The 140,063-nt window shown below is 51.2% G+C and overlaps 4 protein-coding genes across 10 annotated transcripts; 3 read left to right on the top strand and 1 right to left on the bottom strand.

Moving 5' to 3' along the window:
• Positions 1-43,542: 43,542 nt before the first annotated feature.
• TPRA1 (transmembrane protein adipocyte associated 1) lies at positions 43,543-57,154 on the bottom strand. Of its 2 annotated transcripts, none has more exons than XM_063114633.1 (11): positions 56,866-57,154; positions 50,107-50,241; positions 49,862-49,994; positions 47,195-47,281; positions 47,029-47,101; positions 46,825-46,904; positions 46,130-46,240; positions 45,942-46,002; positions 45,646-45,748; positions 45,494-45,574; positions 43,543-44,258 (listed from the first exon to the last, which is right to left on the bottom strand). In XM_063114633.1, the coding sequence occupies exons 2-11, from the start codon at positions 50,226-50,228 to the stop codon at positions 43,991-43,993; spliced, it is 1,119 nt and encodes a 372-aa protein (XP_062970703.1). In that variant the 5' UTR covers positions 50,229-50,241; positions 56,866-57,154; the 3' UTR covers positions 43,543-43,990. The 2 variants fall into 2 exon arrangements, with proteins under 2 accessions (XP_062970703.1, XP_062970704.1); XM_063114634.1 differs by lacking the exon at positions 56,866-57,154 and adding an exon at positions 56,476-56,524.
• A 4,719-nt stretch (positions 57,155-61,873) lies between these two features.
• MCM2 (minichromosome maintenance complex component 2) lies at positions 61,874-82,246 on the top strand. 2 transcript variants are annotated; one of them, XM_063114420.1, is made up of 16 exons: positions 61,874-61,963; positions 62,717-62,946; positions 66,648-66,823; positions 66,950-67,210; positions 67,899-68,118; positions 68,716-68,923; positions 70,496-70,630; positions 70,883-71,074; positions 76,402-76,495; positions 77,477-77,727; positions 77,873-77,999; positions 78,501-78,580; positions 79,474-79,725; positions 80,462-80,644; positions 80,866-81,021; positions 81,417-82,246. In XM_063114420.1, exons 1-16 carry the CDS (start codon positions 61,958-61,960, stop codon positions 81,525-81,527), a joined length of 2,682 nt encoding a protein of 893 aa, XP_062970490.1. In that variant the 5' UTR covers positions 61,874-61,957; the 3' UTR covers positions 81,528-82,246. The 2 variants fall into 2 exon arrangements, with proteins under 2 accessions (XP_062970490.1, XP_062970489.1); XM_063114419.1 differs by having other exon boundaries at positions 78,468-78,580.
• An 11,002-nt stretch (positions 82,247-93,248) lies between these two features.
• Positions 93,249-129,533, top strand: PODXL2 (podocalyxin like 2). The gene is made up of 8 exons (XM_063114658.1): positions 93,249-93,331; positions 101,611-101,889; positions 117,929-118,740; positions 119,509-119,583; positions 125,256-125,412; positions 125,883-125,944; positions 128,502-128,681; positions 129,180-129,533. Exons 1-8 carry the CDS (start codon positions 93,280-93,282, stop codon positions 129,390-129,392), a joined length of 1,830 nt encoding a protein of 609 aa, XP_062970728.1. The 5' UTR covers positions 93,249-93,279; the 3' UTR covers positions 129,393-129,533.
• Positions 129,534-129,680: 147 nt separating this feature from the next.
• On the top strand, positions 129,681-138,573 carry ABTB1 (ankyrin repeat and BTB domain containing 1). Of its 5 annotated transcripts, XM_063114839.1 has the most exons (13): positions 129,681-129,840; positions 131,020-131,082; positions 131,170-131,225; positions 132,977-133,121; positions 133,272-133,431; positions 133,540-133,585; positions 133,954-134,070; positions 134,155-134,273; positions 134,452-134,550; positions 134,660-134,794; positions 134,891-134,971; positions 136,864-137,064; positions 137,148-138,573. In XM_063114839.1, exons 1-13 carry the CDS (start codon positions 129,785-129,787, stop codon positions 137,352-137,354), a joined length of 1,485 nt encoding a protein of 494 aa, XP_062970909.1. In that variant the 5' UTR covers positions 129,681-129,784; the 3' UTR covers positions 137,355-138,573. The 5 variants fall into 5 exon arrangements, with proteins under 5 accessions (XP_062970909.1, XP_062970911.1, XP_062970912.1 ...); XM_063114841.1 differs by lacking the exon at positions 131,020-131,082; XM_063114842.1 differs by lacking the exon at positions 134,660-134,794.
• Positions 138,574-140,063: the final 1,490 nt, after the last annotated feature.

Raw genomic sequence — 140,063 nt, 5'->3', positions numbered from 1 at the left:
CTGGCCTGCTCTACAGATTTTGGACTTTCCAGTCCCCACAATCATGTGAGCCAATCCTTAAAATAACTCTCCTTCCCTCCTTCTCTCTACATACACACACACCCTGTTGATTCTGTTTCTCCGGGGAACTCTGGCCAGCACAGCCTCTCTGATGAGGTGCCATTTGCACAGAGACTTGAATAGAGCAGGGAGGGTGACAAGCAGGTCCTGGGGAAAGGGTCCAGGCAAGGACTGCAGGTGGCTGGGAGCTGGTGTGTTCCGGGAACAGCAGGGAGCCAGAGCACCAGGCAAGGGGAGGAGGGGCAGAGTGGTGGAGAAGTCAGAGTGGTCAGCAGGGCCCTGCTGTGTGGGGCATTATAAGGGCGGCACAGACAGGCACTTTGTCCTGTATGGACAGGGTTTGGGAGGTGATGCTTCCTCTGGCCTCCAGGTGGAGAATCAACTGTTGGGGGCTATGGGGTAAGGAGGCCCATGAGGGGGCTGCTGCTGTCATCCAGGGGAGAGGTGCAGCCGTGGAGCTGGTGGCATGGGCCATCCTGGGTATATTTTGCAGGCAGAATCTAAAGACCCAACTATTGGCTTGGCTGTTGGCTTTGAGGAAATGAGAGAAGCTGAGATGGGAACAAGGACATGGCCAGGCTGCCGCAGACTCTCAATGCCTCCATCACAAAGGGATTGTCTGTTTTAGCCTGCCTCCCCCAGAGGCCTGGGCTCCAGGAGGGCAGAGGGGATGGGCACTTTTGAACCCGCTGTACCCTGCACCCGCGGGGCTGGTTAAATATTTGTAAGCTGGACAGATGGACTGACCCTATCCCGTGCCCGCAGCCACTAGGTGCTGACGCCATGGCTCTGGGCAAGGAGCCCAGCCAGGAGCGCTGTGCCGAGCTTGAGAGTGCTGCACTGCCTCGAGGAACTCCCAGGAGCTGAGAAGATAAGGCACAAAATAATTAGTGAACAGAGTGTATAATTAAGTGCTAAATTGTGTGTTTCAGACTCGCTGAGCTGCGGGAGTGCGAGGTGGGGAGTCACACAGGCTGGAGTGTCTGGGAGAGGCAGCTTCTGGGGGGCATGGAGCAGGGTGAGGGGCAGGGACAATGGGGAGAGCAGCCAGCAGAAGGAGGGGCGGCAGGGGGTGACAGGATGCACTGGGTGACCAATGGCCCGAGCACCCTGTGACATTCTGGGCCTCAGGCACCACATCTGTAGAAGAGAGTTCCTGGAAGTTCCCAGCAGGACCGTCTGTGTACAGGTCCAGCATGAGATGCCCAGCAGACAGGCAGGTGGACAGACAGTCAGACAAGCAAGAGACACTCAGACAGACAGACAGCTAGATTCCCATCTCCCAGCTTCTGGCCCTGCAGGAGCTCCAACCAGAGCAGAACCTTCCTGCCCTTGTCCTGCTCAGGGAGTAAGGAGTCTGGGCTGCTGGGTGGCCTGAGCCTGGGGGCCTGTGTGGCAGGATGTCCTCGCCCAGGCCTTCAGAAGCTGGGGGTTCTGGGAGCGCACCCCAGCACTGGTGGCAGGCCTTGGGAGCCAGGGTCAACAGGCCCAAAAGTTCAAAGGGTCCCAAGTAAACAAAAGTGGAGCTGGAGCAGGCATCGGCCTGGGCTGGAAAGCAGAGGGGAGGTCAGGCCAGACACTGGAAAAGGGGCAGCGTGGCCCTGGCATGGCAAGGGAGCCCAGCGCACCGAAGCTCCACTCTGCGCTGTGTCTGCAGGCTGCCTTAGCACGCTGCTGCCTGTTAAACAAATATTGTGACAGGCCCACTCCACGCACCCAGGGATGGTGGCAGCACTCAGCTGTCACCAAGGGCAGCCGGTAATGTGGGCACTCTGCACCATCGGAGCCTCTCATTCCAATGCAGAAGCAAAGCATGGTGCCTAAACAAACACGGGACTTGGCTGCTACTAAACACACCCAGAGGAAATGCGGCAGCCAGGCCCCAGCCTCCGCTCCCAGCACAGCACATTCGGGAGGTCCCGCCTGCCCCACCTGGCGCTCAGTTACCCGTTCAACAAATATTGATCGAGCACCTGTTGGGTGCTGGGCACGGGCCTGGGAATCAACAGGAAACAAAGCAGACAAGAGCCCTGCCCTGGTGGAACTTCCTCCTAACCAGAAGGCTGACAATAGACAAATGAAAAAATAGCATGTCTGGCGAAAATAAAGAGCCAAGAAGAAAAGCCACACATGGTAAAAGGGATAGAAGGTGACAGACAAAGAGCGGTCAGGGAAACCTCCTTGAGGCTTTTGGGCAGAGACCCGAGGAGGAAGCCTGGGAGGCCCCACTGGGTTGTACCCATCAGAACTCCCTCTTCATTCGTTTGTGGTATGGTGCGTTCAATCTTCTTTTCACTTTGGCGGGGAGGGAGTGAGGGCAGAAGCGATGATGCTCTCTGCAGCATTCATTACAAGAGGAAAGCAGGACACAAGCTACAGACCGTAACAAAGGACTGATAAAGAAAGTGAGCTCAGCCAAACGACAAAAGAGGAAGCAGCTTTGACGTGCGGGTCTTTGGAGAGTTTCCAACCCATCAGTCCCTCTTTCTCCAGCTTGAAACCCTGCCCAGCCACGTGCAGGACCCTGCAGATGCTGATACAACAGGCCCTGCCCGACCAGAGTGACGGCACATCCTGGAGCAGAGCAGGAGCTGGAGACAGCCCCTGACCAGCCTGGATGGCAGGGGAGGGTCAGGGAAGGTTTGCGGAAGACGTGACACGTGATGCCAGTTCTGATGGACAAGGAGGACTTGCTGGGACCAGTGGGAGCTCCAGCAAAGACCAGGAGGAGAGTGGGGGACAGGAACATCCTGGGAAGAGCCAGACAGGATCGAGACTGGCCAGCATGCAACAGGAAGGGGGACTTGGGCCATAGAGATCTGGAATCCCTGGCTGAAGGTCTAGACTTTGTCCTGAGGCCTCCGGGCAGCCTCTGAAGGATTGTAAGCAGTGGCAATTTTGTTTAGGACGTCGCCCCCTGGTGGCAATGTGGATGGTGGACTGCAGGGACACAGAGAGCCCTGGGAGGGGCTGAGGCTGTGATGGGGAAGAAAGATGTGGCAGGAGGAGGACTCAGTCTATCACTCCCCTCCTCCCAAGAAGACAGAGGCCCCCGTGTCCCCTCCAACCCAGACCCCCACCCAGTCCCTGCCTGCTGAGCCTGTCCCTTCTCCTCTGCTCACTCAGCCTTTGTCCCAATCTCACAGTATGACCTTGGGCAAGCCCCCCCACCCCCCTTGAGCCTCCATGGAAGGGCTGGGCCCCTGGGCCTGTCAGCCTGAGGACCACCCAGTCCTAAAGTCACACTTGTTGCAGTGCCCAGCGATGCTGGGCAAGGAGGGCTGTGTCCACCGTGGCTGAGCGGCCTATTTCTGCATCTTTAAACAAAGCCTCCAGATGGACCTCACTGCCTGCGAAGGGAAGACTGGGTGGCTGCTGTGATGCTGGCACTCAGGGGCTTTCCGCTAATTGGATCCCCGGGGAAGGGCCTCCCTCCCCAGCCATCCCATCCGTCTGTCCGTCCATACGTTCATTCACTCATTTGTCCATTCACTGAGAACCTACCGCGTGAACGAGGGCCCAAGCTTGGCTCTGGGGACACTGCAGCCAGCAGGAAGATACAGCACTGCACGGAAGGAACTCGCACTCTGCTGGGAGGGCACATGGTGGGCGGGCAGGGAAAAGTCAGATAGAACATGTGCGAGGCAGAGAGGAGAGTGGAGCTAAGCAGAGCACAGCAGCAGAGAGTGCTGAAGCACAGTTCTTCTCCCAGGGGTGACACTTACACTGAGACCTGTACAGCAGGACGGAACCACCATGCACAGAGTGGGGGAGGGGCTACAGGGAGAGGGGACTGCAGGGCAAAGCCCCAGCATGGGGGCTGTTCAGGGGCCACTGGGCCAAGTGGGGGCAGGGAGGGTGGGATGTCAGCAGGTGCCCTGTCAGGCGGGCCTTGTCACCGTGGTAGGGAGAACTCGCATTTTATGCCATGTGCCCCAGGAGGGACATACCCCGAGCCTGCTGTGGTGCGGACCAACAGTGCCACGCACCCACGCACCCACGCACCCACTCACAGAATTTTATTATTTCTTAGCCCAGTTACCCTTCACAAGAAGGAGTTGTTATGCTCATTTAATGGGTCAGGAAACTGAGGCTCAAGAAGTCAAAGTTGCTCAATCGAAGTTACAACAACCAGACCTGGCTTTGGCAGGGAGACCAGTCTTTCTGGTTGAATTCAGCCCCTAGAACAATTTTGTTTTACCTGCATAGTCTTAAAATTTTGTACCAGTTGCCAATACTTAAAAATTGGGAGGCTTCACATAAAAGATTTTTTGGCTATCCAGCATCTCTGTGGCAGCGCTGGCCCCGGCCTTGCATGGGGTCCACTCTGGCTGCCCCTTCAGATGGGGGCGGTTGCTGGCACAGCTCCCCCCACCGCAGTGGCATCTCAGTTGGCCACATCCCTCTTTTGTGTCCCACCCTGCTCCTCCAGCATCTGAGATTGCCACCCTGGCCACATCTGGCTGGGCCCACCAGTTGCTGTGAGCTCCCTCCCTTGCTCAGATGACATGGGATACATACCCTAGGGATTCTCTGAAGGAATTGACAATCCTCCCACCCCCTGACTCCAAGATTGTCCCCTAACTTCCCTGCCATAGGACCCGAGACCCCCAATTCCAACTTTCAAGATGTGAATGAATTCAGAGGCCACGGATAGGGACATCTCACCAGGGGAAACTGAGACCAGGTGGGGCTCAGGGTCACCCAGCCCATCACTCTTGGGGGCATCTGGAGATATACTGTGAAGAAGCACTTTCTTCCTGGAGCTCTGGAGCTTGGAGCCCCAGCTCTGCTTCCATTTACCTGTGAGCCTTGGGCAACAGATCTCAGTTTCCCCATCTGTCCACTGACAGGATCATTGTGATACTCTTTGAGGCCTGTCATTTTATGTGCTCATTGTCTCAGGAGAGGAGCAGCTTCTGTCTCTGGATTCAAATTCAACCACCTCTACTTCTTGCTGTGTGACCTTGGGCAGGTGGCTTAACCTCTCTGAGTCTTGGTTTCTTCATCCATAAAATGGAGATGTAATTCATGGGGTTATTATGAGATTCCAAAAGATGATTCAAGGAAAGCACTTAGCACTCATTAAGTGCTCAGTAATGTAAGCAAGAGCAAGGAGTTTTGAGGTGACCTGTGTCCCCATTCCCAAAGTCTTAGTCCAAGGGCCAGTGTCCCAGACTGTGGCATGGAGGTCAGCTTCCCAAGAAGGCCAAGCTCCAGACCTCCTCATCTGGTGGTGTCCACTTGCCTGAATGGTGGAGTCCCAGATTGAGGCCACCCTTCACTCCCATGTTACTGCATCCCTGCCATGTGCCAAACACTCTTGTCAGCACTGGAGACAGGTGCAGCGGAGACTGCGACTGGGAGGATGCAATCCCTAAGCACTAGGTGTGTGTTGGGGGCCGGGATGGGGGATAAGCAGGGAATGGAACAGAAACATCCAGGAGGGAATTGGGGCTACTTCGGATCCGCAGTCCGGGAGAGAGCGCCTCCTGAGCGAGGGGAAAGAGGAAGAAGGAGGTTGAGCACAGAGAAGGTGCTCCAGGCACAGATCTGAAAGCGCACGGCCTGGAGCGCGACGAGCTTGACGTTCTGCTGGAAAGGCGAGAAGGTAGATGCGGGGGCTGTGGGAGAGGAGGGCCAGCGAGGGAGGTGATGTCAGCCGGGCGCGCAGGGAGTCCGTGCAGAGCCTGCCAGCAGTGACAACGTTGGGATTCTATCTTAAGGTGACAGCAGCCCCAGAGGGTTTGAGGCAGAGCTCAGTGCTGGGCTTTCCAGTCTACACGGAGGCCGGACGGAGGTAGGCTCGGTTCAAACCCCGAGGGTCTGTCTCCAAGCCCACATCTCCAGACAAGACAGTGAAGCCCCAGGGAGGGCGGGGCAGGGACGTGAGCTGAGCTGGGGTCCTGGGGAGGAGACACAGGCGGGACGTGGGGAGGGGGCAGGGCTGGACTTGCGGGGAGGGGCGGGGGGCCGTGCCCGGTGCCACAGCGCCCCCTGCCGGCCATCGCGCTGCGCCGGGCCGCGCTCGCCGTCTCCGGATCGCGCTTCGCAGGGGACACAGTGAAGGTCACCCAGTGGGAGCGGCAACCCGGTAGGCTGCACGACTTTCTGAGCCTCAGTGTCCTCCTCTGTCGAGCGGGATCATCATACCCCACCCGGCTTAGAACCTTCGCCTCTCGAACCGCAGATGTCTCGGCAGGAAGAGTTGGAGCGCCAGCTCCTCCAGCAATTTCTAGCTAGCCTTGGTTTGTCTCCCTTTCCTTCTAGCATTGGGATGAAACACGAGTAACACTGAACCAACCGCACGGCTGATATGTAACGGGGTGGGTTTTGAGAAGCAAGACCCTCCAGAAGTCCTTTTAGCCTTATTAAAAAATATCCCAGGAACTCTCTTAAAATTTGAAATGCACGTAAAGCAAAAGAAAAACAAAGTCAAAAGACAAATGACAAACTGGGGGGAATAACTGCAACTCATCACAACAGTAAATATTTTCAGCTTTTCAGACCAGAAGGTCTCTGCGGTGACTTCTCAGCTTTGCAGTTGCAGCCTGAAAGCAGCCAGGCACAGTGAGTGAGGCTGTGTTCCAACAGAATTTTATTTACCAAAAAAAGAGAAGGCGGTGGACTCCGTCTATCCAATGGGCCAGTGTGCCTCCACCTGATCTAAGCTAGCTAATAAATAAAAAGCTTCTGGAAACCTAGAAAAGACAACCCAATAAAAAATGGGTAGAGAACATGAAGAGATGGATTACAGAAAACTCAGAAGGCCCCTGAACATATGACAAACGCCCAACTTCTCGTGATAAGAAAAATGGAAATTAGCGACATTATTAGCAACATCTGTGTGAGATACCACTTCTCACCTATCAGAATGGCAAAGGGTTCCAGCCTGTGCCGACACAGCGTGGGCTGGCAACACCATGAGAAACAGGTCCCTTCCCTGGTGCTGTGGGAGTGCAGGGGATCCCTCCAGAGGGAAGCTGTTATAGAAATGTCCTCGTGGTCACCCTATGACCCAGCACCACGAAGCAAGCCATGCTCACAGCTATACCAGGAAGCCACTGCTGCTATTTGTGATGGTGAAGAGGTTGGAAACAACCCAGCCAGCCGCTGGTTAGGGACAGTCTGCTCCGGCAGTCACAGACTACCACACAGCCTACGGGGGCGATGAGAAGGCCCCCCCATACCAATACGGAAGAATCTCCATGCTGGTAGATTCTGAGAGTAAAAACAGGCGGGCTGGTTAGCTGGCTCGGGGGAGCATGGTGCTGATAGCACCAAGGAAGGTCAAGGTTCAGATCCCCCTACTGGCCAGCTGCCCAAAAAAAAGAAAAAATGAAAACATGCAGAACCAAGTACACAGTGTAAGGCCTCTGCATGGGAATGGGGCAGGAAAACAAGATGCCTGTTTGGAGGTGTTTGTATTTGTGTAAAGGAACACCGACAGGATACACAGGAAGCCAGTGCAAGCGGTCACCTGTCTGAGGCATGGGGCGGCCAGGGGCAGGCAGGAGAGAAAGAATTCTTAAATGTGTATCACTGTAGTTTTTAAGCCCTGAGAAAATGTATTTCCTATTCATAAATTTACATTTTTTAAATCAATGTATATGGCTCTGATGAGAAGTAAGGAAAGAAGCCAGATGCAGAAGAGTATATATAGAATGCTACCATTTGTGTGGGAAAGGCATGTGTCCTATGCATGGAATATATCTGGAAGGACTGCCGTCCGCCCACCCCACTTACCCCTCAAAGAAGCCGTGACCACTGCCTCTGGGAGGGGCACAGAGCCAGGGATTGGCCGGAGACTCGCCTTTCTCTGCTGATACTTTCCAATGGTCAATTTTTTATTTTATTTTATTTTATTTTTTACCATAAGCTCATTTTTAGGTTTTCAAATTAAAAGAAAAAGAGATGAAAAAGCAAGTGTGTGAGAGGCCATGGGCTGTCATGTTACTACAACAGTTCCCCAGGCACAGTGTCTGTCACAAGCCGGGATCTGTCCTGAGGGCTTCATATGCATTAACTCCTTTAACGTGCTTCATAAGTACAATTATCGTCCCCATTTTATAGCTGAGGAAACTGAGGCACAGATCAGTAAAGCAGCCTGTCCAGCATCACACATGGTGAGCACACCATCGTCAAGTCCGCAAGACAGCCCCGTGGCCAGCAGCAGGTAACACTGATGCAGCCCGCCCAGTCAGCACTGGAATCTCCTCTATGAAACCCTCTCAAGTGGCCGCCCAGCCTTTGCTCAAATGCCTCCCAGAACAGGAGGAGGCTCAACACGTGCAGGCAGGGCAATCATGGTCAGGTGGTTGGGCCCAGAAGCACCCCCTTACACTCAGCAGGAACACGCCTCCCTGCCCCAGCTCTGTCCTGGGAACCAGTCTGATCCCCCACCAGGGAAAGCCACGTGGGCATATGACAAGGGCTTCTGGGCTGTTCTTCAGCTAAGCAGTCCCAGCTCCTGCGGTCGGTCACCCTTGCTGGGTGACTCGGGCAAGTCCTTTTCCCTCTCTGAGTCAACACAGATAACATATCCCCCTTCACAAGAGTACTGTAAGCTTCACAGGGGCAGCACCAGCATGTACAGAGGCCTCAGCCAGTGTCTCCTGACTCTTCTCTGACTCCCTGCTTTAGGCCTTTAACTTTTGGGCTTGCCTTAATTAGCCAAGGCTGGGCATACCCCAGGGCCTTTGCACCTGCTGTTTCCTCTATCTGGAAAGCTCTTTTTATGCCTGATCCTTTAGCTTCTTGGCAGGAATGTAACTTCCTTAGAGAGGCCTTTACTCGCTACTCTAGCTAACATAGCCCCTCCCTTCCCTTTCCCATCTTCCCATTTCATTCTGGAATCATCTTGCTTATTTGTGTGTTTATTGTCTGCTTCCCCTAGTAGAATATAAACTCCAGGGGAAAGGGACCTTGTCTATTCCATTCCCCTCTGGATTCCAGTGCTTAGAATAAATACATGAATGAATGAATGAACAAATGCAGTGTCTGCACACTCTAGCATGCAGGGACAAGCCAGGATGGGCTGCATCCCCATGGGGCCAGGTGTCCACGTGTCCATCTCTGGAGTCTACCCTGAGCAAACCCCCACCCCAACCAAGGCTCTGTCACCAGCCCCTTCAGCCCTTCTCCTCTCCCGTCCACCACACAGGGCAAAGGTGAGGCCAGGAGGCCATCCTCCCAGAGAAATATCACGGCTCTAAATTCAATTTAAAACAGTTAATTGCCTAATTGCTCAGCTCTTCGGTGCAGTTTGTTAACAGAAGCTAGGCCAGCCTAGCAGAAAATTGGCATTTCAGCCAGAGGGAATTAAAGAGGCAGAACACTGAACTGCCACTGTTCTCAGCTGCCCCCGAACCCCCTACACACCCACCACCAGCCCCATGTGAGGCCCTGACTACCTGCAGGTCTTGGGCAAGGGAGGGGAGAGCTTGTGTGAGTCCTTGTAAATGGGCACACAGGTATGGGTGTACTGGGTGGTGTGTTTGTGTGCTGGGGACGAGCAGGGGCCTCTGCCAGCATATTTGGATGTCTCTGCTGTGTGCTTACCTAAGCACGTCTCTGTTTCCTTTTCTTGATCTTCAGTCCAGGTTTGCAAATAGGGAACACATGCAAATAATGCAAAAAAAAAAAAAAAAAAAGTTTTTTTAATTCAAGGTATAAACAGGTTTGCGACTAAAATGAGCCCCTCTTTCCCCCACCCTGATCCCAGACCACCAGTTCCTTTCCCCAGGGACAAATACTGCTATTGGTTTTCTGTGGGTCTCCAAAGATATTTTATGTTTATATGTGCATAAAACTGTTTTTATACAAATGACTGCATACTATAAACACCATTCTGTTTCTGTTTCACTTATGACTTCTCAGAGACTCTTCCTAATCAGAGCTTGTCTGGAGTTTCCTCATTCTTCATAACAGCTGCATAGTAATTCCACTGAAATACTGTATCTTGATTTCTTAATCAATCCCCTATTGCTGGACAGTAAGGTTGTGTCCAATGTCATGCTTTTATAAACAACATTGCAATCTCAATCTTTATACATACTTCATTTTCGCACATGTGAGGGTATCTGTGCATGGAATTCATATTCCTTTTCAAAATCGTTTGTTTTCCCCACCCAGAAAGCAATGCTCTTACAAGAAAGGAGAGGGCGCCACAATCCCACCGATTCAGAAACAACCAAAAACAACCGTGATTACACCCCAGGGTAAAATCTTCCAGACCCTCTCCCATGTGGATTCTGACTTCTTTCTTACCCAAATGGGCCCACAGCATTCAGACTATTTTTTCAAGCTGCTTTTTTTTCACTCAGCAACAAACGACCTCATCTTCTCTTCCCATGTAAACAGCTCTGCATGGTTTTAAGGGCTGAACGGCACGCCATTGTGCTCTCCTACTGCAGCGGGTGACCACACCCTTATTGGAGTCTAGACTGTTGCCAGGTTTTTGTTATCACAAGCTGTGCTGCAGGGAAATTCCTTGAAGCTGAGTCTTGGCACACATCCTTAATTCTCTCCTTAAGGCAGCTTCCCAGAAATGGAATTCCTAGGTCAAAGGGCATGTACTTTTATTTCTGGTGGCACATTTTTAAACCATATGAAATGTATTTGTATGTGTGTGCATGCACACGTGTGCTTCTGCTGTGTGTCTGTGGGCCTGTTCCTGTAGGTTTCTGCAGCTATCCTGACAAGTCTGAGTGCAGTTTTGCATAAAGTGGGGTGTGTGCCCTCTCTCCATTCATAGTCTTAAGCCTACTCAGCACTGCGCTCCTCTGCCTAGTAGCTGGGAACGTGCAGGAGTGTTTCCCAAGCCTGGACCATCTTTCTTCCTCTAGGCACAACTGTGAGATGGGCTGCAGACCTCACTTTGGTTCTTGAGCTAAGGCAACTCTCCTGTACCCTTGGTCCTCTCGGCAGCCAGGGTCAAAGCCCACCCCAGATTGGCTTAACAATACGGAAAGGAGTTCACACCATTGCAAGGTGTGGGACCCTGGCCCGGGTGGACGCAGGTTTTGGAAGTCCATACAGAGTCGGTACCCATCTCTGCACTCCAGTTCCGTCTGTGCTGGCTGCACTCTCAGGTTGGCCTTCCCACGTGGGACACAGACACCTGCTCCAGGTTCCCAGCTCCTCGTTTAGGACCCCAGCTTCTCTTCTTTTTCCTACTGGTTTAGACAACAGGTCGGGATTTCCTCAGCTTGGACCAGCTGAGATCACACGTTCTTCCTGAGCCATCGCTGCATCCATGGGACTGTAGTGCTCCTGGCCAGCTTGGGTCACGGGCCTCCCTCCTGTCCTGAGCCCTACCCAGCTCGGCCAGCTCCTCCCTGGGGCCAAGCCCATCTGCTCACCTGGCAGCCCACAGCTCTCATGGGCTGCCCCGTGCCTAGGATAACTGCGGTCTTGAAGGAGACCCCTGGGATCCCACAGGTGTCTGGCCACAGAGGAAGAGAGAAGCTGGCAGCCAGAGCGTCTGCCTTGAGTGAGTGGAGCTGAAGGGGACAGGCTCGACCCACGTGTCTTTGAGAAGCACCAGATGCTCATAAAGGGATGCTGGGAAGCCTGTGACCATGTCACCGCCCCATGGCCATCCGCAAGTGTCCCACTGCTGTGCCTATGTTCTTGCTTTGTCCCTCCCAGCCTGGATGACAGGGAGGTCATTTGAAGCTGAGACTGAGCCTTCACTCAGTGACATGATGCTTCAAACCCCAGGTTCTATCAGACTAGATTCCTGGGCTTCGCTGAACTCCTACTCACCCTTCAAAACGTCCCTCAATGTCGATTCCTCAAGGAAACCTTCCCGGCCTCCCTCAGGCAAGGTTGGTCTCTCTGTCCGCTGGCACAGGATGACCCACCTCTGCCATCTGAGAATTTATCATCCATCAGTACCCTGGGCTGTGGGCCTGGTCTAGGGCTTCTGACATCCTCTGGCCTCAAACCCCTGCATTCCATGAAAGGGGAACTTAGAGTGAGGTGTATATTTTGATCACCTAAAAGAACAAAAATTTTTTTCATTCATTCATTTATTTAAATGATATGTATTGAGCACCTACCCAGGACCAGGCCTCCTGCTGGGTACCCCCCACAGAGGTCACAATAATCAAGGGGCCCCACAAGTAAATGCAAAATTACTGGCACTTTTTTTGGTTCATGAAGGACAGACAGCGTGACCCGGCAGCTGAGAGCAGGGTCCTGGAGCCAGACCAGCGAGGTGAGCTTGGCCAAGTCACTAAAACTCTCTGAGCCTCAACCTTCTCATCTGGAAAGTGGGGTAATGACAGCACCTGCCCTACTCATCTGTTGAGAGGATTATATAGGCGACTGGAGGCAAAGTACCCTGAGCAGGGCCCACCCGTGGCAGAAGCTACATACGTGTCTGTGCAACAGACTCCTTCCATGGAGTGTATGGACCAGGGGCGCTTATCTCCTGTGGTGGTCAGGGAAGGCTGAGGAAGGAGCAGGAATTAACCACAGGAGGGACAGCAGGAGCATCCAAGCAAAGGAGCCGCACGTGCAAAGACCCTGACGAGCTGGTGCTTGCACTGGGCTCGCCAGCCTTTTGCAGGTCATAGCTCACCTAGAAAAGAAGAAACAGGGAAGGGAGTGAGGGGCAGCCTGCAGGAGGCATGGTGAGAAAAGCATGACATTTTCCTTATATTACTTACAAAGCATCCCAAGAAGAATGAAGTACAAAGAGTTTAAAGAAGATATTCAATATTGGATGTGCATCGAATTTTCAAATAAAATATCTTCAAATATGTAAATGAATCTTGAGATGTCCTCTGTGAATGTAACTTTTTTTACACCAGTTTATTAGGTTTCCTGCTTGAGATGGCCGAGCATGCTCTCTGGCCAGGAACTTCTTCCCCAGTCAGCTCTTTGCGCTCGAAAGTGATTGTGGCAGGTGGTAGCAAATAAGGCATGCCCGAGTGGCTGCTGCAGAGAGCCCTCTAGTGGCAGGTGGCAAGTCTACAGGGCAAAGTTGCCATGACAGAGGGTGCCAAAATTATGTTCCAATACAATTTCAACTGCTGTTCATTTTCAAATGGTTATGAAAAAATGATTTTGTAATTATGAAAATTTTCAACTACAAACGATCTACAACCCTCAGTGGCTGGCGGGTTAGGGTTGGACAGCTCACAGACCGGGGTGCTGAAGTGTGGACAGGGGCGTGGCTCTGGGTAAGGCAGGTGGGGGGGGGGCCTCGGGGACCCTGCTGAAGACGTGGGAGCCGTGCCGGGGGGCAGCCATGGCAGGGGTCCAGCCACCGAAGAGAGAGGCGTTTTTCAGCCTAGAGGAAAGGTGGACCAGTTGGTGGTGTGGAGGGGAACAGGACGACTGACTGGTGATAGGATGGGCATGGAGAGGGAGGGGTGGGGAGGTGGCAGGAGGACCTCCACAGTCTGGCTTCCGGAATTGCGTGGGCAGGGGTCCCCTTTGGAGTGGCAGCAGCAGCAGCACTCCCTCAGCGGGAAGCCAGCTGGGTGAGCACACCTCCCAATTCTGTGGGGACGGTCCTGGTTTATACCTATCGCCTCCTTTCCCTCTCGTGTCCCTGTTTTCCTCCAAATAATAAATAGAAATAAATAAACAAAAATAAACTTTAAAATGAATGGATGGGAGAAGGGAATGGTCACCTGTAAATGGTGCAGCTGGAGATTCGCTGTTTGGCAGCCAGTTTGGAAACAATGGTTTCAGGCAAGAATCAAAAGATGCTGAAGCTGGGCTGAGCCCGTGGCGCACTCGGTAGCGTGCTGCGCTAGCAGCGCGGCGACGCTCCCGCCGCCGCAGGTTCAGATCCTATATAAGGATGAGCGGTGCACTCCCTGGCTGAGCACCGGTCACGGGGGAAAAAAAAAAAAAAAAAAAGATGCTGAAGCTAGCAGAGTGTTACAGCACCAGCCAGCTATCCACCAGAGGGTAGATTGAAAAAGAGACTGCACCCGGAAAATTGAATTCAAAGGGAGTTTATTCTGGCCGGGACCGCAGCAGCCAATTTCTGAACTGCAGCCCGAACTGAAGTTACTTTCGGTTTTTAAGGTCTCCTTGGGGCGGAGCGTCAAACCTTCCATTGTATTTTTAGCCAATGCAGGCAAGCCTTGAGTACATAACCTAATTTTGTGGTTAGCAATCAGCAGGGGCTTTCCACCCTTCCCTTTTCCCCTCTTTACTTTCTTAAACAAAACAAAATGAATTTTTTTACGTAAAATGGTGTAACTTATGTCAAGCTTTGAACTGTCAGCTAGTAGCCGGATCTGATGGCTTTAACATTTATAGGCATAAACTGCATCCTGTTGGGCACACAGGGTGTTCTGCAGAGCAAGCAAGCTGGTTTAAAGAAGCCAAAATATGCAAGTTATAGCAGAGCATACAATTTTGCACAAAAAACATGTTTAGTTTAAATGGGTCAGTGGTTGTGAGTTAAACCTAGGTAAAGAAGCTTCTTGGGTATGGGTCTATCACACCTGGGTGTAAGGGTAGGAAATGTGGTTACTTGAGGAGGGGTCTATTTTAGAGAGCTTCTCCGTTTCTCATCTACATAGGAAAGGGCTGGCAGTCTGTGGTTTTCTTGATAACATAGGAACAGGCTTGTGACCACAGAACTATAGAGTGTAGAATGTATTTAGCTGTTTTTACAACTGGGATAAAGATGGGGTCAGTCATGTTAACTTGCAACATTCACCACTGGTTTTGATCATGGGAGCAAATCTTTGCTCATGGGTAAAGGTTATATGAGTCTTCCTGGGAAATTTTATCATAATGAGACCACAATACCAGTGGTTTTACAGCTTGTATTCTCTCCTTAACAAGGTTGGTGATTTTGTTGAGAATACATGGACCCACCGTGAGTATTAGAAACAAGAGTGTAATTAGACCAACGAGGCTGGAAACTAAAGTAGTTAACCATGGGGAGAAATTAAACCAGGATTCAGGGCCGGCCCCATGGCTCACTCGGGAGAGTGCGGCGCTGGTGGCGCTGGTAGCGCTGAGGCCGCAGGTTCGGATCCTACATAGAAATGGCTGGTGCGCTCACTGGCTGAGCGGTGCAGACCACACCATGCTGAGGGTTGCAATCCCCTTACCGGTCAGAAAAAAAAAAACAGGATTCAGACCAGTTAGAGGACTGTTCTTGCTCTAAGTCCCGTTGTCTGATGCGTTCTCGTAACCTTTTCATGGAGTCCTCAACAACTCCAGTATGATCTGTATATACACAACATTCTTCTTTTAATGCAACAACATAGCCCTCCTTGTTGTAAAAATAACAGATCAAGGCCTCTACAGTTCTGGAGGACTACCTCAGACAATGAGGACAGAGAGGTCTTAAGATAAGAGATAGACTGTTCTATCTCCTCAAGGTCTCGGTCAATGGTTTGTTATAGCTTTGAGAGAGCACTGTTTTGAGTGCCTAGGGCGACCACTCCAGTGCTTAAACCAGCCAGTCCCATAATAGATGCTATAGTTATGAGAGTTGTAGGTTCCCTTTTGTGTCTAGAGCTGAGCCTTAACGAGAGCTCTGAAAGAAACTGGTCATCGGGGTGAACCGTAGACCTGGGAAATAGTCGTACCAGGACACAATACCCTTGATCTTTCAGTATTTCACCCAAGATGCAAGCAGTAATTCCAGAAGAACAGGCCCATCAGGTGCCGTTAGGGGGGGGTGATAGTACAGAGAGGCATTTACTGAAGCATGGTGCGTCAGGAGGTGGGTCACCTATACAGGTGCCATTTCCTGAGACCTGTGTTAGGGTTGCACCAGGGCCGAGGTGGAGCGTGCAATGCCCAAGGTCAGGGGTTGAAGCAGTCGTATAATTATCTCTGAGGGCTATACGCTCATAGTAAGGGGGGTTTGTTAGGAGGCATATCCAACATCCGGGCTCAGTGATGTTTGGGTGCGTGTGATTTACTAATTGATATATCCCTCAGATTTGATCTAATAGGCGTTGGTCAGGCCTGGTGTTATGATAGGTAAAATTAGTAGTTGTATTTTTAATGGGGTCCAGCAACTGGTTCGGGCCAATGGCTACAGTTTTAGTTAGGTTCTTTACCTGTAGCCTGAGTCGAAATATTCCTCCTGGGTTGTCTCTACCCCAACCATAAAGTTGGAGACCCCAGGTGAGACCCGTTTTCCATTGGACCTGGGAGAGGGTCCTTCCTTGTGAGGTAAAGGTTATGTTAACCATATTGCTCCCTTCCCATCCATTGGTTATGGTGGCTCTGGTGACAGTTATTTTGTCACCCTGTTTGGTGGGTCCCCAAGAGGCCCATCCACCCGTAGAGGACATGCAATCCCATGTTTTACAATAATAGGAATCTTCATATCCACATTGCCATTTTCCTGGTCCCCCTATTGGTGCCGGGCATACGTACCATTGATAGTATGACCTTATAAGGGACTCGGGGATGGGAGAGAGTAAATCAGTTAAGTGGAAGGTTATGTTGTTGGGGAACATGGTGGTGGTCTGGTTTGTGCCCATAATAGTAACAACCTTAAGAGGGGAACTATGGCTGTGCCCCAGACGGTCTAGTTCCCAGGTAAAGTTGTACAAAGTATGTGCGTTGATATTTCCCAAGTTTTTTATCAAAAGTCCCATAAAAATTAGCCAGAACATTTTTTAAGTCTTATCTTTAAAGGGAAGGTTGTCTGCTGAATGGTCCACCAATCTCCTGAAGTGTCCTTGGTGGGTGGCGCGGGCTTTACATGGGTCCAGCGAATCCAAGCGCTCTTGCCTGCTACTTTGACAGCTGTAGGTGTGCAGAGGATCGCCTGGAAAGGTCCTGTCCAGCAAGCCTTGAGGGTGGATGAGGGTATCCTTTCGATGTATACCAGATCCCCTGGCTGGAAAGGATGCAGCTCTTTATTTTCTTTATCCTGTTTAGAAATAGAAGGGTTAGTTTGATACAACTTGTTTTTGAGGCCTGTAAACACCTGGTGGAGGACCCGCAGATCAGCCAAGAACTGTTGGTCGATCTGTGGGTTGGGATTGGCGTCCGGGGGTCTTGGCAATAAGGGTGGGGGCCGGCCAAACAGAACCTCATAGGGTGTAAACTTGGCTCTACTAGGAGTATTTCTAACCTGGGGAAGGACAAAGGGAAGGAGGTCCATCCAGTTTTTGCCAGTTTCCAAATGGAACTTAGTTAATGTTTCTTTTAGGGTCCTATTCATTCTTTCTATCTGTCCTGAACTTTGAGGCCGGTAGGCACAGTGTAGTTTCCAGGTTAGTCCCAGGGCTTGAGAAATTAATTGTGTGACTTTAGCTGTGAAAGCTGGGCCATTGTTGGACCCGAGAGAGAATGGCAGGCCAAATTGGGGGATTATTTCTTGGAGGAGCTTTCTAACGACTATCTGAGCCGTCTCTGACTTGGTAGGGAATGCTTTGGCCCATCCTGAGTAGGTGTCAATGAACACCAGAAGATATCGGTACCCATACTTTCCAGGTTTTATCTCTGTAAAGTCTATTTCCCAATGTTCACCTGGACAATGTCCTCGGTACCGGGTACCAGTAACCTTTTCATTTATTTTCTTGGTGTTTACTTGAGCGCAGCTTGGGCACCGGCTTACCAGAGATTCAATTACCTCTGCCATTTTGTGGAAAGTATACCCAGTTTTAAGGAGCTCTAACAGTTTAGTTTTTCCCAGGTGGGTGGCCTGCTGTAGGTGTAAGGCTAAGTCAGGCCCTACAGCTTTTGGCATAAAAATTGTTCCATCTGGGAGTCTGAGCCAATTCCCAGCTGAATGGTCCAGACTGGCTCCTTGCCTCTTTGCTTCTTCTAGGTCGGAGTGGGAATAGGTAGGCTGTTCTGGCAGTTGAGGCTCCGGGAGGATGTCAGCGGCCAGTGTGGTCCCCACTGGTTTTAGTGCTGCCTCTTGGGCTGCTTGGTCGGCAAAATTATTGCCTTTAATTTCCATGGATTGGCCCCTTTGATGCGCCTTGCAGTGGATAATGGCAACTCTAGCAGGGTACCAGATAGCTTCCAGCAGTGCTAGGATCTCTGGCATGTTTTCAATGGCCTTTCCATCAGAAGTCAATAGTCCCTGCTCTTTGTATAGTGCCCCGTGGATGTGAGCAGTTGCAAAGGCGTACGTGCTGTCTGTATAAATATTTATAGTCTTATCTTTTCCCAGTTGGAGGGCTTTTGTCAGGGCTACAAGTTCTGCCCGTTGTGCTGATGTGCCAGGTTGTAGGGGCTGGGCCCATTTTACCTCCTCAGTGGTGACCACTGCTGCACCAGCATGTTGAACTCCGTCGACCATGAAGCTGCTGCCATCTGTGAAGAGAGTTAGATCTGCTTTTTCCCATGAGGTGTCTTTTAAGTCTGGACAGGTCCCACGGAAGCTGGACAGTAGATCCAGGCAATCGTGTAGTGGCATGTTGGGATCTGAGACAAGCAGGAGGATCGCTGGGTTGATGGATGTGGGTGGAGCGAATTTTATTCTTTGAGGGTCTAATAGCTGGGCTTGGTAATGGGTTATGAGTGCATCGGAAATCCATCTTCCTGGGGGAGATTTGAGTAGAGTCTCAACCCCGTGGGGAGTTACAATGAGGAGCTCCTGTCCCAGAGTCAACTCGTGTGTCTCTCTAGCCAGAATAGATGTCGCAGCAGTGGCTCGGAGACAAGTTGGCCATCCAGTAGCGACTGGATCTAGTGTTTTTAATAAGTAGGCCACCGGTCTTTTCCAGGGGCCTAGTTCTTGGACCAATACTCCTTTAGCTATGCCCTTTTTTTCATGTATGTACAGTAGGCACATTGATCCTTGGCTAATGGCTGGCAGGTTTTGTGGGGACCCGCCTGGGTGGTTGGTTTGCTGGGGGCACTTCCATGTGCCACCAAGAGAACTTTAGTGAGGCGCTTCATTTGTTTCTCTTCTGGGGGGTCTCAGTCATTAAAAACCCTTTGAGCTACTCCATCAACTCAGAGAGGACTTTTCTCTCGAATCCATCTAGCTTTTGTAACTTTCGTTTTATGTCCAGGGCCGACTGGGTGACAAAAGCCAAATTAATAGCCCTCCTATTCTTGGGTGCCTCGGGACCCATGGGGGTATACAGTCTATAGGCTCCCATTAGGCACTCGAGAAAGACACTGGGCAACTCATTAGGCTGTTGGATGGCTTCGCTTACCTTGGACATGTTTGTGGGTCTCTTCGATGCTGAGCAAACCCCTCTCAGTAGAATCTGGCGAAACCGATCGAGGGCCTCCTTACCTCTATCCATGTTGGGGTCCCAATCAGGGTGGGACAAGGGGAATATCCGATTCATGCGGTCTGGATCGTCCGTGGGCAGCCCGTCAGGCCCCAGGATGGAACGTCTCGCTTCCCACTGGATGCGTTCGCATTCCTCTGAAGTAAACAGAGTCTGCAAAAGCTGCTGACAGTCATCCCAAGTGGGCTGATGAGTATAGAAAACCGACTCTAAGAGGGAGATAAGGCCCTGTGGCTCATCAGAGAAGGGCAGATTTTGATTTTTCCAATTATATAAATCACTTGTGGTAAAGGGAACATAAACCATAAATGGGCCTTGAGGACTGGGTGCTTGGCATAAGGGAAGAAGTGGGAATGGAGACTCGGGACCCGATGACCCGAAAGGGGAAGATACGGAATCGGGGGAGTACAGGGCCCCCGACCAAGTATGGGGGGGGAGAAAGGGTTGTTGTGACCAGGAGTATGCTGGTCAGGGGAATCGGCATAGGGAGGAGGACGGAGAACGTCATCATCGCCCTGTGGGGCAGGTAGCACTGGGGGTTTCAGAGAGGGCGGCAGGGGCAGGATAAGAGCACGGCTCTAGGTTGGCGGCCCAGGCGGCCAGCTTTTTTCACACTGGGACAGCATCCTCTCAACCAGTGGGGTGGAGAAGTAATTATTTCAATCCAAATTTGTATATAGGGGTTTTGGTCTGGGTGTCCCGGTTTCCCGAAAATGACTCGTCAGACTGCCTGAGCCAAGGAGAGGTCAGTGGTCCCCTCGGAGGGCCATCTGACCCCAAAGGCTGGCCAGTCGACTTCACATAGAGTCCGCAAGTCACCAGGGGTCACGGCCACTCCATAATCGGCCGCCTGATCCTGGAAAGCTTGAAAATTATTTAGAAAACAGGTCAAAACGGAGGAAGAGGTCGATGATCCTTGTCCCATTGCGTCCTGTGGAGCAAAAATTGGCCAGGCACGCAGAATAGACAAGGTCACGACACCACAAATCCAGACACCAAAAAGACAGACAAAAAGACCTAAGACGACCTGACTTGGTCATCAAGGGAGGCCACCAGATGTACCGCAGCGACGTCTCACTGGGTCCTGGGGGTCAGCCTCTATGACTGCGTCCAGTCTGGCCTCTCCCCTCCCGATCGAGTCGACTCACCTGACCTGATTATAATCGGGAATTCTACCAACCGAGGTTGGGAATTGCAACCGATTTCAGTTGCAGGACATCTCCGGAGGTTTGTCTGGGAAGTCCGGGCGTGTCGGCAGCGCACCTGGGGCTGAGGAACGTCTCTCAGGAGTTCTCCTCTAGGAGCTGGTCCCGACTCGGCCGGAATGCCGAGAGTTTACAATTTTCCGAGTGCGAAGGAATATCTCGCTGGAGCCTCCAAAAATGTTGTAGCACCAGCCGGCTACCCACCAGAGGGTAGATTGAAAAAGAGACTGCACCCGGAAAATTGAATTCAAAGGGAGTTTATTCTGGCCGGGACCGCAGCAGCCAATTTCTGAACTGCAGCCTGAGCGGAAGTTACTTTCGGTTTTTAAGGTCTCCTCCAGGCGGAGCAAGCCTCAAACCTTCCATTGTATTTTTAGCCAATGCAAGCAAGCCTTGAGTACATAACCTAATTTTGCGGTTAGCAATCAGCAGGGGCTTTCCACCCTTCCCCTTTCCCCTCTTTACTTTCTTAAACAAAACAAAATGGATTTTTTTACATAAAATGGTGTAACTTATGTCAGGCTTTGAACTGTCAGCTAGTAGCCGGATCTGATGGCTTTAACATTTATAGGCATAAACTGCATCCTGTTGGGCACACAGGGTGTTCTGCAAGAGCAAGCAAGCTGGTTTAAAGAAGCCAAAATATGCAAGTTATAGCAGAGCATACAATTTTGCACAAAAAACATGATTAATTTAAATGGGTCAGTGGTTGTGAGTTAAACCTAGGTAAAGAAGCTTCTTGGGTATGGGTCTATCACACCTGGGTGTAAGGGTAGGAGATGTGGTTACTTGAGGAGGGGTCTATTTTAGAGAACTACTCTGTTTCTCATCTACCTAGGAAAGTGCTGGCAGTCTGTGGTTTTCTTGCTAACACAGGAATAGGCTTGTGACCACAGAACTATAGAGTATAGAATGTATTTAGCTGTTTTTACAACTGGGATAAAGATGGGGTCAGTCATGTTGACTTGCAACAAGAGGAAAGGTGGGTAAAGATCAGTGTGTGCACACAGGCCTACAGCACCTGCCGGCACAGGCACACTGCTCACAGACGGCAAGCACGTGGACAGGGAGGAAGCCTGGCCCACGCTTCTCCACAATCACAGGCTGAGGCCAACCACGCCGGGTGCCCCAATGGGCTGCAGTGAGGGGAGCGCAGCATCCCCCATGCTCTCCCCCAAAACACATGACCTGAGTCCAGTCTTCAGGAAGCATCTTGTGAACCCACATTGAGGTGCATCTGTAGAAAACTAGAAAGTAATGTCCAAAAGCATCCAAGTCAAGGAAAGACTGAGGAATGTTCCAGACTGAACGAGACTCAAGAGACAGGACTCAGGGCAACGTGTGGTTCTGAACCGGATCCTCCTGCTGTGAAGGACACTGGGAGGCTGGGAAAGGCAGAGGGCAGGGGGGAGGGGGAGGAGAGGTTGGTTAATGGGTACAAAATTACAGGTGGCAGAAAAAAGTTCTATTCTATAGCATAGTGAGGTGCATCTTTGAAAGTAGCTGGAAGAGAGGATCTGGGATGTTCCCAACACAAAGAAACGACAAGTGTTTGAGGTAATGGACATGCCAGTGACCCTGATTTGATCATTACACATTGTATATACGTATTGGAATATCACATGTACCCTGCAAATATGTGCAACTATTATGTGTCAGTTAAAAATAAAAAACTAAAATTTTTTTTAAAAAAGGACATTATTGGGAAAATTGGCAAGACCTGAGTGGGATCTAAGGCTTGGATGCTAGTGTCCTATCAGGGTTACTTTCCTGATTTGGATGGGAGTGTGTAGTCATGGAGAACGGTCTATTGGAGGGAAACACAGTCTAAAGTTTTCAGGGTGGGGGACATCATGTCGACAACCTACTCTCAGATGGTCCAAGAAATAAAAATTAAAATTTTCTGTAATGTGACCAAACAACAGTGTGCTGATTTGCATGATGAACTGTATGGCCACACTAACCACAAGGCATGTGACACAGCCAGCACACCTCTCTGACTCGATCCTTTTGTATGATACTTGACATGGGGGGTCAGGAGAGGAGTGCTGCCCTCCAATCCCCAGGCCCCATACCTGTGCCCATCTGCCCCCACCTGCATCCCAGAGCTCTAGCCCTTCCTGAAGGCAGGCAGCACCCTCAGCCATTCCCACCTGCTGCATCCGATCAGGCCAGACACGTCCAGTATGGAACACTCTGAGCAGACCGGCGTCCTGGCCTGCCCTAGAATCTGTCTCCCTGGGAGCCACCTCAGTGCCCCAGCCCTGATCAGGGCCTGCACATGTCCTGGCTGCCAAGGACCACAGTTCTGATTTCCCTGTCAAAAATCAGAAACAGCCTCAACCCTCAGTTTCCACACTCTGCAGCACACAATCATTCATTCATCCATCCATCCTTCAACCAATAAGACAAAGGACTGTCCTAGACACTGGTGATAGAGCAGTAAACAAAGCTTACCAAACATCTCTGCCTTCACTGGGCTGACAGGAGTAACGACGATCACAAGCAAATGTGTTAATGAAACAGTTCATTGTTGAGCTGGAGAATCTTCTGGGCAGACCAACAGGAGACCTCGACATTCACAATTCCCCTGAAATTATTGTTAGCCCAGACTAAATGTACACTGCTCTCACTGTCCCTGCACTCACTGTCCCTGTGCTCACTGTCCCCTGTGCCACTTTCCCTGTGCTCACTCGTCCCTGTGCTCACTGTCCCTGTGCTCACTGTCCCCTGCATTCACTCTTCCCTGCGATCACTGTCCCTGTGATCACTGTCCCTGCGATCACTGTCTCCTGCGATCACTGTCCCCTGCAATCACTGTCCCTGCACTCCCTGTCCCCTGTGCTCACTGTCCCCACACTCACAGTCCCAGCACTCACTCTCCCGTGCTCACTCTTCCCTGCGCACACTGTCCCCTGCACTCACTCTTCCCTGCGATCACTGTCCCTGCACTAACTTGTCCCTGTGCTCACTGTCCCCTGCAATTACTTTTATCCCTTCACTTACTCTTCTGGCTCCTGCTGTAAGACTTGTGCACCGTGCACAAATCCCCCATGTCAGGATGGCTCACCTCACAAAGACCACAAGATAGAGACCGCTGCAATCAAGAAAGAGGAGTTTATTCCAGCATGCTGGGGTCACTCAGTCTCCTGGACAGGAGCGACCCCGAGCTCTTAACACAAGCACTTTTTATACAGTTTCTTAGACAGACTTTGGCAACAGGATGAGTTGTTTATTGTTTACAGGTTATCAGAGGTGACCTTTGGATTTATTGGTGGGCTTTAGCGGGCTGGCACACTGATAAGGAATAGTGTATTTCCCAATTGTTTATCTTCCTTGTGGCCAGGTGGCCTCTAGATAAGGTACTGGTCAGTTCCTGGAACCGGGTGGTGATTACTCCCTTCCTGGAATTTAGCATGCCTGTGCCTGCCTTGACTTGCCTGGCCTCTGCATATCCCCTTAGAAGCTGCCTTACTTAAAATGGCATTAGTTATGTTTTCTCGTCAGAAGCAAATTGCGCATGTTAAAGTTATATTTTATTCTTACAATCCCCCCTTTTTCTTGTGCGTATTTCAATCATGAAATACTTGTCTCTTGTTGGTTTAATTCCTGATATTGTTGTCTTAACATTATAATTTGGACAGTACTAACACGTTTTCTAATAAAAGCTACTAAGCGATTTAAAATGCAGGGACCAAAGGTTAGAAGCAATACTAAAATAACTAATGGTCCCAGCAGGGTAGACACGAGGGTCATGAGCCATGGGGAGGAGTTGAACCATGACTTAAACTATCCCTGACTTGTTCCCTTTCTTTTGTTCTTTTGGCCAGGCCTTCTCTAATTTTGGCCATGGAGTTTTTAACTACCCCTGAGTGATCAATGTCAAAACAACATTCTTCTCTTAGTGCAGCGCAGAGCCACCCTTGCTAAAGAAACAAGAGGTTTAGTCCCCTTCTATTTTGCACTACCACGTCAGAAAGAGAGGTGAGGGACTCTTGTAATTTAGTAATTGAATTTTCTATTTCTTTAATATCAGCATCAATGGCTTCCTGTAAACTTTGGTAATTCTGATGTTGAATAGCCAGAGCTGAAGCTCCTGTAGCTGCCCCAGCTGCTCCCAATCCTAAGCCCAAGAGAACAGAGAGCATGATACTTAGGGGTTCTCTTTTGGTTCGGTAGTTCTTGTTATCTTTATCCCAATATGATAATAGTTCTTCATAGGGATGATAAATGAGCCGAGGCAACAACCGAACCAAGACACAGAAATCTTGGGTCCCTTTTAGGAACTGTAAGCTAACACAGGGCATGACCCCAGTAGCGCAGGCCCACCATCCTTCTGGAGGGGGCAACAGATATGTGTCACCAGACCACTTGGTTAAGTTAAGAGTCTGGTTGCACAGCTGGCTGTGTGAGGAAGGTATTTTTCCCACACATGTTTCTTGCCCTGTAACAGCTGACAGAGTGAGTTTGGCCTGTCGTTGCTGCCAACGACAGTTGGAGACATCAGTTGTAGTATTAATTTTATTTCTGAAGGCTATTCCTTCATAATATGGGGGACCAACATTATAACAAAGCCAGCAGGAGCGGGTAGCATTGGGGTTGGTACTATTTAAGACCTTGAAGGCTTCAGAAATTAAGCAGAATAACCCAGTTTGGTTTTGAGGCTTAGGCTCAGGGGGCTGAGTTATTTCCTTTGGTGCTGCAGCCTCTGACCCTGCAGTGGGGACTGAGGGCTCTGGTTGCGTACCCGGGGGTGCTGGGGTAGTCTTTGGTTTGACCCCTGGAACTAAGTATTTATTTGGGCCTATGGCAGTATGCTGGGTTCCTATTTTGAGATTGATGGTGAACAACAGCCCATCATCATATTCTGTTTTGTAAAACTGTAGTCCCCATGTAAATCCCTTTTCCCATCTGATGGCTATCAAAGTATTCTTCTAAATCCCAGTTGCCTGGGACTCCTAAAGCTAGTTTACACATATCTGGAAATAAGTCAGGCCACCACCCTCCTGTAGTCACCTTGGATTGACTCCAGATTGTATCTCCCACCCCATTTACAACATACCAAGTGAAATTTCTGGGGATACGTGTGCTGCTAGCTCTTGGGCCCTGGAAGAGAATTGTTAGGCATAAGAGGAGCAAGAGAGTTTTCATCTTACAACATTTAGGGTGTCCGAACAATTTTCAGTCTTAAGGGGTGTTCCTTGGAACTCTGGACTCTCCAGGCGGCGTCTCCCGGTCCTTGGTCCTCTGGCGGCGCAGGTTTTACGTGTGAGTCGTGGATCCAAGTGGAGATCCCATCTACATTTACAGCCATTGGTGTCATCAGGAGCACCAAGTAAGGTCCCTTCCAGCGGGGTTCCAGGGATTGGGAGCAGTGTCACCTTACATAGACTGTGTCCCCAACCTGGAACTGGTGAGAAACTTCGGGGGTCCCAGGCTTATAGGCGGCCGCCAGCTGCGTCCAGACTTCCTTCTGCACTGCTTGCAGTCCTTTTAACCTGGCATATAAGTCACTGTTACTGTGGCAAACAGGTTCAGAGACATCCCCCAGTAAAGTCAAGGGAGCAGGGGTACCATAGAGAATTTCAAAGGGAGTCAGGTTGAACTGGGAGGGGGTGTTCCTAGCTCTAAACAGGGCCGAGGGAAGGAGCACCACCCAGTCTACGCCAGTCTCCATGGTTAATTTAGTCAGGGTCTCTTTTAGAGTCCTGTTCATCCTTTCTACCTGTCCTGAACTCTGGGGTCTATAGACACAATGTAATTTCCAATTGACCCCTAGGTATCTGGCCACTCCCTGACTTACCTTGGCAACGAAGGCGGGTTCATTGTCAGACCTGATTACCTTGGGTAGAAGCGTGGGAAGATATCTTCCAGGATTTTTTTGACCACGACTGTGGCTGTTTCTTGTTTCATTGGAAATGCTTCTACCCATCCGGAGAAGGTGTCTATAAAAACTAGGAGAGGGCCAAGCCCATGGCGCACTCAGGAGAGTGCGGCGCTGGGAGCGCGGCGACGCTCCCGCCGCGGGTTCGGATCCTATATAGGACTGGCCGGTGCACTCACTGGCTGAGTGCCGGTCACGAAAAAGACAAAAAAAAAAAAAAACTAGGAGATACTTGTAACCATATCTGCCTGGCTTGATTTCTGTAAAGTCTACTTCCCAATATACTCCTGGTCTGTCTCCCCTAAGTCTCTTGCCAGGTCCTGCTGTATTTTTGCAGACATTTACTTTTTGACAAGGTACACAGCTTTTAACTATCTGCTCTACTAATTGTTTTAGCCCTATGATATGATATTTTGTTCTTAGGGCAGTTTGGACCAATTTGCTTACTCCCAGATGAGTCCATTGGTGCATTTGTTTGATCATGGCACATGCTTGTTCTTGTGGCAAGATAGGCTTGCCTGACGCTGCACGCCAGCACCCTTTTTCCTGATTATAATAGTTATTAGAGTTCCTTGAGATCACTGCTACATCCTCAGCAGAGTATTTAAACTTGGGCTTTTCTAGCTCAGGGACATTAACTAATAGAATAGACGTGGACCCGTGGGCTGCTGCCCTTGCCTCAGAATCGGCCAAGTTGTTGCCCCTGGCGATGGGGGAATCCCCTTTCTGGTGGCCCGGGCAGTGTATAATACTCACTTTTAGCGGTCGGTGAAGGGCCTCCAACAGGGCTACAATCTCTGCCTTGTTTTTGATTTCTTTTCCTCCAGAGGTTAGCAGGCCCCGCTGTTGATAGATGGCACCGTGCACATGGGCAGTGGCAAAGGCATACCTGCTGTCCGTATAGATGTTGATTCTTTTGCCCTCTCCTAGTTCAAGGGCTTTTGTGAGGGTGATGAGTTCTGCCTTCTGGGTGGATGTTCCTGCAGGTAAGGTCTGTGCCCGTATCAGGTTCTGGCCATCTACTATAGCAGCTCCTGCCTTTCGTACTCCTTCCTCCAGGAAACTGCTGCCGTCAGTAAACCAGGTGGCTTCGGCGTCCATCAGAGGCTGGTCTGACAAGTCTTTCTGCCATCCATGTGCCTCTACAAGCACTTGCTGGCAGTCATGTATAGGAGGGTCAAGGTCAGGGTCTGGGAGCAACGTGGCTGGATTTAAGCTCGCCAGGGGAGCAAAAGTAACCCGGTCTGAATTCAGTAAGAGTCTGATAGTGAGTCATGCGAGCATTTGTGAGCCAGCGGTCGGGGGGCTGGCAGACAATACTCTCTAAGGCATGAGGTGCCGAGATTACCAAACTCTGACCCATAGTCAACTTGTCAGCATCTTTTACCAGAACTGCGACCGCCGCTATGATTCTTAGACAAGCTGGCACCCCGAGGCTATTGGGTCTAGTTTTTTAGACAGATATGCTACAGGCCTTTTCCAGGGCCCCAGTTTTTGAGTTAGGACCCCCTTTGCAACCCCCTTATTTTCTGCCACATATAGGTGGAAGGGTTTGGTTACGTCGGGGAGCCCCAGAGCCGGTGCGGACATTAAGGCCATCTTGATGTTGTTAAAAGCCTGTTGTTCTTCCTTTCCCCACTTGAAGGGCTGACTGTTTTTAGTGAGGGGATATAATGGGGCTGCCATCTCAGCAAAACCAGGTATCCATAGGCAGCAGAACCCGGCAGTACCTAAAAATTCCCTGACTTGTCTTGGATTAGCGGGTGGCGGAATATGAAACACTGTCTCTTTTCTGGCCTCAGACAACCATCTTTTCCCGTCTTTAAGAAGGTACCCCAGGTAACTGACCTATTGCTTGCAGATCTGAGCCTTTTTGGCAGAGACTCGACAGCCCAGTTCTCCCAACTCTGTGAGGAGATGCTTTATCCCTTCCAGACACAGTTCCTTGTTAGCTGCTGCCAGGAGGAGATCATCTACATACTGCAACAGAGTTACCTGGGGATTAGAGGCCCAGAACATAGCCAAGTCTTAGTGGAGGGCCTCGTCAAAGATGGTGGGCGAGTTTTTGAACCCTTGAGGCAGGCGGGTCCATGTGAGTTGTCCTGCTAGGCCAGTCTCTGGATCTTTCCACTCGAGGGCAAAGTAATCTTGACTTTTCACAGCCAACGGTAAGCAGAAGAATGCATCTTTGAGGTCCAGTACTGAGTACCAGGTCCTGTCTGGAAGTAAAGAACTTAAAAGATTATAGGGATTAGGGACGGTGGCGTGGAGGTCGGCCACACATTTGTTTACCTCTCGGAGATCTTGGACCGGCTGGTAGTTGTTAGTCCCAGGTTTTCGGACGGGCAGCAAGGACGTGTTCCAGGCTGATTGGCACTTCCGTAGGATCCCCAGCTGGAGCAAACAGGCAATGTGGGGTGGGATGCCTTCGTGTGCCTCTCGGGACATTGGGTACTGTCAGACAGCTATAGGACTGGCCTGAGCCTTCAGCTCTACGTGGACGGGGGGCCGGTTTTTAGCCTTCCCTATCCCTGCAGTTTCTGCCCACACCTGGGGGTAGTTTTCTAACCACCAGTCCATCTGCCCGGTCTCCCGCCCTTGTTTTTCAAACAATTGGTATTCATCTTCCAACCTGCGAGTTACTACCTGGAGAGGCTTTCCTTGTCGATCGAACACCCGAGGTCCCTCGGGGTCAAAATGAATTTGAACACCCATTTTGGTGAGGAGGTCTCTTCCCAGTAGGGGGTAGGGGCACTCAGGAATGACAATGAACAAGTGGGATACCCGGCCCACACCTAGGTCCACCGTTCTTCGGGTAGTCCATGAGTACTACCTGTACCCTGTAGCCCCTTGTACCCACGACTTCTTTTTTAGAAGTGGTCCATTTGCTTGTTGTAACACTGAATTCTCGGCTCCAGTATCTACTACGAACTGAGTAGGCTTCCCCTCCACTGTTAGGGTTACCCTGGGCTCGGGGAGGGGGTCCAAACCCCATCCCCTCTAATCACTGTCCTCCTGCAGGGCCAAGACTTTGGGGGCCTGAGGCTTTTTCTTTTTCTTGGAGCATTCTCGAGCCCAATGTCCTTTTTCCTTGCAGAACGCACACTGATCCTTTGCTAGGGGTTCCTTCCTGTTGCCTGGTACGGTCTTACTAGGTTCCCTAGTTTCCCTGACTACAGTGGCCAGAATTTTCTGAAAATTTCTTTCTTGGCACTTTTCTCTATTTCTTTAGCTTCCTGCTCTTTCTGCTTTTTCTCTTCTTTTTCCTCTTCTGACTCTCTATTATGATAAACCTTTTCAGCCACCTGCACTAACTCCCTTAATGACTTATCTTGTAACCCTTCAAGCTTCTGCAGTTTCTTCCTGATGTCTCTACTAGACTGGTCAATAAAAGCAACTGTCACTGTAGCCTTGTGCTCCTCACTACTAGGATCATATGAGGTAAACTGATGGAATGCCTCCATGAGTCTCTCCAAAAATGCTGACGGAGACTCATTGGGCCCCTGGATTACCTCTCTTACCTTAGTCAAATTGGTGGGGCATTTTGCTGCCCCTCGGAGACCTGCCATTAGAGCCTGGCAATACACCTTCAGGTGCTCCCTACTTTCTGCCAAGTTAAAATACCAGTTAGGTCTGGTCAACGGGAACCCTGCATCTATGACATCAGGGAGGAGGGTAGGTCGCCCATCAGCTCCTGGAACGTTCTTTTGAGCCTCCAGGAGGATCCGTTGTTTCTCCTCGGTGGTGAACAGGACCTGGAGGAGCTGCTGGCAGTCATCCCAGGTGGGCTGATGAGTAAAGAGAAGGGATTCTACAAGGTTAGTGAGACTCTGGGGGTTTTCAGAGAAAGGAGGATTTTGAGATTTCCGGTTGTAAAGATCGGAAGAGGAGAAAGGCCAGTACTGTAAGGGCTGGTTGCCCTCTTCATCAGGAGGGCCATAAGCCCGCAGGGGGCAGATAGGTATCGCCTCCAGAGAAGCTGCCTGCCTACTGCACGTCCCCTGCGCAGTACCTTCTTGTGCTCTTTGTGGATCCTCTGGCGGGGCCGAAGGATGGGCTGCCTGTGGGCGAAGGGAAGGGGGATAGGGAGGAGGAGGAGGATCAGAAAGAAGCCAGTCTGGGTCAGTGGATGGCAGGACCTTCAGTTTCTTTTCCATTTCTCGGAGGGCAAACACAGCCAATGGACCTGTTAGGGGAACAAAGGGACGGACCCACAGAGGAGGATCTGTGACTAGATCTTCACAGACTATGATATAAGGAATCTGGTCTGGGTGACTTTTAGAACTAAAAATCTTTCTTTTTACCACCGTGATCAGCGGCGGAGAGAAGGAACCTTCAGCGGGCCACCCAAGTTGGAAAGTCGGCCACGCCGAGGAACAAAGTGCTGCCCACTTATTCCTTTTAACCTGCACAGACAAATTATTAGCTCTGTCCTTCATGTCAGTCCAGTATTTCAGAGTCAGAATTAAAGGGGTTGAGACAGTCTGCCCCATGTCGTCCCAGAAAATTGTCAGTCCACACACACATGCAACCAGACAAACAAAAACCAGAACACTGATGTGCCCCTGCCACGGGCGCCACAACCTGATTATCAGAGAACTCGGGAGGGGTCTCTTTCCTAGAGATCTCCTGTGGAGCCGAACCTGTTCGTCTCCAACAGAGGAATTTGGAGCATCCTCCAGGATTCCTGTGGCCACGATGTGCCAGTACGTCTACTCGCCGCTATGACCACTACAGACCAGTGACTCCGTCTCGGAGCCTCTGAAAAACTGAAACCAGACTGATGACTCTGTCCCAGAGCCACCGAGAAACTGAAACCTGAACGATGACTCCGTCCCGGAGCCACCGAAAAGCCAAAACCAGATTACAGTAAACGACAAAGAAGACTGAAAGACAGACACAGCAGACAGACAGAGACAACCGCGGTACCTGCTCGAGCAATCCTCCGTTCTCTAGTCTCTGGTCCCAGAGAGAGAGAGCCGTTTCCTGGCCAACACACCAAAAATGTAAGACTTGTGCACTGTGCACAAACCCCACACGTTGAGATGGCTCACCTCACAAAGACCACAAGATAGAGACCGCTGCAATCAAGAAAGAGGAGTTTATTCCAGCATGCTGGGGTCACTCAGTCTCCTGGACAGGAGCGACCCCGAGCTCTTAACACAAGCACTTTTTATACAGTTTTTTAGACAGACTTTGGCAACAGGATGAATTGTTTATTGTTTACAGGTTATCAGAGGTGACCTTTGGATTTATTGGTGGGCTTTAGCGGGCTGGCACACTGATAAGGAATAGTGTATTTCCCAATCGTTTATCTTCCTTGTGGCCAGGTGGCCTCTAGATAAGGTACTGGTCAGTTCCTGGAACTGGGTGGTGATTACCCCCTTCCTGGAATTTAGCATGCCTGGGCCTGCCTTGACTTGCCTGGCCTCTGCATATCCCCTTAGAGGCTGCCTTACTTAAAATGGCATTAGTTATGTTTTCTCGTCAGAAGCAAATTGCGCATGTTAAAGTTATATTTTATTCTTATACTGCCCACTTTTTTCTCAGGTCCCCACAAGGGAGCTCCCTCCCTTTTCTCATGTCATACTTCAGAGTCGCTTTGTTCTGAGTCTTCCTTGCCCTCTTTGTTTTCGTTTCTGCTCTTTCCACCACCCCAGCAATTCCCAGACCCCTCATTGTTTGTCTTTTCTCTTTAGCACCTCTTGCTGTCTAGCTTATTGCATGTCCTAGGTACATATTTTTGTTACCTGCCTCCTCCAGTGGAATATCAGCTCATCAAGTTCAGGGATTTGTGTCGGCTTGTCCAGGGCTATTTTCCCGACACAGACACTCAGCAGTAGCTGCACGCATAGTTATTAAGTGAATGGGGGCAGCTTAGCTGGGACGGTTGGTCAGCTGTGCTTGCTCTGGGATGTGAGGCTGGGCAAAGATGGGGGTGAGAAGGAGTGTCTGCAGGAGGCAATAGAATCCATTCCCTTGATTTCACCTCACTGTTCCAGCTCAGAGTTGATTCTTTCCATAGACATGACAGCCCTTTTTGACCACCACTGTCAACTATAGATGTAGGACCCAGCCCCTCTCAATGCCCTTGCTGGATCAGAAACAACATAGCAGTCACACCCCCATGGTTGCACAGCCAGGCAAAGCATCCCCACATACCCACCCCCACTTCCTGCTTTGTAGACTCACCACCAGTGTGGACTCTTCCATGGAACATGCCGGCCTGCAGCCACCTTGAACCCAAAGATCTTTCTTCACGTGGTGTGCTCTGTCACCAGGTCTTCCCCATCCTGCATGTGACAATTGCTGACTTATTCTGGAAACAAGGCTTCACCTGGCTCCCATTCATTTTCAGCCTGGCAGTGAGTAGAATCACTGGCAGCAGCCCAGGCCTGTTGGGTGTGATCTGTCACATGACACACATATTTGCAAAATTAGCTAAGTTCTCAAATTTTTCTGGGGAAAGCCACATTTTTCAAGAAACCTCTGAGTGCTGGCTATTTTACATGTCAGCTAATACCCACAGGAAGAAAGCATTATTGTTCCCATTTTACAGAAAAGGAAACTGAGACCTGGAGGGTGACTCCTGGAAGCAGAGAGTGACATGCGCCCAGTGTCTGACTTCTTTCCCTCACACGGCTGTCTCCCAGCACCGTGCTGACCTTCCTAACCCAGCCCAGCAAAGAATTCTCTGCTCAGATCTGGCCGCCACCGGTCTGAGCAGCACGGTTTTCCCAAATGGGGATGGAATCAGAGAGGCCAGATCAATGACACAGCTGCAGCAACCCCCAGCGACTGAATGGGGCTAAGATGGGCAGAGAATGTAAGGAGGGATCCCAGCATGGTGGTCCCAGGGCACTAGCTGTCCCCTAAGGACCCGTGAGGCAGGGGCACCAGCAAAATGAGGGCTTGTTTCCATATGCCGCACTCTGTAATCACTTTGTTGTCAGCATCCCAAGAAGTGGACCAGCAGGGAGGAGTAGGCAGAGGCCCCAGAACAACTTAACCTGGGTTGTCTGTCACACGCTCTGGCCGGTGGTCTGCACAGTGGGACTGTCTCCTGGCAATCCTTAAACTTCCTGTTCTGAAAAATTATTGAGGACCCCAAAGAGCTTTTGTGTATCAGATCTTTGTCTCTCAACACTTACCATACTTGACATTAAAACTGAGGAACTTCTAAAGCAAAGAAACCATGAGTACACACCCCACTGACCGTCAGAGCTATGATGTCATCACACTTCATGCCCGGAAGGTTCCACCGTGCACTCTGGAGAGAATGAGATGGAAAGGCAGAGCACGTCTTATGGTGTTGTGAAAATAGCTTTGACCTCATTCACGAACCCCCTCAAATGGTCTCAGAAACCCCCAGTGGCTGAGACCCCCGTTTGAGACCCCCTGGTTTGTCACCTCCCTACTTCAAAGCTCCAGGGATCGCTATGACCACTTGCAGGAAAACTTTGGCAGCAGCGGGTGAAGCTGAAGGTGTATACACACGTGACCCCAGTGATTTTATTCCTCAGGATACACCCTAGAGAGCGCTTCAGAAAGTCAGACACAAGAACGTGCACAGGGACATTGTCTGCTACTGTGAAGTAGCTACAAGTATCGACACAAATGAGCCCCAAACAAAACGGGGAAAACAGCAAGGTGTGGCAGAAAGTGATCAGCGTGAGGGCATCTGATTAACTCAACAGCACAAACGCCTGTGCCGTATTGTTCTCAGATACACATGTATATGCTGCACAGATAAACACAAATCTGAGAGACTGGCAGAGTGACTGCCTACTGTGGGGGTCCAGGGAGGAAATTAACACGGGAGAGTTGCACAGGGGGGGTTGATTGCATCTGTGATGCTTTAATTGGAAACAATTTTTAAAGTACATATCCAAGTGACTGGGAACATGCTAAGCGATGTGTACGCCACCAGTTCATTAACTGGCTCTTCATATTTTTTAGTACATGTAGCGCAGACTGCCAGCTGCCTTCTTAATACCTGTTTTCTTTCTTACTGATTTATCGGGGACAGCATTGCCTCCCCCCCCAAAAAAGGAAACCCTGCATTTTCCAGCCCCCATTGCAGAGAGTGGTGGCCATATCAGCAATTTGTGGCCCACGAGGTGAAAGTAGGAGTTATTAAGTGCAGCTTCTGGGAAAGCTGCCCAGACAGAAGGAGTGCCCCTGACAGCATCAGGGAACTGGACAGCATCAGAAGCAGGAGAGACAGAGCTGTAGCCACCATCCTGTGACGGTGAGGCCACCTTGAGGACGGAAGCTGGGGCAGAGGACAGTGGAACACGAAGATCAAGGGCACTGGGGCCTGCATGACACCCGGAGCCCTGCACCCGCCTGTGCTGCCACTGCTTGACCTCACACATCGTCATGAAGCCCCTCTGGTCCAGGCTGTGTCCTCTCCAGCCCTCACACACTTCACTCAGGCTGTGATGAACCACTCCCCTCCCCGAGCTCACGCTCATGCTCTGAAGATGCGAAGATGCAAATGGCAGGCGCGCCAATTCCCTTGTGTGCTAATCCCATCCTGCTCTTGGCCTTCCCATAGCCTAAACTTCAAGCTTGTTGAGCCTACTTTTCCCCCCTCCTCTTGGTGCCAAATAATGAAATTTCAGCATTTAGCTTTGAAAACTCTAAGCCTTTCTCACTGCCGGTGAACAAAATCTCAGCAAGATAAGAAGGAAAAAAATATTCCCGCTTCCCCTACAGCTGCAAAAACACAGACGCTCTTCAGCATCATAAAGCTGCTTCCTATAAAGTGGTGAAATGAGAATGTTGTACACACACATTTTTCTCTCTCTCTCCTCTTCAGTGTGGAGACTCATGTGAAAATGTAAAATCCCATTCTATTTTCAGTTAGTACAAAAGTGTCCTCAGAAGGGTGATGGGTACAAAGGAGTCTTTAAGATGTCTGGTCTTTGGGTCTTGCAGCCACGTGCTGGGAAACGTGACCTGCCACCACTCAAGGCTGAAAGACCCGTGACGGGGTGTCTTACATGATTATTTCTTGTCCTCCCAATAACATGCAATTTGGCATCTGTTATTTTCTGAAATTTCTTGGTCAAACCATAAGAGGATCATTGCCACTTGCATGAAAGAAAGAATTAGTAAAATCTAAGATGTGTTAGGTTTTTTGAACCATGATTCCCAGAGTCTTGTCTCATTGAAATCCACTCTGATGGACCAGGGGCTCCCCTGCCCAGAATGTCCCCTGCTCTCCTCCCCCTTCACTTCACTGACCCCTGCCACCCTTCAAGCCTGACCCAGAGTCTCCATCCTGGAATGGCCCTGCCCCCAGCCACAACCCTGGGCATCCCTCCACCTGACTTGCCCCACACTCACATAAGTTGAGGCTTCTTTAGTTACAAGTGACAGGAGGCCAGCTGAAACTGACCTGAGCCAAAAAGGAGCCACGCTGGCTCTTGTGTCTGAAGACCTGGGCTGACCTTGCTCGGGTTTGGCAGGATCCAGGTGTCTGGAGGATGACTGGCTCCTGTGCTTTGACCTCTGTCCAGGCCATGCTTTGCCCAGGTGGCTTCACCCACAGAGACGCTCTAAAGGGAAGGACAGCAGCTTCAGAACCATATCCCATGGGCTCAGCAAATCCTGCAGAGAGACTCCTTGTTAAGGATTCCAGAAGTGGCTCAGTGGTTCCAGTCAGCTCAGCATGAGTCACACGCACATCCCTCTCATTGGCTATGCCTAAGCAAGTTCCCACCAGGGACCCCAGGTGAGGGCCCATCCCTGAAAGGGAAATGGTGGTTCTGGGGTCTCATCAGAAGACTGAACAAGCCAAAAAGACCCGATCCCCAGCAACAGAGGTTAAAATTTGTTTTCTTGGCTACCTTCTGTGTCCAGATGACCAAACATAGAGCCTGGTACACAGTAGGTGCTCAGTAAACGTGTGCAGAATGCTGTGAGTGAGAGGTACAAGATGCAGCCTGGGAGACATCATCCTGATGCCACAGCATAGAATTTCAAGGATATTTCAAACTCCAGTCTGTACAGGGGTCCAGCCAGAGACACGACGGTCTGTACAGGCCAGGAGGACCTGCTGGAAGTGGGGGAGGTGCCCAGTCTGGGACTGCTGCAGCTTGTGATTTTTTAATTTATTTTTTGAGAAGCCAAAAATCTGGACATGTATGTGAAATATTGTACTATTTAAATTCTGACAGCTAATTTTTGCAAGCATTGTGCAAGCCCATGGGACACCTCTGCTTATGCAGATGATGAGAGTCGGTATTTGAAGCTGGAGTGAGAGGAGACAGCAGGAACCTTCCTCATGGGGCTGCCTCAATGATGAGATGAGGGCGCTTGTCACCTGCCCAGGCTGTGAGTTGCAGAGCCAGCCCTGGGGGCAGCTGCATCCCCACAATGGGGAGGCCCTAGTGTAAGAGTGTGTGCCTATGGCCCAGTCCCAGCCCATGGGGAGGGCCAGCTCCTTGTGTGTCTCTCACATTGTCCATTTTGAATCAGGACCCCTCTTCCCCAGAATGCCATTTGGTCCCGGCCAAGTGGAACTGATTCTGTGTCCCTGGGCCTCCTGGGGCACCTAACGAGATCTCGCCAGGAGCTCGGCTTTAAACACTCTTCACTGCGGGTTACTGGATCTTGATTTGCTGGATGCATTCAGCTGAGCACCGTCCCCAAACAACAGGAGAAATTAAACACTGGGCATGCTCGGCAGCCAGCAGGTGCCACCTGGTCCTCAGGGCCAATTACACGGGTCACTCCCTCCAGACAGACCCAGCACCCCCAAAGAAGATCCTGCTTGGAAAGGGAGGATGGACAGCCCTAGACAGAGAAGCTGCTCTGTGCCAGGCCCTGCACAAGGATGGGGGTGGAGCCTTCATAGAAGCCAAGGAGGCATGATCAGCACCACATTACAGGTGGGGAAACTGAGGCATGGAGAGCAAGGGGCCCTGCCATGGTCACACTTGAAGTGGCAGAGCTGGGACTGGGAGCCAAGGTGTCTGCTCCATGCTCAGAAGGTGTGTGTTCTGGACCCAGCCCTGCCATAAACACCCGGTGCTCTGTCCCCTCTCAGGCAATCCTTTGGGATTTTTTCCCCCAGACTGGGTATGGAGTGGCCGCAGGCTCCTCACCTTGGTGCAGTGGTCCCAGAGACAAGGCTCAGAGCTTCTTCTATGCAAAAGGTGTTTCTGTTAGTTGTGATAGTGCGGTGCAGTGGTCAAAGGCCTGGACTCTGAGCCAGACTGCCTGGGGCCAAATTTCACCCTGCCACGTGTTTGGCCATGTGACTTCTCTGTCCCTCAGTTTTTTCCATCTTTAAACTGGGCATATTAACATCGCGGGATGGCACAGCCCACGTCAAGTGTTTAGAATGCTGAACATAGTGTGTGGAACAACAGGTGCGACTGCCTCATCCCCCTGGGTGACCTGCCAGCAAACGTGGGCCCAGCTGGATGACCCTGCCTTCCTCTCTCCCGTTCATACCTTTCACACGGGTTGTCACTCAGGGAGCAGTTTGGCAAACCTGCTCTCTGCTGACACCCCTCCAACCCGCCACTGACCCGGGTCCTCTTAAGGGAGCTGTGGTGTCCTGGGGAAAACCCAGGGTGCAGATCCCAGCTCTGCCTCCCATAAGGGCTGGGATCTTGGACAAATAACTGCACCTCTCTGGGCCTCGGTGTCCTCTTCTGTAAAATGGGGTAAGGTAGGAACACCTGTCTTGCAGGGTCATTATCAGGACTGTAACAGAATTACCCTCGTGTATGACTCATGGGAGTGAAACAGGGTCACTGTCTCGGCGATGAGGCCAGCCCTCGGAGCAACTGGAGCCCCGTGAAACCCAGAAGGACCTGCGTTTGCTCTCCCTGGCCGGGCCTGCACACACATTCCCAGGGATGCAGCATGCTCTAGACCCACGTCCTTTTGGCCTCCAGAGAGTGCGGGTCCAGCCTCCTGTCCAGTCCTGCTGTAAGGCCATGAGGAGAGCCAAGTGGACACTGAGCTCCAGGCCACTCATACCGAGTCTGTCCCCTGGGCTCAGGCTGAGCAGCATCTCTGAGACTAAGGAAAATTGTGCTCGCAACTGCAGCACCCCCTCTGCCGGTGCACCAGCTGCTGCTCTGGGCTGGCCGTGCCCCTGGAGGAGGCAGGAGGCAGGCTCAGGCACCAGGGAGATGTGGGAGGAGACGCTCTGAGCACCCCCGGAGCGGGGCCCATGATGCTGGCTGGCTGCTGTAGGAGGGGCCCACCCCCATCGGCCTTAGGAGAGGCATACCTGCTCCTGCCAGGTTCAGGGGAGGGCCCGAGCAGCACAGTGTGACTGCTTGTCAGGGAAGGAGGACAATGCTGTCTATGCTGGCATTCCCAAGGCAGCTTGGCACAAGGTGCAAGACATGCATAATAAACCTCTCCTCAAAAGACAGCCTGTGCCATCACAGGACATCCGCTCCTCCTGGAGTCACATGGCTGGTCCCTAAACCACAGAGGTGAGGCCACTAGGAGCTGAAGGGAGGGGAAAGACGAGGGCACGTGGGTTCTGAGCTTGGCCCAGGCATCTCTAAGGAAGGGAAGATATGAATGGAGGAATCCTTTGTGTGATGCTGACAGGAAGATCCACAAGGTCTGAAAACGAGGCCCAGGAGACACAGGGGATGACGGTAGCCCTGTGAGCCGAGAGCTATTAATTGTCCCCAGCTAGGGCCTTGCTCTGCCTAGTTGTGGGGAATCAAGTTAACTGAGTACCTACCATGGAGTAGCAAGTGTCCACCTCATTCAGCCCTACATCAGGCAGGGTGTGCTGGGGGTGCTGAGTGACAATTGACCCCGGTCTTGGAGGCGCGATGGGCGGGCTTCACTTCTTGCTCTGGTGGCAGGGCAGTGCTACTAAGCAGAGGGACTCTTCCCTGGGGCGCCTCGGGGACCTGGGCACCCAGGGGCTCTGTCTTCACACGGGCTTCCACCACTACTGAGGTACGACAGGCTTGTGTACCAGAAACAAATGTGTCGACCTGAAAGTGACCCAAGACACTTTCACTCACGTTACACTAGCCGAGTAGGCCACATGGCTGGCCCTCTTCAAAGGGGGCAGGGCAGTGCCATAGGCCTCCACATGTCCAGAAGGGGAAAAGCAGGCCAGTGGGCAGTCCTCAAGGGATCACACCCCCACACAGGTTCTGGGAACCCCAGTCCACAAACCTACCAGAGATTTTCTGGGATGCTGCTGAATTTGTCTTGGCCCTATTCTGCTGAGTGGCTGGAAGATTTAACCTCAGTCATTCTCAGGGTTTTTCTGCCTGTTCCATGAGTCTGGTCAAAGTCCCAGGATCTTGCGCAATGCCAGGATGTCAGGGAGAGAGGCTCTAATCCCATTTGCTACAACTGAATTGTGTCCCCCCAAAATTCGTATGTTGAAGCCCTTGTCCCTAGCATCTCAGAGTGGGACTGTATTTTGAGACAGGGTCTTTCAAGAGGTGATTGAGTTAGATGAAGCCGTCAGGGTGGGCCTAGCCCAATCTGACTGATGCCCATATAAGAAAAGGCATTTGGACACAGAGACACCAGGGGTGTGAGAGGGACACCCATGTGAAGAGACAACAGGAGGGCAGCTGTCTGCACACCAAGGAAGGAGGATCTGGGAGGAACCAGCCTGGCTGACACCTGGATCTCAGACTTCCAGCCTCCAGAGCTGTGAGAAAATAGACTCCTGCTGTTGCAGCCCTCATCCTGTGGGACTCTGTCATGGCAGCCCTGCAAACTCAGGCATCAGGGGTCATGTGTTCACACCTGTTGTCACTGAGGCCCCCGTGCTCCTGGCCACATGGACTTAACATCGCAGAGCTCCACTGCTTCGGTGCCATGCTTGGTCTGGGAAGCCCTTTGCAGCGGTTGAGGACCCTGTGCCCAGGGTCACTAAGTTCACAGGGGCGACATGTTTTCTGGAGCCTGGGTTCATCTGTGCTCGGGAGTCAGGGACATGCAGACCTGACTCCCGGGGGAACCCCCTTCTGCCCTGTCACCCAAGGCATTTGGAAACAAGTCGGGAAGTTGTTCCCAAGACTACTGCTGCCTCCACCAGCTACTGTCTCCTGGGGCAGGGAAGCCAGGACCACTCGTCCCAGCAAGAGAGGAGAGAAGGGCCAAGTGCTGAAAGGAAAGGACACAAATTGCTATCTCAAAATGTCAGTCTTTCTCACATGACCCCTGGAGGGGCAGATTATGGTCACTACATGCTTCGGTGAAGACTGGGCTGGATGTCAACAGGACAGCTCCTTCCCCCATGTAAAAGTAGGCTGGTGGCAGCACCATCTTCACCAGGGACAGGGCTTGTCTCTGCTTCACTCTCCTGGGTGAACAGCTTCCCAAAGTTTCCTCAGAGTCCAAGACGGGTGCTGGAGAGTTTGCTATCACATCTGCCTTTCAGAAAGCAGAAAAAGAAAGGCAGGACAGAAGGGCACATCTCCTAGCTGAGTCTCCTGCTCTTTTTAGGAAGCCTCTGCCAAAGAAAGTCTCTCTTCCTTCTGCTAACATCCTGTTGATCAAAACTCAGTTACATGAGTGACTGCAAAGGAGTCTAGGAAATGTCTTTTAGGTGGATGCTTCACTGCCCGCAAAACATCAGGGTGCAGTTACTGAGGGGGGAAAGGACAGACATCGGGTGGCAAACAGTCTTCTGCTACCCTGTGTCACCAATGAGGACACTGAAAGTCAGGGAGAAGATGTGACTTGCCCAAGGTGCACAGCCCACAAGCAGCAGCAGTGGGAAGGACACATGGTGAACTCCATCCCATGTTAAGGCCCCCAGCAGTCCCCAAACCCCGAGCACTCCTCTGCATCATGTCTGCTCCACTCAGACACAGCACATGGGGTGTGACCAAGCAGGCAGACATGCGCAGGCTCTTCAGGGAGACTGAAAACATGAGCAGCACAGCGTCAATGAGGACAAGCTGATAGGAGTTAAAACCAGTACAGCATCTTTGAACGGATGTGTTTGTTCAGTTTGAGTTCAACTGTGAATAAGAGAAAAATCCAAAGCAGCTTAAACAGAATAGCCATTCATCTCTCTCTCACATTCCAAAACTCCTCTGAAGGTAAGACATCCAGGACTGTCACAGATGCACCACAGTGTGGGGGAAAGGGGCACCTTCCCTCTTGTACTGCCATGAGAGGCTTCCATTCCCAAGATCACCCTATGGTTCAAGCTGGCTGCTGTAGCTCCAGCCATCACAAGTACATCCCAGCCAGCAGGAAAGAGAGCCCACTGTGTCTCTTTAAGGAAGTCATACACACACACCCCACTGGCCAGAGCTTAGTCACCTGGTTATACCCACAGGCAAGGCAGGCAGGAAAACGTAGTCTTTATTCCAGGCAACTGTGTACCCAGCTAAAAATCAGGGATTCCATTACAGTGAAAGAAAAGGAGAACATACATGGGGTGGCAACTACTAGTCTCCACAGAAGACTAAGACTGATTAAAACTGATTAAGACCGTGTGCTCCAGCAACTCCACTTGCGTGAGTCACCAAAAACATATTCATAAGGATTTTTGATGTTGCATTATTTACTGATATCAAATCTATCAGAAACACAAGTCCATCCAGGGCGGACTGGTTTATCAAATGCCATATGTCCACATATGTGCAGCTGCGAGTGAAGCCTGACCTGCCGACCTGGAATCCCACCTGACCTGGAATAATCTCTGAGATCCACTGTCGAGGGAAGACGACCAGCTACAGAACACTAGCTCACAGGAACAGGGCAGTGCACACAGCCATGTTCACGAGCACAGGCAGGGTGCTCTGGGAGATAAGAAGACTGTCCCTGCAGTGCTCTGGAAAGGGGGACGGGGAACGCAGTGTCAGACAGGGAGAGTCACCTTCCATGCTGAATACCCACTTGCACTGCACAGCCTTTTTTCTGTTTTGTCATGTACATATTACCTATTTTTTTAAAAAAACACACTTAACCATAGAATGAAAAAGAAGCTTCTAGCCTCTTCTCTTCTCTTGATGCCTCCCTACTGCCCAACTGCTTGCTCAGTAGCCATGCCGAGCACACCTGGGCTGGCGCTGCGACATCTCAGACTGTACACACCTCAGAGGCTGCCAGCTCTGGATCTGACAGCCAAGTCTTCCCCGCCTGGCCCCCAGCACTTGCCCTGTGAGCTCCTCTCCTGCGGGAGCTGCAAGGCCCCAGCAAATGGCGCTGCTTGGGGAAAGCCCTCTAGGACCCCTTGGCAGCCGTGTGGTCCCCTTCACCACCAGGAAGTCCAGCTCACTGGCCGAGTCCTGGCACCAACCTGTGCCCACGCCTGCTGACAGCCCTCTGGGCCCTGAGTCTTAGGGGGCCTGACACGTTGGCCCCACAGTCACAAGCTATGTTGGGGTTCGAGCTCACGGCGCCCTCTGAGAAAGAGAGCCAGCAGTGATGGGGCACCAGCCTGACCCTCAGCTCTGGGCTCTGAAGCATGCGGCCCTCCTCTCTGAGCTACATACCTGGCAGCAGCTCCGTTTTTACTCCAGCTGCCAGAAAGATCAAGCCAAACTCAGGTACAGCAGCGGCAGTGTAGACGGCTGGGGCCTCCCTCCACTCACGTCTTAAGACCCGGGGCTGCTTCTGATCTGTTCCCACCTTCCACTTGCCACACCCATTCTTGCTATAAATGCCACTCCCCAGCATCCTACCTTCCCAGTGCCTACTATGTGCCAAGCACTATTCTGGATACTAAAAACAGTAAGAGTTATCATCATTGTTCCAGTGCCATATACCTGCCATTCACGCCAGAGATCTTCTAATCCTCACAGAAATCCCTCTGAGACAGGCCTTCTTACCCTACTCACAGACAGCAAAGCTGGAGCTGAGGAAGAGAAAGCGGCTGGACCAAGATGACAGAGCGCAAGGAGCAGAGGAGGGATGGGAACCCAGGGCTCACTCTAAACCCCACGCTCCCTAACCCAGTGGGGAGACTACAGCTCAGAGACCACAGCTCTCTTCCCATGCCTGTCTCCTCCTCCACAATGGCCCCAAGGGCACGGATGGCCGGGATCTGCTTTCTGCACCCCAGCAGCCAGCCTAGGGCCCAGCAATGGCGAATGACCCTTGGCTGAGCGGAGGCCACCTGAACCCCACAGCCCCTCACCCAGCCCTCGGACTCCTGAAAGGAACCAGCCCATCATCCCTGCAAGACCTCCACATCGACACCTTCTGCTCCGATTTCCTTTTTTATTAAAAAGTAGATCAAGAAAATATACACACTTCAGCCCATCCACCATGGTGGGCTTTGAGCAGGTCAAAGTGCTGTGGGGATGGCACAAAGGGGAGGAGGGCCATGCCAGTCCTGGGTGCCAAGGCTTTGGAGAAAGGAGTCCCCTCAGCCAGCTAGCCCTGGGATGTCAAAGACTGGGCCGCATTGCTGAGAGGGTGAGGGTAGGTGGAAGGGGGAGGAGGGTCCCCAGCTAGAACAGCAGTGTCTGTGGTAACTAAGGGCCCCGAGGGCAGGAAGGGGCCTCCAGACTCAGAGTGTAGATAGGGCCTGCACAGGCGTCAGCCTGCAAAAGGTCCTGCAACCTCGGCCTCCTCCGCCTGGGACTCTGGGCCCCTAGCCTCTCTCTGATCTGTCCTCCACAGGCCCAGCAGGACAGGGGCCACTCTCAAGCATTGATGGCCTTCCAGCGTTCACTATCCGTGCTGTTGATACTGCCGGCATGGCAGGGCATGGAGGCGATGTCGTCCAGGTAGGCAACCCCACCAGCCAAATCGAACTGTGTGCTCGAGTAGCAGGCAGCTGAGGCCCCTGCAGCCCCCACTGCCTCCTGGCCCTCCCGTCGGGCCACAGCATAGGGCTGGGGCAGGCGCATATCTGGCTCCTCGGTCTCATCCACTTGGCATTTGTAGGAGAAGAGGATCTTGGGCTCTGAGCTGTGGGTAAGAAAGAGGCAGGGCAGCCTTGCGTGTGACTTGGGAAAAACCTTCCCCATGGGCAATGAGGCCACCAGATATGGAAGGAAAGGCTCTGACTGCCACACAGTGACCACCCGCGAGGGCCCCATCGCCTGCTCTGGAGTCCAGCAAGACTTGTTTTGAAACCCAGCCCTCCTTCTCCTGGCATGTGAGCCTGGGTAAGTGGCTGCTGCTCTGTGCCTGCTTTTCCATGAAATGGGTGCACCAACCTTGCCGAGGATGAACGTACGTAAATCATGAGCCCCCCTCGCCAGGGCCTGGCCCAAAGTGCTTAGTAAACACTGGTGGGAACTCCACCCCTACTCCCCTGACCCTCCAGCTCACATTACTGCCCACTCCACCCTTACCTGGTTCCTCAACCCTTAGGCTAACTCTCTGAGGTGGAGACACAGCTAGAAATTTACAAAAAGAATAAAAGAAGACTCGGGAGAGAAATTGCGTGTGCAGATAACAGCTGGGCTGGGATCCGATCCAGACCTTTCCGCCACTCTATTGCCCTCTCCCAGCTCTTTCCACACCCTACCCTCAGACCCGGTGGGTGGGGAAGGGTGAGGGGGCAAGACGCCTGCACTCCTGCCACATCAAAGACCCAGTGTCAGAGCCCCAAGGCCACCTGTCTCTAGCAGCCCTCCCTCTGACACTTCTCCACGGGCAATGGGCGCCACAGCACGCTCAGATACACACCGGGTTTCCCACCCCAGCCCTGCTCCTCTCCCCAGTCCTCCCTGGCTAGAGTACCAGCTCCGTGAGGGCAGGAAGGGACTCTGTCTACTTTGTTCCCATTGTGTCTGGTGGCTACAGCCGAACGAGCCACCACGCTACTAAATGAAAAGGAGCACTGCAGTGAGGTGCACAGCCGCGCTCTCCTGTGGGGAAGGTGTGTGTGCCTGTGTGCACCGCCCCAGTGTGGGCACCTCTGCCTGTGTGCGCGCGTGCACGTATACGCGCTCCAGCCTTGGCCAGCTCCGTGCTGGGCCCGCCCGCAACGGTCTGGCCTGCACCAGCCCCTCCTGCATCACCCCCACCCGCACCGACGCAACCTATAGCCGGCCCGCCTGCACCGCCTGCCCGTGCCGGAAGCACAGCGCTCGGCTGGAGCAAGCGCGGGAAGCTGAAGGCGCAGTTCCGCCCGCTACTGCGCGGGGGCACCCGCGGCCTTGAAACTGGGGCAGGGGCCCGGAGGCCAGACTCACCCGAAAAAGCCCCGGAGGAAGGCCACATAGATGAGCGGCGCGAAGAAGCTGAAGTAGAGGAAAGTGGTGGCGTCCACGCAGCTGCAGTGGAGAGAGCCGGTCAGGGCGCCTCCAGGACCCAGCCCCCGCCCCGGACCCCACCCCCCACGTACCAGAGCCCCTCGATGACGTCGGCGCACAGCAGAGCGCTGCCCAGCCCCTGCAGCAGGTTGAGCAGTGCCAGGATACCCGCATACACGTAGAAGCTCCTCCGTGCTGGGGGGGCAGGGCGGTGAGGTCCTGTCCTTGCCAGGCCAGGCTCTGCCTCCCCCACCCTCCACCTGGGACCCCTCTGAGGCACCGCAGGAGGCCTCCCTTCTACCCACGGTTCCCGCTCCCGGCCAGAGTGGCACAAGAGACCCCCGCTGTGTCCCCAGCCCTGTCCTAGGGCCTTCTGCTAGCCGCTCACAAGGCAGGGAGATGCGCTCCTTCAGCGGGGTCTTGGGGAGGATGACCACCAGAGAGTAAACCTGCGGAGACACAGGAGGGCTGAGAAGGATGCTGGGGCACTAGGCCCAGACGCTGAACCCAGAACCTAGGCATCAGTCCCCTGTCTGGCCCTGAGGCTCCCCCTGCCATCCCCAGCCTGCGCCTCACCAGGAAGAAGAAGCAGGAGCTGACCAGCCAGAACTGGCGGCCCCCGTGCCCGTAGATGTTGAAGTCATCAGCCGAGAGATGAGCATCAGGGTACAGGATCTCCAGGGTCCCCTGCAGGGGCAAGCAGGCAGGAAAAAAGAGGGTCTCTTACAGGCTCCTACCATTTGGAGAGCCCCCCCCCCCAGGGCCTCCTCCTGATGCAAAGCCCCCAAAGATCTCTGTCACATCAAGCCCAATTTCTTGGCCCATCCCTCAGAGATACCTGCCCCTCCCTGCTCCCTGGCCATGGTATGCCCACCTAACCAGCACCCAGAAGAGCCCAGCCTTGGGCAGAGTCACGTGGGGCTGGGGAGAGAGATGGGTATGGTGTAGCCCTGCCCCTAATCTAAGAAAGGGGCCTCTAGATGCACGTTTCTCAGGTGGCCTGCAGTCCCGCATTTCCCCTACCTCAACCACATGTTAAAACGGCAGGCTCTGTGTGTCTCCCCACTCCCCCATTCCGACCTACAGACTGGAATTTCTAGGGGAGGACCCAAAACCTGCCTTGGTAGCAAGCATCCAGGTGACTTCTAGGTGCATTTAAAGCTTGAGAACACACCAACTGCTAAACATTCCAAACCTGAGCCAGGACCAGGAGGCACTGGACACCCAGCCCGCCCTGTCCCCACACCTCCTGCCCCTACCCACCCTCTTACCTGCGTGACAGAGTAGGCTAGGGACAGCACCGTGGTGATGGCCAGCACCCGTTTGATGCTTGACTTGCTCTCCAGGTGACCTGGAAGAAACGTGCTGGTCAGCTGGCAGGAGCCAGCCCAGACGACGGTATCAGGGTCAGCCCCCAGCCAGGGAGGAGCAGGGGAGTGTCGGGCCAAGCCCGAGAGACCCAGCAGCACACGCACCAAAGGCAAGGCCCAGGATGACCACACTCAGCTCGATGGCCAACAGGAAGAACCGGGTGATCTCCCACAGGATCTGGACAGAGTGGACAGAGCATCAGCTGGGGGCCCAGCACCACCCCAGGTCAGGCCTCCCTCAGCAGTCCAGGACCCACGGACCCAGCCACACCTTGTCAGCAACAGTGGCGGCATTCGAGGTGCTGACCGTCATGGACACCACGGCCCGGGCGATGCCCACCAGGGCCACCACGAACACCTGGTGGGCAAGGGAGGGAGAGGTGTGGTGGGCTCAGGGAACCAGAACCTCTTGAACACACACCCACCCCCACACCAGCAGGAGCCTTTGATTCCTCAACAACGAAGCAAGGAAGTGATGAGTGGGGGGTGAGACGCGGAGAGGTAGGGCTCACAGGCACAGGGACCCTCCGCTGCTGGGTATGTCAGGGCTGGCCTTCCCCTCATGGGCCTCAGTTTCCAGACTAGCACCAACAGCCTTGAAATGGTTAGCAGGGGCAAGCACGGTGGGTTCAGATGCCAGCTCTGCTGCCTCTTGGTTCTGTGACCTCAGGCAAGTAACTGCACCTCTGTGCCTCAGTTTCCTCATCTATAAAATGGAGGTAAAAACAGCACCTATGCATTTGATTGCCGGGAGGGTCGAACGGGCTAACAGATGTAACAGAAGTGTGCCCAGAACCCAGGAAGGGCTACATACACATCTGCTGTTAGTATTATCTATTATGTTAATGGTTTTAATTCCAAGATGTGGGGGACTGTGCAGAAAGAGGCCACAGGGAACAGACTGCAGAGGCCCTGGGGTAAGCTACCAGCCCAGAGGTTTGGCAAAAATAGCTGTGCTGAGCACCTATGGCCTTTGTCTGCTGGTATCTGTCCCCTTCCAGCAACAGCATCTTTCCTCTGTCTCCTCACTCCTTCTTCATATGGTCCCAGGTGAGGATGAGCCTCCTACCACTGGCTTCAGGGACAGGCCTGTGACCCAGGGCTGGCCAAACGTGACTGACATACCCCTGGCCTCAGGACTGGTTTGGGGATGGGCACGGGACCCAAGGGAGCCTAATGAAAGGCAGACCCAGGACATCAGGTGCAGCCACTAGGAAGGGCAAGCACAGGGCTGCCAGCCTGGGCTGAGCCATCCTGCTGCCACAAGCTGGAGACTGCTAGAGAGCAGGGCCCTCAGAGAGGGATGGAGGTGGTGCCCCAGCAGCATTGCTGAGCCCTGAGTCCAGGCAAGCCTGGATCCAGTTTCTCAATCAGTACCTTCCCTCCAGCTCCTGTGAGTTTAAGTTGGGTTTTCTGATACACACTTGAGAGCCCAGTTTCATACATACTCTCTTCTTTGTGACATGAAAACTGTGTCTGAGCCTTGTGGAGGCTGCAGAAGCAACAAACTGCCATGTGCCTACTGTATGCCAAGGTTCCACTGGGCTGGAGCTAGCATGCTTCTCATCTGGTGCTCACAAGAAAGCCACAGCTAAAGCAGATCCAACACACATTGTTTAGGAGGGTGCTGAGGCACAGAGAGGCCAAGCCACTGGCCTGAGGTCACACAGCAACATGACTGGTTCAGAGCCAGTTTGCATGAGTCCACTCTTAACCCTGCCTCCTGAGCTCTTTAGGACAAAGTCCAAGAGTAAGTGGGCTGGATCCTGTTGTATATTCCTGGCAGCAGCCCTGCTCCCCTCTCCCTGCCTGCTCCCCCAGAAAGGACATCTTCCTGATGTACAGCAGGTGTTAATATCTGTCTAGTGAATACTCGAGCGAGTAAATGGTCAGAGAGGCAGTGGGAGAGAAGCAGAGAAAAAAACAGTCTCGATTCCCACCGCTGCCCCCACACTCTCACAAGGGAGAGAGGCACCAGTCTGCCAGCAGCCACAGGGCCTCCACCAGTGGCCTCCAGGGTTCCCCAGACGCCTCACCTGCCTCTCTGCCTGCCCACTGTCCACTCCTCTAACCTGGGAAGTTCTAAGCAAGACCACAAAGAGGGGACCAGGGAGCCATTCATCTCTCAGGTGATGGCATCTAAGAGTCACAGAGAGAGGAGGCTTCCAGCCAGTCAGGCCTTCCCTCCAAGCAGGGGAGGAGAGCCCTGAAGGAAAGATGCTGTATAGCCTGCACCTGGATCCTGCACCTGGCACTTGCACCTGGATGGCCCATACCTGGAACCACCTTCTCAACCACAGCCCTGACACCTCTCCCCAGGTAACCCACACCAGAACCACCGAGTGACGAGATGCGGGCTTTCCCAAAAGGCAAGAAGTCTGCTCCACAGTGGTCTCACAGAATGGACGGACACATGGACAAGATGGACGGATGGAAGCTACGGGACATTTTCCTCACCCAGCATCCATTCCCTTCCTTCTAGTGCCATTTCCCCAGCTCTCTTTTAGGGACCACCCACCACCCTTGGCCCATGGTCTGGCCAAGCTGACCCTGCCCTCCCAGCTCCAAAGTGTCCCTTTCCTTGCCAGCCACAATGACTGGCTCAGGGAAGAACATGGGATCCCAGGTGGGCCAATCAGAGGAAATTCCAGGTCTACACTGGCCCCCTCAGGACAGGGGAACTCTCTGATGGAGTTGGGAGGGTCAGGATGTTAATTTAGAGCTGCTCTTGGCCATCTCTGACACACAATATGAGGAGAACTCATGTGAGATAAGCTTAGAAGAGAGATGCAGCAAGAGGCAGAATCCTAATAACATCACTTAATCCCCTGGATCCAGCCATACCTGAAGCTCGTTTTTCATCACAGAAGCAGTTAATTCCCTTTTTGCTTAAGCCAGTGGGAGCTGGGTTTTCTGTCACCAACTGGAGTAAACTCACCAGGATGTAGAAGGTGATAAAAATGGGGCTGGAGGTGATGCGGATCTTGGCCCGAGCAAATGGAAGCTTCCAGAGCAGGAAGATGAAGAAGAGCACATTGGGGACGAGCAGCAAGAGGTCCCAGTACCGGACCCTAGCAGACGGGGACAGAGGCTGGCTCACTGGTGAAGTTGTGTCGCCCCCACCCCACCAGGAAAACCCGCTGACATGCAGCTAACTTGCCCAACAGGTTGTGACAGCCTCACCTAGATGTGCCGATGTCTTCGTAGAGCAGCAGCAGGCAGCGATGAGGCACACTGACATTTGGCGCCAGGGGTGGGGGCACCACCGTGCTGTTGGCCCAAATCGCATCCTCCAGGGCATCCATCCCACCAGCAGCCCTGGGGAGGGAGAGCTACCATGGTTAGCAGCTCAGGGGCTATGTGACCTGGGCCACTGCCCTCCTGTCCCTAGGTCTTGGGCTCCCAGGGGAAAATCAGAGGGGTGGCACCAAGTGTGCCCACTGGCCACTCCCCACTGCCAGGAGCTCAGCTCTGTGTCTGCTGGGTGGGAGAAGAGGGGTGAGGCTCCTGCACAGGTCACAACCCACCTCCCGGGCAGTGGCCCAGATCTTTGTCTCAGGCTCTATCTTGTGACTCCCAAACAGTAAAAGCAGCCACGCCATTAACTGAACACTTGTGTGCCAGCACATGCTGTGAGCTGCTCAGCACCACCCGGTCGAGCCCCTCCACTCCTGAGTGGCCCTGGATAGCAAGGCAATGAGCAGAGCGGACAAGAGCATGGGCTCTGGGTTCAGACCCCAGCCCTGCACCTTGCTTCCTTGTCCTCTCTGCCTCAGTTTCCCCATAGGATGGAAATACCAATAGTGTCCTTCTTGTGAGGTTGTGGTCATGTCAAGTGCCTCCGACAGGGCCCGCACGTGGGAACCTCTCAGTAATGGTCAGCTGTAGTTCTGAGCCACCACACCGTGCAGAACCAACTCAGAGGCCACCTGACTTGTGTGAGATCACACGGCTGCTAAGTGCCAAAGCTGGGCATCATATAATCTCCAGCCCTTGTCTCCCTCTGCTGCTGCACTGGAAAGGCAGACACGAACGGAGGGGAACCGGAGCTGTGCCTGGGAGACACACAGGAGGTCTCCGAATGGAGACGTGGATGGGGAAAGAGGCGGCACGGTGGAAGGGTCAGAGGAAGCCGTGTCTGCAAATTTCGGGCTGCTGGGGTGGAGCCAGTGTGGAATGGGCCCACCGCCAGCACCCATGTGATGGTTGAGAAGGACAGGCCCAGGCCAGCCTGGACAACAGAGGAGCTGCTGGTCTGGGGTCCTGCGGGCTACCCTAAGGTGGGGGGAATGATGGAGTGGTTGGAAAACTGAGATGTGGACTCCTGGGTCAGAGGACTCTCGGGTCAGAGGACTGTTAGGAGACAGCAGTAGGACTTCTACAGGGAGTTCAGGAGAGCCCAGGGCAGGACAAACCAGGTGTGCCAGCATTTAGGATGACTTGAACAGACTGGGCCTGATGACCTGGCGTCTCCGCCTCCAGCAAAGATGCACATACATGTATGTTCCTAACAGCCCCAGGAAGGCAGTGAATGCCCACCTCCAGCAGTGCATACCCATACATGATGGCGGGTTCATGCCAGGGAATGCTCCACAGTAATAAAAAGAACTACTCCTGCTTCAGGCACAGTCAGTGAATCTCACAAGTGTGATGCTGGGCAGCGCCAGCCACAAGAGCTGCCACGCCTGTGATCCACATAGAAATGCGGACAAGGGTCGCCTTGGTGGAGACAGGGCGTAGTAACTTGGGGACGTACACCCCTCCTGGGTGTGGCACAGAGGTGTGTTCACTGTGTGTCAGTTCGTTGAGCCGCGCACCTGTGATTTGCAAACTTTAGAAAGTAAAAAAGACGTGTCCTGACGATGCGTGGGGGCACAGGCCTCCCCTCAGCAAAGAGCATTCCAGGGAGCTGAGTGCCTGTGCAGCAGGGAGGATCGCAGCAGTGCGACAGGAGCCCGTTATGCTGTCACCCACACCACCCCTGGGTGACAGCAGAGCCAAGACGAGGGCTGGGGGACTAAGGGACGTCCTCATTACTCGTCCAGGCCAAGACTGCTAGGGCCACCTCTGGCTAAAAGGGAGAGAAGACCCCGCAGGGGATGGCCAAGCCCCGGGACTCAGGAGCCTCCACCCTCCTCTCTAACAGGCCACTCGCTGGCTCTGGTATCAAGTCCCCGTGTGTAAAATGTGGGCATGACAGCACCTGCAGTGTGACAAGGAGTACTGAAGAGGACAAAGTATGCCCGGCATGCAGTAGATCCACGGAAAGAAGTCAACTCCTTCCCCATTCCCTGCCAACGGGAGAGGTGGGTAAAGCCCACCCTGCATTCCTGCATTCTTTCCCTTGCTTGCAGGCCTCACCAAGCACCTGCTGTGGACAGGCACAGGTGTAGGTGCTCAGACACAGGAGGCAGCAGGGCAGGCAAGGTCCTGGCCTCGCGGGGCCTTCAGGGAGGGAGGGAGGTAGACTGCAAGAACAGAAACCATATTTAAAAAGCAAACTCCTAGAGATAAGTGCCAAGAGGGGAGGAACAGAATGATGGCAAACACAGCAGAGGCTGCTGGGTCCCCCAACATCCACCCATTCCTTAGTATAGAACCCACAGATTTTGGCTTATGCACGGCTTCCCAGAAAAACAGCTACTTCTCCAGCTTCCCTTGTAACTGAGTGTGACCATGTGGCCCAGCTTCATCCAACTAGACGTGAGCAGAGTGAGGTTTGCCAGGTTTGGGCCATGCCCTCCCCCTCCCATTAGCTGGAATATGGATACGATGGTGGGAGGAAGAGTGGCCATCTAGACCACAAGTATGAAACAAAGTACTGAGGACAACAGAGCAGTCGAAATGTGTCTGGGTCCCCAACACAACGGGGCCTTCATGCACGTCCTAGACAGCTTGCACACTGTCATGCAAGACAGAAATAGTCTTCTATCTTGTGAGCTTGGCTAACAAGATAGCCAATATCTTGTGAATATATTATTTCAACAGCTAGACCTGAATTGCGATGAATATAAAGGAGTACTGAGCTGAAATCTAAATAATTGAGGAGCCAGCCTTAGAAAAGTCTGAATAAAAAGCATTCGAGAGAGAATGGCAAAAGCCCAGAGGAAGAAAGAGGCTTGGCCTGTCCAAAGTGCAGAAAGCCAGTCAGGGTGGCTAGAGATGGTATCAGAAAGGTTGGCAGGGCCAGGTCAGACGGGGTCACGTGCAGACGCGTAGTGTGGCTTCCCTCTAAGTGCGATGACAAGAGTGTTGCAAGCTGAGGGGTCCAGTTTCCACGTGAACAGAATTGCTCTGGCGCCACGGAAAACGACTGAAGCAGGTTAGAATGGAGACAGACACTGTGAGGAGCTACCGCCACAGTCCAAGCGAGAGGACAGTGGTAGCAGTGCAGGTGGAGTAGAGAGATTTGGGATCTCTTTGGGGGGATAGGCCAACAGGACCCACTGATATATCAAACGCAGGGACTGAGAATAGTGAGGAACACTCTCAGGAAACTGACGCCGCAGTTTCTGGCCTGAGCCACTGGATATCTTGCAACTGAGGCCAACACTGTTGATGGCATCCCCACCAGACACCGCTCCTTGTTTCTTGCTGAGAAGCTGCTATTTCGTGCAGGATCCCTCCATAAGACCCTGTGTTCACCAGAAGTTGAACCTCAATTAACTTATAAGCCAGTGGTTTTGGGGGCTGGGGGCTGGTGTGGAGCAGCGCTCCAGTTTGACACAGTGGCTGCTGGGGGGTGGGGTGCTATGGAATTTTTGTGTACAGGGTCCAGAGCTGCCAAATGACCTCCAGTGTATGAGACAGCCCACCAAATAAATAATCGTCCTCCCGTAGAGCCAACAGTGCCCTGCGGAGTGGCCCTGGTCAAAGTCAGGAAGGGCAGCCCGCTCTCCTCCCAACCAGCAGCTGGTTCAGGCAAGGGCTTGTGATGCTACATGGGCAGTCTGTGTCTGATGTAGCTGCGGATGGCATGGTGTCTGGAACTGCACCATCCTACATCCCTGTGAGGACCAAGCCACCATGCTGAGCATGAGTAGTGAACAGCTGGAAGGAGGTACATGCCATCTGCGTGATTCTGCTGGCATCAGATTATAACTTGTGAGTGGCTTTGAGTTGAGAACATCAATAACCTGCAGGAAGGAGGGAGCTTCCACAGTCCCCGACTCCCCGCTCCGTTATAAGGCAAAGCTTAGCAGAGCAAATGCCTGTCCTTGCAGCCCAAAATCAGCTCCAGCCCAGGATAAAGTACCAAGCAGCAGCAGGAGGGGCAGGGCTGGGTTGCAGGCCAAGCACCCAGCAGCCACCAGGAAATGGAGAGGCCCCCGTGACAGAGAAGTCAGTGGGAGGAGCAAGGCCAGGAATGGGGGCGTTGGAGGAGCCAGGCAGAGTCCAGGGTGTGGGGCAGGGTGGGCTTCTCTTGGTTTGCCTGTCCAGAATTCAGGCTACTCCCAGTTGCTAACAGCACCCCATTTTCCTGAGGGGGAATCTCAACCCCCTACTCTCTGTGGGGTTTAGGTATGGCTGACTCCACTCCTTCACAACCCCAAGGAACGTGCATGTGATCTAAGCCAGGCCAATCAGCATGTTCCATCACCCTGACCAAGGAAAAACTGCTCTGAGACTTTTGCTCTAATTATCAGAAAACACTCACTCTCTCTGAGATCAGTAGGTCAGAGCTATACCACACGCACCTGAGAGCAAAGTCATCAACACAGGAGCAGAGAGCTGAGAGCCAGATGGAGATAGTTCCTGATGAGCTCATTTGAGCTGCTGGATTCAGCCACACCTGAAGCCAATCCTACCCCCTGGGTTTTTCAGTTATAAAATCCAACAAATTCCTTCTCTGTGTAGGCCAGTTTGATTTCTCTAATGACCACTGGAAAACTTCCAGCTGACACAGGTTATAGAGTTGGGCAGACAGGGTTGCACTTCTGGCTCTGCCGCATGCCTGCTGTGTGACCTTGGATGAGTCACTTCCCCCCACCCCGAGTGTCACAGGGACAATAACACCTACCTGACAAGGCTGCCATAAGGATCAAACAAAACCAGTGAAGTAAATGTCTACAAAAGCTACACACATACAAAGATAACGGTGCTTTTCTTATCAGAGGAAGGGCTGGGGGTGGGGGGGAGGGTTTGGTTCATGGGCCGCTTTCAAAGCTCCACTTTCTGTGGGGTCGGAGGAGGGTAAGAAGCAGTGTCAGCTGGCCTCCTTGCACCTACTCCCCTGCTAACAACGTAGTGACAGCAAAGAACAAGAACCGAGCCCTCCCAATCCTGGGAGGGAAGTACTGATGCTCCTATTACCCGCACTGTACAGAGCTTAGAGGAGCAGCCACCTGCCGGGCCTGCAACCCAGGCTCTCCATCTCCATAGCCCAGGACCCAATCAACAAGGGGCCCCTCTCTGGGCTGCAGTTCCTCCACCTGTAGGTCAAGGGCACCTGGCTTGGTCTAGAGCCATGCTTTTCAGAGGAGTGTATGTGGGAATCACCCGAGATGTTGTTAATATGCAGATCCTGCTCCACCAGGTCTAGGGTGGGGCTGAGGGTCTACCTTTCTAACCGGCTCCCAGGTGGTGGTGGCGGTGGTGCTTCTGCTGCTGCCACACTGGACTTACGAGGCTGTCTGCCATATCAGAATTGCCATTATATGTCAAAGTTTATAAAATAACTAATGTGATGACTTACAAAAATACCATGCACAACTTCTATGTGCAGACTCAGCAGTAAGTGCTTTACATCGTGACACACTTAATCACACCAGCCTCTAAGACAAAGGGAACAACTACTGTCCCCACTATACGGAGGACGAAAGGAGAGGCTTGGCCTTCTCTGCTCTTAATTCTGTTAGACAGAGAGTCCGGTACACCCACGTTCTCCTCTGCACCACCATGATGCTCCTTGCTTTTCCTTCGGATGAGCTCCTGGTGTTGGAGACAGAAGTCCAAGCAGTGACGGAGAAGTGGGAGGAGGGGTTGGTTGACTGGCTCAGGAAAAAGGGGAATGTGGGAAGGTTAGCTGAGGACCGGTGAGGAAGGGGTGGAACCCAAACCAGAGGGGTGGAAGAATTCTGTGGGATGCAGGGTGCCCAGGGCAACCCCAGGCCTCCTGAACATTCCAGAGGCATCTTTCCACCTACTGCTCTGGCCTCTGCCTCCTGCCTCCCACCCTCGTGGCCAGCCTGGGGCCAGGGTGCCACTCGTGGTCAAGCAGCTCCCTGGACAAGGGGCTTCCCCTCTCTGGGACTCAACTTTCCCACCTCTCATCTGTGCAATGGGATTGACGAAGCCTCCCCCAGAGCCTGAATGGGAAGCCCTGAGCAGAACCGACAGCCCATCCGACGCTTCCCACCCCCAGCAAGTTGTTAAGCTTTCAAACCCTGGAGCCAAAACAGGATGGGGAAGGCTCCTAAGGACAGAGGCAGGGTGCGCACTGTCCTGGAGAGGCCGCTCCTGCCAAAAGCCCAAGCAGGAGCCGCAGGAGGAAGAGGAGGCCCGGGCCCTTTCCCCGCCTCCAAGGCCCGAGCTGGCCTACACCTGCCCCACCTCTTCCAGTGCAGTCGCGGGCTCTCCCCGCGCTCTTCGTGCCGCTAGGATTCTCCTGCCCCGGGGTCTCGGCGCTTGCTCCTCCCTGGCTAACCCCCGGACGTCCTCTCTTGCCCGGGCCTCCTTCCCAGCGCCAGCAGCGAGCTGCGTGTCCGCCGTCCACCGCCCCGGGTGCGCACGCCCGGCGCCCGGCACCGTGCCCGCATGGCGCGGACAGGCCCCCGGGAGGAGAGTCACGCCGGCCCCTGCCCAGCCTCAGCCCGCAGCCCCCGCCGCCCGCGCGCGCCGCCCTCTGACACCTCCCGCGTGCGGGGTCTCCGTGCTGGCGCCGCGGCGAGGAGGGGCTCCCTCCCCAGCTGTGGCGGGAGACCGGGACCGTCCCCTCCTCACCTGGGAGCCCGCGCCGCTCAGGCCCGGCCACCCTGCTGCCCATCCGCCGCCGCGGGGCGCGCGGAACCGGCTGGGCCGCGGGACTCCGGGCGCGGGCGGCCAGGGTAGGCGGCAGGGCCGGGGAGCGTCGCGCAAGAGCCGCGGGCAGCCGGCTCTGCGGAGCAGCGAGGTGGACGCGAAAGGCGAGACGCGGTCGGCGCGCCGGGCCCGCCGGCCCCCGGGACAGCGTGCAGCCCTTCCCGGCAGCGGCGACCCGGAAGGCAGGACCGCCTTTTTCGTCCAGCCAAATCTGCGAAAACAGCCACAGTCCCTCCTCGCAGCCCTCAGACCCGCCCCTCAGCCCTGAGTAGCCCACAGGAATCGATCTCTCCGGAATGGAGCGGAAGAGGCCAATCAGATCCCAAGGGGCGGGGCGCCCGCTGACCCCTTAAAGAGACAGTACAGGCCGCCGCAGGGACGGGAAGTCCCTGCGTTTCTCACCTGCAAGCTGCAAGGAGGGCGGACTTGAGAGCTGAACACGCTCCACCTTTTGCCCCCGCGCTTTGCAGCTGTCGGCAGCAGTCGACGAGCCGGATCGCGGCCGCCCGCGCTCCACCTCCCAGCCCAGGCTGGGACCGCCCCCTCGCGTGGCGCCGGCCCAGGCGCCCCTAGGTGGTGACCTCTGGTCCCTCCCCACCCCCGACGACGCGTCCCAGCAGCGCGCCACGCCGTCCCGGCGTACCCCATCAGAACGCACTGGCATTTACTGAGCTCCGATCTTAACAACCCTTCAAGGTTATTATTAGTCGCACTGTATAGGGGAGGAATCCGAAGCTTAGTGACAAAGCCATGACGCCAGAGTTTGAACTGCCCCTCTCCCATCTCTAACTAAACAGTTCTGCAGACAACTTCCTCTGGAAAGCCCTCCCTGACTGCTTCCGTCCTGTCCCCCGCACCTACGCTGTGCTCACTACCCTCCGCAAGAGTAAGCGTAGCCCTGCAGGGTCTGGAATGCCGCCGCTTCCTGCTTCTGTTCCTTGAATATACCAAACTTGTTCCTGCCTCTGGGTCCCTACATCTGTCCCCTGCCTGGCTGGCACCTCCTCAGAGAGGGCTTTCTCTACACCCTTGCTGAAGCAGCTATCCAGTCTCTATCCCATAATGCTCCTTTATTTTTTTCAGAGTACCCTTACTCTTTCACATCACTGTATTTATTTACTTGCTTCCTGTTAGGCACCAGTCTCCCCCACTACAAGGTTAGTGTCATGAGCACAGAGCCATGCGTTTGTGTTCCCCGCAGCATCCTGAGGCTGACTCAGTGCCTGGCGCAAATTGTAAGCACCCAGTTATTACAGTAATCCCAAGATGCACACCCTGTGACAGCACAGTTGGGCTGGAACGAGACTGAGTCCCGTCTTCACCTAGCTCCTGTTCTAAGTAAGCTGGGAAGAAACCACCTTGTGATCATTTGGGACTTGGTTTATCTAGGACTTTCCCAGCCTGGACTGTGGTCAGGTGTGCACAGTCTAAGTTACAATTTCTATATTCACCGGAGAGGCTGCGCAAGGCCTGCTTTGAGATCACTAATGACCACAGCTGCAATGGGCTGTGGGGGATCCCAAGCAGTTCCTCAAGTCCCGATGAGGAAGTTATATTGTACACATCATTCCTGGTGGAGTCAATTGGCAAGAACAGGTTCTAGGCCGCTTCTAGCCTCCAGGGGGCAGGAAACCACCATCCTACCATGCACTAGGAAGGAGCCTTCATAAGGTATCGGTGACCAGGCCTAATAGCTATGCTTTTGTGCTTTTTGAGACTACAGGCTTCTGGTGGTCAGCAGGGGAGTTTTCTATTACTAACGCAATACACAATTCTGCATTTTGTACTATTGAGTTTTGGACCCCCGCCATGTAGGTTTCTGTGGGATTTTATTGTCTTTGTAGAATAACTGAGGGTATGTATTTTGCCTCTCTTCCTTTGAGGGCACAGGCAGTGGCTTACTGCAGTGTTACCTACACACAGAACAGAGTGTGGCATCTGTGAAATTCAATAAATAGCAGTTTAATAAACAAAGATCTGACTGTAAAGTTCTGTATTAGTCCGTTTTGTGTTGCTGTAGCAGAATACCTGAGACTGGGTGATTTATAAAGAAAAATGAAATTCATTGCTTACAGTTTCTGAGGCTGGGAAGTCCAAAGTCCATCTGAGGGTGGTGACAATGACCCAGGGGTCTCACATGGCAAGATGGTGGAAGCAGAGAAAGCAGAGAGAGAGAGAGAGAGACTCTCTTCTTCTTTTTTTTTTTTTTTTAAAGATGACCGGTAAGGGGATCTTAACCCTTGACTTGGTGTTGTCAGCACCACGCTCAGCCAGTGAGCGAACCGGCCATCCCTATATGGGATCCGAACCCGGGGCCTTGGTGTTATCAGCACCGCACTCTCCCGAGTGAGCCACGGGCCGGCCCATCTCTCCTCTTCTTTTAAAGCCCTCAGAACCATGGCCCTGACCACCATTGTTAATCCATTCACTACTGCGCGGTCCTACAATCCAATCACCTCTTCAAGGCTCCACCTTTCGATTACCATAATAGGATTTCCCACCCTCTTAACAGTCACAGTGAGAGCTTTTTCTAATACATAAAACTTGGAGGACACAATTCAAGTTTCAATGAGTTTTGAGTGGACATAATTCAATCCACTACACTCCCCTACACCAGGCTCAGGGTGGCCATCCCCTCCAGGCCATGGCTGATAGTACGAGATGCAGCTCAAAACTGGGCTCGTTGATAGCTATGGGAAGCAATCCCACAATAACAGGCCAGATGGTAGTGATCAACCATGAGAAGCAAAGTGGGTACAATCATCATATGACCATCGAGGTCAAAGTAGCAGCCAGGAAGACTGAATAAATCACTGGGATAGACTTACTAAGCAGTTGGAGAAATGCTCATGCCAGTTCTTTGGTGAGTATGTGGGGTGAGAGCTACGACAGTGGCAAGTCATGTGAAAGCCCCTGAGCTTCTCCCTCCCCACCAAGATAGCAAATAAAATGGTAGAGATTAGCACCACCTATGAAGACTTAAGGCATGTGGGGGGGGTTGAACCCCACCATATCCCTATTTAAGTCATCAGTCTAGCCTTAAAAAAATCCAGAGGTTAGTAGTGGATTGCCCTGTACTCAGCCAAGTGGTAGCCCTGACTGCAGCTGCTGTGCTGGTGTCATTGCTAGCACAGGTAAACATGGCCTCAGGTACTCAGTGTGTAGACTTCCCTCTGACCTCCTCTTCCATCCCCATCAGGAACCGTTTTTATTCACAGAGATGGACAACAGTACACATGTACAGTCTTGCCCTAGGCCAATGGTGACTCTCCCACCCTTTGTCATCATAAAGTCTGAAGGCGACTGGGCCATCTGGACATTCTGCAGAACATTGCACTGGTTCGCTATATCGATGACAGCCTGGTAATCTGGCTGGATGAGCAAGAAGTGACAAGTCAATGGAGACCGTGATGAGACACTTGTGCTCCTGAGGGTAGAAGATAACCCCTACGAAGAGCCGCGGCTTCCCACATCAGTGAAGTTGGTAGGGGTCTAGTGGTCTAGGGCTTACCAGGACATTCCCTCCACAGTAGAGGACAAATGGTTGCGCCTTGCACACTTTGTCACAGCAAAGGAAGCACAATGCTTAGCAGGCCTCCCCAGGTACTGGAGGCAGCTTATTCCGCACTCGGGAATGCTGCTCTGACCCATATATCTCTGGGCATCATTAAGTCCTCCAACATTGAGTGAGGCCCACAGCAGGAAAGGGTTGTCCCTGAAGCCACAGAACCCACAGACCCTATGATATGAGAGGCTTACGTGATGGGGGAAGATGCTGTGTGAAGTTTATGGCAAGCCCTAGTGGGAAAACCACGGTGTAGACCACTAGGGTTTTGGAGAAAGGCCAGGCCATCTGCAGCAGAGAGGATGACTAGGGGACATCGAGTGGCCATGGGGCCAGAGCTGCCCCTCATGAGTGGGTTCTATCAGGCCCACTCAGCTGTACATTCAGGTATGCCCAGCAGCAGTCCGTTGCACATCCACATTACCCACCATTGTTGCACTAGCACCTCCTCTCCCCTCAGTCCAAACCTATGGCTGATGGGACAGGGGCGGGGCGGTTCTTTATGCAGGGAAAAGGCTGAGGTTGATTACAGATGAGCTGGCTCATTATATGGGTCAGATTCAATGTCTGGAGGAGGAGCAGCCATCTGGATTCCTTGAGGATGAAATGCACAGGCTATGGACTGTGGAATCAGAAGGTGGGAGACTTGTCCTTGGCAGTGTCTTCAAGCAGCTGTCTCAGAGCTGGATGCCTACTGACCTGAGCACAAAACCCCAAGGTGATGTGCACGCAGAGCAAGTCCAACACGGTTATTGGCTGGGGTCCTCAGCTCCCCACCCGTGGGCCCGTCCCCAGGGCTGCATGAGTGTCCTCAGGCCTCGGCTTCCCTCAGAGTGAGCGACCTTCTTCTAACAATCAGGGGAGGGCAAAAGTGAGGAAGTGTCCTTGTGAGACACGCTTCTGTGCTGCACGGCCGCTCACCTGCGGAGAAGCCCCCACCCAGCGGCCCACGGGGACCTGATCCTGTCACCTGAGGGAGCTCGGGCGCCTATCCTCCCCGAGATGAGTCTTCAGACTGGACAGCGGCCCAGCCCATGCGTGGAGAGACCCCGGGCAGACCGCAAGCCTGCCCACCTCCTCCAACCTACTTCTCTTTGGTGGCCCCAGCCCGGGGCCCCCCCGCACCTTCGCTGGTGTCTCTTAACTGCGAGGGTTTCTGCTTCCCGGTCTAGACCCGCTGCTCTCCCCGCGAACCCACCCTCCGGATCGCCCACCACCTCCCACGCCTCCGCGGGCGCTCGCAGCGCAGGGCACGGGGGCGGGGCCTCAGGCGGGTAGTGGGCGGGGCCGAACCCTCAGGCCCGCCCGCGCGCCCATTGGACGTTAAGACGCCGACGTCATGACGTCGCGTCCCCTCGGGCGCCTCTCGGGCTGGCGCGGGTCACGTGAACCGCTTTTCGCGCGAAAACTGGTGGCGGTGGAGGCGGCGGGGAGCTTCGCGGCGCGGCGATGGCGGTGAGCGCGGGTCGGGCGCCGGGGACGAGGTTCGCGCCGGCGGGGCCGGGCTGGCGGGACCGGTGGGGAGGGCCCTGGCTGCAGCGCACGGCTCACTTGTCTTCCGCGCGCCCGTCTTGCGGGGCCCGCGAGGCAGGTGGGACCCGCACGGTTGGAGTCCACTTGGCTACCCGCCTCCCCTGCAGCGGCCTGTCCCGCCGGGCCCCTACCGTTTATTCATTCCGCACGTGCTTACTGGGCGTACGCAGGACATACAGGCTCGCACGTCTTCCTGCACCTCCTGTTGTCTTTCCCTCGTCTCTCGTCTTGTTCACCATCTGTGCCCTCCACCAGTCTTCAAGTTCCAGACCTCATGTTTTGGTGGCTCTGTGTCCCATTTCCTGTCACAGTACCTGGCACACTGGGAGCTCACATGGGTCTAATGCATGCTTAAGGGGGAGGCAAATGACCACAACCCCAGTGATTTCAAATGAAGAAAACTCAGGGAAACCTGAGTAACCCGGATCTTGTGAGGACATGACATTAGAGCTGGTTCCTGTGGGTTGAGAAGCCATTGGCCCAGAGCTTAGTGGGGGGCATTCCAGGCACAGGCAGCAGCAAGAGGTCCTGAGGCTGCACGAGGTTTGGTGTGTGTCAGGACAGAGTCACTGGTGGACAGGGAGACAGGAGGGAAGTCCTCCTTATGATAAAAAGGAAGACAGTTCGGTCCTCACCTACCTCCTAGGTGTTTAGCAGCTACTGCTTCTCTTGCAGGAATCATCCGAGTCCTTCACTGTGGCATCCAGCCCGGCCCTGCGTGGGCGAAGCAATGACCCTCACACCTCCAGCCCTGGCCGAAGCTCCCGGCGCACTGATGCCCTGACCTCCAGCCCTGGTCGTGACCTTCCTCCCTTTGAGGATGAGTCTGAGGGGCTGCTAGGTACAGAGGGGCCCCTGGAGGAAGAAGAGGATGGAGAGGAGCTTATTGGAGATGGCATGGAGAGGTATTTTTATACATGGCCCTGGACTCAACAGATAGTTTTGCAGAGAGCCCATTGTGTGTCTGGTGGCCTAGCTTTGGATGCCGGGGAGCAGACGCATGATGGCATCTTGCCTTTGGTCCAGGGCCTGGGCAGAGACGGGTCCACAGAGCCACAACTTAGGTCCATTTAACTTGCTGCATCTAGCTTGGCGAGACTAGATCCTAGAGCTAGGATAAGCCCCAAGTCCATGAGGTATGCGCCCTAGTGGATGCAAGGAATTTCTGATCTGGAGGACCATGACAGGAGGTGCCGGCTCAAAAAGACAGGGAACAGATAGCCCGTGTTCCTCTGCAAATTTCCAAAGAAAATGTGTGTAGGGGGTTGGGGGTTTGATTAATCAAGATTTAGGTTCGATCAGCAAACATTTATTGTACCTAATCTATACCATGCCTTGTGTTAGAAGTGTTCATATTTACTAATAAACATGTATTAAAGGTTATTGAGGCTTAATGCTAGGACAGTGAAGTAAGCTCTGTTATCTGTGCTCAATTAGATTTTATTTTTGTGGTTTTTAAAAAAACTATTGAGCAATAATCTTTATATATCATGGAGTTCATCTCTTGTAAGAATACAATTCAATGTAAATTTCTCGAGTTGTGCAACCATCGCCACTATCCAGTTTTAGAACGTTTCCATCATCCCACTGAGACATCCTTCTTGCCTGTTTACAGGTAATCCCAGTTCCAATCCCCACCTGTAGGCAACCAGTAATCTTTCTATCTCTAGATTTTCCAATTCTGGCCATCTTATGTAAATGGAATCATAATACATGCTCTTTTGTGATGACTTTTTTCACTTAGTGTGGTTTTTTTTTAAAAAAAAAAGGTGAACAGTAAGGGGATCTTAACCCTTGACTTGGTGTTGTCAGCACCACGCTCTCCCAAGTGAGCTACAGGCCAGCCCCTTAATGTGGTTTTTAAGGCTTATCCATGATGTCGCGTGTAGCAGTACTTCAGTCCTTTTTGTGGCTGAATAATATTCCATTTTATGGATATAGCACATTTTATTTATCCATCAGTTGATGGACATCTGGGTTCTTTGCACTTTTTGGCTGTTATGAATAATGCTGCTGTGAACGTTCATGTACACGTTTTTATGTGGACATCTTTTCAGTTCTATCTAGGAATGGGATTGTTGGGTCATGTGTTTAATCTTTTGAGGAACTGCCAGACTGTTTCCCAAAGCAGCTGCACCATTTACATTCCCATCAACAGTGTATGAGTGTTCAAGTTTCTCCATACATTCTCTAACACTCACCTGTGTTTTTGATTCTCGTCATCCCGATGGGTGTGAAGTGGTAGCCCACTGTGGTGTTAATTCACATTTCCCTATGGCTAGTGATGCTGAGCATCTTTTTGTGTACTTATTGGCCATTTGTGAGAGGGTTCTTCAAAAAGTTCATGGGAAGATTTGTATTAGCTTTTTAAACTATATTTCCATGAACTTTTTGAAGTACCCATGTATGTCTTTGTAGAAAAGTCTGTTCAGATCCTTTACCCAGTCTTCATGGTGTTGCTTGACTTTTTATTGTTGAGTTGTAAGAGTTTTTGTTTTTTGTTTTTTATAACTTATTCTAAATACAAGTTCTCTGTCAGATGTGTAATTCACAAATATTTTGTCTTCAATCTGTGGCTTGTCTTAGTCATTCTTTAATGTTGCCTTTTGAGGTACAAGAGTTTTGACATTTGAAGTCCAATTTAAATTTTTTTGTGTGTGGACCAAATGACAGTTCTGCTGAGGATGTTTGGTGTGACTTGATCTCCTGGAAGAGTCAAACAGAGACCTTTTCCTTGGGAACACTGAAGAATTCTTTATTAGTCTGTTTATGTTGCTTATAACAAAATGCCTGAGACTGGGTGATTTATAAAGAAAACAAAGTTTATTGGCTACAGTTTCTGAGGCCGTGAAGTCTAAAGTCCATCTGGTGGTGGTGACAGCAACCCAGGGGTCTCACATGGCAAAATGGTGGAAGCAGAGAGAGCAAGAGACAGACTCTCCTCTCCTCTTCTTTTAAAGCCCTCAGAACCACACCCCTGACCACCATTTTTAATCCACTCACTTCTGCACAGTCCTACAATCCAATTACCTCTTCAGGGTCCATCTTTTGATTACCATGATAGGATTTCCCACCCTTTTAACAGTCACAGTGGGGGCCAAGTTTCTAATACATAAAAACTTGGGGGACACAATTCAAGCTTCAGGGAGTTTGGGGTTGACATAATTTAATCTACCACAAATTCTGACCCAGATCAGCTCAGCTATTTACTTGGGTTCTGTTTCTAGTATCAGTGATGTGGAGTTTATTTGTTTTGAAAGTAGTCTGACAGCGTTTACTGCACCCAAAAAAAAAAAAAAAAAGTAGCAATTTTCTTAATCATCACTTACTTTGAAAAGGAGAATTCAAGAAGATTGTCTTAGAGAGGTGGCTTGGTATCAAGCAAAGAGCCAGCAATCTGTGGTTGGACCATATTTTGATACCCAGCTTTGCTGAATAACATTTGGCAGAAATCACAGTACCCCCTCAAATACCAGTTTCCTCATCTTTCGGATGGAGTAGTGATGTTTGCCTTCCAGCAGTGCAGGGAGGAAAGTGCAGTACTTTGCTCTTGTGGATTTCTTATTAAGGCATTGGCTTTTCTTCAAATATCTGAAAGATAATCACATGGAAAATGAGTATTTGATGGTCTTGACATAGCCCTGACTGTTGAGCCAGTGGGTGGCCGTTTCAGAGAGGATGGTTTGGCTGACTGTGCTGATGCCCTTCCCAGGACATCAGAGTGTTTGAAGGAGGCATGGGCAGAGACAGAGACGGTGCAGGGAGATTTCAGGTGTGGGGGGCGCTTGGGGTTGGCTCTCTGAAGCCTTTCTGTCCTGAATATTTGTGGTTCCTTGAATACCTTATTGGGTGCTTGAAGTTGTCTAGAGACCACCCACTATTTTAATTTTAATTTTGGCAGAATACTTAAAATTTATCATCCTAACCATTTTTTTTTTAAATTTTATTTTATTTTGTCAATATACAATGTGGTTGATCATTGTGGCCCATTATCGAAACCTCCCTCCCTCCTCTCTCTCCCCGCCCCAACCATTTTTAACTGTGCAAGTCAGTGGCATTAAATACAACGGAACTTAAAAAAGTTCACAGAAAGATTCACATTACCTTTTAATTTTATTCCTCCCCAAACTTTTTGAAGTACCCTTGTAAATTCACGTTGTTGTATAGCCATCACCAATGTCCATCTCCAGAATTTTTCCAACATCCTAAACTCCCCATCCCACTCCCCCCATCCCCTGGCAAAATCATCTTACTTTCTGTCTCTGTGAATCTGACAACTCTAGGGACCTCATGTAAGTGGAGTCACACAGTATTTGCCCTTCTGTGTCTGGCTTTTTCCAGTCAGCATTACATCCTCCTGGTCTATCCGTTTCGTAGCAGGTGTCAGAGGGTCCTTCCTTGTTAAGGCTGAGTAATACTCCATTGTGTGGACAGACCCCATTGTGTTTCTCCATTGAAGACCCTTTCGAGCCTTCTGTGTTTCTGACCTGGAGCCTCTAGGCCTGACCAGGCTGGGACTCCTGAGCCTTGTGGAGCAGGCCCAGGCCCAGTTCCTGGATAGTGTCTTTTTTGGGTACTAACTTCATTCATTTTGGGCCTCTCTCAGGGACTACCGTGCCATCCCAGAGCTGGACACCTATGAGGCTGAGGGACTGGCTCTGGATGACGAGGATGTAGAGGAGCTGACGGCCAGTCAGAGGGAGGCGGCCGAACGGGCCATGCGGCAACGTGACCGGGAGGCTGGCCGGGGCCTGGGCCGCATCCGCCGTGGGCTCCTGTACGGTAGGTTCACGTGCCTGCAGGCCGGTGGAAGGGGCTGTCCTGGCTTCCAGAGCCTCAGGAAGTGGGGAAGGAGAGCCGGGAGGGGCTGGGAGTGGCTTCACTTGCTGGTGCTCCTCACCTCGCCAGACAGCGATGAGGAGGATGAGGAGCGTCCCACCCGCAAGCGCCGCCAGGTGGAGCGGGCCATGGAGGACGGCGAGGAGGACGAGGAGATGATCGAGAGCATCGAGAACCTGGAGGACCTCAAGGGCCACTCTGTGCGCGAGTGGGTGAGCATGGCGGGCCCCCGGCTGGAGATCCACCACCGCTTCAAGAACTTCCTGCGCACACATGTGGACAGCCGCGGCCACAACGTCTTCAAGGAGCGTATCAGCGACATGTGCAAAGGTGCGGTATCCCTGCAGCTCACACAGAGCCTCGCAACCCCGCCCCTGTGGAGAGCTGCAGACTGAACACACATGACATGCAGGGAGCATCCGGGGACTTGTGCAGAGCTGGACAGGAGCTGGGACCCAGAAGATATTGAGGTTCAGAACTAGGACTGTCCCACTGGCTGTGCAGGGACCACATCTGAGCTACCGAAGTGTGTTTTGACATGCTTAAAAATGGGCAGATTTTATATAAAAATCTGGATTATTACTTTGATCAGAAAGTAGCAACACATTTCTTTGTGACAGGAATTGACTTTAAAAGGAGTGCGGATCTTGGTTCCTGCAGTCCCTTCCACTCCTTTTGTCTTGTCTTTGATGTGATTTCTTCATGGGTTTCCTTCTTGGCCATGTATCAATTCTGTTTGTAGCCCTGCAGGTGCTCAATTCATATTTAATTTAATCCCCCTTGTGTACTGTGTGATGTGCCCATTTTACAGAGTGGGAAGTCAAGGCTCAGCACAGGTAACTTATCTCAGTCATGTAGATGAGTGTGGTAGACTGAGAACTGAAAAGCCAGGCTTTCTGGCTCGAAGTCCCGGTTGGGCAAGTGGACCTCCTCACAAAGGCGGCTCTGTGAGGTGGAAACCATCTCTGTGGTCTAGCTCAGGCCATGCTTAATCTCTTGCACTCCTGTCTGCCTCTAGAGAACCGCGAGAGCCTGGTGGTGAACTACGAGGACCTGGCAGCCAGGGAGCATGTCCTGGCCTACTTCTTGCCCGAGGCACCCGCAGAGCTGCTGCAGATCTTTGATGAGGCTGCCCTAGAGGTGGTCCTGGCCATGTACCCCAAGTATGACCGCATTGCCAGCCACATCCACGTCCGCATCTCCCACCTGCCGCTGGTGGAGGAGCTGCGCTCACTGAGGTGAGCTGAGGGTGTGGCTCTGGTGTTCTAGAGAAGGGCAGCAGCCAGGGAGAGTTTATTGGTCTGTTGTGTTGCTATAACAGAAATACCCGAGACTGGGTAATTTATAAAGAACGGAGATTTATTTGGCTTACGATTCTGGGAGAGCTGTATCTGGCACCAGCTGCAGGCTGCTTCTGCTCATGGCAGAAAGCGGCAGGCAGCCAGTGGGTACAAGCTGATCACATAGTGAGAGGAAGCAAGAGACAGAGAGGGGAGGTGCCAGGGTCTTTTAAACAACCAGCTCTCGTGGGAACTCAGAGCGAGATCTCACTCAGGACCCTCACTCTCCAGGGAGAGCATTAATCCATTCATGAGGGATCTGCCCCCATGACTCAATTGGTTTCCAATACTGCCACATTGGGGATCAGATTTCTGCATGAGTTTTGGGGGGGACAGTACATCCAAACTTTTATCAGAGAGCCTCATCCCAGGTGACTGCTTGCACGGGAGTTGGGGGGGAGTGGAGCAGTTCTCCAGGGTGGTGTGTCGGACTGCCCTCATGTGCAGGCATGGTTCAAGCTTCCCAGGCCTCTGACGTGCCCTCTGTCTGTGCAGGCAGCTGCACCTGAACCAGCTGATCCGCACCAGCGGGGTGGTGACCAGCTGCACAGGCGTCCTGCCCCAGCTCAGCCTGGTCAAGTACAACTGCAACAAGTGCAGCTTTGTCCTGGGGCCCTTCTGCCAGTCCCAGAATCAGGAGGTGAAGCCGGGCTCCTGCCCTGAGTGCCAGTCAGCCGGCCCCTTTGAAGTCAACATGGAGGAGGTAAGAATGAATATGTTGCTTGCTGCTCACGTCCTGACAGGCCCACAGCCCTGGGGCAGCCTCAGAGCATGGAACGGAGCTGAGTGTCGGCTGCCTCCAGATGGACCACATCCATCTGGCTGGAGGGTTTGTTTGGCCCACACAATGTGTTTAAGAATTCAAGCTAAACTAAAAACTGGGCTATTTTGTTTAAAATATCTAAGTCCATGGCTTCTCTTGAAACTTGAGAAGATCTGGAAAACAGCCTGCTTCCTGCTGGCCTCCTCCGGGGCACGTGCTTTCCAGTCTCCACAGCCCTGTCTCCTCTCAGCTTGTGTCTGGTGCCTGCGTGGCTCCTGTGGGCCTTTCATGTGGGGCCTCTGGTCAGAGCCACCTTAGATGCTGCTGTTCCGGACCCTTTGCTGAAGCTTCTGAGCTCCTTGTGTGTGCCTTTGCACTTGAGCTTCCTCATCTGCGAGGTGGGGTCACCACAGCCCCCATGGTGGGCACCATGGTCCCCTTCGCTGCCTTGCTGCGTGGGCATCTGCTGCAGTACTGAGGGTTGTCCCAGCTGGAGCTGCCTTGCCAGGAAGGGCCCCGTACGAGACCTCAGCTGACCACAACTTTGCCCGGAGTCTTCCCTTATGCTGTCTGCTTCCTGTCCAGCTCCACCTTTCAGTCCCTCCACAAGCTGCTTGCAAAGGGCAGTTTCTGGCTCTGCTTCTAGGGACCCTGAGACAGTAACTAGTAGAGGACTAATACTTACAACTAAAATATGTGGAGTATTTGCCAGGTGCCGGGTGGTGGGTCATGTGTTATCTAGTCTCTGACACCTTGCAAGGTAGGTAGGTATTATCTTTTTTTTTTTTTTTTTTAAGGTAGGTATTATTATTAACCCTATTTTCCTGATGAAGAGATGGGTGTTAGAGAAATATCCACCAAGGTCATCCAGCCAGGAAGTGGCCCAAAGGATTAGAACTCGTGTTCTGATCCCAAGCATGTACCCTTATCTGCTATGTCGTGTTGTCTCTTTCCTAGACAGTAAATGAGATAAGGGACATTAGTTGCGTGGCACAGCACTGGCACATACTTGACAGCAAGAGCCCACACTTAATGTGACTTGCCACTTGTTGGGTATTGTTTTAGGTGCTTTGTATGTATGTGTGGCTTGATTTAATCCTTGTGGGATTGCAGTTACAGTGTTAGCATCCCCATTCTGCAGAGAAGGCACACAGAAAGAGAATCACTTGCCCACGATCACACAGCTCAGAACATGGAGCCAGGACTTGAACCCAGGCAGCCTGGCTCCAGCATCCATACTCACAACAGGTCCAGCAGCAGGAAGGCATTCCAGAGGGGTGGCGGCAGGAGCAAGGACTGTCCGCGGCTGTGCTGGGTCACAGTGGGCTCGTTGCCTGCCCTCTTTGGTTCTGCATTTCCTAGTCAGGAGATGGAAGTAGTAATACTGCTTGTTCTCCATCCTCGTGGGGCCGTCGTCAAGGTCAAGTTACATAATAAGTCAGTGCTTTGAGGAGCATAAAGTCTTTGCCACATGGGGACAGGCCCCTGTGACCTTCTGTTTGTCGCCCACAGACCATCTATCAGAACTACCAGCGCATCCGAATTCAGGAGAGTCCGGGCAAGGTGGCAGCCGGCCGGCTGCCTCACTCCAAGGACGCCATTCTCCTTGCTGATCTGGTGGACAGCTGCAAGCCAGGGGATGAGATAGTATGTGGCCGGGGAGGCCGGGAGGGAGCCAAGTCACAGAGGGCATTGAATCCCCCGGGCAAAGTGTGTCTCCTCGTAGCTGTTTGGCTAGTTGGAGTGGAGGGTCTTGCCGAGTTACTCGTCTGGGTGTTTGTGGTGGAAGGACTTGCATCAGGAGAAATTGTATGAAGACAGTGTGGAGGTGGCTCCAGCTCCCACTGTGCCCTCACTGGGCCCGCTGACTCCTTGGCCTTTCCCCCTCCCTCTCCCCAGGAGCTGACTGGCATCTACCACAACAACTATGATGGCTCCCTCAACACTGCCAACGGCTTCCCTGTCTTTGCCACTGTCATCCTGGCCAACCACGTGGCCAAGAAGGACAACAAGGTGGCTGTGGGGGAGCTGACCGACGAGGATGTGAAGATGATCACTAGCCTCTCCAAGGACCAGCAGATTGGGGAAAAGGCAGGTGGAATGCCGGGTTGGGAACTGCCGGGTCCTGTGAGCAGGTGACAGGGCTGTTGGGGGTGTTGCAGGCACCAGCTGGCCCTCGGTCAGGACCCCTGGTCTTGAAATTGCACCTTTCCGTTGTTTTAATCCCTAGCCTGGAGCTCGGTAAAGTTGCCTTGAACTGGGGGAGGGGCGGGGGGGGCTGTGGTCTAGAGAAAGAGTATAGACGTGCGTAGAGTAAAGATGGGTGGCCCTGCCTCCAGCTCTGCCATGAGCCAGCTGGGTCATGGGATAACTTGGGTGACCTCTGTGAGCCTGTGTCCTTATCTCTGAGCCAAGGAGGAGAATCACCTGGGTAGCACAGGGTTTGAGAAGGGTGAGGTAAGAGTTCCTTCTGCCTCAGCTGATCGTGTCCAGCGCTGGCCTGATGGAGCGCAGGCAGAGCAGTGGGTGACTTGTCCCACAGTGTGCCCAAGTAGCCAGCTCCAACCAGCAGCAGTTTCTCCAGGAAGGAGGGCTACCCCAATATGGTGTTCTTTTTGTTTTTGTTTTTTTTTTAATGTAGACATTTTTACTGAAGTTTGGGGATGGGGATTTATGTTGTAGGAATGTAGATTGCTTAAACAGAACATTAATTTTCTGTTTATAAAAGGCCTCTGCATTTCTCCTGCTCAGGCTGATCCTGCTTCCAGGTTGCTGTTTGTCCTCGGGCTCACTGATCTCCCTTCCTTTCTCTTCCTCTACTTGGCCTCCCATTGGGTTTCTAATGCTGAGCAGTCGAGTGCCCTTAGGGCCACATACAGTTCAGATTACTTGGCTTGTTCAAGGAACTGGATCATTTCCTTTCGAGGCATGTGAACCTCCCAGGGATGGGAGCCAGGGCTGACTCTTCACCTCTGTCCCCAGAGCATGGGGGAAAAGGTGCTGGCAGCTGGGAGTACGTGAGGACAGGGCGAGGGGAGGAGGACGCGGACGCAGCCAGCCACCTTCTCTGGAAGCCGCGGTGCCCCTCCCTCCTTGGTTCCTGTTTAGCGCAGCTGTGATTGTCCCTTCTTAGTCCCCTCAACCTTCACCTTTACTCACATCTACCTACTGCTTAATATTGTATGTGTGCACAGTCTGTCCTGTTCCCTTCGTACTCCTCGAGGCATCTTCTGCAGGTAGACAGAGTGGTCTGGTGTCTTGAAGCCCTTTTCTCAGGTGTACCGCGTGGCTTGGGTCCATCATGAGAAGCTACCGCACGTTCACACAGTGAACCCACTGGGGGTGGGGCGTCTGGCACTCGCAGGCCCAGCAGAGGTTGGCTTGTCGCTCAGGGTTTCTCTGGGTCCTTGCCTTTCTTGCCCCAGAAAATTAATTTTGAGCGTGCTTGTTCCTGTCATCTCCCTCTCTGCACCCCCCACTCATCCCTGATTCTTTTTGTCAGGGGATGAGAGAGAGAAAGGATGTATGGTAGCTGCATGAGCGTAGACGTGGGAGCATTTGTTTTATTTGTTCATTACTGTCATTGCTCAGGAACACTCTGGAGGCGCATCCCTGGCAAAGACTGGTGCCGGTGCTGGTTTGTCCTCAGCTCTGTTGGAGGGTTGAGCTGGGCCGTCTTCCCTAGGCTGCCAAGATTTAGGGTCCTCATAGGAGAGGTGGGTGTCCTCTGGTCTCAGGAGGACAGGAGCTTAGTTCAGCCAACACAGATTGATTCCTTGACATCCTCTAGGGCTGAGTTCTGGGGATGCAGTGGTAGGTAAGTCAGAGGTGATCTTTGCCTTCAGGGAGCTCACATTTTATGGGGGTTCCTGATATGAAGAAAGAAAACACAGAAACAATACTTTTCTTCCTTTACGAGCTAGGAAGCCAATAGCAGGGAAAGGACTGTGTCCAGTGGCTCCTGCTTCCCACTCCACTGCCCTCAGCACCCAGAAGAGCAGAGTCTTGTACAATGGGCTCCTCTTCAGAATCTCACCTGAGCTAGTGAGCTGCTTCTTCAGAGTGGGGCACGCTTGGCCCTGCGTGTCTTGCAGTCCCTAAGCAGCCAGCCGCGGTGTCCAGTGCATTCATCACCTCGTCTGCTCATTTGCCTGACGTGCCAGGGAGCAGAATGCTTCCAGAACACTCTCCCAGCACCTCATCTCCTCTGCCCTGACTCTTGCCACTGGCCTCCCACTCTACTCTTCAAGGAGACTGGAGAAGCTGCCAGTGGGAGTGCAGAAGACACAGCACATCTGGGGTGTGACTGGGCATGTGCCCAGGCAGTCCCCACAGGCCTCCTGTGGCCAGCTTCTGGAACACCCTGTTGCCCACACGTAGAAGGCTCCACTGTGCTTTCTACAGTTTTCTTCAGGCAGCAGCTCCAGCAGGAAGTCTTGCTGGCACCTCCAGCTGACTGTCCTTTTATCTTGGTTTTTATTTTTTAATTAGTTATCCTTAAGAGATCAGGAGATTTCACTTAAAAATCTGAATGCCTGGGTTTTTGAAAATGAGGTACGTGTTGGTCCTGGGTCTGTGTTCCTCTCTAGCAGCCCGCCTGGCACCCATGGGTAGCTGCCCTACACGTGCCCAACCCTACTCTTGTTCTGTCCAGCCTGATGACCTCAGTGACAACTCTGCTGCCTTCTGTGTACCCTAGGCACCAAGAGGGTCAAGGCTTTAAATGCCTGACGCATAGAGCTTGGAGAACAGCAGAAGAGTGCAGTCTGAAGCCAGACTTCATAGGTTTGAATTTTGGCCTAATCTTTAGACGATCAAATGAGCCACCTCATCTGAGACTGAGAAAAGGCGAATGTCTCCTTGTGGAGCTGTAGAGGTTTAGTTAGGACGTGTAAAGTGCTTGCTGCTGCTGAGTGCTCAGGAGGTAGCTGCTGTTATTACAGGTTGTCACAACAATTAAACTGTTTGTACTGACCTGGACAGAGGAGCCTGAGGCAGTGCATGTAAAAAACAAAGAACTAGTGCCCAGGATAAAAACAGCTTGTGAGCCTGACGCTTTAGCTGTTTTACTTACATTATCTCATGCTCACAGTGCACATGCAGGTGGGCGCTGTCTCCCTGTTTTCTGGTTGGGGAGACTGAGGAGCAATGGGAGACCATTAACCTAGAGCTGTTAGGAGCATGAGCTTCAGGTTCATATGAATCGGGCGTCAAGTGCTACCTCTGTCATCTGGGAGAACAAGGTTTGAAAAGAGCTTGGTTTCCTCCTTTGTAGAAAGGAGGGAACGAGGGTTTTAAGTCAGCCTGTTACTCTCTCCTGGAGTACCTGGGGCAGCGGCAGTGGGGAGCGTGGGGAGTGTGGGCAGCGAGGGTGTTGGCTCATGTGATCTCCTTGCCCTCTATTCCCATGGAGGCCCACCTGATGCAGCGGTTGCTTCGCCGGAGAGGGACTGAGCTCGGGGAATCTTACCCGCATAGCAAGCAGGGAGCTGGCCTGCTGTTCTTGGTCCTGGAGGAAGACATTACCTCATCCTGCAAGGTCGCTGGCTACAAAAACAATACCCAGAGGTGGGCTGGGTCAAGAGAAGTCAAGGACTGGTGGTCCTGGCTCACCCAGCAGGAGGTGTAGCACGAGTGATCCAAGAGGATCCACTCACTGCCGTTAGCTGACCTCCCTCTTGCATCTTGTGATCTTCAGGTCTCCACTCTTCTTTTTCTTGCTTTTTTTAATTTTTTTTTATTTTTATGGAAGAAACTGTCATTTGTCCTGTTGCATTTTCCACAGTCTAAAAGCTGCTGATATGTTCTCGTTGAATATATGCCTCTGCCACCTGTTTTCTCTGAATTGGCAGCTAGACACAGAAGCTTAGAATCACTTTGGTATGTTTCCTTCTTTTGGGTGAGAGGACCCGGCAAGACCACTTCAGAGGTGGCCTCTGTGATGCTAGCAGCCATGGGCGATCGTTGGCTAAATCCAGTAATTCATTAGGTGTTGAAGAAAAGAGGATGTTTAATTTCTAAATCCTTTATTTATTGGTTGGGACACTTCCATAAAGAGGAATTCTCTTCATTCACTCTCTGTTCCCCCAGGTAGAGCCCCCACAGGAAAAGCAGGACGAATTTGTGATTGTTCCCCTTTACTTCCCAGTTGTTGAAGTAATGAATCATTCTCCAGCACCTTCCCAAGGTGGCCAGTGAGTGTCATTACAGGCAGTGGACCTCGGTGTCACAGTGGCTCCAGCGCTGTGGTTGTCCTCACACCTGCTCAGTGTGCTGTTTCGTGCCGGCGTGAACTTGTTCATGGTGGCTCGTCAGTCCTGTTGGTGTGACCCTGCTTATCTTTTAGTGCTTTTTTTGCTTTCTTTTAGAAGATACTTTAGTCTTCTCTTGTACATTTCCTGCCCCAGATCTGAAATCAGCCATTTCTCCAAAAAGCCCTATGGGAAGTGATATGTACTTTCAGTGGGAAATAGTATTTAGAGACATCTGTAAATGTGCGTGAATTTCATGGCACAGGCAGGACGCACCAGATCCAGCCCAGTCGGGGTCGGTCTCCCTCTCTGCTTCCAGTGCTGATTTTCCTGCTTTGATGCCCACCTCCCTCGGAGCCTGGTGCTCTCCAAGCCTGTTGGCCTGTCCTGTAAGGAGGGAAATATGGAATGTGGATCAGCTCCTGCAGAGCCCACTAGGGTAGGGGGCGCATAAAGGTTGAGAACAATCAAGGAGCAGTGATGCTGCAGGTGGAGCTGGAAGCCGTCTCCTACAGCAGGAGCTCTCTTTGATGTCTGTGTTTCTGTCTTTCAAACTCATGCAGGTTTTGCATTCTCTCTGTCTCTCTCTCACACACAAACATACACACACACTATGAAATGGAGTCCCAGTGGCTCATCAGTTGAAGTTGCGGGACCTCTTGGTGAAGAGATCTCCCAGATGTGCCACATTTGTCATTGATTGTAGCCCAGCATGAACCAAGCACTGTGTGAACTGTCTCACTTAGAGCTCACCCTCGTGTTGGGTGGCTGTTACCATCTCCTTCCCTGAGAGGACACTGAGGCTGGGGTAAGGCAGCGTGTGACAGGTCTCCTGTGTCCAAGCCCATGCTCCTGCCACACAGTGCACTGTCTTGCAGGCTGGGCCCGTTTCATTTCTGCTCCTAGTCTGCAATCTTCGGAAAGTCCTTTCTGAAATATGACAGAATTAAGGGGTCAGACCAAGTCTATTAAGCTGTAAAGTTCTGTGGTTCTTAGGAATAGCCAACTAATGAGAAGACAGGTCCAGGCTTGCTACCAGGACCTGATGGAAGTATGGCAGTGTGGAGTGGGTGCTTTGAGCTGGGGACATCCCTGTCCAGAGGCCAGAGCACATGGGTGACCCGCTGTGTGGGGGGTTCCCATTCCCACTGGTCTCCCTTTCCTCAGATCTTTGCCAGCATTGCTCCTTCCATCTATGGGCACGAGGACATCAAGCGAGGCCTGGCCCTGGCTCTGTTTGGAGGGGAGCCTAAAAACCCAGGTGAGCAGGTGCAGCACCACCCAGCTTTCCTTCGCAGGGGCTTTCTCTGGGGAGCCAGCATTCTGGGTGACAAACAAGGCTGGACTTTGTTTTTAAAGTCTGGGTGCTGGGGAGAAAGAGTGTGCTGAAGGGGCGAGACTGGGCATGACCCATTCATTGTGGGTGGAGGACAGCCCACAGTTGGGGCATCTCGGGCTGTCGGGCAGCTAGTGTCTGTCTGGCAGCTAGGGTCTGTCCTTAGGTTCACAACTGCCTGCCTTTGTGATTTGAGCAAATCTGTCTTTGCTTCTCTCTTATTTTTAATTTTTTTAATGTTTTGTCTTCTAAAAAATTAAGTTTTAAAACCAAGACAGTGGTGTGTATTTATATTACACTTTGATAAAATGTTAGAAGTCACAGATAAGGCTGCCTTCACCATTGACTCCTCACGTCATCCTGATCCCCTCCCGTGGGTCTCCCTCTGACCAGACGGGTGTGCATGCTCCCAGACCTCTGTCGACATTTACGTAGACTTCCACGCCACACACAGGATTTCATGTCGTCCCTGCACACGTTTACATTGCAAACAGTGTTTCCCATACGTGTGTGTAGCGGCATGCCTGTGCATATACCCCCAGCTGGTCTCTTCTCAGTGGCACATATTTGGCATCTGTTCATATCAGGGCATGCAGAGCAAGTTCATTCTTTTAAATGACTGTATCATGGTCCATATGGCAGTTATTTAGGTCTCCCTCTATGTGGAGAACGTTTACGTTATTCCCAGTTTTTTGCATTCACAAAGGACGCCGTCTGCTGTGCCTCCTGGGCACCCACACACAAGCTTCTCTGGGTTAGGTGCTCAGAGCGGGAAGGCTGGTCATTGGGCGCCACATCCCTGTCTAGAGAGGTCGTGCCTTTGCTGTTGCTCACAAGCAGGTTGAGGAGTTGCTGGGGAGCCAGTTGTGTCCTCCCGCCCCGCCACCTCCATCCCGTCTCCTCCAGGTGGTAAGCACAAGGTGCGGGGCGACATCAACGTGCTCCTGTGTGGAGACCCTGGCACAGCCAAGTCTCAGTTCCTCAAATACATCGAGAAAGTGTCTAGCCGAGCCATCTTCACCACTGGACAGGGAGCGTCAGCTGTGGGCCTCACAGCCTATGTCCAGCGACATCCTGTCAGCAGAGAGTGGACCTTAGAAGCTGGAGCCCTGGTTCTGGCTGACCGAGGAGTGTGTCTCATTGATGAATTTGACAAGGTGGGTCCTGGGTCACATGGTGGGTGGGATGCAGGTCGTGGGCTCCGGCCTCAGTGGGGAGAGTGTTCCTGAGAGCATGGGGACCTCATCTGAGACACAGGCAGGGCCAGGATCGTGCTGAGGGATGGGCACTCGACTCTCGCAGATGAACGACCAGGACAGGACCAGCATCCACGAGGCCATGGAGCAGCAGAGCATCTCCATCTCGAAGGCCGGCATCATCACCTCCCTGCAGGCGCGCTGTACCGTCATGGCTGCTGCCAACCCCATAGGTATGCAGAGCCGGGACGTCACGGGGCAGCAGCAGGAAGTGTTCCCTCTTCCACAAGTCTTGCCAGAGTGGGAGTGGTGGGAGGAAGGTTTGGGACACCATGGTTTTCACGGGTGATCCACGTTCTCAGGACTACCCTGGGCACCTCAGAAGGCAGGGCAAGAACACAGCATCATCAGGCTGGGTGGCAGCAGCGGTGGTTTTGCCAGCAAGGGATCAGAGTGCAGGCCCTGTCGCTTCCCTTGGTTTTTTCTCCTCTCTGAGAGACAGGGACGCTTTCTTCTCCATTAGGCTCTTTCAGGTATTGTTTAGGGGAAGCTCTTAATTCTCTTTTGCCCAGAATGTCTGACAGTGGGTATTCGTCCTCTGTCTTCTGCTTCCACCCCTCATCCCCTTCTGCCACTGAGGCAGCCCTGGGGTTGAGTAGGAGGTGGGCACATGCCCTGATGGGGAGGTGCCTGTGTTTCAGGAGGGCGCTATGACCCCTCGCTGACCTTCGCAGACAACGTGGACCTCACAGAGCCCATCATCTCACGTTTTGACATCCTGTGTGTGGTCAGAGACACGGTGGACCCAGTCCAGGTACAGTCCCACTTGCCAGGTTGGGGACCTCAAGTGAGGCTTGGAGCCATGCAGAGTGCCAGCACCAGGAAAAGGACCCCACATATGCTGCGGCCTGCTTTCCAGTCATGCCCCCTCGGTCTCTCCCATCTAAAAGGCATCCTGGTCTCTCTTTCCTTCTCCAGCCCCTCCCTGGCTGCCCACTCAGCACAGTGTACAGCCTACCACCAGGTCCCATTGGTCCCGCCCTGGGTCTCCCACTTCCTACTGCTTCTCCTCTGCCCTGAGGTGCCACCACCATCTGAATGTCTCCTGGCTCCACCCTCAGGCCCATGTAGACCATCCTCCACTTAGAAACATGAATCAGATCAGGCTCCTCCCCCTTACATGCTGGCCACTCGCCACCTTCATTGGAATAGAATCTGCAGTCCCCTGCACCTGCCGGGCCCTGTGTGGTCTGTTCCAGCTGTTCTGACCATCTCTGCAGCTACCCTCCTTCCTCCTCCCTACCACACCTGCCTGCTCTCTCTCCTTCAGAAAGGCCAGGCCTGGGCTTTCAACACATCTGTCCTCCTCCTGGAATGCTGTCTGACACCTGGAGTCTCCCTGGTCTCTCGATCCCATCATCCTGTTTTTCTTCTTAGCACATGATACTTTCACTAATTTTTACAGCTGTATTTGTCTCCTGTCCCTCATTAGGAGGTGAGCTCCATGAGGGCTTTGTCACGTTTACCGGTGCACATGCCCTGGGCATGTAGAGCTGCCTGGCACATGGTGGATGGGACGAGGATGCCATTGAGAGAACGCCGTTGTCACAGCTCCCGTGGACGGCATTTCGTGCCTTCCAGCTGGCTGACGTCCTCCAGCCCCACCACGTGCCTGCCCTCACAACCACCCCTCACATCTTGCCTTAGGATGAGATGCTGGCCCGCTTCGTGGTTGGCAGCCACGTCAGACACCACCCCAGCAACAAGGACGAGGAGGGGCTGGCCAACGGCAGTGCCCCAGAGCCTGCCATGCCCACTACACACGGCGTGGAGCCTCTGCCCCAGGAGGTGCTGAAGAAGTACATCATCTACGCCAAGGAGAAGGTCCACCCCAAGATCAACCAGATGGACCAGGACAAGGTGGCCAAGATGTATAGTGACCTGAGGAAAGAGTCCTTGGTGAGAGACAGGTGGCCTGGGGGCCACAGGGAGGGATGCACAGGCTGGTGGGGGCAAGTGCCAGTCAGTCCATGTTGTCAGTGCAGGAAGGTGTTAAAAACAGTAATGCTTGTACACCTTGACCGTTTTGTTCTAGATGAGACTCAGGCATGCATTTGCTGTCTGTCTCGGTGCAGGACCAAGGCCTCGTGATTGTTGAGAACCCCACCCGCAGGAGCATGAGGTCTGCACTAGGTTCAGTCTGCTCCTTTGAAGGCAGCACACAAGCGATTGGGACGCACATTCTTGTTCATTGCTCTGTCTCGCCCAAACCCAGTCAAGATAGCACCTTCCTTTTGTTTCTGCTTTTTACTTTTAATTTTACCAAGTCTTTTCAGAGCATTCAACTTAGTTTTCATAGAAACAACTTTTTTCTCCACTTACATTGCACTGGATTATGCAGTATTTAGTGTGTGACAATAACTAGTACAGTTAGCCACGAATATAACAGGCTCTGAGATTCATCCAGGTCAGCAGGTGGAAGCAGAGCTGTGCGGGCACAGCAGGGACAAGCTGCATGCATTCAGCATCCACATCTCCAGAAGGCGTGGGCAGCATGACTTCACCTGGTGTCTCTGCCAAGCACCTCTGCCGTGGCTGTTAGATGAGTCCTTTTGGTTCTGGCTGCTAGGAGTCCACTTTATTTTCCTTGGCTCTGTCCTGCCTGAGGAAGACCTGATGCTATGCTTCTCCCCAGGCCACAGGCAGCATCCCCATCACAGTGCGGCACATCGAGTCCATGATCCGTATGGCAGAGGCCCATGCACGCATCCACCTGAGGAACTATGTGATAGAAGACGATGTCAACATGGCCATCCGTGTGATGCTGGAGAGCTTCATCGACACACAGAAGTTCAGTGTCATGCGCAGCATGCGGAAGGTGGGTACGAGCAGTGGCTTGGGGCTCCTATGCACCTGGCCTGAAGGGCCAGCTCAGCACAGGAGGCTACAGGTGGGCACCTCGAGACTCTGACTTGGACCTCCAGCTCTGATGTGCTGCTGGGAGCAGGAGTGGCTCTCTGCCCACTGTTCTGAGCCCATGGCAATGAGAGCGTGGTGGAGGGGGTGGGGTGGCGTTTGACGCTGTCTTTTCTCCTGCAGACTTTTGCCCGCTATCTTTCATTCCGGCGAGATAACAATGAGCTGTTGCTCTTCATATTGAAGCAGTTAGTAGCAGAGCAGGTGACATATCAACGCAACCGCTTTGGGGCCCAGCAGGACACGATTGAAGTTCCTGAGAAAGACTTGGTGGACAAGGTATGGGTGCAGATGGGAGGTGAGGGTTGGGGTTTGCCATCCTGAGAGTTATCAGAGTCGTCTTTGGAGGGTGATCACAGTGGGCCATTAAGGGGAGGGGCCTTGATGACAGCCCTTTGTTGAGTGTGTACAGTGTGCTGTAATCTTAGTAGGCGAAGGAGGTAGGTCCTCTAATTGCCATCCTGTTATACGAGGTGGAGACAGGCACAGGGCAACCAAATGTCTCATCTAAGTTCACATGGCAGCTGGTGGAGCTAAGATCAGAAGTCCTGGCTTCTCCCCTCCCACGGATTGAGACGGTGTTGTTGGAAAGCACACAGGAACTGGGAAGCTCTGGAAACGCTGTAGCCCGTCCCCACGTCACTCACAGCTCATTGTACGTTTCCTCCTCTTAGGCCCGTCAGATCAACATCCACAACCTCTCTGCTTTCTATGACAGTGAGCTCTTCAGGATGAACAAGTTCAGCCATGATTTGAAACGGAAAATGATCCTCCAGCAGTTCTGAGGCCCTGGGCCATGCACGGTGCCCCCTGTGGTGCTGGCCTAGGGATGTTGGACCACACACTCAGTCGACTGCGTTACAGACACAGCCACACCACTGATGGGCTCAGAGTGGGCTGGGGTTGCAGCTGGACATCTGGCTTCCCTCCAGTCTGCTGGGCACAGGCTGTGACTTGGAACGATGCTGTTTACTTCTTTGGCTCCCCCTTGTCCTCTTGCCTTCTGGGTGGGCACCCTTTGCCAGTGTGTGTTTTTCAGCTGCTTAGCAGCCAATGCCCTGCAAGTGGTTTGTCTCCACCTGGTACCTTGGGTTGGAGTTCCTGTGTTTGGGACATCCAGGGTGTGTTTCAGGTGACTGAACAGCCTTGTGGATGTTAGAACTGTGGCCCTCTTGGTGTGAGTTGCGTGTTCAGCCTGCTTCTGCCACCTTTGGCCAAAGAGCAAGCTGTTTGTAGTCTTTTTCTGTGAGCCTCCATGGTGGAAGAGAGCGTAACCCTGCCAGCACAGCATGTTTGCTCCCTGTGAGGGGCTTCTGCAGTTGGAGGAGGTGGATGTGGATTGCGGGAATTATCTGCTGCATGACTATCGGTCACCACTGCTATATTAATCTGTTTTCCTCTGCTTAACCATTTCCCCATTCACTTACTGTTTATACATTCAATTTTTGTTTTTGTAGTTTTAATTTTTAATAAAGTTGAGTTGGAGGTGGAGGAAGACAGGTGCATGTAGGAATTAAAAAAGAATAAAGTTGAATAAGATCTAAATACTGGTATCCGTTGCCCTCATTTCTGTTTTAATATCATAACCCAGGTTTCCTGGACTTCCTTGGAAGCACCTTTCATCTTCTGCCTTTGGGTTTCTGTAGGAGGTAGGTGGAGTTAGAATACCAGTTCTGTTTGTGCATGTGGAGAAAGCAGAAGTGATATGGCTCTCCCTGGAGAACTCGGTGTGCAGCTGCTGCCTCTGTGACCTCTAAGGGGAACTCATGAAAATCCTGGAATACACATGTGCATGTGGAGGGACTGGGGGTGGTGCCCCGCCTCTTAATGGAGCAGTACCGTCCGTCTGACCTCTACCTGGAGATGCTGATGAGCTCCTGGAGGGATTGCAGAACACATGCGATTCTCAGACATCGGTCCTCACCTTTGATTTAGCTGGTGTCTCTGCATCTTGTGCAAGTTTCCCAAGATGAATCCTTCATGTGTTAATCTGCAGATATTTGATGAAAACTAGTGTGTCTGACTTCCTCAGTTTCTTCCACAAGTACTACTTAAGAGCCTAATGAGCGCCACCCCATAACAGGTGAGCAAATCAGACATGGTTTCTGCCCTTACAGAGCCTAGAGTCGTATGGTATTGGGGCAGGGACTAGACTTACAGTTGGCAAAAGGAAAATCCCCATAGAGTCTGCCGTGGAGAGGAGGAGCTGTGAAGGGAGCAGTGGTGGGGTGGAGATCGCTGATAAAGGGACCTTTCTAAAGGTGAGATGGAGCTGGCCACAGTGGTACTTGCCCTAGGCCAATCTACTTTCTGTCTCTAGAGGTACAGAAAATTTTGATGGGAGAGAAGAGTGGAAGGGTAGAGATTAGGGTGATGGTAGCACAGTGGGGGAAAAGGGACGTAGATGTATTTTGCAGGTTGATCAGGCAAGATTTAGTGACTAATAAGACGTGGAGTGGAGGGAAAAGAGGAAGCGTGGATGGTGACCAGGTTTCTAGCTTGAGAAATAGGTTGCGGTTTAGTGGGGGAAACCAGGCGACGTGTTTTGGATGTGTTGGCTAGTAACGCCTTTCAGACATCCAAGTAGAAATGTGAAGTTTGCAGGCAGATTTGAGTCTGGACTATGGGGTAGAGGTTTGGGCACGAGGCATAGTGACCTGGCGGCTGTCACCACAGGCCTGCGTGTAATCACCTGGCAGAGGGCAGAGAAGTGAAGGCTGAGGGCAATGTGAGCAGCGACGTGAGCCATCACTTGAGCCAGCAAAGGAGATGAATGAGCAAAATGAGAGGAAAGCCAGGGAGAAGGGAGTCTGGAAGCCAGGAGAAAGAAGGATTTCAGGAAGGTTGAGGTCAGTCAGCCAGTGTAGCTGGATTGTCAGATGAATAGACAAGACTGTCCACTGTTGCATGTTTCATTGGATATAAAATGCCATCTATGATAAGAGCCACCATTATCTCATGTGCTACTAAGAAGAAAATGCACACATTTGTAATGAGTAGATGCCATCAACTGTAAGACCTAGCAATTTAGAGATGTTGGAAAAAAATTATTTTTAAATGTGCATCTTTGAAATATAGTATTGGTGATGTGCGGCTGTGTGATCTTGACAAGCAGTTTCAGGTCAGTGGCGAGGGTGGAAACTCCGTGGGTTGTGAGTGGAATAAACAGGAGGCTGGGAAGTAGAAGGTGTATGTGGGGAAGTGCGTGAGAGGCGTGGCTCTGAGACACCATCTTATGGGACAGCTGGCGAGTTGCCTGGGACCAGGGAGGGCTTTTCCGTTGGAGTTTATTTTAGGACTGGACACTTAATTTTTTACTCATGCAATACAATTTGTTAATGGATTATGAGTGAAAAACAAGATGCCAAAGGATGTGATACCATATGTGTTAAATATTAAAGGATGCTACATACTGTTCGTGTGTGTGTGTGTGTGTGTGTGTGTGTGCACGCTAAAGATAATGTAATGTGCTTTGTGTGTTCTTGTGTTTTTTATTTTTTTTTTATTTTTATTTTTATTTTATTTATTTATTTTTTTTTAAAGATGACCGGTAAGGGGATCTTAACCCTTGACTTGGTGTTGTCAGCACCATGCTCACCCAGTGAGTGAACCGGCCATCCGTATATGGGATCCGAACCCGGGGCCTTGGTGTTATTAGCACCGCACTCTCCCGAGTGAGCCACGGGCCGGCCCTGTTCTTGTGTTTTTTAATAACATGTTTATTGAGATACGATTTACACACCATACAACTTAAAATGTACAATTCAACGGTTTTAGCATGTTCACAGAGTTGTGAAAACATCAGCATAATCAATTTTAAAGCCTTTTCATCACCCCCGAAAAGCCCCATACCCATTAGTAGTTTCTCCTTTTCCTGCCTCCCTTCCACACCAGCACTTAGCAGCCACCCGTCTTCTTTCTGTCTCTGGAGATTTGCCTACTCTGGACATTTCATACACATGGACTCATATTGTATGTGGTCTTTTGTGACTGGTTTCTTTTACCTAGCATGATGTTTTCAAGGTCCATCCATGTTGTAGCGTGTGTTAGTACCTCATTTTTTTAAATTGCTGAGTAACATCCCATTGTATGGATACACTACATTTTATTTACCAGTTGTCAGTTGATGAACATTTGGGTTTTTTCCACCTTTTGACTATTATGAATAATGCTGCTATGAATATTCATTCCTGTAATGTTTTTGAGTGAGACATGTTTTCTATTCTCTTGGGTATATATCAGGAGTAGACTTTCCAAGTTATGTGGTAACTATGTTTAATCTTTTGAGGGACTGCCAGACTGTTTTTCAAAGCACCCACAACATTTTACGTTCCCACCAGCAGTGCATTAAGTGTCCTGATTTCTCCACATCCTGTATAACACATGTGGTTATCTCTCTTTTTTTATTCTAGCCATCTAGGGGGTGAAGTAGTTTTTTATTGTGGTTTTGATTTGCATTTCTCTGATGGCTAATGAGGTTGAGCTTCTTTTCATGTGCTTAGTGGCCATTTGTATATATTCTTTGGAGAAATATCTATTCAGATCTTTGCCCATTTTTAAAAATTGGGTTCTTTTTATTATTGATTTGCAAGAGTTCCTTATATATTCTAGATAAAAGTCCCTTATCAGATATACAATTTGCAAATATTTTCGCCCATTCTGTGGGTTGTCTTCACCATCAAGAGATGGTGTTCTTTTAAGCGCTAGAGTTTTTCATTGTCTTGATAACCAATTTACCTGTTTTTTCTTCTTTTGTGCTTTTGGTATCATCTCAGAAACCACTGTCTAATCAAAGGTCATGAAGATATACTCCTGTATTTTCTTCTAATAGTTTTAAGTCTGATCCATTTGGAGCTAATTTTTGTATATGGTGTGAGGTGGGGTGCAACTTCATTTTTTAAAATATACATTTTATTTGTTTGTTTATTTTTATACCCAAGTGCAGTAGTCAGAAGGGGGAAGAGTAGGTCAAGGAGTTTGATCTGTAACTGATTGAACAACCAGTTGAGATCACTCACTGCCTTCGGACCAGCCACCAAGTCATTCTTTTGCAGGTGGATATCCAGTTATCCCAGAACCAGTTATTGAGGAGACTGTTTCTCCATTGAATTGTCTTGGTACACGTGTTGAAACCAGTCAGCTGTTGATGGTGAGGGTTTATTTATGGACCCTCAGTTCTAGTCCAAGGTTATGTCTATTCTTGCACCAGTACCAACTTTGTTTTTCTTTTTCAAGGTTGTTTTGACTATTCTGGATCTCTTGAATTTCCATGTGAATTTTAGGATCAGCTTGTCAATTTCTGTAAAGAAGCCAGCGGGAATTTTGATGGAGATTGCATTGAATCTTTAGATCAGTTTGGGGATTTCCATTTTAATAATTGTAAGTCTTTTGATCCATGAAGATGGGATGTCTTTCCATTTATTTAGGTCTTCTTTAATGTCTTTCAGCAATGTGTGTAGTTTTCAGAATAAGTTTTGTGGTGCTTTTATTAGATTTATTCATAAGTATTCTTCTTGATGCTATTGTAAATGGAATTGTTTTCTTAATTTCACTGCAGGTTGTATTAGTTTCCTATTGCTGCTGTAACAAACTACTACAAACTCAGTGGTTTAAAATAACACAAATTTATTACCTTACAATTCTGGAGGCCAGAACTCTGAAATGGGTCTCACGGACCTAAAATCAAGGTGTCAGCAGAGCTGCGTTCCTTCTGGAGGCTGTAGAGGAAAATCCATCTCCTTGCCTTTCCAGCTTCTGGAGGCAGCCAGCTCTCCTTGGCTGGTGGCTGGCCCCTTCCTCCATCTTCAGAGCCAGCAATTGCATCACTGCAGGCCCTGCTTCCATTGTCACGCGTCCTTCTCTGACTCCTGCCTCCCTCTCTCAGTTGTAAGGACGCTTGTGATTACATTGGGCCCACCTGGATAATCCAGGATGACCTCCCATCTCAAAACCTTAATTTAATCACAGCTACAGTGTTCCTTTTGACATATGAGGTTCTGTGGATAAGGATTGGGACATCTTTGGGGGGCCATTATTCTGCCTGCCACATAAGTATATAGAAACACATTTGATTTCTGTATATTCATCTCGTATCCTCTGCAATCTTGTTGAACTCGGGATTAGTTCTAATCGTTTTTTAGTAGATGAATTCCTTAGGATTTTCTATACACAAAATCACATCATCTGCAAATAGAGATAGTTTACTTCTTCCTTTCTAATCTGGACACATTATATTCATTTTCTTGCCTAATTGTCCTGACCAAAACCTCCAATACAATATTAAATAGAAGTGGTGAAAGTGGGTATCCTCATCCCTGATTTATGGGGAAAGCATTCAGTCTTTCACCATTAAGTATGGTGTTAGCTGGGTTTTTGGGGGTTTTTTTTGTAGATGTTCTATCACATTGAGGAAGGTTTCCTTCTACTCCTAGTTTCCTGAGTGTTTTTGTCATGAAGGGGTGTTGAATGGTGTCAAATTCCTTTTCTGCACCTATTGAGATTATTATGTGGGTTTTGGCCTTTGTCTATTGATAGGGTATTATGTTAATTATCTTCAGATGTTAAATTAACCTTGCATTCCTGAGTAAATCTCACTTGGTCATGGTGTAAAATTCTTTTATATGTTTCTAGATTCTGTTTGCTAGTGTCTTATTGAGCACTGTTGTGTCTATATTCGTAAGAGATGTTGGCAGCTGGCCAGTATAGGGATTGAACCCTGGACCTTGGCATTATCAGCACCATGCTCTAACCAGCTGAGCTAACTGGCCAGCCCAAGAATTGGTATTGATTCTTTAAATGATTGGTGTTCATTTTTATACAGTTGCATATCTTTAATCATTTCCTTTACTCCTTTTGTGTTTAGTTAATATATTTCCTATATTTCTTTCCATTACTTGAAATAGGTTTTTCATTGTTATTACATTTAACTCTCAGTCTAACTGGTATGTATGATGTGAGGTATGGATCTCATTTTATAATTTCAAATGTAATTGACACATCATTTATTGAGTAAGTATCCATTCTCTACTTTGAAAAGCTTCCTTTACCATAAATTTCTATGTGTACAGGGGTCTTGTTCCCATCTCTGTTTTGTTTCATGGATTTGTACATCTATTCCAGATCCAATACCATGCTATTTTAATTTCTATATACCATGTTTTGATCAAAATTTCCTTGGCTCTTAAACATTTTCTCTTCTAGATAAAATTTTAAACAAGCTTATTAAATCCCATAAAACGTGGTTAGGATTTTTGTTGGCATAGCATTGAATATGTTGATTGATCTGGGAAGAACTGACATCTTAACAGTATTGAATCTCTCTATTCTCAGACAAGATACATTTTCCCTTTTTGGTATTTTATGAAGCCTTAGAGTTTTCTTCATTTAGATGTTACACATCTAGTTGGATTATTTCTGGCTTTTAGTAGTTGTTGTGAATGAGATCTTTTCTCTTACTATATTTTCTAATCAGTTATTGATACTACATAGAAAAGTTACTGATTTCTGTATGTTATCTTGTGTCCTGCTATCTTGCTGAACTCATTTGTTTTCAGTTTGCCCATTGATTGTCTTGAGTTTTCTAGGAAAGCCTGCAAATAATGAGTTTTACCAAATTTTCCCCAATAGTTTTATCCCATTTCTCTTATCAGGCCCTATTATATTGTCCCTTACAGAATATTCAATATTTGTGGTGGTAATGAGTATCCTTTTCTGTTCCTCACTTAAATGGGAGTAGTTCTAATATTTCATCATGAGGTATGATTGCTGTAGGTTTCTGGAAACATCCTTTATTGAATTAAGGAAATTTCCTTCCATTTCTTGTTTGCTTCTAAGATTTTTGTTTGTTCCTTTTAACAGGAGTAGATGCTAAGTTTTATTACATACTTTTTTTTTTCTGCCATCTCCTGAGAAAGATGGCTTTTCTTCTTGATTCTCTTAATGCAGGGAACAAAATTAGTGGCTTTTTCTAATACTCAACCAATCTTGTGTCCCTAGGATAAGTCCTACTTAATCATGATATATTAATATTAATGTGGTCAACTTACTCATATTTTCTTTATGAAAGTTGCATCCATGTTCAGTAATATTGGCTTAGGGATTTTTATGTTTGTTTTTGTTTTTGGTATTATATTTAGCTGTTTTAATATCAGGGCTATACTAGCCTCATATAGTATAGTGGGAAACTTTCAAACTCTGTTCTGGACGAGTTTACATGTTGAAGATTTGATAGAATACACTCATTCCAAATGGCTTTATGTCTTCTTAAGGGTAGATTTTTACTCTTTTTGTTTTTCCCCCAATTGTTATTGGTCTGTTTAGCTTTTCTCCTACTTGAATCACTTTTATTAAATTTTTATTTTCCTTAAAAGCATTTATTTCGGTTAGGTTTTAAACTATTGATAAATTATGTTTTGCTTATAACTTTTAAATCTTAGTCGTACTTTTCTGTTTCATTTCTTTACATTTACTTATGTCTTTTTTTTTTCTCAATGCTAAAGGTTTGACTGCCTTATTTATGTCTCTTCTTATGTATCAGGCTTTTAGCAATCAGTTCTACTAGGTTTTTGCTTTTACTTTAACAACAATAGCAGTTTATTGATTGGTTTTTTTGTGTGTTTTTAAAGCTTAAATTGAATGCTGTTTGTTTACTTTTAACCTTTTTAAAAATATATATATTTGTAGCTATAAAATCTCTGTGGACTGTTGGCTGTGTCACATGGATTTTGATATGCAATGTTCTCACATTGTCATTAATTTCTAAATAGACTAAATTTAAATTGTGATTTATTCTTCAAGTCAGAAGTATTTAGAAATGCATGCTTCTGGGGCTGTGGTTTCGTCCATCAATTAAATCTCATTTACTTTTTATCTTTCAAATGATTTCCTTGTCTTTTTTTTTTTTTTTTTTTTTTTTTCTGTCTTTTTCGTGACCGGTACTCAGCCAGTGAGTGCACCGGCCATTCCTATATAGGATCCGAACCAGCGGCGGGAGCGTCGCCACGCTCCCAGCGCTGCACTCTCCCGAGTGCGCCACGGGCTTGGCCCATTTTCCTTGTCATTTTAGTTCCACCAGTTGATCCCGCCCTATTTCCCAGTGCTGTTTTGGATGTGTTTGTCTGCATATCCATTATCATTTCTAGGAATCAAGAGCAGAGGGGAAGATAGGCACAGGTACTCAGTGTGCCAGCAGCATGATGTCACCTTCCCCAGTTTTTTGTTTTGTTAAAAGGTGGGAGATTCTGGATCGTGTTTGTATCTAATGAGAATGATCCAGAAGACAGTGAAACTAACACTGTCAGAAAAGAGATGCCCTAAGATGAAAGTCCTTGAAAATGAGAGAAATAACATGATGAAGAGCCCCAGTGCAGGAAGCTGGCCTATGATAGAGAAAGGATGCTTCATCATGAGGAAGGAGAGAGATGAAGGCTGGGTCTAGATGCTCCCCGGCTTTCTCTTTTCCATGCCAGACACTCTGCTTTTAAGAGTCGTTCTTCATGACATCTCCCCAGACTTCTCTGTTACTTGGTCCCCCTAAAAAATGGTTACTATGAAAACATAATATCAATGAACTTCAAATAGTTCAGAATAGCAGGACTGTTAGCTCCGTTGTTCTGGACCCTGGACTCATTTAAGTCTGAAATTGCTTTACTCTTTGTAGTAATCACCTCATACTCCTGTTTCCCCTTTGCTTTGTGGGCAAACTTTGCATGTGAACTGCTATAAACTAGGTCTCCTCTAATTTTACTTGTATAGAGAATAGCACTGAAACACAGTCAGCACTGCTCACTTTGGTCCTCTGCGAACCCTGTTAGTTCTTTCTGGAGTGTTGGCTCAAATCCAGCCCCACAGCCACATCAGTCCTAGGTCAGACTTACCTCATTTCCACCAAGACTCCGGCAACTAACTGTTAGGTTCAGCGAGACGGAGAAAAGGGAGAGAGAGAGACCCGAGCCAGGCGCCATTTCAGCCAAAAAGCTTTATTCCACTAACGTGGAGGGGAGCCAGATCAGTTTCCCCAAACAAAGGAAAGCAGGGGCTTATAAGCCTTTGAGGGTTCCGGCAGAGTAATGGGCCATCTCAATATCAGTGGTAGGCAGGGTGACACAGGACACAGGCTTCTAATTAGCGTCACTACCATATCAGCCCCTGCTCCTGCAGGCCACAAGACGTTCCTTTGATGATCACGGTCATGTTTACCCCTTCCCAGGAAAGGAAGTTCACTGCTCAGTTCCCGGAGCAGAAAAGGGAAAGGGGAAGGGGGAAGGGGAAAAGGAAAGAAGGTTGCTTAACCTGGCTGTGCTGATGTTAAACTAGCCATGAGGCCTAATACTATTTACTGGTCGTTTTGTTCTGTCTTCTGCCTCTAGTCCTTCCTCCATCAGAATCATCTGTCTAAAATACAGACCTAATCATGCCACGATTCCTATATGGGAAATGGATTTCTTTTCTTTTCTTTTTTTTTTAAAGATGACGGGTAAGGGGATCTTAACCCTTGACTTGGTATTGTCAGCACCACGCTCACCCAGTGAGCTAACCGGCCATCCCTATATAGGGATCTGAACCCATGGCCTTGGTGTCATCAGCACCACACTCTCCCAAGTGAGCCAGGGGTCAGCCCTGGAAATGAATTTCTTACAGAATAAAATCCAAATTTCTCATCATGGTATTCGAGATCCTTTACTACCAGTTCCTCACTTACCTTTCTAGTACCCATAGTATACATCAAATAAAATGGGCTGTGGAGTGTTGACCACAAGCTAGGTGAAGCGATAGTTCTATGAGTTAAATAAGAACGTCTTTACCTAAAAATTTTAGTTTAATGTTGCTGCTTTTCACTATGTTCTTAGACTAGTCACTTTTTTCTTGTGTTTAGGCTCCTCATTTATAATACAAGGGCTTACTGCTTTGTACAGAATAACCAAAACCCCATTAAGGTATTTAGCGAATGTTTCCTGTCTTTCTAACTTTACCTCTGCTCTCTCTTCTAATCGTGAAACTCATCATTCCCCTAGTTCATCACACAGCACATCACATGGTGCTACATCGTGCTCCTGTTCTTCCTTCTGTCTGGAACTCACCCTCTGCTTTCCACCCCAACCCCTCCTCCTCCTCCTAGTGATCTTGGAAGTGTCCTGTGAGGTCATCCCCAGTGTGCGCATCCCTGTGTAGCAGGGTGAGGACATGGTTTGAGAAAACACATTCAATGTAATAATTGGTTATATTTAAAAAGTGTTTTCCTAACATACTATATATAAAGTGAAGTTCCACGAACATATGGCAGTGCAGACAGGTGGTAATTCTAAAAGTGTTGGGAAAATGCCAGAATAATTTTCTCATAAGCCTGTTTTGTCCTCAAAGTAATATTTTTGTCTTTGAGACAATGTTTGCTTGTTACACTAGTCTGGCCTCTAATCACTACTTGCATTCTTGGCTTCTGTAAGGGAGCTCGCTCACGTATGCGAGCGTAGTGAATGCTGAGGAAAAAAAAAAATGTAAAAACCCTGGAAGAGTCCGCTTATAAAAACCGTGAGACCTGAGCTCAGGGTCCGGATTTTCAAGCATTAGCTTGTCTGGGCCTGCCAGAGTAGTAAATACCTGACTCTCCAACCCTCTGAGTGCCGGCCACTTCTCTGTCAAAGTCCATTCCATAACAAAAGGACCAGGCTTTCTCTGCTCCTCACCAAGCAGGAGCTCCTTTCTGAATTGGGAACAGGCTCCCCTCTTCCTGGAGCGTCCCCCGAGCCCAGCCTGCCTACTGCCCGTGTCCCCTGGGAGGGCGGGCGCTGGGGACCAGCGCAGCGGGGGTGGTGCCGGTGTGTGCGTGTGCATGTGTGCAGGTGTGTGCGCATATAACCGCTGCGCTCTAGTCTACTTGGCACACCAGGCCGAGCAGTGAGGGTGGGCACCAGGGACCAGTGCAGCGGGAACCGTGCTGGCGTGAGCGTGTATGTGCGTGTGCGTGCATGCAAGTGCCTGTGCCTGCTGGGCTCCAGTCCGCCTGGCTCACCGGGCTGAGCTGTGAGGGCGGGCACCGAGGACCAGCGCAGCTGGGACGCTGCTGGTGTCTGCGTGCGCGTGCGCGCCTTTGCGTGTGCGTATGTGTGCGTGTTCATGTGTTCACAAGTGCGTGTTCACGCGCGTGTGTGCGTGCGCCTGTGCCCGCTGCTCTCTAGTCCGCCCGGCGCACTGGGCCGAGCTGCGAGGGCGGGCGCGGCGGACCTGCGGTGTCGCGGGAAGGCGGGCTGGCGACAACCCCACGCCGTTCCCGGGCCGCTGGCTCCGGGCCGGCCTGACGCCCCCTAGGCCTCCGGGCCCCGCCAGCCCAGGCTCCCCCTGTCCGCATCCCGGCCCTTCGCGCGGCGCTGATTGGCCGGCCTCGCGGGGGCGCGCCCGGGCACGCGGCTGGGCGGGACGGGCGTGAGTGACGGCGCCGCGAACCAATGGGACGGACGCCGCCGCCGCCGCCGCTGCCCGAGCGGCCCCTGACGCGGGCCCGGGCGCCGCGGCGCTGCGGCTGCGGGCGGCGAGGGCTGCACCATGGGCCGGCTGCCGCCGCCGCCGCTGCTGCTGCTGCTGCTGCTGGCCGGAGGTGAGTGTGCGCCGGCGGCGGCCGGAGGCGCTGGACAGCTCCCGGGCCGCCGACAAAGGGCCGGCGCGGGCGCGCGGTGGGGCGCGGGGCGACACCCTGCGGCGCGCTCTGTCCCTGGCGCCAGGGCGGGAGCAGCAGGGGGCGGCCCCGGGCGCGGTCCCCGCAGCGCCGCGCGAGGTGACAGGTGGCCGTCTGCGGCCGCGCGGGCGGAGGGCGCGTCTGGGGAGACCCGCGGGCCCCGGCGGTGGAGCGGGCAGGGCTCCCGCGGCTGTGACAGGGACCGCCGGAGCACCCGTGCTCGCAGTCGCGCGGCCCGTGGGGTCATGTGCGCGTGTCGCCCTGACTGCGCGTCCTCTATTGTGCTGACAAAAAAGGAGCGCTAGCAGCCAGGGAAGGCCTGTGACAGCGCCGCCGGCACAGAGGGACGCGCGAGAGACTCGGGGCGCGAGGCCTCCGTTCAGCGGCCGCACAGGGCGCAGTGGCGCGGCGAGCGAGGTGGACGTGCCTATGACAGCGAGACGGACAGACCCTGCCCAACAGCGTCCCCGAGGCAGACGCGGGACTTAGGGGCGGGCACAAGGGGTGTGGCAGGCCACCACTACAGAGATGGGAAAGAGGGCTTCGCGCAGGTGGGTCACGTGAGGACGCGGTGGAAGGAAGAAGGCATCGTGAGTACACATTTAGGTGTGATTGGTGCTGCTGCAGAGGAGGAGCGAGCGAGCGTGTGCGCATGTGCTTATCACACAGCCTGGGTCACTTCCCTTCCATCGACACACGAGAACAACACACTGGTCTGACGTGTGTGGGCACAGCAGTGTGCACGGTGCCCTGTCTGCTAGACAGTCCTCATGCAGTTAGCCCACAGAGACGCGGCACATTTTATGCAGGTGTGTGTAAGAGAAAACAGAACCCGGCAAGGGTCTCCACGTGAGAGAAGGAGCACTGCCATGGGACTCCCAGTGAAAGTCCCTGTGCCTGTCACATACCTGTGCATGTCCGGGGAAGGATGGCTTCAGGGAGGGTCCGTTTTCTTCACCATCATCCCACAGATGGAAAAGGCTCTCTGCGGTGTGCACAGATAGAAACGGCCCCAGCTTTGCCTCAGACATTCACACAGACCTACCTGTGTCCTAACATGGTTAAAATCCTCTTTGGAAGAAGGTGATGTTCACCAGAACTGGCCAGCAAAGACTGTCAGGACCCAGGCCCAGCTCCAACTGCGCTTGTCCTCGTGTGACCAGCCATGGTCACTGTCAGCAGCTCCCTCCTCTTCCTCTCTCCGGTGCCTGCTCTTCATGGTGCATTTTTAGCCCCGTGCCTGGAGGGCACGTGTGTGTCTAACAGTATGTCTTTTTCCTACATACCTTTGTGTGGAAACCCTACAAGGACCCTGCAGCATGGTTTCTCAGACACATAAGATCCACACGCATACACAAGTGTTAAGTGTGCCTGTGTGGTAGGACGATAGTGCTAGACAGTTTCTGCTGCAGCTGACACTCAGGTTGTGGGGTTGTACGACAGATGCTGCTGGGCACCTCCTGTGCTGATGTCTGCCAAAGGCTTAGGGAGATCTGAACTTCAGAACTGCTAATTAGGGGGGAGGGGAGTATCTGATGGTGGAAATCAGAGAAGGAGGTTTGGGTCAGGAGCAGATTGCAGGAACTGAGGGCCACTGGGGCCTTGTTTTCTCACCCCTCACGATGTCACCTGCTTGTTTTGCCTTTCTTTCTGAGTTTGTTTGGGTCAGATTCTCTTCGAGGCTGATCCCTAATCCTTTTCATGTGCCTCTTTTCCTCCCTCCCTCTCTGTAGGGGAGTGATGAAGTAACAGAGAATTATATGTACTAGAGAAAAAAAGAAAATCAATCTCACAAAGAATGTAATTCTGAAATTTTAAGTCAGGTGGGCTTTCAACTAAGGCAGATTCATTATTAAGTGCAAAAGTAATTATACACAGAATGGTTAGGTCTCAGCTACAATTTTGGTGTCATCTTATGGTTGACAAGTTTGAAAAGAAGTAACCTCTCATAATTACCTAAATAATTACCCATTGCCAAGGCCTTTGATAATATCAAAGTCTATATAAAGACAAAACAATCCTCATAGGGAAAGATAACTTCAAGGAAATGGAACTGTTTACTTGAGAAGGAATGAAAAACCAGGAAAATGCCAAATTCCTTTTTGCAGCAGGGCTTTTAAAATCTTTGCTGTTTCCTATCAGACCCTCAGGAAAGGAGGACAAAGAGGGAAAGAGAGAGATGTTGCGGGACACTATGGCTTCCCCACTCGACAGGCGGAAAGAAGCTCAGAGAGTGGAGGGATGCTTGTGAGTCGTGGAAATGGCAGGGAATAGACAGGGGCAGGCATCAGACCACAGTCCTCGGCACAAAGGGCTGGACTGACTGAAAAGCATTTTGTCCCCCTGAGGTGGGAAGTGAACAGGACTTCTCTGGTCGTACTTACCTGGAGAGGGCAGAAAGGGTTTCTTCGAGTTCCAAGCAATTCTGGGGAGCCAGACCAGGTCCTGGATGGCAGCAGCTTCTCCCCTGCCATGCCCCAGTGCAGCTCTGAGAGAGACAGCTCGGAGGCCATCCATGTTTGATCCTTTAGTGGCTTTGTAAAGGATGAATTCCAGGATTAAGGAAAATCATTTTGCTCTTTTCTAACAAGGCTGAAGTAATGTCTTTCCCAACATACCTGCCAGAGGCTGGAGCATGTAGTAAAGATCTCCACTTCACAGTCCTCTCAAAGATTGGCTGATCAGGTGCCCTGGGAACCTATAAAATATGTATTATTTAATTCTTACAAACATTTCTCATCAGTTGATGTTTTTTTCTTTCTGGAAGGATGAATAAGTTTTTGCAGATGAGTTTCTTGTATTTTGGTTCCTTGCCAACCGCATTCCCCAATGCTGGTGATACCGCTTCTACAAAGTAGGTCTGTTATGTCTCCTGGTATCTTGTAGAGAACTTAGATTCCATTTCCCAAATGACGGTAATTTCCCTGAGGGTAGAGCACAGAATAGGAGCTCAGGATTGACCATATTTTTCTGTTAACTGGCAGTCCAGTAAAGGGAATTCTTGGTGGTGGAAATATTGGGAGCTGCTTTACTGATCTGGTCTTCTGTGAGAGGAGCGATTCCTCCACTCTGAGTCTGGTCTGGACTGCTATGGGGACGCTGGGCTGAGTGTTAGAAGACAAGGGGCATCTTCTAGTCTTCAGCTCTGGCTTCTTTCCTTACTCTTAAATCCCATGAACTAGTTAAGCTTTCTTGGGTGTTCTCTTTAGTTTCCTTTGGAGGAAGGGTACCTAGCCCAGCAAGTACAAGCTTTCCATTCTTCCTTCGTGGAGTGTCTTCAAGACCTTTTTGTGGGGAGAAAACAGCTAATTACAACTCTCCTATTAATCAGCTATTTGACCTTAATCCCACGAGGCCTCAGTTGTCTTGTCTATAAAACAAGAGGGTTGGATTGTTATTTACGTTTTCAAACATTTATGGAGCCCCTACTGTGTATCAGAGACTGTGCACTGGGATTACAAGACTGAATTGATACAGGAACACACTGACTAAGTGCTCACTATTAGTGGGGGATTTGAGGCTGGTTTGTTACGATTTGGTGAGAAGTGTAGTGACAGCAATTTGTTCAGAAGGCTGTGATAATAGAGAGGAGAGTGGTACCTCACCCAGACCAGTAGTGGTGGGAAAGCAGCTCAGAGGCTGAGAATGGAGGCAGGAGGAAGGATCAGGCAGGTGGGTGGTGGGACAGGGGAGACACAGGGGAGCAATGACGCTCAGGCAGAAGGAATGGCAGGTGCAGAGACCCCGAAGGCAAAAGAGGTCATCACACTCTGGAAATTGCTGGTAGTTTAGTTTGTCTGAAGCGTAGAATAAGAGTGGAGAGCGAGGGGTGACTACAGAGTGGGGACCAGTAGCAAGTGCCAGTTTATGAAGAGCCTTCTCAGCCATTTTAAAGGATCTGCCCTGTATTGTCCTTGTGATGGGAATGATAGAGCCAGATTTTCATTTTAGAAAGAGTTCTCTGAGCTTTGTTACTGAGAGTGTAATCTGTGGCCCAGCAGCATCACTTAGAGGTACTGAATTAAGAGCCTCAGGCTATTCATACGCTCGGTTCCGTCTGAGAAGCACTGCTTTAGAGGGCAGCGTGGAAGAGAGACAGGTGCAGAGCTCTAAAAAGAGCTCATTGAAGAGCTCTACTGTTCTTCCAGCTGTAACATACTGTGAGTACTCTAGTACTGCTGAAGACCTCCCCCAAGTCTACATGGCTCTGTTTCCATGATCATCCCTCCTGCTTTGCCTTATTGTGAAGCATGGGCCGTTTAGGTGGCATGCCCCTGTGAGTGGCACCACTGTCTACCCTAGAGAATGAGAAACTGACCACATGTTCCTGAGTTCCGTTTGAGCTTTGCTCCTTCCCCAGCGTCATTTCTTCCTAAAGCCTCCTTTCTTCTCTTTTACAGTCTCATGAGCACAGTCAGTACATGCTGTGATTCTGTTAAATCTCTCTCCCTGCCCCCTTCCCCTGTGACCCAAGCAGAGTTAAACAGTAACTTAACTAATTGTTTTCTTGCCGGTATCTACTAGAAACTGACCCTTTTGGGGGCAGGGACCACATCTTTCTTATTTCAGTGTCTAATAAGTAAGATCATCATGCCTGGTCCAAAGTAAGCATTCCATAAAGGATTTTTGATGGAATGAATGAATGGAATTTAACCATTCAAACCCTGCCCTGATCTGAAAGGAGAGCCTCATTTATAATTTTTCTCATTGTATCAGTTGGCTATTTCTGTGTAACAGATAACCCCAAAACTTAGTGGCTTACAACAGCAATTCTTAAGATGTGATCCCTGTACCAGAAGCATCACCTGGGAACTTTGTAGAAATGCAGATTCTTGGGCCCCATCACAGACAACTGGATTAAAAGCTCTGGGGTGGGGCTTAGCAGTCTCTGTGTTAATAAGCCATCCAGGTGCTTCCATGTCGGCTCGAGTTTGAAAAGCACTCGGCTAAAGCTATAGCCATTTATTTAGCCCATGATTCTGTGGGTGGCAATTTAGGCTGGGGTCAGCTGGACTCCATCTAATTTGTCGTCAGCTGTTGGGTGCCTTTGCTGCTCTTGGCTGGCTGGCTCATGCTGGGGCTTCAGCTGGGACAGTGAGCTGATGTGGCTCTCTCCTCCATAGGCTCTTGTTCTCCAGCAGGCTAGCGTGGGCCAGCTCTCAAGGCCTTGCCTTGGAAATGGCACACCATCACTTCTCCTGCGTTCTCTTGGCCATAGTAACTCACACAGGTAGCTCAAGTTCAAAAGTAGGAAATTAGACTTTATCTCCAGGTATTGCTAAGGCAGTTGTCAGAATCCTGCAGATGTAGCCAACTGTATTGCTAGGGTTAGGGCTCACAGAGAGACCCTTCAAACCCATTGTACAGACTGGGTCACCAGACTCCTCATATTCCTGGCTGGGTCACCAGACCCCTCACACCCAGGTCCATGAACCAGGTAATTGGGAAAGATCCCAAGAGCCACTGGCAGATGACATGAGCTCAGTCCTCAGTTTCCTCAGCAGCAGCAACAGCTTATAGCAATAGTCTCCAGCAGCAGTAGCGGCATCCTGGGGATGGCGGGGGGGCACTGTGTATCAGAGCCACTCGTCCTTTATACTCAAGACCAATAACCCAGGACACCTGGGTGCGAGTCAGACAACCCAGGAACACATTGGCACATGTGCATATTTATATCAAATGCTCAGCAAGACTCTGAACAGCTGAGGGGCCCTGACCATTTTCCTATATTTTCCCTATGCTCCAGATGGGAGGAACTTCAGAGTCACACTGCAAAGGTGTGCTTCTCAGCAGTCATTGATTCAGACCATCTTGGACAATCCATGTACCACAGTGCCTCAGGGAAGAACCTTGAGAAGGTAGTTTTTTGTGGTAGGACATGTCACCCTCTCTCTTTCCTATCAACCTATGAGAGGATTGCTTTCACTTATAACATCAGGACTTCAGGTCCCACTATGATGGGAAAGGGAAAGGGAATTTGAGTGAAAGGGGTCATGGAAGTAGTCTAAGCTAGGTAGAATCCCAGATCTTTAATTCATCCTCTCCCAGGAACAAAGGGAACTTTGAGGAAAGAGGACCCCAAACTGATTGCCTTGGCTTTCTCTGGCTTCTAAATACCGTTGGTTCTAAGAAACCACAAAATATGAGGTGCCTGTTCCCTGTTTGCATTGGTGATACAGACACAGGCTCCAGGGACAGGCTTCACTGCATGGAGCCAGACCTACCTGGAAGCAGAATCTTTGAGCTGGGATGTGGCGTCCAGGCGAGCAGGAGGCATTCTGGCAGACATGTCATGACGTCCTGGTGTGCACCTAGCAACAGCTTTCTCCTGCGAGCAGTCCTTCTGAACCAGGGCGTTGGCAGCACAGCAGTTGTGGAATAAGAGTGTCGTTGGGTCCCACCTGCCCAGGCTCACAGTGTGCCCTCCCTTTAGTGAGGACCTAACTTTCTAAAGCTCAGAGCTGGGCCTGTGAATTTTCTTATTGAGAGATGGAGTTGGACAGCACCTTAGAGCTGGAGGTGACCACAGATCTGGTTAGACCTGAGGTTGTGATGCCTCCCTTCCCCGTTTCTACCCATTAGCCCTGGTGTTTGCTTTGAAGCTACATAGAATAGCTCTGATCTTTGTCAGTCACATCAATCTGTTATTTTAATGTATTTGAAGATACTGACTATTGTCTCCTTTAAATATTCTCTTTTCCAGTCCATGGACGTCCCAGGGGTCTGTCCTTTACATAGGATGATAACTTTATATTTGTAGAGCGCCTGGTTTGCAAAGCTCTTTGCAGAGCAGTTTACACACACTGTCTGGAGTGACCTCATCTGATGCTCCTCCCTCTGGGGGCACTGCAGGAATTATTGTCCTTACACAGATGAGGAGGAGCCACAGCCAGTGGTGATGAAGTAACTATGCAGAGCAGCTCAGCTAGAGAAGCCGGAGCATCAACCTGCCTTCCTGTGCCATGTTCTCTCTACTAGAGCATCCTTCCGCCTCTGACTTCCAGGCCTGTTTATCCTCTCCTGGACCCTCTTTACTCCCCATCCACGCTGCCCCACAATGCTTCTGTTGTGACTAGGTTCCTGGTCCTGTGTTATCTGACGTGCAGAGTGTGCAAAGATTCTCTCACACCCACATGTTCATTTGGTCTCTGATAGAACAGTCTGAAATGCTCTCGTTTTCTTCAGGCACCACTTGCCACCTTGGTACATAGCACTTAGGGCCTGCCACTTCAGAAGGACTGTGGAGACTAAAGTTCAGACACAGCTTGCAAAGTGTTTAGCACATGACACCAGTAATGTTTGCTCTTATTTTATTATAAACATCACTGAACATTTCCACGCACTGCAGTCAAGCCAGGTCACGGGGCATATGCTGCACAGAGCAGGAGTTAGACTCTAAATTCCCTCTTCCCTGCATCATTGAATGTTAGTCTTGGAAAAGAATGTGGAGGTCATTTCATCCAGCTTCCTTGTCTTTCAGGTGAGGACACTGAGACCCAAAGGTCTTAAACAAATTTTTAGAAGACATATAGCAAGTTAGTAATACTCGTGTGATTAAGTCATGAAACTGGCATATAGGGCTATATTCCAGTTCTTAGTGAATGAGAGGGAAAGAGGGAAGGAGGTCTCTTTACATTGTTTTTTTGTTCATTTGCTTGTTTTGATAAATCAGGAGAGCAGATCAAAGGTTCTAAACAAGTGTGTCAGCACACCAACACTAGATGAGTGTGGCCTGTGACCTCACGTTATTTGTAAAGACTGTGCTGAGGATACTGTATTGTGTATTCTTAATGCAGTTTGGGAAAAATTCAACCTGGGGTGGAAGCCTGGGGAATGATGTCCACACGTGAAGCCAGGTCCTTAAAAGTAGGGGCCCCATCTTTGCCGGCAGAGAATGGGTGTCTGGTAGGTGCTTTCTTAGAGCGCACGTGTGCAGGGAGGCGGGTCACTGGGTTCCTTTCCTCACCCTCTCCTGCCCGCTCCCTCTGTTTCCCCTTTTCTCCTGCCACAGGGAAGGCTAAGCACTTTGGCCTTTTTAAAAGGAGAAAAGCATCTCAGAATCCCTCGCAGCCTCTGGGTGTGCAAGAGTGTCACTGAGGCCCCACCCCTGGGGACTTTGTTGTTGGAGACAGTCCCTAACCAGGAGCCAGTCTGCATCCTCTCCTGCCTCTCCTAACTGTCTGGCTTTTGTGTGTGTGAAGGAACAACCCTGGGCACGTGTGCAGCTGGGTCTGATGAGCCTGGACCAGAGGGCCTGACCTCCACCTCCCTGCTGGAACTCCTGCCACCCACTGGCCTGGAGCCGCTGGACTCTGAGGAGCCCAGTGAGGCCATGGGCCTGGGAGCTGGCCTGGGAGCCCCCGGCTCGGGCTTCCCCAGTGAAGAGGGTGAGGACTCCCGGATCCTGCAGCCGCCACAGTACTTCTGGGAAGAGGAGGAGGAGTTGAATGACTCAAGTCTGGACCTGGGGCCTACTGCAGGTAGTATCCCTACGCAAACAGCACATGTGCACTGCCAGCTGCGCGTGAGGCAGTCTACGCACAATGCCAAGTGGCCACTGCCAGGCCCAGGATCACTTCTTCTCTGTCCCCACCAGTTTTCACATGCTGCTGTCCACTGTACCTCAAAGCCAAGTCTAGGTCTCTGAGGGTCTTCCTGGGCCAGAAGCCCCTTTTCTCCTTAACATTAATCACTATTTAGTGATCCCTTATTCTGTGATCGTTTAGTATAATGCTTATAAGTGAGCGATAAGTAATATTATCCCCATTTTAGACATGAGAAAACCGAGGTTTAGGGAGGTTAAAAGCTTGCCCGAGGTCATATGACTGCTCAGATGTTCAGTCACGATTCAAACCTAGGTTTTCCAACTGCTCTACACTGTCTGTTGAAGGTCCCATGAGGGTGGCTGATCTGCATTCTCCTGGGGTCTGTCTGACCCCCCAGTCAAGGTGTTCTAATTGCCCTTCCCTTTGTCATGCACCAGCACTGGTGTCTGGTATGCACAGCATGGCTGACGAACATTTGGGTCCCAGGCAAGCCTGAGTCTGGGGCTCAGAGCTGGAATGCACACAGCGTGGAGCCAGTGACAGATGTGACAGAGTGTGTTCACAGTACTTCTAGCCACAGCAGCTGTGTAAATGCTCGCGGCTAGCAGGGGCCCACATCCAAATGTTGAGCTGAGGAATTGGGGCAGGGGATTACAGAACTTAGCCGTAATTTTTCTTTTTAAATATATAATACTTACTGGATTTATTTTCTCTTATTACAAAAGGAACATGTGAACATTGTAGAAAACCTAAAAAATTCAAAAGCAATACAAAGAAGAAAGTAAAAACTACCCATAATGTGACAAATGAACGATAATTTCTACTAATAGTTTGGGGTACATCCTTCTAATTACTTTCATAAGCAAAACTGAGATTGTAGGGGACATTTTTGTTTTCACTCAAAATATTTTATGAATGTATTTCCACATCATTAAATATCCTTTTATGATTTGACTCTTAACGACTATATAATATTTTGTCACGTGGGTCATCCGATGTATTAAACCAGCTCCCTGTTGTTGAACACTTAGGTTGTTTCTAGTTTTAATGTAGCTTATATGTAAATATTAAATGTACAATATCCTTATACATTTTGGCACTTCCCTGGTTATTTTCTTAGGGTAAATTTCTAGAACAAGATTGCTAAGTCAAAAGATGTATCAGTCAGCATCCCACTCAGAAACAGAAGAGACAATCAAATGAAGATATCCAAGGAGGGTTTATTTATAAAGCAACAGCTTTCCAAGGGTACAGATGAGATACAGAGGGCTAGTAGCTGCTGAGCACTGTCCACTCCTCGGCCCAGAGGAGCAAGGGAGGGCAGGGTGACAGGAGCCTGCAGGGAGAGTGTGGTGTAGAGCAGTGGTGCAGGCAGGAAGGAGGACAGGAGGAGGACTAGAGCCTCCTCTGTCTCCTGCAGGGCTCCCCTCCCCCACCTCCTGCTGAGGAGCCCCAGGGACCAGGGCTTATTGATGTGGCTCACCTGGGGGCAGAGAGTAGGGTGGAGAGGGTAGCAGGGAGGTCTCGAGTGCAGATGGGGCATGTCTGCCACACGGGGTGGGAACCTTCCCACAGGCTCTGGGGAAATATTTCCAGAGAGTGAGTGTGCATACCTCCCAGAGGCAGGGTGAAGGCTGGTTTTTGAACCCTTCCCAACACTGAATGTTGTCATTTAGAAACCTTTGTCAACTTGATAGGAGAAATTATAAAGGCATTTGATTACTAGTAAGTTTTAACATATATGTATCAGATATAGAGAATATATATGCTATAGAATAAGTGTATTTCTGAATATTCAGAATATGTATGTATTAGTCCATTTTGTGTTGCTATAACAGAATACCTGAGACTGGGTAATTTATAAAGAACAGAGGTTTATTTGGCTTATGATTCTGGAACAGCTGCATCTGGCATGGGCCTCAGGCTGCTTCTGCTCATGGCGGAAAGCGGCAGGGAGCCGGTGGGTACAAGCAGATCACATGGTGAGAGGAAGCAAGAGAGAGAGAGGGGAGGTGCCAGGGTCTTTTAAATAACCAGCTTTCGCAGGAACTAATAGAGCAGGGTCTCTCTCATTTATCCCCCCACCTAGGGAGAGCATTAATCCATTCATGAGGGATCCGCCCCCATGACTCAATCAGTTTCCAACACTGCCATATTGGAGATCAAATTTCCACATGAGTTCTGGGAGGACAAAACATCCAAACTCCATCAATGTATAATGAACATATATAATGAATATGCTTCAAATCAAAAAGAAGAACTATACATGGTCATTTTTTATATAAAAATTTTAATATTTATTTTATATCTAAAAAGTGACCACTTGTTCTTTTTGATTTGAAGCATAGCGTAATTAAGACAACAGGCTTTGGACTCAAAGCTCCATTGCTGTCATTTAACAGCAACATGATTTTTGGCAAGTAACTCAACCTAAGCCTCAGTTTTCTCATCTAGGAAATGGGAATTATTCCTTCCTCACTGTGTGGCTTGAATGCAGTGACACGTTTCAGGTGCTTAGCATAGTTCTTGGCACATGGTGAGTGCTTTGTGAGCGTTAGCTATTATTATTATTACTTTCCAATTTTCTATTAGGCTTTAATTTTTTTCTTACCACTGTACAAATCTTCATGTAAAAAGGATATTAACTTTTTTCTGACATCTATAGAAAACACTTGAAAAAATTTGTCAACTGCTTTTATTTTTATAACAGTAATTTTTGACATATATGCATTAAATATTTTTTAAGCTTAAAACTATCTTTCTTTTGAAATGTTTTTATGTTTTTCTTTGCTTTATATTTAGAAAATTCTTTCCCTCCCTGAGATATATGCACCTTTATTCCTTCTACTCTTTTTTAGCTTATTTTTTTACATGTAACTTTAATCTAGCCGTAATTTATTTTGCTGTGTGGTGTAAGATATGGATCTAATTTCATTTTCCCTATATAGGTAACCTGTTGTCCCAGCAGCATTCATTGATAAATCTATCCTCTCATCATTTAAAAGAAATGCCACATTTACCTCATACTAGACAATTCTATGTCTTGGGTCTTCTTCTGGCCTTTTCCTCTTGCGAGTCTAGTGTAGGATAAACAGTCATTCAGAGAGCTTAGGTCAAGGCTGGGACCTTGCTGAGGACCACCATGGATAAATGCATTTATTGTTTGTATGTTTCTTTCTGCAGCTGGCCAGTACAGGGATCCGACTCCTGACCTTGGTGTTATAACACCGTGCTCTAACCAACTGACCTTTACGCAGTTGAGTTTATCAGTCCTTTTTGTTACTGAAACTAGGTTTTGAGACATAGTTAGAAAGACTTAAAGTGGAGAGCCCTTAAGCTTTGATGAGCTGTACTTTGTTTCCCCTTCTCTCACCTTCCCTTCGTGTCTCTTCTCCCACCGGCTTCTCAGGTCTCATGACAGTACAGCAGCAATCGGTCCCTGAGTGCTCCTGTCAGGGCACTTTGCCTGCGAGTGGGCTGGTGCGTGGGGAGGCAGCCCAGAGACAGCATGGCGCATGCTCCCCGCTGTTCCTCCTCTCCTGCTTCCATGCCCTGAGGGCCACAGGATACCTTCTAGGGGTCCTCTGGAGGGAAGGAGGGGGTCGCCCTTGTTGGGGGTTGCTCCTCAGGTCAGAGGGGACCAAAGGAGCCTGCAGAGGGCCTGCCTGGGTGAGGAGTCTGTGCAGAGTCAAGAGTGATCATGCCAAATGCCATCCTAACACGACCACTGGGACGATGATAGCTCCATGCAGCAGTAACAGCAACTGCTGAACTCCATGCTGCAGACCAGCTCAACCTCAGATTAAGTGCCCTTTTACTAATTATGCCATCCATCCATATCCTAACTCCTAGTGTGTGCCAGGCACTATGTCAGGCGTTCCAGGTGCCCATTTAATCTTCACTGAAAAAATGTAAGTCTGTATTCTTATTCCCAGTTGACCAACGAGATGTGGAAAGTTTGGATGACAGGACAGCTGTAAGTGTAGGAACCTGATTCAAACCCGAGCTGTTAGACTCTAAAGCCTTTGCTCTTTCTGTTACATGGCCTCTCAGCTCAGTGATCTTGCCAGAGACTAGCACCCATATCTTGTTTTGTCTGGTACTTAGCACCAATTTTTCATGGACTTTTCTTTTGGATTAGCTCACTTGGACTTCACAATCACTCTGTGAGGTCAGCGAGGCAGCAGCTGTTATCTTTGCCTGACATGTGGTGAGACAGGCCGGGGATGTTAAGAGGCTCTGTCCAGGGTCATACAGCTTGTGTGCAGCAGAGCCAAGTCTGGAACCAGCAGCTCCTGAGTGGCGATGTCTCTGGGCTGGGCTTCTTGCCATGGAGCCGTGTATGAGAGAGGAAACCAGTCTATTTTACTGTCGCCAGGACTTTGTCATATGCCTCATCTCTAGTTTTTTGGGCCTAAAAGAAATAGAGTTAAGGCCTCCTGCTCCTTCCGTATGATGACCCCTGGGGTCCAGTGGGAAAAACAGCGGGTGGGGTTTCTGCTTGGCTGATGACAAGTGGTGTGACCATGCGGGGGTGACTTTTCTAGTCCTGGCTTCACTCTTCAACTGTAAGATGAGATTATGGGAATTATAGGTTGAAGTCTTCCAGCTTTAAGATACTATGATTCTGTGACATTTTAAGTGTAAAGAGCAGTCTCGACAAAGTATGGAGAAAGAAATGGAATGCGGATTGCCACCCCACCCGCTAGCATCAGGCACAATTAAAGCCTGATCAATTAATTCATGCAAATTTGTTAATAACTAAGAATAGCTTCTCAGGTCACCTGTTCATCCCAAGACTGTCCCTACTGTCACCCTCCCCCCCTTTCATTTTCCAAGCTCCTTAGAAAAATGGTCTCCGCAGTTTTTTGTTTTTTTTAATAAAGATGACCGGTAAGGGGATCTTAACTCTTGACTTGGTGTTGTCAGCACCACGCTCTCCCAAGTGAGCAAACCGGCCATCCCTATATAGGGATCCGAATCTATGGCCTTGGTGTTATCAGCACCACACTCTCCTGAGTGAGCCACAGGCTGGCCCGGTCTCTGCAGTTTTAATTTTCCTAGTGAACAAGAAGATCGAAGTGTCCCGCAAGGACAGGGATAACTCTTTGGGGTTGGCAAGTCCTAGAAACCCAACTCAAACAGGCTCACAGTCCTGTGTGAAAAAAGGGGGACTTTATTGGCTCAAGAACGGAAGAGTCCAGTGATCGATTTCCCCCGTGGCGGGCCGCATCAAATGCACCCCCTGCGCGCGTCAGAGCCTGCCATGCTCCGTTCTCTGCTTGTGCTTGTTGCCTTCATTCTTAGGCTGTTCCTGGTGATGGCTTAGGGGGCCCCCAGTACCTCCAGCTTTATAACCCTTTCACTTAGCAACCAGCAGAAAGAGCTCTGCGATCCTGGTGCTTTGAGGGAAAGTCTTCAGGGTAGAGTCTGGTTGGGTCTGAACCCATCTCTGGACCAATCCTAAGGCCATAGGGATGGAATTTTCTGACTGCCCAGGACTGTGCTGAGCCACCCCAAAACAAGGGGGTAGGGGCCCCACACTCCTGGACCAAGAAGAGGGGAGGAGTGTCCCTCACAGGGGAGTCGAGGTGCCATTAACAGCAAGAGGGATGTGTGATAGGCGGGCATAAACAGCATCACACTTGAGTAAGGAGTGAACATAATGTGCTTATACTTCATACATTCTTTTTAACCTGAGAGCAACCTGATAAAATCTGTAAAAGCAGGCATGATTATTATCACCGTTTTACAGCTAAGGAAACTAGCTTAGAGAGATTTAAAAGCAGCATTAAATTACACAGTTAATAAGTGGCAGAACTCAATCTCAAATCTGAGATTCCTACTTCAAGGTCTGCTGCTGCTTCTCTAAATAAAATCATTCATTAGGTTGCTTTAATTATCATTGCCTGTAATGAATTCTGGAGAAACCAGGTCATCAAAGCAGCTGTCTGCTGGGACCTGGAAATGGTTTCTATACAGCGAATCCTTGTTGTGACTGTATCTGCTATAGGATGATTTTGCCTTATGGGTCTGGGAGTGTTCACTAAGAGGGATGGACTGATACCCGCAGAGCCAGCTGACGGAGGCACTGAAGAGACCACTTTCACCTAGCCACCAAAAAAACCCAAAATGTCCTGTGATTTTTGTTTTATGCTAGGAATAAATAGCAGCATATAAAGAATTTTAAATGCAAATAAGTTAGAAGAAGAAAATAAAAATCATCCATAATCTGATCGCCCAGAATCAACAAATGTTAAATTTTTGGTATGGTTCTTTCTAGGCTTTTTTCCCTTATGGGAAACACATAAAACATACTTTTACAAGAAGTGGACGACAGTGGACACTGTAGTGTACACATCTTGCTGTTTCACGTAACATCTTTCCAAGCCAGCAGGCACACCTAAAGCTCTGCACACTCAGTTTTAAGGCCGAGGCAGAACACCAGCATAAGGATGGACTGTCACTTCTGTGGCCGCCCCCTGCGGGGTGGAGGTGGGGGTGCTCCAGTCTGTTGTGATATGAATGATGCTGTGATGGCAATCCTTAAAACCAAATCATTGTGAACATCCTTAATTGTTTCCCTAGGGTACCTTTCTAGAAGTGAAATTGTAGGTTCAGAACATTTGTTTTTAAAGTTTTTTGTTAATATTGCCCCGTAGCCCTCCAGAAATGTGGCCTTATTTCCATTCCCATCAGCAGTGGGTTGAGTGCCTGTTTCCTGCATCCATCCAATACTGGATGGTAATTATCTTTAAATATACACATATACTTGAATTAGTCCATTGCTGTTGCTTATAACAAACTGCCTGAAACTGGATAACTTATAAAGAAATAAAATGTATTCCTTACAACTTCAGAGGCTGGGAAGCCCACAATCCAGGGAACAGATCTGGAGAGGGCCTTGTTGATGGGTGGTGACTTTACAGCAATGCAGGGTGTCACATGGCAAGTGGCTTAAGCAAAAGAGAACTGAGCTTCTCACGTGCTCTCCTTATAAAGCCACAGGGGACACAGCCCTCACAGTCTAATCACCTCTTCAAGGCCCCACCTCTCAATTATCGTCATAGGATTTCCCACCCTCTTAACACTGTCACAGTGGGGATTAAGTCTCTAGTACATGAAACTCCGGGGGACACATTCAACCCATAGCATTTGTCAAGTTGAAAGTCCAAAAATTCTGTCATTTTGTTGTTTAGTTTATATTTCTTTGATAACCACTGAGGTTAATCATTAAAAAGTAGTTTTTGATTATACTGAAAACTTCTTTCCTTGCACCTGTTTTATACAAACCTATTTTTAATTTTGAGTGTCTTTGTGTTCACACTCAGTTGAATAACTGGCTTGAAAGCTGCACTCAGGGGACAATTTTCAGTGATTTGATATTAACCTAAAAGGACATTTAAAGTGATCTTTCAAGGGATCCGGCCCCGATGCCTGTTTGAATTCCGTGTCTTGACAGAGGAATCATTAATATTTCAGCTGATGCCAAAGGTCATCCCTGAGATTATGGCCACTCTGGAAGACAAAGCCCAGTGTGACCTTGTTAAATTGGGGGAAGAGACCTCTACAAAACTGTGATGAAATACAGGAGGAAAAAAATTCAACTTGATATATTTAGGGAACAAAAGCCAGCACCATAGTGAGATTGAAAGAAAGAAAAATGCCTGGAGGACCCAGGTTGTCCAGAGACCCTGGGGCGTCATCCGCGTGGGCTCTTGCCGCCCCCGAGCCTCGGCGCCCCTCGGTGTGCAGAGTGCAGCCTGATGCCGCCCAAATCGAGAAATCCTGCCTTACATTTTGCCTCAATGTTGGCTTCAACTAGTGGATCTTGTTTAGTTTTCAACAATTTGTTCAGCAAATACGTATTGTGCATCTACTCTCTTCATTTTGTAACCACTCCTGACACTGTGGCGATCCAGAGCCTTCACAAGGAAGAGTAACGATGGGAAGGTGGAGAGGAGGAGTGTGCACAGTCCTCTAGCCCAGGAAAAGTAGGCTGAATCGGGCAGCTGAGAGAATATGCAGATTTTTTCTCCTCTGAGGGGGATGCTTAGCAGGTGTTCCTCACTTACTAGATAAAAAGGAAAGGACTTAAGTTGTAAAGGGACCATCACAGTTGGGTTGAAGAAAATTGGGAGAGGAAAAAAATAAGCCAACAACACAGTAATGCTTCTCTAAGGAGTTCAAGACATATTCTTGAAGATAATTGCCAGCTCATCTTTTCTAGACTTACCAGTTACCTGCCAGAGGGCCGAGGCCTCAGGCAGATAACCTCCTGTGGTCCCTTCTAGTGCTAGGACCCTGGGTTCCAGGGAATCGCATTGCAATGACACCTAACCACAGACACACCTCCTGTAAGCTGGGTGTGTGGAAGGCTCAAAGGAGCAACAGACACGCAGTGCAGCTTTAAGAGACCCCCTGGGAGGCAAGAGCGCCTTCTGTGGGCCAGGGGATTTGCATGCATCTTGTCATTTCATCTTTGTAACAACTGCAAGAAGTTAGCCTCGCATCACAGAAGCCGGGTGTGTGGTGTATAGAGGCTGGTCCCTTTCCCAAGGCAGGGAGGACCCAGAACTCCAGCCCCCGTCTGTAGAACTCTGAAGCTTGGCTCCAGGTTCTTAAACTACCCTTGTGATTCAAGCCCAGCTTTAAAGAGATTGGCTGTGGCCACAGTGATGTGGGTGGACTGGGGAGACATGTGGAGACTGCTCAGCTGCTTGCCAGCTCGCTCCTCTCTGGGGACCCAGGCCAAGTGTGGGTGCTGACTAAATGACAAGTGTCAGAAGACACTGGCTTTAACCACACATGAGCCTAAGAGTTTTACAACTTTACAACTATCATAAGTCTAGCGTCACAGCTTAGAGCAAGTACCCTCCTCTTCCTGAGCTTCTTCATCTGTAGAGGGAGGGAGATGGGCCCTTTGATCTCCCAGGGCCTCTCTGCAGCTATAAGATCCCTTAGTCTGTGGGACTCAGGACTCTAGAGGAGATGTGGTTTCCAGCTAAAGCCACCAGGGGGCACTGGAACTTCACAGTGCTGCCCTAGAGGTTCAGGGAGCAAAGCTAAGGAGCCCAGGGGCCTAGGCACTGGCCTCAGACCCCAGCGGCCCCTAGGGAGCTCTTGTGCACTGAGGGGACTGCTCTGGGTGTCGTCTGAGCCCCTATGCCATTCAGACATTCCTTGGCCCTCCACACCTTGAGTCTCAGCTTGAGCCTCTGCCTGGAGGGCCTGAGCTGTGGAGGACCTTCCGTGTCTCTTCAGTGCCCCAGTCCTGCTGCTCCCTTCCTGGGGACAACGACAAGCTGCCCTGGAGCCAACCCTCTAACTGGCTTTCACGCTGCCTCTAATGCGTCTCCTGGGCAGCTGTTTGTTCGCACCTATGTCCAGGTGTGGGCATCTGTGGGTGCTCTGTGGGTACGTCTTGGTCTCAGACAAGCTTTTGGGGTTTGACTATAAACTAAAGGAGCTGCTCTGAGGGTTCCTGCCGGCCTGACTCCGGGTGCCTGTAGGACATGAAACAGGAAGGGCAGACCTGGGCCCTGCCTGGGTGGGATGCGCCCTCTCTGGAGCCACAGCGGCCCCCCCTGCAGTGCTGTAGCAGTGTCTCCACAATGTGCAGAAGCTGGCTGAGCCGGGGGGCTGGAGGGTGGGAGACCTGTGGGTACACACCCCCCCCCCGTCTCTGCCTTCTCTCCAGTCTCCTCCATCTCCATCTCTCTTCCTGCTTGATCTCAGTTCTTCATTTCTCCTTCTCCATGGACAGTTTCCCCCTTCGCACCTACAGCATACCTGCTGGGCCTTCCTGTCCCTCTCAAGGCACCAGGACCCTGGGAGCCTAAGTGCACAAGCACCGTCCTCCCCGTCTACTGTCTTACGGCGCCCTTGTCAAGTCCCCTGGCAGGCTTGAGCCCGTGGCCAGGGTGGCCTGCCTGCTCCTGCGGCTCGTTTCTGGTCTCTGCTAGGGGCTCAAGCCCGTTTACCAGCCAAGAGGAAAGCTGATTCCCTCGAGTGCACGTGCTCTGTAACTCCTTATTGTTTTAGAATTCTCAAATTTACAGAAAAGCTGAAGAATAACTCGTATCTACCTTCACTCGGTCTGCATCACTGACACTCAGCTGCGCTTATTATTCTGTGTGAGTGCAGATACAGACAGGTGCAGACTTCTCTCCAAACTGTCTGATGTACAGTGCAGACATGGTGCACCTTTACCCTAAATACTTCAGTGTGCATTTCTTAAGAACAAAGACATTCTCTTAAAACCACAGTACGATGATCAAAGTCAGGAAATTCATGCTGATACAGTACTATTCTATAATTACAAACTTCACTCAACTTTGCTGGTTTTCCTAGCAGTGTGCTTTACAGCAAAAGAAAAAAAGTTGTTTTTTCTAGTCCATTATCCAGTCTGCATTTAGTCATCATGTCTTTTTTATTCTGGAAAATCCCATAGTCTTTGTCTTCCATGACCTTGAGAGTTTCAAAGAATATAGCCAGCCCAGTTATTTTGAAGAATTCCCCGTCAATTCAGGTTCATCTGATATTTCCCCATGGTTAGACTCAGGTTATGCATTTTTGGCAGGAATGTCACAGAAGTGACGTTGTGTCTTTCTCAGCTGATCACACGTGGTTCTTCTCTTGGAGAAGCCTGGCTCTTTAATCACTATTCTGAATTCTCACTTGAATCCAGTCTCACTACCACTGTCCTGGGCCCCCTGTTTTTATTCTAGCAGTATCTGTCCTACAGCTGCTCATGGCGGACTTCCTTCACACTTTGGGTTCGCAGTCTGTGCCCTCATTGGGGCTCCCGTTAAATTCTTGTTTCTGGTATATTAGAACATTCAGATAATATTTAGACTTGTCAGTAGACGATCAATCCTTTCCTGATCTGCCTTTTTTCCTGGATTTTCTTTGACTTATCACTCAAGGGCTTATCTTGCTCCTCATTCTGTGGAGCAGACTTCCAGAATAGTGGTATTTTACATAATAATTTCTCTCTTTTTTTTCCCCCCCTAAAGGGACAGGCCGTGGGTTTAGGAGGCAGAAGATGGAGTCAAGACTTCTACAAACACACATTGCTCTCCTTTCTGCTCTGGGCCAGCTACTTTGTTAGGTGCTGGGAACACAGAGAGGAAGAAAATCACCTTGCTTGGCATCAAGAGTTTATAATCTAGTGAATCCTATTGTACTCTTATTTGGGACAGTAGAGTTTTGGTATTTTTAATGCCATTGGTGTATGACACATCTATCAGAACTATCTCCAAAGGTTGCAACCTAGAAAGAACCTTAGAAATCATATATACCAGCATCCTCATTTGACATACGAAAAACTGAAGCCCAGAGAAAGGAAGGGACTTCCTTATACAGGTAAGTTCGTGGCTGAGTCTTCTGACTCCCAGGTGACATGCCAACAGCATGAACCATGTTACTGGCCTTCTTAAAGGAGGATGTAAACAGTTTGGGGAGCTCCACTGGGTAGCCAGGTGTTCTCTAGAGGTGTAGAGACTCCTACATTTGGACCATCAGCACCAGACTGAGCACAGGGAGTGTTTCAGTCAGCTTGCCCTCCTGGGAACTCCTCCACCCCAATGAGATTCTGCTGATGAGTACATCACCATCATTTTTCTACCACATCCCAGGCTTTATTGAAACTCTTGGCTATTTCAAGGGCTTCTTGAAGGTTTCCAGTGCACTCTTCCTCTAGACGTCACCATCTCTGTTAATGGCAGAGCCACTCCCACAGTCAGCCAGCGAGCTCACTTCTTCGTTAGCGCACCAGCTCACACACTGATCATTCTTCCCTCAGGGTCATCTCTTGAGTCTGATCTTTCTCTTCAACTTCATGCATCTCTCCTGCACTGATGCAATAAGATCCCCAGCTCTTTTCTCTGCTTTCATTCATCCACTCCTTCATCTAATTCTTGCACACTACTTACTGTCAGATTAATCTTTTAATTAAACCTAGCAGAGTCTCATGATTGTAAGGGATCTTATATGTTGTATTTCCCAAGCACCCATCTGACTCTCACTCTGTTAGTCTCCCTGCCAAGTGGTCCTCCAGCCCACTCCAATTACGTTTTTATGCACTGCAGTTAATTTTAAATAGGTCTGGCCATTATAAAGTCCTTACTTATATGGAAGTAAAATATTTTTATTCTTTTATACACTTATTTTGGGGGTGTAATTTCCTCTTGAATCTTTTGCAGATACTAATAAGAAATGTTTCTAAGTTCTCTTTTGTTTACTAGGTAACTCTTTGCTCAGAGCTCAGCTGCTTTGCTTTCTCACCCTCGTGCCTCCTCACAGGGCTGGCTCTTCTCACATGTCTGTGAATCTTGCTCATTCCTTTATATTCATAAGGGTGACACTGGGCTGGTCAGCAGGAGAGGCAGGCGTGGGTCTCCTCGGCAGTCATGTGGTCACTGTTCCCTGCATGTCAGGACTGGCTGCTGTGTGTGTGGAGCAGGCAAGTTCCCCTACAGTGTGTATGCAGGGGTGGCAGAGGAAGGATCTTCAGTTACCAAGACTCTGCTGCTCAAAAAGTGTAATCACCAAAGGTGGGGTGGGAACAATCTCTAATTATTCATTTAAATATTATAATGGGCTTTCAATTATTACTAAGATCATTCAGCTTCTAAATTATACTTTTTGTTATAAGGAATCTGTAAAGCTACATGACTATGCCAGTTGTCAGGTTACACTAATAGCTACAATTGTTAAAGCCATTCATAACTAAAGCCAAAACATTTCATTATTTTAGTTATACTAAGTTTCCATTTGTATCATCAGGGCTAGGGCTCAGACCCTTCAAACCCATTGTACAGACTGGATCACAGACCCCTCACGTGCCAGGCTGGGTCATAGACCCCTCACATGCCAGGCTGGGTCACCAGACCCCTCACATGCCAGGCTGAGTCACCAGACCCCTCACATGCAGGTTCATGGTAGGTAACTGGGAAAGATCCTGGGAGCTGCTGGCAGATGACACAAGCTTAGTCCTCAGCAGCAGCAGCCTCCAGCAGCAGTGGCAGTGGCCTCCCGGCGGGTCCTGGAGGTCCAGGCAGCAATAGCTTGTAGCAATAGCTTGCAGCAACAGCCTCCAGCAGCAGTAGCGGCCTCCCTGTGACCCCCCTGGGGGCATCCCGGGGGCGGGGGGACCCCGTGGATCAGAGCCACTCATCCTTTATACTTAAGTCCATTACCCAGGATACCTGGTGCACATGCACAATTATATTAGAACCAAGGAACACCTGGGCTTATGTGCATATTTACATCAAATGCTTGGCAAGATTCTGAACATCTGAGGGGCCCTGACTTTTCCTATATTTTCCTTACAGAATCAATTTTCTTTTTGCAACAATTCTTCTCAGAGCTCTCTGGATCTCTGTTCTAATTTGAACCAATTGCTTTCTAGGCATACAGCACAGCCTCCATCCTGAGATTTATTTTTATGACATTTCTTTCATGTTTCTTGATTTCTCATGTCTTCTTTTTTAGATTTCTTGGGAAACTTCCTTAAATACTTCTCTAAGACTTTGCAGATAGTAAAACTTTTAAGTCCTTGCATGTATGAAAATGTCTTTATTTTGCAGTCACACTTGAATAATAATAGTTTACTTGGGTATAAAATTCCAGGTTCAAAATAAACTTCCCTCAGAATTTTGAATGCATTTTTCAATTTCTTCCTGCAGTCTATGTTATAAGTAGAAGCTTGATAATAATTTGATAATGTTTCTTGTTCCTTTATAGATAACCTTTTCTTTCTCTGAGAGTTTGTAGGATCTTCTCTTAGAATTCTAAAATATCATGAGAATGAGGCCAGGTGTGAGTCTGTCTTCATTCACCCTGATGATATACTCTTTCAGCGTGAAGATGCATGTTGCCAGTACTGGGAATTTTTTCCTTGTTTCTCTTCATTATTCTCAACTTTATTGGAAATCATATTAGCTAGATATTAGATCTCCTGCATTGGTCATCTGTATCTTTTAACTTTTCTCTCTTGTCCTTTTGCTTTTGCTCTGTAGGCTTTTCCTTGACTTTTCTTCCAGCCATTGAAAATTTGAATTTTCAATCTATTGAAAAAAAAATTTTTTTTTTAACATTTTGCCAGTCTTTGTCCATCTATATCCTATCTTTTTCCCCCCTACTGGAATATTTTATTATTTAATTTTTTTTTTTGAAGGAAAACATCACAAATTAAAGTCAACTGATAAGGAACAAATTTAACACTCCTTAATGCAAGAAGAACTCTTAAAAATGAATTGAAAAATCTAAGCAGAAACTTAGTGAAGGACATGAACAGATAAGTCACACACCCTAAAGAAACACACATGGCTAATAAGAACGTTCTAAGATGTTGTTGAGGAGGGTAGATGGGGAGCGGGCCCTTGGCTCCTGTCTCAGGACCCCTGGAGACCAGCTCCACTGCTTGCCTGGGTGTGGGCAGGGGCGGGGCTTGAGGCCCGCAGCAGCCCCCAGCTCAGGACTCCAGATGGCCAGCTGTGTTGCTTGCCTGGTTCTAATCTATTGAATTTTTAAATTTCACCAATTGAATTTCAATTTCCAAGATCTTTGTCTTTTTAAAACATCACTTGAGGCCTGACTGGTTAGCTCAGTTGGTTTGAGTGCTGCCTTATAACTCCAAGGTCACAGGTTCAGGTCCCAATACTGGCCAGCCACCAAAAGAAAAAAAATTGCTTGATTTTCTTAGTAGCCCCTTCTTATTTTAGGGATGCAATATCTTTGAATCTTTCTGAGGATACTGATTAGAATTCTTAAAATTACCTCCTGTTGCCTGAATTTCATATGTCCTGTGTCCTTATTAATTCTACAATTGTACCTTCTCTTGACTCTGCTGGTGAGGAAGGCTCCCTCCTTCACTTTGTCTTTTTCTGTGTTTGTTTTGGCTGAGAAGATATCTGTTCCTGTGATCTCATCTGCTTTCCATGTTCCCAGAAATTTGTCTAAAAATGTTTTAACCTCATTTTGACAGTTAAATATTTTTTTCTATCATTTTATAGAAATTTTGCAGGGGAGGAGGTAAACGAGCAGACCCAGTTCACTGCCCTAACCTGCCCCCACCGCTCTCACTCCTAAAGAGTACTTTTAAACTGGCTTTGATATTTATTACTTTGAAACAAAACAGCAGTCAAAATGGCAAAATAATAAATATCAAAGCCAGTTGGTACCTAAATATTATAGCTTCTGATATTTTGAATGAATTTCCAAAAAAGCTGGTCTGTGATTTTCAAATGTAGTTATCCCAGAGGCCAGAAAACAGCCCGATCTCCAGGAGGTCTCCTAATTTCTCTGCTTCAAAATACAATTCCCAGGAATAGTAAGGAGAATAAAAATCCCCTTTTCTATGACAACATGACCCTGTAAGTTCTGGAAGGCTCTAGAAACCTCAGCTCATCCTCGGTTTTCCCCTGGCTCTCCTTGCATCTTTTTTATTTCCTACCTGGGCCTAAATTTCAGAGAAAGCACATTCTAGGAACAGTGGTCATAATCTATGAGTCTCAACTGTTCCTGTGATAAGAGGGTTCTCAAACCTCATTCAGGGACGTCATTGAGAAGACCCCTATAATGACCTTAGGAAGGGCAAAGGGCACCTTTCCCAGTGGGTGACTATGGGGTCTTTTTGATGAAACCCAGATGAGGAAACACAAACATATCATAAAAACAGTGGAGAATATATACATCAAACTATGAATGGCTGTTTTTGAAGGGTGCAATATATAGAACTTTCACTTTCTACACTCCTGTGCTCATTGCTTTTTTGATGATAAATGTATATTAATTTCATATTCATAAAGGAAACAGCAAGTAGCCTGGTCCCTGTGATCCTCCACAGTGTGGCTTCATTTCCCACTGTCCCTGTGAGCGTGCTGTGGCTGTACTATGTCATTACCTCAGTAGACACTAAATCAATGAGTGATGACACGAGTGAATGAGCTTTCGTCTCTGTCCTTAGACTACGGCTTTCCAGATCTAACAGAGAAAGCGAGGCCCATGGAGGACACCAGCCAGGCTCAGGAGCTGCCGAGCCTCCCCTCTCCCTTGCCCAAGATGAATCTGGTTGAGCCCCCCTGGCATGTGCCTCCTGAAGGGGAGGAAGATCAGGAGGAAGAGGAGGAGCAGGAGGAGGAGAGGGAGACAGAAGAGGAGGAGGAGGAGGAGCAGCAGGAGGATCAGGAGGAGGAGCAGGAGCAGCTGCAGCTGCTCCCAATGAACGGATCCCAAGAAGAAGCCAAGAGTCAGGCCCGAGACTTTTCTCCCACCAGCAGCAGCCAGACCTCAGGGGCCACCAAGCATGGGCATGAAGATTCTGGGGACCAGGCCTCATCGGGTGTGGAGGTGGAGAGCAGCCTGGAGCCCAGCGTGTCAGCATCCTCAGTCACCTCAAGTGCAGTGACCCCAGGGGATCAGGCCCTCACCAGCCAGGAGGCAGGGGGCATGGTGCTGCCAGCTGCTGGGCTTGGGGTGGAGGCTGAGGCCCCTCAGGAAAAAAGCGAGGAGGCCCCTGTGGGCACAGCGGGGTTGGCCGGCAAGCAAGGCGAGGTGCCATCCTTGGCTTCATTCCCTCAAACTGAAGCTCCAAGCAGGGCCAGGGCCCCAGATGAAGATCACCTCTACCCCAGAACCTCAGCTTCTTTCCCACTGGCCCCCCAAGACATGGAACTGACACCTTCCTCTGCTATCTTGGGGCAGGAAGATCTCAGCCAGCAGCTCCTGGACGGGCAGGCAGCTGAAGCTCAATCCAGAATCCCCTGGGATTCTACTCAGGTAAAGCAAAGGTGTACACGGGCTGTGATCTGCACCTTTGTCTGTGGAGCCCGGCTGCACCACGACGGTGCAGCGTAGGGGCAGGTCTGCCAGGTGGGGAGGGAGACCTCTGCATCACGGGGAATCCAAGGGGACTCATCGGGATGCAGACCTCGTGGCTCAGCAATAGGTGTTCTCACCACACTTTCGTGCAAAGACCTTTGGAGGAGCTGGGTGGCCCAGCCTGGCTTGCACTTGTTCAGATGCTACTGCTGTGCTCTTAGCCTTCTGTACCACTTGCAACAGCAGCTAGAGTTGGTGGCTGACCTGTGCTCTCCCATCCCATCTCCACCCCCCCCCCCAACATGCATGCACAAGTCAGTGTCCATAGTCACGAATGCAAGAGAGAAAGGACAGGGGTTCCAGGCTGCCCACTGTGTGTTTGGCTCCAGAACATTAAAAGCAAGCCTGCCCTTGAAAACCTCCAGACGGGCAAGGCCTCTGCAGCCTGACCCCTTTCCCACAGTTTTCCACATCCCAGGTACCATGCCCGGCCTCCTCCTCTCACTTAAGACATTCTCTGCTTGGTCCCGGGAAACATTTGGCTTTGTGGACTATGGCTAGATCCTTGGCAGGTCACCTCGCAGAGGCTGTCAGCTGCCACCGAGCTGTAACTAACCTACCCCAGCCTTCACCTTCCAGCTTCTAGAGGGCTTCCACCCCATGCTCTCTCCCTGAGCTCTCCTCTGCCTCCGTAACTGTCGCCCTCCTTTCTCTCTCATCACACAGGTGATCTGCAAAGACTGGAGTAACCTGGCTGGGAAGAACTATGTCATTCTGAACATGACAGAGAACATAGACTGTGTGAGTGCTGAGCGAGGCGCTGGCCGCAGGGGAAGGCTGGTGGTGGCAGAAGGAGGGATCCTGGGGATGGCCCTCCACTGGGGATGAACCAGCACTGAGCAATGTCAAAAAGAGCACTCTCATGTTTTAACATCTCTCAGGGCTCTTTGCTCTTGCCTTCCTCACTTTCTAATTTAAAGAAATGATTTTGTTCATGTCTGCAATATCTTTTCTCTCTGGTGATATTGAAGTCTTTTTTAAAAAGTTGTTTTCTCCCTGTTTAGGTTGCTTTTCCCCTTTTGCTTGTTCTGATCTCAGATGTCGGGTGGTATCTGCCATGGCTCTCTAAGGAAGGGTATCACACAGCTGGTTGGAAGCCTTGAGCTCAGTGGTGGGGTTTGTCAACTGTGGCTTCTCAGAGGGGTGATCTAGCTGAGCCGTTTCATTTGGAAATGTTCAATGTCAACATCGTTAGGTCCTTCCTCCTTGTGTGATTAGTGTCTTTGAAAAGGGAACTTCTGTCCTACTGAAGTACAAAGAGCTGGTCATTAGTGTTCTGGGAGCCAGCGGAGGGGAAGAGGGCTGGGTGTCTGTAAGTATAAATGTCAATATTCATTACTCCCAGTATGATTGACACCCTCCCTCCCCCCCGCCCTCCACACGCATTTGTGCCTGGTGTCCTCTAGGTCAGAGACCTCTGTCTCACACTCTTCAAGGGATACACTTCTGGTCTCCTGTCAGGGACAGGAGAAGGGACATTTGTCACTGAGCAGCACTGGGGAAAGGACCTAAGGATCCAGCTGCTTCTTAAACAGACTTTCAACCAGTTCCCATTTTCAGAACCGATTTCATGCCCTCTTCCAAAGGTAGCAGGGCATTTGGAGAGCATGAATCAGCATAAATCTGATTGCTTTTCGGCTTTCCTGCTTTGGCTTAGGGTTTGGCTCCTTGGGGGTTGCTAAATGGGGAAATTCTAACTCATCTATCTGCTTCCAGTGTCCAGATTTTATTGCTCTTGTCTCCTTTTCTGTTTTGCTTTGTGTTTGTCACTGGTTTTAGGCCTTAAATTCCTTGCTCTTGTTTAGTGGGCTTGGGGGAGAGTGAGAGGACATACGTGCACATGTTTAATGCAAAATAACCAATGAGGTTGGATTAACCCCAGCCTCATCACAAACTGACAGATTTTAATGTAGTTGAGGAGTTTTAATCCACTGAGGTTGTTCTTCTTATTGATGCTCAAATACTTCATCTTTGTCCAGGGAAAGCCTCTTTGAGTTGGCCGTGGGTCCTTCTGACAGCCCGTGTCTGATGGTCTCCTTTCTTCCTGGTGTAGTAAGACACTCCAGGCTCTTCTCTCACCCAGACACGGAGCCAGCCTTTCTCCAAGGAGCCCTCATTCCTTTGATTGAGAAATGGTACTTAGGGACCACAACATGGGCACTTGGGACCCTTAAGTTTTTGATATGCATACTTAAACAATGAAGTTTACAGTTAATATCTCTTCTCACAAATCACATATACTCATAGATATTAACATGCTTTTATTCTGTTTTCCCTGTTTTTGTCTCTATGTTATTCTCATTTAATATGAGACATCCATCAATTAGTCATTATTCTCCTTTTCTTTATGGAGGATTTTTTTATTGTGGTAAAAAACATATAAAATTTGCCATCTCACCATTTGTAAGTGTAAATTCAGTAGTACGAAGCAGTATTCACATTGTCTATGAAACACATCTCCAGAACTTTTTCATTTTCAAAGCTGAAACTCTGTGCTCATTAAACAATTTCTCTTACCTCTTCCTTCTCCCCTCCCCCAGCCCCTGGCAGACACTACTCTGCTTCCTGTTCCTATGAATTTGACTATTCTGGGCACCTCTTAGAGGTGGAATCACAATATTCCTTTGTGTCTGGCTTAATTTCACTAGCATAACATACTTAAGGTTCAGCTATGTTGTAGGATGTGTCAGAGTTTCCTTGTTTTTTGAGGCTGATAATATCCCAGTGTGTGTAGAGACCACATTTTGTTTATCTGTTCATCTGTCAGTGGACACTTGGGGTGCCTCCATCTGTTGGGAATGATGCTATGAACACGGGTGTGCAGATATCTCTTCAAGACCCTGCTTTCCATTCTTTTGGGTGTATACCCAGAGGTGGGATTGCTGGATCATGTGGTGATTCTATTTTTAATTTTTGGGGGGGAACCTGTATACTGCTTTCTGCAGTGGCCGCACCATCTCACGTTCCCATCAGCGTAGCAGTACGGTTCCGGTTTCTTCACATTCTTGTCAACACTTGCCATTCTATTTACTTGTTCGTTTTGGCAGTAGCCATCCTGTGGAGGCGAGGTGGTGTTTCACTGTGGTTTCCACCTGCTTTCTCTGATGAACAGTGATGCTGAGCACGAGTCATCACCTACAGCCAGTGCTGCTTCTCTTTCTCAACGTGTTTATTAGTGTCTTTGCCCACGAGCCCTCACACATCCTCACTCCCTCCTGGCTTTAACATCTTTCTTCCTGAAATACATCTTTCACTAGCTCTTTCTGCAAGGATAGCTCAGTCTTTATTTATGTAAAAGTATCTTTCATTTTCTTACATCCTTTTTTGTAACTTTTTATTTTTATATAATTTCAAAGTTAAAGACAGAACAGTACAAAGAAATTCCACATGCCCATCAGCCAGATTCACCACACACTAGCATTTTTCAAACCATTTGAGAAAAAGCTGAAAGCATCATTTCTTTTTGCCCCACCCCTGATACATTAAATGTATTTCCTCAGAACAAGAGTATTCTTTTAGATAACCACAATGCAATTATAAAAATTAGGAAATGAACACTGGTACAAAACTATTATCTAATCTGCCTACCTTATTTAGATTTCACAATTGGTCCCAGTGATGTCGTTTATAGCTCTTTTTTCTCCCACTCCAGGATCATCCACTGCATTAGTTGTCATGTCTCTTTAGTCTCCTTTAATCTGGAATAGTTCCTCATCTTTTCTTTGTGTTTAATGACCTTGACATATTTGAAGAGTAATGAGAATGGTGTGCGTAAAAAATGATGTCTTCAGGAACATACAGGGAGGGGAGCGCAGACAGTCTCTCAGGGAAGGTTCTACAAGACAGAGACAGTTCTAGGGATTCAGTCCTCAAGATCTAGAAAGAGTAATGCAGACTCACCACTTCTCCTGTTTACCTAACATATCATAGGTAATGTACACTGAGGAAACTGGAAAGAAGTCTGCAGTGAAAATCCTGGAGAGAGCAGGAAGATAAAATAGAAAATCAAGAGGTATCATCTTTGGGTTCTAGAAAGCAAAAGAAAATCCTTGCTATAGAAATGCAGAGATCCGATCCTTTGCTCAGCACAAGAGAGAAGTACTAGAGCACAGGGACAAGGAGGAGAAAATGTTGACCTTTTCTGGTGAAAATCCTGAAAGATTCAATGCAAAGGACTAGATCATCAAGACTTAGAAACAGCAGAGCCGACGCAGAGCAATGAGGCACTGGCCCTCTCTGAGGTTGCAGGGTTGTGAGGTGCATGCTCCACACACCAGGGCAAGTGCTCAGGCTGCAGTGGACTTTCCCTGCCCAGCCCTAGAATTAGCCATTTCTCCAAGATCTGGGCTCCAGGTATGCTCACAGCTACTGGGGTGTCATTGCTTCTACCCTTTTAGAAGAACAGCTGAGAGATACAGATCTGTATTTCTCTCTCTCTTATGTGTATATACACACACACAACCAGTGTGCACATATATGTACGTATATACACACACACTTACAACTGAGTTCAATGTTTCTAATTCCAATCTGTCACCATTGGGTGAGATCCTTCTATGCTTACTTCTGAAAGATTTAGAGCTGCAATCCATCTAAAATCAGTTTTGGTGAGTGGTCTGACAAAGGACTCAACGGACATTTCTTCTTTTTCACTGGGCTATCCATTTGTCCCAGCACCTGTGGTTGCATAAGCACTTCTCTTTTAACCTCACAGTAAGCCTAGGGTGTTAGGACCACTGCCCACATTTTCAGATGTGGAAGCTGAGACTCAATATTTTGCTCAAGTTCACAGAGCTGATAAATGGCAGGACAGGATTTGAACCCAGATTAATTTGATTCCAAAGCCAGGGCTTTTCCCCCTTGCCACAGACACTTGGTTTTCCCATCCACAGAATAAATGGTACGAAATCTAGTCATCAGACACCCAGAACTGACACTGTGGGTCTGTGGGCTTAAGCCAGGCAGACATCTCCACGCAAGAGAAGGCGGGACAGGTGCGCATGGTAGAGCCCAGGGCTGCAGCAGGGGGAGGCACTTGGTGGGGCAGGAGGGTGTTCATTTTGTAAGCAGTGGGACTGCGGGGTCACAGTGCATGCACTCTTGCTCAGGAGAGTGCAGCCTGTGCCTGTCCTCCCCGCCCTCCATCAGTGAAGGGAAGAGCCATTACAGGAAATAGGGCTTTCCCAGCTGCTGTGTGGCTCTCTCCAGGCACCAGTCTTCTTCCAAATTTAGAACTGAATTGGCTGGCTGTTAGGCCAGAGAGCACCAAGATTTGAGCCTGTGCCTGGCACCTGCCATGGTGACAAGGAATAGAGGCCCACCAGCACTTCAATCACCCTGGTGGCCTTTAGGTTGGCATGACAACCAGGAAACAGCTCATTAGCTTGAGCTCTAGCAGAAAAGAGTTAGGAGTGGCAGGGGATCCCACAGGGGTAGCCTGGTGAGACGCCTGTGCCTACTGGCAACCCTGGCCCTCAGCTCCACAGCAGGGCACCCAAGAGAGCTGAGAAGCTAGGAGAGGGTGTCTGGCTGAGGTTTTGGAGACTGGAAGCAGGGGCTTAGCAATTTTATATGTCCAGGAGGGAGAAGGCTGCTGGAGAGGAGCCGGAGGGGGAGTGGCCACAGGGCCAGAGGAGAGTCTCTTCCCAGGTGGGGCAAAGTGGGAACAGGTAGTGGCTGTGAGACAAGGGGCAAGTCCGGCCTCTCACCCCGTCCTGGGATTCTGGCACTCACTGAGTTCCCATCCAGGGCCAGGCTCTTGCCTTGTTTTAAATTACCTACTTACGTGAACACCTAAGCAGCATGTGAGGATGCCAGATGAGAAAGAAGCTTCTCCCGCCCTCCTGCCCACCCAGTTCCTGGGACCACCGAGCCGTCTGTGCGTTGGTCCTCCTGTCACCACTACTGCCACAAGAGCACTCAAACTGCCTCCTCCACTCACCAGCGTCGGGCTGTGGCTCTGCAGCGATAGGCAAGAGATGAGCCCAGTGATGCTTCTTCCCCTGGCCCCTGGTTTGTGGCAGCTCTTCCAGTGCACACATCTTCAGGCTCATTACCACGCAAGAACCAGGCACACTGAGCAGCTCTTCCAGAGTCCTTCACACTATATGCCCAGACCCTGGGCTTGTCGTACATGGGCATATCTGTCCCCCAGCTCAACCGCGAGAGTCTCTGGGGCAGGAAGGAACGATCAGTGTGCGGCCTGGCCTTTGCACATTCCCACCCAGAGGCCACGCTCACAGTTCTCAGGTGGCCGCGGAGCTGACCAGAGCAGCCTCTCTGGGAGTAGCCAGAGGGCCTTCCCCAGCCTTCGGCCACTGGGCTGAAGGTGGAGCGGGGGCTGGGCCTAGAAGCAGAGGGGCTAGCAGAGCCGCTTTCCCTCACTGAGTGGGGGGCTCCTTCTGACCTTGCAGGAAGTGTTCCGGCAGCACCGGGGGCTGCAGCTCCTGGCCCTGGTGGAAGAGGTGCTGCCCCGTCACGGCAGCGGCCACCACGGGGACTGGCATATCTCCTTGAGCAAGCCCAGCGAGAAGGAGCAGCATCTTCTAATGACATTGGTGGGCGAGCAGGGTGAGCGAGGCAGGACGCGTGGGAGCCCAGGAGGGCAGCAGAGGTGGCACTAAACCAACAGGTGTCTCCCAGGGCCTGCGCCAGGAGGCACACAGGCAAGGGCTCTGTGACCCAGAACTCCAGTATGGCAGGAGCCCCTAGTTCAGGGTTCAAGGTGTACCCACAAGCTTGGGTCCTGGGGAAGAGGAGGAGGGAAATGGGGAAGGGGAGGCAGGCAGAACCGCTGTGGTCCCAGCACAGTGAGACGGACGGGTGCCGCACACTGGCAGCGAGGGCACATGTTCAGAACGCTGCGTGTGGGCTGCTGAAGTGGCTGTCCAGTGCCACACCTGTCATGTGGTGTTCTAATAAGCCAGTCCGATGGTCTAGGCGAGGGGAGTGCAAGCCACCTGTCCAAGAGGGGGCTGGGAGCCTGTGGAGGGGACCCTCTGAGCCCATGGCTGTGCTGATGATGGTGTTTCTTCTCCTAGGGGTGGTACCCACCCAAGATGTCCTTTCCATGCTGGGAGACATCCGCAGGAGTCTGGAGGAGGTAAGAGAGCAAGGACTTGGACAGCTAGCTGTGCTGTGCTCCCTCCCATCCCCATTCCTCAAAGCCTTGGGGACAGCATGGCCAGGCCCAAGGACAAGAGGCTGCCCACACAGCGAGAGTCAAAGGAGCAAAAGGCAGACTCATGCTCTGGGGGTCTCCTCGTCCCAGGACTTCCTGAGACACAGTTCCATGGGCAGGACGGAGCAGAGGCTACTTCACCAGCTGTGCAGTATATGTGATGTCCAGGGGCAGGAGGAGCTCTGAGGGTGTGGGGGCCATGACAGGAGGGTGACAGGACAGGGCTTGGGGAGTGAAGGTGAAGTGGGAGTTTTCTCAGAGGACAGTGGGAGAAACACCATGTGGAATCTGGTGGAAGGGGACAGCATGCTGAGGCAGGAGCCACTAGCCCGGCACCCCCACTCAAATGGGAGTCTGCCAGCGCTCATCCAGCCAGGGGCCCTGCAATGGGGCTCATGGCCAGGAGACATCCCTACCATCCTGGGAGGCAGTCTGCTGGATGCCTGGCTTGGCCTGGCCTGGCGAGACCTGGGTGGAGGAGACAGCTGGCCAGCCTCTCCTCCTGAACTACTGCAGAGGCTTGGGTGGGGAGGGGCAGGGTCCCCTTGTCCTCCTGCTTCTCACATCACCTCCCTTCTTGAGAACAAACACCATCTCCAGCAAAACCACCTTCACTCAATGCAGACCCAATGGCCTGCTATCATCAGTCCTCTTCATTCTTGAGGACTCTGCAGTACCTCATGGCAAAGATACGTGTCGGGCCGAGCCCGTGGCGCACTCAGGAGAGTGCGGCGCTGGGAGCGCGGCGACGCTCCCACTGCGGGTTCGGATCCTATATAGGAATGGCCGGTTCACTCACTGGCAGAGTGCTGGTCACGAAAAAGACAAAAAAAAAAAAAAAATCAACATGTCTAATCATGGGCAGTTTCCTTACCTGCTGTGTGCAGGGCAAGTGATAGTTTTGGTGGTGGTGGTTTTTGGTAAGCATATCAGATGCTTCCTAAGTGACAGACTCTGCATTGGGTTCTCTCACTTAGGCCAGACCACACGGCTGCAAGGGTCAAATAGGGCAACCTATGAGAACTGTTGGGATCCCCATTCAAGATGTGAGCTGAAGCCCAGAGAGGTTAGGTGACTTGCCTGAGACTGCACAGCTAGTAAGCAGGAGAGCCAGGCTTTGGACCAAGCTGTCTGATTCTAGAGCCTGGGCCTTTCAGCACACTGCTCTACTGCCTGAATGGCCACGGAGGACCTTTCTAGTCCTGATATTCTGGGTTCATGAACAGTGCGGGACTGGTGGAAACCTGGGCTGGCTTTTGCCTTTTTATACAGACCTTCCTACCTCTTCTCCATGCCCCTGCATACTCTGGCCTTGCTGGGCACTTAACTCAGACTGACTTGGCCAAAGGCATACTGGATCTTTGGAACTACAAGGGTCTTCAAAAAGTTCATGGAAGATTCGTATTATCTTTTGATTTTATTTTCTCGCAGACTTTTTGAAGTGCCCTCATATATTAGTAGGTGAATCTAGTAAGAAAGACTGATCTCCAGTAACTTGAAAAGCAAGAGAAGGGCTGGCCCGTGCCTCACTTGGGAAAGCGTGGTGCTGACACCCCCAAGTCAAGGGTTAAGATCCCCTTATTGGTCATCTTTTATAAAAAAAAAAAAAAAAAATCAAGAGAAAATTACTGAAAATATACATGTGGTTGACAAAAACCACAGAAAAGCTGAAGACTGGCCTTAGAAAGGGGGCCCAATAAAGCCTGGGCCTCTGCACAGGAGCCACCTGGCACCACTCACCTGGTGAAGCAGCTCACTGTCCTTACCGCCCTCTGCCTGAGGTGCAACCTGTGAAGAGAGCACCTGCCCGGCATGGGTCACAGCAGCTCCGCGGCTGCTGAAGATGGCAGGCCCAACCAAGATAACCTGCCATGCGCGAGGGGTGCCAGGTGGCTAAACACCCTCAGTGACCACTCCAATGGACAAGGGACAAAGCTGGGTAGCCGGGGGCGGGGTGGGGGGGAGCCCCTGATGTTCTGGCAATGTGAAGCTGACTAGCCCATATGGCCAGGGTGGTACTAGAATGCGTTACCCCACCCCCGGGGTGGAAGCTGTGTTTCAGGGCCTGCCCTGGTGGTTGTGTGTGGGCAGCCTGTATGCAGAGGGGCTCCCAGCTGCCCTGGCCTGGTGCGCTCTCTTCAATTGGTTGGGACAGGTGTGGGGAGCCCTGTCTACTTGGACCATGACTAGCAGTGGGGGAGCCAGGCTCAGCACGGGTGAGAGCCACAGCCAGGTGGGCTCAGACTGAGGGGTGGGTCGGAAGCAATGGCAGAGATGAGAGGCAGGCTGGGAATGTGGACATGGGGCAGAGAGGCATGAATAGGATGGGGACGGGGTGGCGAGTGAGCTCCTGCTGAGCACAGGCCCAGACCCAAGGGGGCTTCAAGAGCCAGGTGTGTACCCCCCCAGCCCTGTCCTTGAGCCCCAACCCAGGCACCCCAGGACCTCAGCTGAGGAACCCAGCCCCTCCCACCCCCAGATCGGCATCCAGAACTACTCTACGACAAGCAGCTGCCAGGCACGGGCCAGCCAGGTGCGCAGTGACTACGGGACACTCTTTGTGGTGCTGGTGGTCATTGGTGCTATCTGCATCATCATCATCGTGCTGGGCCTGCTGTACAACTGCTGGCGACGCCGGCTGCCCAAGCTCAAGCACGTGGTGAGTGTGGGGGCAGTTGGGGGGCTGCTGCCAGTGAAGAGAGGGTCCCACAGCTCCATCACCCAAGGCTCAGTGCCCCCTCGGCAGGTGGGGTGGCAGTCGTTCTCTTGGGTGCACAGGGCTGTGGTGAGGACCAGGTGGGACCTGTGAGTGAAGCAGTCTGTCAGAGCCTGGCACTCTGCTGGTTATGCAGGGCACCAGCTCCAGGACAGGTGCTGGAGGGGCAGGGCCCCAGTGACACCCTGGATCCAACTCACATGTGCAGTCTCCCAAAATCTCTAAGAGGGAGCTAGGGACCAGCTGATGTCAGGGAGGCAGCAGGGCTTTTTAAGTGCAAAGGATTATTAGGGTTATTTTGAGAAATGAGTTGAGCAGTGGGCACAGAACAGGAGCGCCTTGCCACGCGTTAAGCGTGCATGGGGCTCTCCGGGTGGGGGTGCCTCCTGGGCGGGGGCCTGCGCCCTGCGCACCCCCCAGCGGTCCTCTCCCCCACCGCAGTCGCACGGTGAGGAGCTCCGCTTCGTGGAGAACGGCTGCCACGACAACCCCACGCTGGACGTGGCCAGCGACAGCCAGTCGGAGATGCAGGAGAAGCAGCCCAGCCTGAACGGCGGCGGGGCACTCAACGGCCCAGTGGGCTGGGGCACGCTCATGGGGGGCAAGCGGGACCCCGAGGACTCGGACGTGTTCGAGGAGGACACGCACCTGTGAGCCGGCCCCGGCGCAGGGCGCGCCCGGAGGCCAGCGCCGCCCCCTTCGCCCAGCGGTCTCGGCACAGCTGCCCGCTCCCCGCCGCGGCCCCGGGGAGCTGGGACCCTATTAAACCCGCCCGGAGCCCACGCCGGGCCCCGCCTGTGCGCCTGCCGCCTCGTTCTTGCTTCCGCGGCGGGGCGCGGACCTCCCTCGAGTCCTCCGGTCGCTTCGTTCTTGCTTCCGGGGCGGGGCGCGGGCCTCCCTCGGGTCCTCCGGTCGTCTCGTTCTTGCTTCCGGGGCGGGGCGCGGTACGGCCTTGGGTCCCCGGGCGCCGCTGCGGATCTCCGGGCCGGGGTGCGCCGGTGACGCCCGCCGGCGGGCAGTCCTGCGGTGGCCGAGCCTCCCGCGCCATGGACACCAGCGACCTGTTCACCAGCTGCAGGAAGGGGGATGTGGGCCGAGTGCGGTGAGGACGCGCAGTCCCGGGGAGGGTGCGGCAGGGCGCCCGCGGGGGGCGCCTCGGTCCGGCGCAGAGCACCCGCCGGCAGGCGCCGGGGCCGTCCGAGCCGGAGCGCGCGGGGTGGTGGTGCTGGTGGCGATTGCCCCCGGAGGGCTTCCTGGAGGAGGGACTGCTCCCCTGGGGCCCAAAGAGAAGAAATGGGCGGAGAGAACGGAGGGCCACCTTTCGACCAAGTGGAGCCCGGTGCCGGACCCCGGAGCAGGTCTGGGACTCCAGACGTGGCTCCTCTCTGATGCTCTCGACCGGAGGCTGGGAACACCTAGAGCCCAGGATCGGACTCTGGTCCCGGGGATTGGGAAACTCCTGATGTAGCCAAAGCCAATGTGGCGCTGAGATCGCCTTCTTTGCGGGTCAGACCGGGAGGGAGGAAGGGGTGCCCAGTTAGGGCACCTTTTTGTCTTGGCCTCTTCTTGACCTTTCCTTCCCCATTCCCTGGTCCTGACCCGCTGCTTCTGACCTTCCCCGGCCTTACCTGAAAAGCCTCCCCAGGCCCCTCCCCAACATCAGGGGCCACTTAGGAGTTAGTGGACAGCCCCCAAAGCTGAGTGCAGCTCAGCACTCCCAGGTCCGACTGGGATGCCTCCCCGATCAGCGATGGCTCCACCACCCACCCAGACTTCCTTCTCCCCTCACCTCCCATCAGCTACTGTGGATCCTTCTATTCTGCCTTCTAGTATCTGCCCGCTTCCATGCTGTCCCCCACCAGGACGCCTGCAGCAGCTTCCCTCCTCTGGTCTCCCTGCCTCCAGCAGGGCCAGCCCAATGCCCCACACAGTCAGAGGGCTCTGGCTGAAGTAGAGGTGCTGTCACCTCCTCTTTCTCCCAAATGCTGAAAGGCCAATCTTGACCTTCGCAGCTCTGGGGCCTGGTCTCTGCCCCTGTGGCCCATTGTCTCCCACTGGGCTGTTGTTGATGCTCAGTGTCTGCCTCTGCAGGCCCACTCTACACCCCTGTCTGCACTTGGCCTCCAGTGTCCTTCCTGCTCTGCTCTGCCTGTCACCTGCCCTCACCCAGTGGAGTCTCCCCCAGCCAGAAGGGATGTTTTCCCTCCTTCCCTCTTCCATGATCCCCTCCCCCAGAACATGACCCAGCCCTGACCCAGGCTACGGCCTCCTTCCTGCCCAGGTACCTGCTGGAGCAGCGGGACGTGGAGGTGAATGTGCGGGACAAGTGGGACAGCACCCCCTTGTGAGTGCCAGACAGGCAGGGTGGGTGGCCGGCAGGGGGACTCTTCAGTGCTGATGGCCGCCTGCCCATGCTTCTTTCTTCCCCCAGGTACTACGCTTGCCTGTGTGGGCATGAGGAGCTGGTGCTGTACCTGCTGGCCAATGGTGAGGGAGGGCGGGGGTGGTGAGTGCGTGCGCGTGCGTGTGCCTTCCTGCACACTTGCGACCTCAGGCCACTCCAGTCAGCAAGCACTGCTAGCTCTATTTCAAAACCTGTTCTCTGCCCACTTTGCCCACCTCCACTGCTGCCACCCAGGCCCAGCTACCCACATCTCTCCTTTGACACTGTGCCGGCCTCCCTCCGGCATCCAGCCTCCTCTCTTGCCTACCTTATAGTGTATTCTTCATGTTGCAGCCAGGTAGATCTTTTCACAACAAATCTGACAGGCTTAAAATCCTCTGAGTTCCCACTGTGCTTAGGTTAAACTAGACTACCTTGCCATGCCCGTGAGGTTCCACAGAGTCTGTCCTTCCCTTGTGGGTCTCCTCTCCTGTGGCTCTCCCACCTGCACACCGTTCACCCATATTGGCCTTCTCTGGTGCTCCATGATGCCACACCTGCTCCTATGCCTACTCCTGCTCCTCCTTCTGCACTTGCTTCTGCTCCTGTGCCTGCTCCTCCTGTGCCTGCTTCTACTTCTTCTGCACCTACTCCTGCTCCTCCTGCACCTGCTCCTACTCCTCCTCCTCCTGCACCTGCTCCTCCTTCTGCACCTGCTCCTGTGTAGGCACCTGCTTCTCCTTCTATGCCTGAGCCAGCTCCCGTTCCTCCTGCGCCTGCTCCTGCTCCTGCTCCTTGCACCTGCTCCTCCTCCTGCACCTGCTCCTCCTCCTGCGCCTGCTCCTCCTTCTGCACCTGTTCCTGTGCCTGCTCCTCCTGTGCCTGTTTCTACTGCTTCTGCACCTGCTCCTCCTCCTGCTCCTGCACCTGCTCCTTCTGCACTGCTCCTCCTTCTCCTCCTCCTGTGCCTTCTTCTACTCCTTCTGCACCTGCTCCTCCTGCACCTGTTCCTGTGCCTGCACCTGCTTCTTCTATGCATGAGCCAGCTCCTGTTCCTCCTCTTGCTCCTCTTCCTGCTCCTGTGCTTGCTGCTTCTCATGCTTCTCCTCCTCCTCCTGCTCCTCCTCCTGCTCTTCGTCCTGCTCCTGCCCCTCCTCATGCTCCTGCTTCTGCTCCTGTTCCTCCTCATGCTCCTGCTGCTCCTCCTCCTGCTTCTGCTCCTGTGCCTGCTCCTGCCTCCTGCTCCTTTTCCTGCTCCTCCTCATGCTCCTCCTCATGCTCCTCCTCTTCCATCTGCTCCTCCTCCTGATCCCACTCCTGCTCCTGCTTCTGTTCCTGCTCCTGCCTCCTGCACCTGCTCTTGCCTCCTGCGCTTGCCTCAGGGCCTTTGCACTTACTGTTCCTTCTGCTTGGACTGCCCTTTCCCAGATCTGTGCTCCTCCTGCTCCTCCTCCTGCTACTTACTTCATTCAAGTTTCACAGAACCTGCCATCATTTGTTAACTGTTCATCGTCCTGCCCACAAGAGTGTAGGTTCAGTGATGGGGGGTGGGGGGTCCCGTGCATACAACAGGGCCAGCCAGAGTCTGCTCTCAAATTGGCGTAGTTTGTAGTATGTGTGAGTGAATATGTGCATATGGGAGTGTTCACAGATATACCCACCTGATTAGGCCTTGACAGGGAGGATGCTGGGGTCACACTGGGCCCAGGATAATTTGGGAAGAGGTCTCCAGGGCCTAGGTGCTCCATGTGTGGGGAGGTGGGGAGCAGGACAGGAGACTAGGATTTCTCAGACCCCTCCCCAGCTTCAGCCACAGCCCATGACCCTGCTGATGGGTGAGCCCTGCTGCCCCCAGGAGCCCGCTGTGAGGCCAACACCTTTGATGGCGAGCGCTGCCTGTATGGGGCACTGAATGATGCCATCCGCCGGGCTCTGCGTGAATACAAGCAGGTCACAGCCTCCTGCAGACGACGGGATTACTATGACGACTTCCTGCAGCGGTGAGCTGGGGCGTGGGCATACTCTGGGCAGCTGGCATTGCACAGTGGGTCTGCAGTAGTGTGGCATGCCCCTGCCGAGGGCTCTCCTGAGGGATGGGAGGGGATGGGGGCCATGCTGAGCATGCCCCCTCCCGGCTCTCCCCTCCCCAGGCTCCTGGAGCAGGGCATCCACAGTGACGTGGTCTTCATAGTGCACGGGAAGCAGTTCCGGGCACACCGCTGCATCCTGGGTGCACGCAGCACCTACTTCGCCAACATGCTGGACACTAAATGGAAGGGCAAGAGCATCGTGGTCCTTAGACATCCCCTGGTGCGTCCCTTCAGAGTGGCAGAGGGGCAGCCAACTATCCAGGGACAGCGGGGCTTGTGCTGGGCAGTTGCCTCTGACCTTCCCTTCTGGCCATCTCTCTGCCCACAGATCAACCCAGTGGCCTTCGGGGCCCTGCTGCAGTACCTGTACACAGGTGACCCCTGGGCCCAGGGTGGGGTGGGTGGGGACAGCAACAGACCCGGCTTTCTGGACAGCAACAGACCCGGCTGTGGCCTTGGGCTCACCTTTCACCTCTAGGCTCTGCAATTGGGTTGCAAGACAGTGGGCTGGTGTGCCTGCTCAGGAATAGCTTGTCCCTTCCACAAACTGAGTCCCCTCCTGTCTGTCCCTGGGGTCTGTGTAACTCAGGCAGTGGCTCTTGATGGGGAAACCAAGGCAGCAAGTAGGCCCAGGAGTCCCAGCCTGCAGCCTGGGTAAGAGGGGCTGCCACCCAGGAAACTGTGTGTGCCTGACGCTGGCTGAGAGCCCCTCTCAGGCCCCATCCTCCCTCACCGCATGCAGGCCGCCTGGACATTGGCGTGGAGCACGTCAGTGACTGCGAACGCCTGGCCAAGCAGTGCCAGCTGTGGGACCTGCTTGGCGACCTGGAGGCCAAGTGTGAGAAGGTGTCTGAGTTTGGTGCGTCTGGGGTTTGGGGTTCAAGGCTTTGCACAGGGACTTGCAGGGCTGACTTGGCTCCCTGAGTTGCTCTTGCCTCTGCAGTGGCGTCCAAACCGGGCACGTGTGTGAAGGTGCTGACCATCGAGCCCCCGCCAGCAGACCCCCGACTGCGGGAGGACATGGCACTGCTGGCTGACTGTGCCCTGCCCCCTGAGCTGCGAGTGAGTGCAGGGCAGTGCTGGGCCGGAGGGATGTCTGGGGATGGGGGCTGTGACAGGCAAGTCCCCAACACTTGGGCTCAGCTCCTGTGTGACCTTGGGCCAGCCACATGCCTTTTCTGAGCCTAGCTGTTCACTTCTCTGAGTGCTCTGCTCTGATAGAGCCGCCTCTGCGTACCAGGGTGACCTCGGGGAGCTGCCCTTCCCATGCCCTGATGGCTTCAACAGCTGCCCGGACGTGTGCTTCCAAGTGGCTGGTTGCAGCTTCCTCTGCCACAAGGTGCCTGTTCCCTCCCATCCGCCACCCCCAACCCATTGCACTGAGCCGGGGCCAGCCCCTTGGGAGTCAGACCCTGGCCTGCACACTGCCTGAGCCCAGCCTTCCCCAGGCCTTCTTCTGCGGCCGCAGCGACTACTTCCGAGCCCTGCTGGATGACCACTTTCGGGAGAGTGAGGAGCCAATGGCTGCAGGGGGTCCCCCGGCCATCACCCTGCAAGGCATCTCACCTGACGTCTTTACCCACGTGCTCTATTATGTCTACAGTGACCACACTGAGGTGCAGGGCGTGGGTGGGGCACTGGGACTTTGGTCATGGGGCCCACATGGGTTTTAATTTCAGGCAGATGGGCCCTTGGTAGGCTGCAGAGCAGAAGCGAGTGACAAGACTCATGTCCTGAGCACAGGACCCTTGGGGAGCCAGGTCAGCCATGTGGGGCCCAGGGTTCTCCAGAAGGAGGGTGGGTGGGGACTGTAACCCTGAGTTTCCTTAATGGGGAGCCTCGAGCCTCCTGCCTCTGGGTTGCTGCAGATTCCTGGGGTCTGGATTCCCTTGCCACCTCCCTCTGTCACAGCTACCCTGAGGCATCTCTGACACAAGGCCACGCAAGCAGTGGCAGGTAGCACTAGAAGTTTGTCCTGCTAGGCTATGTGAGCATGTGTGCATTTGGGCCACACCACTGTAATAGAGACCCCAAAATGTGGTGGCTTAAAGAAGAGAGTGGTTTGTTTCTCCTTCGTATCTGAGGGGAATGCCCCAGGGCAGGTGCTTGCTAGGGACCCAGGTTGTTCCCTTCTATCTTGTTGCCTTGCTATGCCCCAGGGCAGGGGTTGCAAACCTTTTCCCTTAAGGTAGACATTTTAGGCTTTGGGGCCATATGGTCTCTGCCATAGCGTCTCAGCTTTGTAGTGTGAAAGCGGATGTAGACAATATGGAGATGATGGGTATGGCTTGTTCTGATAAAGCTTTATTTATAAAAACAGGCTGGATCTGGACCCCAGGCTGTAGTTTACCCACCCTGCCCTGGGGCGTTGTCCTCTGTATATGGAGAGTGGTCACAGGCCAACTCATGCTCTAGGAGGAAGAGGAAGGGCAGGGCGAAAGGTGTCCTTTCTCAGGAGCTCTGGAGGCTGTGTACACATCTGCTTCACTGGGGGGACCTGGTGGCTGTACTTGCCAGCGAGGGAGGCTGGGAGTGTCTCTGGCCAGGTCTCTGTTACTGGGAGAAGGGGAGAAGGTGCATTGGGACAGGCGGCTGTCTCGTCCACAGCACCCAGTGGTGACATGCACCTCCTTTCGCCTCCTACAGCCCCCAGCCCCAATCCTGTCTCTCAGTGGCCTGCCAGACTCTGCTTGGGTTCCCTCCCCAGGCCCAGCCACTCACTGGGTCCTCAGGCCTCCATCCCTCTCTCCTTCTTTACTTCATTGCTCCTGCAGTTCGGCCCAGCTCTCTGGCCCCTGCCACCTGGGGTCCACCTTGGCCTATCCTGAGAAACTCCCTCCTGAAGGAGCTTTGTCACCCCAAGGGCACCTTCTTAATGGCTCAGAACATGGATTGGGCTCTAAGCCTGGGCTGACGCTGGATTAGCCCCTCATGAGCTGTGTGATCTTGGGCAGGTTGCTTAACTGCTCTGTGCCTCAGTTTTCTCCTCTAGAAAATGGGACTGACACTGGTCATTACTTCCTAAGGTCTTGTGCAAATGAGTATGTTATCTCAGGTAAGGTACGTGGCATGATGCCTGGCACACAGTGAACACCAGGCACATAGCCGGTGAGGTGGCAGCAGAGGCTCCCTCACCTTTGTCTCCAGCCTGCTCGCTGTGGCCTCCAAAGTCTGGACCGAAGCTGGCACGTGTCCCTCCCCAGCGTGGGCTGTGACTGTGGGGTGCTTTGTGCATGCACGGAGAGGTGGTAGTTACTCCCCACTCTCGGCAGGGTCCCTGCTTCGGTCTCGAATAGTCTACTTCCTAACAGCCTTTTGAGGTAGGCATGATTATCTGTGCCTCACAAAGGAGGAAACTGAGGCTCAGAGAAGCAGAGTGCCTTGCCCAGGGTCCCACAGCTGAAAGCATGAGAGCCCAGGTCTGTGTGATTCAGAGCTCCCACCCTTCCCTTGGGAGGTTCTGCCCGAGGCACGGCATGCCTGGTCTCCCCTGGCCCCTTGTAGTCCCATGGATCCCTGTGGGAACATGGGCAGGGAGCTTCCGCTCCCACTCAAAGCCACCACCCTCTCCCTGGCAGGTCCCAGCCCTGGCCACTGAGCCCTGAGAGCCCTTGGTGACCTGGGATGAACCTCACCCCTTCTTTTACTGCAGCTGCTGCCCGAGGTGGCCTACGACGTGCTGAGCGTGGCTGATATGTACCTGTTGCCAGGCCTGAAGAGGCTGTGTGGCCGCAGCCTGGCCCAGCTGCTGGACGAGGACAGTGTGGTGGGGGTGTGGCGTGTGGCCAAGCTGTTCTGCCTGGCGCGGCTGGAGGACCAGTGCACTGAGTACATGGCCAAGGTCATCGAGAAGGTGGGCCAGCGGCCCCACAGCGGGTGGCAGAGGAGTAAGGGTGGGCGTGCAGCCTGCGCTGAGCCGGCCGGCCTGTCCCACAGCTGGTGGAGCGGGAGGACTTCGTGGAGGCGGTGAGGGAGGAGGCGGCGGCAGTTGCGGCCCGTCAGGAGACAGACTCCATCCCGCTGGTGGACGACATCCGCTTCCATGTGGCCAGCACAGTGCAGACCTACAGTGCCATTGAGGAGGCGCAGCAGCGGCTGCAAGCGCTTGAGGACCTGCTCGTGTCCATTGGCCTGGACTGCTGAATCCCCGCCGGCTGTCTTGGGGACAAGCGTGTGTGTGTGTGTGTGTGTCTGCATCTGCGGCTGCTTGTCCTGCTCCTCACATACTTGAGGGCCCCACCGTGGGCCAAGGTGGTCCAGTGGGGCTCCCCTCATGAGCCTGGGGACCCCAGGGGAGGTCTCCTCGGGATGAGCCCCCTCCCCCAATGCACAAGCCTGCCCCCAAGACTCTGGGGCTGGGCACCACTCAGGGAAAGCTGAGGTAGGGGTGGGCTTTGGTCTCCTGGCCCTCCCAGGACTGGGCCAGGCCTGGACGCCTCTCTGAGCCAGCTGCTCCCACACACAGGGCCAGTCAGGATGGGCCAGGAGAGACCATGTGTGGCAATAAAGCTTGAATTTGCTGTGGGAGCCTGAACCTGTGTCCTGGGGCGTGGCTGAGGAGGTGGGGCTTTTTGAGCAAGAGCTGGTGAGGAGCAAGCAGGGCTCTAGAGTTGGGGCTCGGACCTCCTCACTGGCACCACTCCTCTTGAGGTGCGTGAGGGGCTGCCTGGGTGCCCAGCAGAGGCAGGTTCAGAGCTCTGGCCAAGGAGACCCAGATATCTGCTGCTGATCCCAGCCCTGGCCTGGGCCCAGCCTGGCTCCCTCCACACCTCGCCCGCTCTGGCCTCTGGCTGTTGGGGGCCTCATTGCAGGAGAGGGGCTGAGGGCTGAAATGACCATTTTCTCTCTGCCCAGGGCCAGTCTCCTCCACAGACACCCATCCCGCGCCATCCTGCCTTTTCAACTCAGAGTGGCACACAGCCGTGGGCGGGGAGAGGAGTGTGTGACGGCTCCTCGGGCCTCTGCTACTGGGTGTCTGGCTCACCCTGTGGCTGTTTTGCAGGTCTTCATGCCTTTTTACTGTGTCATTTTCTAGAACTTTTTATGTTTTTTTCTCTCCCTCCCCAGTGTTTTTTCATCTGTTTTCCTCTTGCGTGTTAGTTGCATGGGGGAAACTGTCAGGTCTGCAGTGACCATAATGAGTGCCCAGATGGGACAGTTATCCGGCAGTCGGGGAGGAGGGTGATGAGTATGTTGGACAGGAGGGAGGTGGCCTCTGGCAGCCCGGTAGGTGGGGATGGTTCACAGGGTCAGAGGCCGGAGTTCCCTCCATGGCACTGCATTTTACTACCTGGTCACCGCTCTTTGCCCCAGTTTGCCCACCTGTAGATTGGGAATGATTATAAAGTAACTCCTTCCTGGCTTGGAGTGTTGCTGAGTTGTTATTTGAGAAGGGCTTTGCGCAGCAACTGACTTATAATGAGCCTGGTGTGTTTGTTGAGTTCCATCCAGTGGAGGTGGGGGCAGGGGAAGTACAGGGGCTGACTTGCATTTTTGAAAGTTCTCTCTGGCTGCCCTGGAGCACACAGATAGGAGGTGTGGGGCCGAGGCTACCACAGGCTCCACCGCAGACCAAACTAACACTGTGTGAGCCACAAATATAAGAGGGATTTAAACACTTAAAGGAAAAATCTTTTAAATTACTATGCATTTCTTTTAATATGTATTGGGGGGAAATGAGCTGGCACATCAAACCCATCTTTTTTACAGATGTTGTTTGAAATCATATACAGTTTCTACTTTTCAACAGATTTGAAGCAAAAACACTAGTGAGGAGTGTTTCAGGAGAAATACTCTGGAGTTGATATTTTAGTGTTTCACTGATGAACAGCAGATGTGGTCAGACACACCAGCCAAGGCCTCTGTACAAGACTGGCCGCCCCCAGGAGCGAAGGGGCAGCACTCCCCAGCCCCCCTGTCCCTCAGTGCGGTCCCAGGGGGGCCGCCAGCGATGAGAGGTACCTGTGGATGAAGGTGCTGGACACAGTGCTGCAAGTAAACAGGAAACCTTGCAAACAGCCTCAGTGAACGGTCAGTGGGGGAGGGGATTGCAGCAAGTAAACGTGCTGGAGCTTTCTGTGGCCATAAAGATGGTCAGCACGGCATCCATCCCCGAGGAGTGGTGAGGTCACTCGAGCTGCGCCATGGGGCGCCCCTCAAGATCACAGAGGAAGTCGGGGAGGTTCCATCTGATTTCTCTTTAGTTTCTATAATGCTGTTGTACTACTCTTAGAATTAAAAGAACACATGTCCCTCACATAACTTAAATTCATTCCTGCTTCTAAGTGAAAAAAATTGTTGAATCAGAAATATTTCCATTTTATTTTGTTGAAAAAACTATATGCGTTCTATCCTAACTCAAGATACCCCTACATTTTCCACAGATAGAAAAATAAATCAATTGAGCAGTGACAGAGTGAACAACGATCGAAAGGAAATAAGCAGTTTTGCACAAGGAGTGGAACACGGGGACACTGTGCCCTCGGAGGGAAGGCCGAGGGCTGCGAGGAGGGTGGGGGGGCCTTGACCCTGCAGCCAAAGAAATCACAGTGAGGACCCCGCCTTTATCTAAAAGGTGGATATTTGGTTCATCATGAACTTTTTCAATTAATTTTGCTTTTTAAAACATTACATTAAGGTAGTCTTTTCTTGATGACTTAAGATTCTCGCTGCCCCTTGAGTATTGTGTCCCAGGGGAGCACCTTACATGCCTCACCTAGCCCAGCCCTGAGCTGAGTCTGCAATAAAAAATAAGAACTTACTGTTCCATCCATCCTGTAAAATGAGGATGCTTTAAGAAATTCATGGAAAGACTTGTATTATATTTAATTCTATTTTTCCATAAACTTTTTG

The sequence above is a fragment of the Cynocephalus volans genome, chromosome 11 (assembly GCF_027409185.1).
Source record: "Cynocephalus volans isolate mCynVol1 chromosome 11, mCynVol1.pri, whole genome shotgun sequence".
NCBI lineage: Eukaryota > Metazoa > Chordata > Mammalia > Dermoptera > Cynocephalidae > Cynocephalus > Cynocephalus volans.
Note: the sequence above shows the minus strand (reverse complement) of the source record. Positions and strands in the feature narration are given on the sequence as shown.

Excerpts from the sequence above, each read along its gene's own strand:
- PODXL2 (XM_063114658.1), top strand. The coding sequence starts at position 93,280 with ATGGGCCGGCTGCCGCCGCCGCCGCTGCTGCTGCTGCTGCTGCTGGCC. Across the intron at positions 93,332-101,610 it reads GCTGCTGCTGCTGGCCGGAG|GAACAACCCTGGGCACGTGT; the intron begins GTGAGTGTGCGC and ends GTGTGTGTGAAG. Across the intron at positions 125,945-128,501 it reads TCCGCAGGAGTCTGGAGGAG|ATCGGCATCCAGAACTACTC; the intron begins GTAAGAGAGCAA and ends TCCCACCCCCAG.
- MCM2 (XM_063114419.1), top strand. Across the intron at positions 68,119-68,715 it reads GAGGAGCTGCGCTCACTGAG|GCAGCTGCACCTGAACCAGC; the intron begins GTGAGCTGAGGG and ends CTGTCTGTGCAG. Across the intron at positions 80,645-80,865 it reads TCATGCGCAGCATGCGGAAG|ACTTTTGCCCGCTATCTTTC; the intron begins GTGGGTACGAGC and ends TTTCTCCTGCAG.
- TPRA1 (XM_063114633.1), bottom strand. The coding sequence starts at position 50,228 with ATGGATGCCCTGGAGGATGCGATTTGGGCCAACAGCACGGTGGTGCCC. Across the intron at positions 47,282-49,861 it reads TTATCACCTTCTACATCCTG|GTGTTCGTGGTGGCCCTGGT; the intron begins GTGAGTTTACTC and ends CTTGCCCACCAG. Across the intron at positions 46,003-46,129 it reads GCTCCTGCTTCTTCTTCCTG|GTTTACTCTCTGGTGGTCAT; the intron begins GTGAGGCGCAGG and ends GTGTCTCCGCAG.
- ABTB1 (XM_063114839.1), top strand. The coding sequence starts at position 129,785 with ATGGACACCAGCGACCTGTTCACCAGCTGCAGGAAGGGGGATGTGGGC. Across the intron at positions 131,226-132,976 it reads GCTGTACCTGCTGGCCAATG|GAGCCCGCTGTGAGGCCAAC; the intron begins GTGAGGGAGGGC and ends TGCTGCCCCCAG. Across the intron at positions 134,551-134,659 it reads GCAGCTTCCTCTGCCACAAG|GCCTTCTTCTGCGGCCGCAG; the intron begins GTGCCTGTTCCC and ends AGCCTTCCCCAG.